The sequence below is a fragment of the Lepus europaeus genome, chromosome 3, assembly GCF_033115175.1.
Source record: "Lepus europaeus isolate LE1 chromosome 3, mLepTim1.pri, whole genome shotgun sequence".
In the NCBI taxonomy this organism is placed as follows: domain Eukaryota; kingdom Metazoa; phylum Chordata; class Mammalia; order Lagomorpha; family Leporidae; genus Lepus; species Lepus europaeus.
In genome coordinates, this window is record NC_084829.1 from 30,305,548 (window position 1) to 30,445,488 (window position 139,941).

The window sequence follows — 139,941 nt, forward strand, 5'->3', positions numbered from 1 at the left end:
TCCAATTCTTTGGCTATATTGGACAGTCCAGTAGCAGTAAGATTAATTGTTTTGGTCACTAAACATGCAAGCCTTCGCAGTCCACGGTTATTTCCAAAGGCCAGTCCAGGAACACTTACTACTGGTACAGCCATGGCAAGGGCAGTGTCCTCTCCTATCAGGATGATGTTGCCATTACAGTCTTCAGGTGAAGCACGCCGCCGACGCGCTCTGTCCGCCGCTGTAAATACAGATGTCAGCATCGGGGCCACACGGCCCAGGGAGCAATTGCAGAAGTTATCAGAGGCTAACGATGTGAAGGCATATTGGCTGCATAGAAAAACCCATCCCTTAGGAGCCCGCGTCCCATTCTAGTACTGGATCAGGTCCATTCCATTGATTGGTGATAGGATCCCTCCATTTCACCATTGTTCTTTTCACAGCTGTTTTTAAACAATTAGAATTTAACAGAGACATCAAGAGAACATAATAGATTACTTTAACTCATTGCTTTAACAGAGGATCAGATTTTGATTTCATGTCAAAGAAAATAGACTAATAGTTTTATAACCAAAAATTTCTTTTTTTCATAGCATTTTGTAACATTCTCACATCTTCTATAACTTACTCAAACCTTTCTTTTTTTATTCCAGTATAGAGTAAACTAGCCATTAAGATAAACAATTTTTACAAACCATGTCCTTCCTTTATTTAAAAATCTATTTTATTTTCCTTTTAACTTTCCTTATTAAGAACACGCTTTTATACTTCTGACCTTTTACATCAAAATGATGGTATCTGGGACTGCAGCAGTCAATGGGAGAGTAACTTTGTTCAATTTCCTGTAATCCACAGTCATTTTCCAGGTTTCATCTGATTTCTTAACAGGCCAAATTGGATTATTCCTTTTAGTGGTTATGGAAATCATCACTCCAGCATTAATATAATTTTTTACTGTTTTAGATGTTTTCTCATGTCCACCTGGAATTCTGTATTGTTTACACTGAATAACCTTAGTTAGCCCTGGCAGCGGTACAGGGGCTTGATATAGTTTTCCTACCACTACCTATCGGTTTGACTCCAAAGGGCAGCATTTTCTTTTTCCCAATTTACATTTATCCTGTACTGCTTTTTTAATTGTTTGCACATGCATCAGTATGCAGATAACAAAATCCATCCTCACCTTCCCAAAGCCTATAGTTCATTCTCCTTTTCTACTGGTACCGATTGCAAACCTCAATAACTTGTGGAGGCTGTGCACTCCGTAACTTGCCATTCCAATTCTCACTCAATCCTGAGCAGAGAGCCCATACCTTGGCCAAAGAGGCCAACTGAGGGTCTTTCCAGCCAGGAACATCACAGGTTACATATGCAACTTCAGTTTTCTTTTTAAAGAAAGGCATTGCTTTGTATACTTGCAGATCCTGACAACTTTGCCAATTTGTGACAGCAAATTATTTTTCAGCTGTCTGCTGTGCACAGACTTAGTTACTTTTAGTTTAATCTGCAAGAATATACGCTGCAAGCCTTGTAGTGCACACTAAAATTATTTAGAGGAAAGATGGTAAAGGAGCATAGATTAACAAAATATTGCAATAAACATGGCTCCATTGCTTTAATGATACTATAGCAAGACGGTCCTCTGATCCCTGTAGGGAGGGCCCGAGGCTGGCCCCACTTCAGTTTCCTGAACTCTGTTTTTTAATGAATTACCTTCTTTATCAGTATTGGAGTGACATTTTTGGCCCAATGCCTTCCCCTTTAGCACTGGGGGCAAATCCCAGGAGGAGCCTTATTTTGATTTTTGACTTTTAGACAATTTTTTGTACTGCCCACATTTATAGCACCCTTATTTCTTGGGCATAGCCCTCCTTGATTATTTTTATAATGACATACCATGTAGAGCGGCAGGTCCTGAATGTCCTGTTTTTAAGTGAATCCATTTTGCTAATCCCTCATCAAAGGAACTGTCACAGAACACCTCAGTCACAGTAGCCAATTGATCCATGTCCACGTTGTACTTATGTTTTGTAGAATTTACAGTATTGTGAGCATCACTAGGCAATCTTCACACAGCACCGGAAAAGGATCCATACTGAGAATTAAACATCATCAGTAATCATCATGGGCACGTTTAACGTTCAGCTTGACTGCGTGTTCCCCCGGGATGAAACAGCAGCAGCAGAGGCTTGTTCTGGCTCCCTCTTAAAGCCCCCAAGGACAAGGTGGCTCATTGCTGAGATTTTAGGCAAGCAGTGCGTCCGGTCCCAGATCTTGGCCAGAGAGCTGAGACATGAAGCATGCCCACCTGTTTATTAGAAACATTCCTTTATCCCCCTCCTCGGGAACTGGCCAGGCTCCCAAGGAGCAGGAGAAGGTCATCCGGCAGCAAAGTTACTTGTCTACCAGAGCCGAACCTAGATACAAGCCTCTCCATCCCAAAAATCTGTCCTTACATTTGGCCCTAGGGTTGCATTGAGAGGTAGACATAATTAACACATCATAAGAATACAATACAAATTTTTCATACAAGCATACATCCAGCAATCAAACACAATAATATTCAATGTGTTTTAAGGATAAATTGAAACATATCTGAGGGAATTAGCCTCTTTTTATCTGTAATTGTTGCATTTTTGCAGGTTTGTGTAATCTTAACTATTTGCAGCATATTTTGATTTACATTATTTTATAAAGCAAACCAAGCATAATCTGTCCAAGCATTCCTATCAATAATAGGGTAGAGTTAGTAATAATACAAAAACAGAATGGGTAGTCCGGACACTTTGTCACCACAATTCCTCATTTCACATAGTAGTATTAACTTTATAACAGATAACATTTACTTCAAATGAAATATTCAAATGCAGGGTGGGGGGTGTCCAGTGTACACTGATCTATATTTTTTACTTCCAGTGTTTCTTATCCACAACACCCTCTTCAACAAACCAAGGACTAATTTTTTCAACAGCACTGATAAATTACTCTATGGGTTTGTTTCTTTAACCCTATTCTCTACATCTGCAATAAAGTTTTTCCAGCCTTTGTCACGGCTTGCTTTGTTTCTTTAAATGCGCATTTAAATCTTTTCCGAGCAAATCCCAATGTTGCTCATCCACGACTCCTTCTTCTGCGAACCAAGGACTGACTATTCCTATAGCATTAATGAACTGTTCTATGGCTCGCCTTTTTTAACCCTATTCCCTGCGTCTGTAATGGAGTCTTTATAGCCTTTATCACGGCCTGCTTACCTTGTGCTTGTCCCATAATTGCCCCTTTCACACCTATCCGGAGGCAAGCGGTATTGGGTCCTTACCGTCTTCCTCTCATTATTGTGTTGTCGCTGCAGCCTTTCTGGCGGGGTTCCTCACTTCTGTCCCTCGTATTCAGGTCCCTGTTCGGGCGCCACCTGATGCGGGCCAGCCGCACCTGTCGAACAGAACCTGAAGGAGGGAGTGGGAATGAAAAGAGGGACAAGGGCGCAGAGAATGGAGCCAAGACAAAAGTCTGATCAAGGCTCGTTTATTCCAGCATCTCAGTGATATTTTATACATAACCAGCTGCAGCTCAAGGCAACACAGAAGTTAACAACACAGGCAAGCAAGTTATCAGGCTTTCTACAACACAATCATAACATAGTTAATTTTGGCGGAGTGTTCTTGTTTGATCATTCTCCTGAAGCATGGGAATAGGTGACTTTTTTTCCTCCCAGGAATTCCACAAGCCAAGACTGACCTTGACTTGTCTATGACTTGTTTATGGGCTGCCTACAGTTCCTGGCTTCTGGTTTCAGCCTGATCCAGCCTTGGCTGTTGTGGCCATTCAGGGAGAGAACCAGTGGATAGAAGGTCTCTCTCTCTCTCTCTCCCCTCTCCCCTCCCCTTCCTCTAAATCCCTCCCCTTTCAGTCTTTCAAATAAATTTTTAAGACTATTTATTTATTTGAAAGGCAGACTTACAGAGAGGGAGGGAGGGAGGGAGGGAGAGAGAGAGAGAGAGAGAGAGAGAGAGAGAGAGAGAGAGATCTGCTTGTTCACTCCCCAAATGGCTGCAATAGCTGGAGCTGGGCTAGGCTGAAGCCAGGAGCCAGGAGCTTCATCTAGGTCTCCACGTGGGTGCAGGGGCCCAAGCACTTGGGCCGTCTTCCACTGCTTTCGCAGGTACATTAGCAGGGAGCTGGATTGGAAGTGGAGCAGCCAGGTCTTGAACCAGCCCCTACATGGGATGCCAGAGCTACAGGTGGCAGCTTGACCTGCTATGCCACAACACCCACCCCTCAAATAAATAACATTTTTAAATAATCAAAACCTAATATAAAGCTTACTCCATACAATTTTACTTCTGTTAAACATTTATTGCTTTAAAGTAATACATTTTTGTGTCAATCTAATAAAATATATTTTAAAAATTGAAACTATCTAAATGCCCTGGAAAATTGCCTAAGTATGATATAGCCATGCAATAAAATATTGTGTAGTTGTATAAAATAACAAGCAGTTCCTTGGGTGCTGTTAAAGGAAGATATCCAGGATAAAGTGTTGTTACCCTTATAGGTTTTTTAGAAAGGGGGTGTGTAAGCGCAGTGAGTCTCCTGGAGTGCCCTCTAGTGGCATTTGTGTAGCGTGTATGGAAAAATTTAGAGAAAATCCATTGGGTTTGGAAAAAGTTCATGGAAAATGAATATTATGAAAAAAAAAAAGCATGAATTTCAAAATTGTTTGAACTAAAATAGTCTTTTAATTCCATTTCTTATGAGCTTTTCTTCCATTAGAAAGCAAAGTAAAAGAGAAAGAAGGGAGAGAGGGAGAAGGAAAGGGAGAGATATCATCCATCCACAGGCTAAAGACAGGAGCCAGCAACTCCATCTGGGTTTCCCAGGTGGGTGGCAGGAGACCAAGCGCTTGGGTCATCTCCTCTGATTTCCCAGTGAAATCGGAAAAGACCCCCTAAAATTTACACTGAAATGTGGCCCTTTAAAGTTCCCTAGAAATGCTATCCAGGGTGCCACATGTGCTACTGGAATTTGGGGAGCCTTACGATTTCACCACGGGCTTATTACTAAATCCCCAATATTAATAAGCCCAAGAGAGTTCTTGCCTAACATTTAGAGAAGAATTCTAAATACCGGCACAGATAAACGAGGCAGCATGGTACATTTTAAGCTTTCATTTAGTGAGAAAGATGCATAGGAGAGTGAGAGCTTTATTTAAGAGAGAGAGGTAAGTAGGGGTTCATACCAAGCACCAGGAACCAGCCACATGGATGAGCATCTAGGCCAGGAAGCCTAGAACACATGGCCCAAAGGCCATGTGCCCTGGAGGCACGGGGCTACAGCAAGCCCCTTCCCAGCAAGAGGCCAGGGAAAAAGAGCAGCCCGGGCCACAATGTGTCCGGCTTTTAACCCACTTCCAAAGGGGCGTGGTTAATTAACCTGATTGGCTGGTGGGCACCCAGGTGTGGCCAGGTAGGAGAATGAGGCCACTCAGGGGCATGGTAAAGGCGTGGTCTTCCAGTTCACAAATCTAACAATTTTAGCCTGTATGCCTGCCTACTTCATTCCCCCCTCAGAGATTTCATCCCCTTAATCCTAAGGGGTGTTGATGGATGTCAAATAATCTCTTCTGTAACTGCTTCCTGCCTATGAGGGGCGTAGTGCAGGCCCTGCCTATCCAGGGTCTGGAGGTCCTGCCTATCCTATCGAATTTGCTTTGTGAGCTGGAGCAGTCTCCGTCATCGCCAACGTCTGTGTCCCCTGCATGATCAGTTACTCCCAGAAGTCGAGTTCTGAAACATGTAAGTTGTTAATTAGTATAAGCAAAACTGGAACAAAACCAATTGTAAGTGGGGTGCCCCTTTAGATAAAAACAACGTATCTTACAGATTCCCAGATAGTGGGTAGTGGTAGGCCACCCTTATGTAGATTATAAACCCATTTAGCTTGAGTATAGAGAATAATAGAAGAAATCATTAGGTAGCTTTATCCTCAATAACAGTTCCCAGAAATAATTAAGAAAGGCAGGTACAGCATGTTTGCCTTAAGGAGACAAAGGCAAAAGCTTTACTTATCCTTTTTGCTTTGAAGTACTAAAGGTTTCTGATTGGCTTATAGGAACAGCCAGGCATGTCTTTCATACTCACCTGTGAAGACTTAAGAGGTAGAAGTTTAATCCTAATTTCACAGAGGTAGTCGTGCTCAATAGCACCTGGTAAGGTCCCTTTCATTTATGCTGAAACTGATCTGAAGAGGATCTTCTTATGAATGGTTTGCTCAGGAATTTCTAATGTTGGAGTTTTTGTTAAAAACTCCTTGATTCCTTGGAACACCTTTGCAGCTCCCCTGTCCAGCACAGTGTCTGTTTCAGAGGCTTTTAAGCAAACACAAGGCTTAAAATCCAAATCCTGGATTCTATAACTCTTGTAGCTACCCTTTTCAGTACAAAGTCTGCATCAGGGCCTCTTTAAAGCTGTACACAAAAGCCTGGAATCCAAATCTTGGAATCCAAAGTCCATAGAACTTTGCCATTCTCAGAAATCTCCTCCACTGCCTTTAAATATCTGACCCTATGTTAAAACCTACGAGATAGGAATTTCACAGAGAGACATGTATGCAAGATTTTATGTTTGAGGCACTTACTAAACCTTAAATAAATACCTAGAAACACAGGCAATGGAGTTTGGCACTTAGACATAACTAGAACTCACAACACATAATATCACACAATAGAGCAAAGCAAATCTTTGAGATTAAGTTTTTCTGTTAAAATTAGTACTGTAGCTCTCTTGAGAACAGAGATCCTACATGGGAAGTTAGTATAGTGACTCCTGTTATTAGTTTATCAATTAACACTTTTATGTGTGACGTCAGTGATCACCCTGAGGCTTTTGACATGAGCTGCCTAGGCCATGGAAGCCTTCTTAGTTCTGCAAACTCCATCAGTATTCAGACAGGGCCATAAGAAAAGTAGAAGTTTTCTCCTCCATCTGGAGAAAAGCCCATCCTTCAACGGCCACTCTTTTCCACTGGGCTCTCACCCAGGGAGGTTCTCCACATGGAGACCTTCTGCACAAGTGTCCTGGCTTTCCACGCCTGAAATGCTCTTCTGGGCTTTCCAGCCAGACCAGAATGCCTTTAGGACTGATCTTGAAATCACTGAGTGCTACTCAAAGCCATTACTACTCTATGAGTCTGCTGTACAGACTGCTTCCCATGTTGGAGCATTTACTCCTCTTTAACTTTATTATTATTAATAATAAACACTTAATCCTATTGACATGATCACTGTAACACTTAATCCAGCCTATATGATCACTTTAAAACTTAAGATGTTAACATTACCATCTAGCCCAAGGGGATTTGCAATCCCATAGCAAATTTTAAACCGTACCCTTAGAAGTAACTCCGTAAGAATGCATGCAGAGCTATACAGCTTTACAGTCTCTGTAGGACCTGAGAAAATAAAAACAGACACAGCTCTTCACGAGCTTAATTATTCTTAAGCATTTTACATGGATATATTGTATTAGCTATAATTCCTTAATTGGATCTAGTTGAAGGGTCTCCCAATTATTAAGTGTAGATCTTTTAAGGAGTCTCCAAAAGAACAGATGTAGAACTGCCCATAGTTAAATTACTTTGTAACCTGGGGAGACAAAAGGTAAATAGGGCTAAGCTTTGGCCTAGTTATATTTCTGATCGTTTACCTTAATCTGTAATCTGGCATTTCAGTGCTACTATGGCTGTTATGGGGTTTAGTGTATATATCACACCAAGGAGATATAAACCACTCAGTCTGAGAAATGTCATTTCAGACTGTTATAATCCTGCCTCAGAAACAAAAATAACAAAAAAGGTTAAAAAAAATTTAAAAAACCATCCTGAAGTTGAAAATTAAAACAAACAAAAAAAAAAAACACAGCTAATCATACTAATACCACCTCAGGAACAAAAATAACAAACAAAAGAAGAGAATCATCGAATCATCCTGAGATCGAAAATAACAAACAGCTAATCATGCTAACACCGTCTCAGGAACGAAAATAACAAACAAAGGAAGAAAACCATCCTGAGATAGAAAATAACAAACCAGCTAATTGTGCTAACACTGCCTCAGGAACAAAAATAACAAACAAAGGAAGAGAACCGTCCTGAGGTTGAAAATAAAAAACAGCTAATTGTGCTAATACTGCCTCAGGAACGAAAATAACAAAAACAGAAATGAATAATAACATGATTTAATGCTGCTATAGAATCATAATATAACATAAATAACATATGTATCATATACATATATATTATGCACAGGCCATATATATATAACACCTATATTATGTTATGTATATATACAGATACACACTACACATGTACTATATATATACTATATATATAATATGACATAAATCATAATAATATGATTTGAAATGCATAGCTCTATTAACCGGGCATGCAGCATGTATATATACATACACACTACACATATGCTCTCTCTATATATATACTCACAACACAATACCAATTATAATAATATATATGATCTAGAATACATAGCTATATTAACTACATTAATTATGCATGTAGCATGTATATACATAGTATACAAACAAGTCATCTGAAATATATATCTCTATATATAAACAAACACACTACACATATGCTATACATATATACTATATAAACAATACAATATAAATCATAACGTGTGTATATACATACACATTACACATGTTATATACATGCACAACATAATATAAATCATAATAATATGATCTAGAATACATAGCTATATTAAGTAGCTATATTAACTATATTAACTATGTATGTATATACACATACATACCCCACACATATGCTATATATATATATACTATATAGATATCACAATATAAATCATAATATGATCTGAAATATATATCTCTATCAACCAGGCATTGTAACATGTGTAAATATATATACACACCACACCTATGCTGTATATATATACTATATATATATATACAATATAATATAAATCATAATATGATCTGAAATATATATATTTCTATTAACCAGGCATTGTAGCATGTGTATATATATATATATACACACTACACCTATGCTGTATTTATATACTACATATATATATACAATATAATATAAACATAATATGATCTGAAATATATAGATCTCTATTAACCAGGCATTGTAGCATGTGTATATACCTATACCCACTACACCTATGCTGTATATATATAATATATATATAATACAATATGAATCATAATAATGATGTAAAATATATATATATATTAACCAAGCATTGTAGCATGTATATATACATACACAATACACTTATGCTGTGTGTATATATATATATATAATATGTACATACAATACAATATAAATCATAATAATATGATTTAAAATATATATATCTATTAACCAGGCATTGTAGCATGTGTATATACATATACACACTACACCTATGATGTATATACATACTATATATACACAATGCAGTATAAATCATGTATCCCTATTAACCAGGCATGTAGCATATATATATACATATACACCACACATATGCCATATGTATATACTATAAATATACACACACAACATAATATAAACCATAATAATATGATTCAACTGTATTAACTATGCATGCAGCATGTATATACCGATACACACTACACTTATGCTGTATACATATATACTACAATACACATACATTAACCAGGCATGTAGCATATATATATACACATACACACTGCACCTATGCTGTATATATACTATACATATAAAAATGACTTAAAATATGCAGCTCTATTGACCAGGAATGCCACATGTGTATACATATATGTATATATATATACCACACCTATGCCGTCCATATATATACTATATATACACATATATGCAGCTCCATTAACCACACATGCACATACATGTATATACATACACTACACCTATGCCACATATATAAAATATGTATCTCTATTCTTTCTTTTTTTTTTTTTTTGACAGGCAGAGTGGATAGTGAGAGAGAGACAGAGAGAAAGGTCTTCCTTTTGCCGTTGGTTCACCCTCCAATGGCCGTCGCGGTAGGCGCGCTGCGGCCGGCGCACTGCGCTGATCCGAAGCCAGGAGCCAGGTACTTCTCCTGGTCTCCCATGGGGTGCAGGGCCCAAGCACTTGGTCATCCTCCACTGCACTCCCGGGCCATAGCAGAGAGCTGGCCTGGAAGAGGGGCAACCGGGACAGAATCCGGCGCCCCGACCGCGACTAGAACCCGGTGTGCTGGCGCCACTAGGTGGAGGATTAGCCAGTTGAACCACGGCACCAGCCCAATCTCTATTCTTTTTTTCTTTTTCTTTTTTTTTTTTTTTTACAGGGAAGTCAAATTTATTTCAAAATAGAAGCTTTGTTGGGCTGCATCAAATGCAGGAGAAAAGGGATACCTAGGGGCGTGGTTAAATCACCAGTGTGCATAACAGTGAGGTATGCCTCAAATAAGCCTTTAAAACTTTAAAAACTGAACTAGAACATACCCATGCAGTAATATGTTTTCAGTGCTACTAATGAAAACTTAAAGCTTGCACTGGGAATTTACAATGTGGCAGAAAGTTCATCGCTCCTGCATTTGACCCTAATGTACAGACGTCATGACAGGGTCTGTGTTAAAAACCTAAACATTTCCACAGATTTTAAACATCACTGGGAAGCTGAATTCAGAGGAAACAAAATCAGATAAAGTACAATGCATGTGACAGCCAACATTATGTATCTGGGCTGTATGAGGTGTTTTGTTTTGTTTTGTTTTGTTTTTTATAGAAGGCTAGGGTTAAAAAGATAGACAAAAAGATCTTTTAAAAATTACCCCCCGAGTTGATGTGCTGATTTGAACATAAGTACACCAGATACTACAGCAAGGGGCTACACTGCAAAAAGGTCATCTATTTACATGAGTGATTTAAAGACATTATGGTTTTCTTTACAAACAGATGTAGGAACAGGAATTGTCCACTTTTAAAAACTCTACATTCAGCCGGCACCGCGGCTCACTAGGCTAATCCTCCGCCTTGTGGTGCCGGCACACCAGGTTCTAGTCCCAGTTGGGGCACCGATCCTGTCCCGGTTGCCCCTCTTCCAGGCCAGCTCTCTGCTGTGGCCAGGGAGTGCAGTGGAGGATGGCCCAAGTGCTTGGGCCCTGCACCCCATGGGAGACCAGGAGAAGCACCTGGCTCCTGCCATCAGATCAGCGCGGTGCGCAGGCCGCAGCGCGCCTACCGCGGTGGCCATTGGAGGGTGAACCAACGGCAAAAGGAAGACCTTTCTCTCTGTCTCTCTCTCTCTCACTGTCCACTCTGCCTGTCAAAAATAAAAATAAAAATAAAAATAAATAAAAAAAAAGAATCCACTGAATTGCGGTGTATCAAAGGCTATTTTCTGTTTCTTCCCGTTTGATGCTCCAAATGAATTTCCATCATTTCTCCATCATCTATGGCCCTGGCTCTCCTGAAAAGTCTCTGGGCACAAATCATATGGGCAGGTTTTTGACCTGCAATTAAAATACCCAGGAACGAGCCCCTCCCCATGCCGTGCCCCCCCACCCCCCCACCCCCGTCTGTGTGGTTCAGTCATCACTGTCCAACAGTGTCTTATACTGTGCTGAGAGCAGCGGGGCGGGCTCTCGCTCCCAGATCCTTTTCTGTTGGTGAGGAGCTGCCTGGTTCACAGCAGAGGGGGCACATGTGCCAATCTGTATTCTTAAAAGACACAGCTCGGCCAGCGCCGCAGCTCAATAGGCCAATCCTCCCCCTTGCGGCGCCGGCACACTGGATTCTAGTCCCGATCGGGGCACCAGATTCTGTCCCGGTTGCCCCTCTTCCAGGCCAGCTCTCTGCTGTGGCCCAGGAGTGCAGTGGAGGATGGCCCAAGTGCTTGGGCCCTGCACCCCATGGGAGACCAGCAGAAGCACCTGGCTCCTGGCTTTGGATCAGCGTGGTGCGCCGGCTGCAGCGGCCATTGAGGGGTGAACCAACAGAAAACGGAGACCTTTCTCTCTGTCTCTCTCTCTCTCTCACTGTCCACTCTGCCTGTCAAAAAAAAAAAAAAAAGACACAGCTCTCTTAACCAGGCATGCTGCACACACACACACACACATATATATACCCCATATTTGTGCTATAAATCATATAATAAAATGGCTTAAAAGACACGACTCCATTAACAGGCATATAGCACGTGGTGGGCCACAGGGGCCGCCATCTTGGGGCGGAGTCTGTTGCCCTTCTTCCTGTGAGGGCAGAAGTTCCTATAGTAGGCCGCCATCTTGGGGTGGGCAGGAAGTAGGGCATCACCCAAGTTTAAAACTCTTCCTCCCTGGCACTAATATGTTTCTAAGCAACCAAAATCAATTCTCCAGCTTGAAATTAGCATTTGAAAGCTTATATGCTATCGCCCAGGAACAAGAAGTTTCAGAACGTTTTAGCCGCTGATACTAGTTAAGACTTAGCCCTAGAAAGCAGGTAAATTGTCTTTGAAACACACTAATATCTCTTTTGCACTAGCAATATCACCAAAGAAAAAAATTCCTTAAAGCCAAAACTGCCAAAGAAACCCAACCAGCGTCTTCCCTTCTTGAAGCTACCAGCAAAACAGGGCTAGTTTGGGTCTCTGCGGAGCTACTGCTGGCCAAACCGGCCTTACGGAGCTCGGCATTGGTCATGCAATCCCATGAGCTGCGGCGGGTCGTGGCCTGCGGGCAGGACCCCAGAGAACTCGGTCTGAACCCGTGCCTGTTCTGAACGAACTGCAGAGGGCTGCATGCTCTCCCATGAGCTGCGGCGGGTCACAGCCTGCGGGTAGGCTCCACCCCAGAGAACATGGCCTGAGCCCATGCCTGCTCTGAAGGAGCTGCAGCGGGCTGCGTGTGCTCCCATGAACTGCGGCAGGTCGCCGCCTGCGGACAGGACCCCAGAGAACCCGGCCTGAGCCCATGCTTGCTCTGAACAAGCTGCAGCAGGCTGTGCATTCTTTCTTGAGCTGCCGTAGTGTGTGTGTGTGTGTGTGTGTAATACAATATAAATCATATAATAAAATGGCTTAAAAGACAGCTCTATTAACCAGGCATACAGAACGTGGTGGGCCATAGGGGCCGCCATCTTTAAAACTCCTTGACCCAGGGAGCTGGGTCAGAAGCAGAGCAGCCGAGACCCAGGCTGATGCTCTGACAAGGGAGGCTCATGTTACAGATGGCAGCTTGACTTGCTGAACTTGCTGAGCCACAACGTAGCTCCTCCACAGGCTCGCTGAAGTGCCCTCCTACAGATTTGCTTTGGATTACTAGATTTTCTTTCTTTTGGTTTTTGGGGGAGGGGTTACTAAGGAAACGGTTTTATTTGTTGCTTGGCTATTTTTCTATATTCCACATTCGTGATTCTCAGGAGGTGGGGAGAAGAGATAGCACAGTCTCCAAAGAGGGTGAGTCACAATCCCCAGCAGCCCAGGGATGCCCATGGGGACAATCCTGAAACCCCAGCCAGTCGTGATGAGCATCAGCCAACAGTACAGACGGGAGCGCAGTGTGTGCTGGGGCAGGTCAGAGACCACTGACAACCACTGTCCTGCATGAAATGGAAAGCTCAGTTTGAGTCACTAGGAAATAGAAACTGTAATATTGACAGGCATCATCCAAATTGCGAAGTCTTACAAGTTCAGAATTGTTTCAATGACTATTCAGCATGTTTGCGGACAAGGTGTACATAATACACTTTATATTATAAATGTATGTTATCACATACTCAGTAAGGAAGGCTGAGGTGCTTAATCCAGCCAATAAATTGAAAATAAAAATTTTACATCTCTCTATGTATCGGTATACAGGATTTTGAAGGCGGATTTTTTTTTTTAAGATTTACTTTTATTTACTTGAAAGGCTTACAGACAGAGAGAGGGAGAGACAAAGAGAGAAGTCTTTCATCTGCTAGTTCACTCCCAACAACTGCCAGAGCTGGGCCGGTCTGAAGCCAGGGGCCATGAGCCAGGAACTTCTTCTGGGTCTCCCACATGGGTGTAGGGGCCCAAGAACTTGGCTATCCTCTACTGCTTTGCTCTCTTAGGCCATCAGCTGGAAGCTGGATTGGAAGAGGAGCAGCTGGGACTGGAACTGGTGCCCACATATGATGCCAGCGCCACAGGCGGATGCTTAGCCTACTATGTCACGGCGCCAGCCCCTGAAGGTAGATCTTTTGAACTCAGCGACCAGTTTTCCAGGAAAGCCACATAATTGGTCAGTCTGGCTAGTTGCTACTTGTTAGGAATCCAAGGTGCTGGGGCAGGCTCTGATCAGTGAATAGATCTGTTAAAGGAAACATCCAGGGCCCCTGCACCTGGCTTCCCAGGCAGCACCATCCTCGTGATGGAGCCGGCTTGCCATCCTTGCTCCGATACAACTCTCACAGCCGCTTCCACGGGAAGCCCAACCAAGGCTGCAAAGTCACTGGCAATTACTGAGGTGTATGCTTGAAAGACCAGGGCAAAATCTCATCTCCTTGTTGCATCTCTCAGTGCTTCCAGGGTTGCCTGGGCCATCTCAGACCACTGGTGAGCGTGGATGGTTGTGCAGATCCCAGGGAAATCCCTCTGCCAGAGTCTTTGCCCTAGTGACCAAATTCCCTCAAGTTCAGAATTTGCAGAGCTTGTAGCAGGTGGTATTATTTTCCCAAGGTATCTTGCATTATTCATATCACTATGGAGTAAATACAAAGCTAGAAGCTGACCATACACTGGGGGTATAGCAGTTCCTCCAGGAGCCTTGAGCTCCTGATTCTTGCGCTGATCCAGTAACTTCTGGAAGCTGAAGGCACTTTCTGCCATCACCGCCACTGGCATGTTCCTGGTTGGTCTCGCCGCCACACCTTCCTGACAGTCAAACCCCACTCTGTCCCTGGGATTACTAGCTTTCAAGCTGTGCTGTTTTATAAAAAAAAATCATTATTTTCAAATATGAGAGACCCATATTTTGTATAGTGTGGAATCAGTCATTAAGTGGGAAACACAGGAAGCAGAACAGGTGTCTATTTTCATGTGTGATATAGACAAGTTGAGAAGATATGAATTTCACACATGACCTAGAAAAGCTGTTTGTGGGCACAGAGTCAAGGAAGGCAAGCTCACTATAGGCTTCAGTGGTTACCAGTGCCAATTCCGGGACAAGAAAGCCTGGCTTGAAACCCCAGTTCTGCCACTCCCCAGTGGTGTGACCTGAGCGAGTTACTTTACTTCTGTGAAACATGAGTGAGAACAGTGTGGCATTTGTTTTTCGGTGTCAGATCAAATGAGTTCATGCACAGAAGGCACTCGGAAGAGTGGGACATGAAAGCATTCACTAAGATGATTGTTTTCCTGTTTGTTTTGTTCAGAGATGCTGTGATTTCTCCAGAGTGGCTTTGATGGGCAAGCTCCTGACCTTCTCTGCTCTCTCACGCTTCCCCCTTCCCCGCCCCCACAATCTCCTAGCCAGCTTTTGACAGCTGGTCTGGGGCTGGACAAAGGCAAGCACTCTTCCACCCGAGCCCTCCTGGAGGAAGCATATAGTGCAAAATTCTCCTCCCTGAATGTGCATCAGGGAGGAAGAACATTCCACAACAGTTTAAGTTCTGAAGGAGAGGGGCGGGTGCTGTGGCGCAGTGGGTTAAAGCCCCAGCCTGCAGCGCCGGCATCCCATATGTCCACCGGTCCGAGTCCTGGCTGCTCTTCTTCTGATCCAGCTCTCTGCTATGGCCTGGGAAAGCAGTAGAAGATGGCCCAAGTTCTTGGGCCCCTGCATCCACATGGGAGACCCGGAAGAAGCTCCTGGCTCCTGGCTTCGGATCAGCTCAGCTCTGGCCGTTGCGGTCATTTGGGGAGTGAACCAGCAGAATGGAAGACATCTCTCTCTCTGACTCTACCTCTCTCTGTAACCCTGTGTTTCAAATACATAACAATAATAAAAAGAAAAAACACACATTAAAAAAAAAAGTTCTGAAGGAGAGAATCCCAACTCAAGATGAAGCCAGGGAGGCACGGAGGCTCCTTTTCCCATGGAATTCACCCTCTAACCTTGACTCCCACCTACAAAGCTCCAGAGAGGCCAAACCTGCTTGTGTCAAACTCTGGTAGCTTTGGAGGCAGAAAGGGTAAATAAGTCTCAGCTGATAGAATCTATCCTTCTAGCCCATCGTGAACGAAAGCAGAAGAGTGTGCCCCAGCGGTGCTCCCAGCCCTTGCAGCCCAGTATAATTTTTTGTGTAGCCTGAGAGAACCCTTTGTGATGCTGGAAATGCTTGTGCTGTCCATTGTGGTAAATGCTAGCTAGAATACCACTGAACATTTGAAACATGGCTCCTGTAATCAAGGAACTTGATTTTTAATTTAATTTAGTTTTAGTTGTAATAGCCCCGTGTGACTGTGATTACTATATTGGACAGCACAATTTTACATTGTCCATCTGGCCTTTTCTTATTTGACAAAGGCTTCCTTGCTTTAAGATTGGAAAATAAATTTTTGAAGAATTTATTTACTTTGAAAGTCAGAATTCCTATGAGAGAGGGAGAGATAGAGAGAGAAAGATCTTCCATCCTCTGGTTCATTCCCTAGATGGCCACAACAGCCATGAAAAGCCAGCACTGGGCCAGGCCAAAGCCAGGAGCCAGGAGCTTCATCTGGATCTCCCACACGAATGGCAGAGGCCCAAATACTTGGGACATTCTCCGCTGTTTTTCCCAAGCCATCAGCAGGGAGCTGGATCAGAAGTGGAGCAGCTGGGACTGGAACCCAGTGGAATGCCAGCATCATAGGCAGCAGCTTCACCAGCCACGCACAGAAGCAGCCCTGGAAAGCACATTTTTGTAACTCGGTGCCAATGCTGGTCTCACCTTGTGTTTCTCACAAGCTAAATCCCAGGGTAAGGACAAAGGTCCTATTTCCATTTAGGATTTCACTTTCCCCAGTGACACTGAGGAGATCAGAGAATGATGGGCTATGTCCTGCATGCTGGCTCTGTGTGCGTTGACTCACACAGGTGCTGCCCTTGCTGTTCCCTCCAGGCACAGGTGACCACCAGCTCCTGCTGTGCACCTTAGTGGGTCTTCTGGGGCATGAAAGAGACTGAACCAAAGCGACTCATCATGGATTTAATCACAAGGAAGAATGTTTGCATTTTCAGTAACAGAGGCAGCAAGAACAGCCTGGCAATATGGTTGTGAGATAATAGTAATGGGAAACAGTAGACATCTTATTTCTTTAAGAGCCAACAATAATTCCTCTCCCTTGGCTGGTTCCAAGAGAGTGAGATGAAATGAAGGAACCTGAAGATTTCGTGAACAAGCCTCTTCCCAAGGTCCAGCGAGTGATCAGTCTCCACTGGTCGGCCCGACACCCACCTCAAAGGCTGGGTTCCTGGAATGGGGGTGGAAGGCCCCGTACCAGGCAGTCATCGCTCCGATGCTCTGGACGGGTGGGGAAGGCAAGCCCTGATCCTCCCCTCTTCTGAAGCCCTTTTGTGTAAGTGCCTGGCAAGGGTGACGTGGGCTGTTCTGGCGGGCACAGCTGTGGCAGCAACTGTGGTGGAGGAAGGGGCTGGGCAGCACTGCCCTCCTAGACCCGCCCCCAGGAGCCTCACTGGCAGGGGACACACTCCCCACGGATCTCTGCCTGGCCTGACCCTGCGGCCACCGGGGCTCAGTGTCCCTGCTAACAATGGAGATGACAGGTTTGTCCAGCTCCTCCCTGCCCAGCTGCCTCCTCTCCCTCCACCTGCTCCTCCTCCTCCAGCTGTCTTCCAGCCATGCAGGTAAGACCTGTGGTTATTCCTGTCCTGGGGAGAACTTAGAACACAAGGACCATGTTCCCTGGGCTTGCTCCTTCCATCCCCCTCAATTTGCTATGCAAGCTGACTTTCTAAAGCTTAGATCTGCTCAGAAATTCTCCCCTAAAACTTCTATGGGGTCCTTGCAGCCTTCAGAATAGATCCAAACTCTTTCCTGTGACTTTAACTCAGAGTCCTCCTTAAGCCGCTCTTTCCAGCTTTGGCTTTCCCCCTCTCAAGCGGCCATAAAACAAGAACAGCCTCTTGGAGTCACTGTCAGAGCTAAATGAGATGAGCTATGTAAGCATGCTGCCCTATGCCTGTCCACAGTAAATCTCAATAAATGCTGAATTATCCTATGTCTGAGAGCTTGCTCTGCAGGATCAGGCACCAATACGTTTTTACAGAGGAGCCCTGCCCTCCAGGGCAGAGGAGAAATAAAGGAAGCAGAAAGCAGATTCCTAACCTCAGAGAGCAACTAACTGATAAAGAAGGCTCAGTCTTGTGCCCTCTGGAGAAATCTCCCCAGGTCTACGGGAGGAACCAGCCTTACTTCCAGCAGCTCAGATCTGAGTTGGAGAATGTGTTCTGTATGGGAAAGACTGGCAACCTGTCCAGAGGAGCAGGGGACGGGAGCTGCAGCAAGGTTGACAGAGCTGTCCCCAGGGATGGGGGTGAGGTGTTGTGTCTCAGCAGGGAACTTGGGGAACAGGATGGGAAATGGCTGGGGAGGGGGCACAGAGGCAGTTAAAGTGGATGGAGCCACAAAAGCAAAGACTCTACGGGAGAATAGGCATCGGTTTGGCCAAGTCCACACAGGGAGGCCCGTGGGAATTAAACGTCAATAGGCTGGGCCACAGACATAGGAACCCAAAGGTTGGGCTGAGCAGACAGAAATGGATACAGTTGGTAGAAAGGTGGACAGCCATGACCGAATGGTCAAGACACAGCCTCTCTTTAGCCAGAGACCCCTTCTTGGCTCCAGAATTCCACATAAGAACGACGCATCTCCTTTCTCCCCTGTCTGAAGCAGCCCTTCTAGCGATGTGCTTGTTTGTGAAGGTCCCTCTCTGACCCTCCTTCTCTCCTGTGGTGTCTTGGACAGGACAGTTCAGAGTGATAGGACCAGGGCATCCAATCCGGGCACTGGTGGGAGATGAGGTGGAGCTGCCATGTCGCATATCTCCTGGGAAGAACGCTACAGGCATGGAAGTGGGGTGGTACCGCCCCCCCTTCTCCAGGGTGGTGCATCTCTACCGAAACGGCAGGGACCAAGACGCAGAGCAGGCGCCAGAATATCGGGGCCGGACGGAGCTGCTGAAAGAGACTATTGGCGAAGGAAAGGTGACCCTCAAGATCCGAAGGGTAAGGTTCTCAGATGAGGGAGGCTTCACCTGCTTCTTCCGAGATCATTCTTACCAAGAGGAGGCAGCAATGGAGCTGAAAGTGGAAGGTGAGCACTGCCCTACAGTGTCAGGTACTATCTACCTGCAGAGTGGCCATGGCGTCCCTTTGATAGTCCAGTCATTTGATTGAGATGAGGGCCTCATCACACTCCTGGGAATCCACTCCACAGAAATATGCACAGCAGGAGCCAGGAGCTGATATGCTCATGATCTCTGCTCCTCTCTATTCCGGTGCAAAGGAATTTGGAATCGAAGTCAATGTTCATGAGTAGGGAAGAGACTGCATCAGCAATAGTATCCAAGCCATGTATATAACATAGCCATTAAAAAGCCTGGGTTCAAGCTATGTCCAACGGCTTGGAGGCAATCCACGAGGCATTATTGGGTAAGAAAAGCAAGCTACATAACATGGAAAACAAAACATGACCCTGTATTTTTGATACGCATTCATATGGATGAATTTCAAATATTTTTATAACAAAATAAACTTCTATTTTAATTTTATTTTCTGTAAACTTGAAATACCCATATATATAATATACATACATATATAATCAGAGAAATATAATGAAAAATAATCACAGGAAAGTTAATATAGTTCAGTCTGAGGGAAGAGGGAAAAGCAATAAGCATAGAAGTGTGTGATCCAGCTGAAAAATAAAACAGAAGAGGGGCACCAGTGTTGTGGCATAGCCAGTTACGCTGAGACTCATGACAACAACATCCCATATAAAGTGCTGGATCAAGTCCCAGCTGTTCTACTCCTGATCTACCTCCATGCTAATGTACTTGGGAAGGCAGTGGAGGATGGCCCAAGTACTTGGCTCTTGCTGTCCATGTGGGAGACCAGATTGGAGTTCCTAGCTCCTGGCTTTAGCTTGATGCAGCCCTAGCTGTTCTAGCCATTTGGGGGAGTGAATCAGCAGATGAAAGATCTCTCTCTTTTTCTCTCTCTTATCTCTACCTCTCTCTCTCTGTAAATCTGATTTTCAAACAAATAAATGAGGTTTTTTTTTTTAAAGAGGAGTATAGGATTATCCATTTGAGTTGTTATAAAAAGGTACATATGTATATGTGGGAACATATAGAGAAAAAGAAAACATTTTTAAACTTTTTTTTAAATTTTTTTTTTTTATTTTTTGACAGGCAGAGTGGACAGTGAGAGAGAGAGAGACAGAGAGAAAGGTCTTTCTTTGCCGTTGGTTCACCCTCCAATGGCCGCTGCGGCTGGCGAGCTGCGACGGGCGCACCGCGCTGATCCGAAGGGTGGAGCCAGGTGCTTCTCCTGGTCTCCCATGGGGTGCAGGGCCCAAGCACTTGAGCCATCCTCCACTGCACTCCCTGGCCACAGCGGAGAGCTGGCCTGGAAGAGGGGCAACCGGGACAGAATCCGGTGCCCCGACCGGAACTAGAACCTGGTGTGCCGGCGCCGCAAGGCGGAGGATTAGCCCTAGTGAGCCGTGGCGCCAGCCAGAAAAAAAATTTTAAAGATTTATTTATTTATTTACTTGAAAGTCAGAGTTACACAGAGAGAGAAGGAGAGGCAGAGAGAGAGAGAGAGAGAGAGGTCTTCCTTTTTTTTTTAAATTTTTTTTTTTTTTGACAGGCAGAGTGGATAGTGAGAGAGAGAGACAGAGAGAAAGGTCTTCCTTTGCCATTGGTTCACCCTCCAATGGCCGCTGCGCCCGGCGCATCGCGCTAATCCAAAGCCAGGAGCCAGGTTCTTTTCCTGGTCTCCCATGCGGGTGCAGCGCATCGCGCTGATCCAAAGCCAGAAGCCAGGTTCTTTTCCTGGTCTCCCATGGGGTGCAGGGCCCAAGGACTTGGGCCATCCTCCACTGCCTTCCCGGGCCATAGCAGAGAGTTGGCCTGGAAGAGGGGCAACCGGGATAGAATCCGGCACCCCAACCGGGACTAGAACCCGGTGTGCCGGCGCCGCAAGGCGGAGGATTAGCCTGTTAAGCTACGGTGCCAACCAGAGAGAGAGGGGTCTTGCATCTGCTGGTTCACTCCTCAGATGGCTGCAGCGGCTGGAGCTGCGTCGATCTGAAGCCAGGAGCCAGGAGCTTCCTCTGGGTCTTCCACGTGGGTGCAGGGGCGCCGGCACACCAGTTCTAGTCCCGGTCGGGGTGCCGGATACTATCCCGGTTGCCCCTCTTCCAGGCCAGCTCTCTGCTGTGGCCCAGGAGTGCAGTGGAGGATGGCCCAAGTCCTTGGGCCCTGTACCCATTGGGAGACCAGGATGAGCACCTGGCTCCTGGCTTCAGATCAGCGCGGTGTGCCGGCCACGGCAGCCATTGGAGGGTGAAACAACGGTAAACCTTTCTCTCTGTCTCCCTCTCTCATTGTCCACTCTGTGTGTCAAAAAAGAAAAAAAAAAAAAAGAAAGAAAGAAAGAAAGAAAGAAAGAAAAAAAGAAAAGAAAAAGAAATAAAGAAATAAAAACCAAAAGAGAGAAGTTGAGAAATGAAGGCAGCAAAAATCCAATGTAATGATTTTCTGATTATTTTATGCTACTAGAGGGGAATAGGAATAATCTGAAAGTTAATCTAAGTATCCAAGTGGACTTTCTTCCTTCTCTGACCTTGGATGTTCTTTGGTTTACAAAGATGTTACTCCTTAGGAGGCAGATTGATGAAATCTCATTACAATGAATTTCTCAGTTACTGTATTTGTGGTGTTTCATTGGATGAGGAAAATTGCTGAAAAGCATATTCCTGGCAAAACATAGTCCCAGTGAAGAACAAGGAAAGCAAATGCCTGAATATGATTACAGACTGACATGGAGGCCATCTCCAGAACTTCTTTCCCACTGTGTTTAGTTAAGGGACAATCCTGGAGTTTATTCTTTTGCTCCGTCTCAGGACAGTTCAGATGTGGACAAGATAAAGTGGATGGAGGAGACTTTGAAAGTTAATTGCCATTTCATTGGAGAACAAAATGTCCGAGTGCCTGAGCCTTCTCCCTCCCACCTGCAAAGCAAGCATCAGACAATCCATCACTCTTGTGTCTGGTGCAGGGACCAGAAGAAGGCATTGTATGTGCGATAACAAAGCCCTGTCTCTGGAGATGATGGCAGGGATATGAAAACAGCTGTCACAGAATGTTCTTCACATGTTGCATCCACTCATCAGCTGAAATAGAATATTACAAAAACCAGTGACAGTCACATATGAATTTTATTGAAAATAAGAGGCAAGGCAACCGATCAGGACCAACACTCCTTACCAGAGTGCAGCCCCCAATAGCAAGTTACACAGATTTTTATAGTATTCTGTCCGCAATTTTGAACCCCTGGTATGCAGTGAACAATAACAAACTCAGAATATGGTTGTAAGATAACAGTGCAGGGCGCATTTCTGTCAACTTAGGCAGAACACTCCAGTTGTGCCCTTTCTAAGTTCCTGGAATTTGGGCCCACACAGTTACACAAGATATGCCCTTAACCTTTAGTAAGTAAAGCTAATATGTACAGAAGCAAGAGATCTGCAATTAGCTGTTAGCCACACTCACTCCATTTTGATTTTGACTCTACACACACAGCTGTTTTCACTGGGGAATTTTTACCTGCACAGAAGTCTGACAGTGAGGACTTCTCCAGTTTGCAAATTGTATCCTTCCTGCTCAGTAACTTCCCAGAGCAATAACTGCCTCCCCGGCTGCCAGCATTGTGGTGCAAGGGATTAAGCTGCCTCCTGTGAAGCTAGCAGCTTCTACTGGGACAACCCCAGCCACTGTGCACATTTAGGGAGTCAACCAGTGGATGGAAGTTAGTGCTCTCCGCGCCCCCCACCCCCCACTTCTTCCTCTCTCTTTCTCTCTAATGCTGTCTTTCAAATAAATACATAGATCCTAAAAATAAATAAAATTAAAAAAATAAAAGGGGGCCAGCGCTGTGACTCATTTGGTTAATCCTCTGCCTGCGGCGCCAGCATCCCATATGGGCGCCAGATTCTAGTCCCGGTTGCTACCTTCCAGTCCAGCTCTCTGCTGTGGCCCGGGAGGGCAGTGGAGCATGGCCCAAGTGCTTGGGCCCCTGCAGCCACAAGGGAGACCAGGAAGAAGCACCTGGCTCCTGGCTTCGGATCTGCACAGCGCTGGCCGTTGCAGCCATTTGTGGGGTGAGCCAACGGAAGGAAGACCTTTCTCTCTGTCTCTCTCTCTCTCTGTCTAACTCTGTCAAATAAAAGAAAGAAAGAAAGAAAGAAAGAAAGAAAGAAAGAAAGGAAGAAAGAAAGAAAGAAAGAAAGAAAGAAAGAACTGCCTTCCCAAAGGACTCCTTAAGTACCATGACAGACTGCACAATAGAAAGAGGAAAAAAACAAAACCAACTTTGCCTCAGGGGAGAAAGTTTTCCTCAGAGCTGACTTTCACATTCCAATACCCTCCTCCCACCTAGCAGTCTGCATGCCTAAGAATCTCAAAAAAAGGGACTATTTTACAAGTGAACAGGGACCGCTCACCTAGCCCTGGAATCCTAGAAGGAGACAAATGGAAGACCTCAGTGTAGTAACTGTAATTGAAATACATTGTATTTTGTTACTATAAAATTGTGTTTTGGTGTAATGAACTCTTTTGCGAAGGAGTTTCTGATTTCTCTTTTTAAACTTTTTTGATTTTTTTTTTTGTGATTTTTATTACTCCTGTTTCTAATCCTTTCTTTAAACTTCGTTATGAAACGTCGGAAAGGCACAAAAGTGGAGGGAATATTAAGATGAGTCTGCAATGCCCATCACAGGCTGCAGCAGTCATCAGTCAAGGGTGACCTGTTCGACCTGTTCCCCACTCTTACTGCATTGCTGAGGCAAGGCCTAGGCAGAAGCATCATTTCATTGTCGAGGTAGCATTCAAACTAAGAACTCTTTTAGGGGTGGGCAGAGCTTAAGCCACTGCCTGGGACCCCCACCCCCACCCCCACCCAGGTCCCCTTAGAGTGCCTGGTTCAAGTCCTGGCTACTCTGCACTTCCAATCCACCTTTTCTGCTAATGTGCCTGAAAGATGGCCCTAGTAGTTGGATCCCTGCCACCCATGTAGGAGACCCAGGTGGAGTTCCTGGCTCCTGGTTTCAGTCGGGTCTCAACCTGGCTGTTGCAGATATTCGAGAAGCGAACTAGCGGCTGGAAGATATCCACTGCTCCCCTCCCCCAGTCACTCAGCCTCTCAAATAAATAAATGAATCTTTAAAAATAAAAGCACTCTTTTAAAAAATAATCACAATGCTATCTTTAAAATGCAACAAAAATTCCTTAATGTCATCAAATGTGTACACTGTGTTGAAACATGCCTGATTGTTTCATAAATATGTTTTTATAATCGATTTCAAACAGGATCTGCCCCCAGGGTTTCTCACAGTCTGAATTTTGCTAGTAATACCCCAGGTGGCTTTAACACAGTCCTCTCTGCCTGAATTTCCTGCAAACTGATAGAGGTCTGATCAGATTCAGCTTTGATTCATTTTGGCAAGCATACTTTGTAGATAATGCTATATACTTTTATTGCTGTCCATCAGGAGGCTGATAATGTTGGCTTTTTTGAATGATTCTAATGCTTCATGAACTACAAAATGTGTGCAAAAAGTAAAACAACAACTCTTATGTTCTCTCTGTCGCTGTGGGTTCTGCACCTGTGGATTCAACCAGCCACAGATGGAAAAAAGTTTGGAAAAAAAATTTAAAAAGTGATCTATACTGAACATGTATAGACTTTTTCCTTAGTTGGGTTATGCTCCAAACAATGTAATGTAATAACTATTTACACAGCATTTGTATTGGGTTAGATATTGTATTAGTGATGAGTTAAAGCATGTGGGAGGTTGTGCATTTTTCCACAACCGTTTTGCACAGGGTGCTGAGGAGACAGCTGGCGCTATTTGTTGTGCCTTTCAGATCCCTTCTACTGGATCAACCCGGGGATGCTGGTTCTCATTGCTGTACTGCCCGTGCTCCTCCTGCAGGTCACCGTGGGCCTCGTCTTCCTCTGCCTGCAGCGCAGACTGAGAGGTGCGGGCGACGGGTGGAGGCGGGGGTTACCACCCTTCCCTGGCAGGAGCTGGCCCCTTAGACTTAGTGTTGCATCCACTCATCAGCTGAAATAGAATATTACAAAAACCAGTGACAGTCACACATGAATTTTATTGAAAATAAGAGGCAAGGCAACCGATCAGGACCAACACTCCTTACCAGAGTGCAGCCCCCAATAGCAAGTTACACAGATTTTTATAGTAGTCTGTCCGCCATTTTGAACTCCTGGTATGCAGTGAACAATAACAAACTCAGAATATGGTTGCAAGATAACAGTGCAGGGCACATTTCTGTCAACTTAGGCAGAACACTCCAGTTGTGCCCTTTCTAAGTTCCTGGCATATGGGCCCACATAGTTTCACAAGATACATCCTTAGCCTTTAGTAAGTAAAGCTAATATGTACAGAAGCAAGAGATCTGCAATTAGCTGTTAGCCACACTCACTCCATTTTGATTTGACTCTATATTGGGTCAGTTAACATTTCTTTTTTGAGAGATTTCTGGATTCATGATTCCACAATAGTGAGAAGTTTTGCATCTTCCCTTACGTGGCCCTATGCATAATGCCACCTTGTCTTCCCCTATGAGATCAGTCTGACATACAACAGCCCCATTTTATAGAGGAAGCCACTGAGGCTGGTGCTGTCAGTGGCAGAGCCCAGGCCTCTGTCTTACACCTAGCAGCTTCATGCAACTGGGGACTCAAAGGCAGACATGTCTAGGCTGTTAGGAGGCTTAATTAAAAGAAGTGAAAGCTCCCGCACACACATAGTATGTTCAAAAGTTATTGCCGGCCGGTGCCGTGGCTCAACAGGCTAATCATCCACCTAGCGGCGCTGGCACACCAGGTTCTAGTCCCGGTCGGGGCGCCAGATTCTGTCCCGGTTGCCCCTCTTCCAGGCCAGCTCTCTGCTGTGGCCCGGGAGTGCAGTGGAGGATGGCCCAAGTGCTTTGGGCCTTGCACCCCATGGGAGACCAGGAGAAGCACCTGGCTCCTGCCTTCAGATCAGTGCAGTGCACCCGTCGCAGCATGCCGGCCGCAGCAGCCATTGGAGGGTGAACCAACGGCAAAGGAAGACCTTTCTCTCTGTCTCTCTCTCTCACTGTCCACTCTGCCTGTCAAAAAAAACAAAACAAAACAAAACAAAAAAGTTATGGCCTCCACGTTGCCCACTCAACACAGGGGTCTCAGATTCAGCAGTCGATGAGGCTCCTTTTTATGCCCAAGAGTTCCTGCCTTGAGCTTTCTCTCCTGTACCAAGAGTTCCCCCCAGTGCCAACGCACAAGGACCTCCACTGCCCCTGCCATCACCAAGAGGACAGAGCAGCAAGGTGGTTGGGGCATGTGAGGGGAGATGGGTATTGGTGGGGTCAAACATGGGCTCTGTTCTCCCACCCTGGGTTCATCTGAGATGCTCAGCTCCCTGCTCCTCCCCTATGGAGAAAGTCCCAGCCCTCATCGCTGGGCAGAAAGAATCTGAGTGCTGGAGTCAGGAGGCACTGAACTCTGAGCAAGGCTCCTGGGTCTTCCAAGTCTCAGTTGCCTTGCTGTGGGAGTTGCCTGAGCTGTAGGGAGAGTTAAAGGGAAAGCATCATGGAGAGACCACTCACAAAGCTGAATGTGCAGCCTCTCCCTTCCTCGCTCAAAGTGACAACCCAGCAGGGTGGCATGGCAACGTGAAGTTAGAGCCACCAAAAAAAGCAGCAGAAGAGGCAATAAAACCTGGGGATGGTTTGGGGCATTGCCATTAACTGAGGCGCTTTGCATTCTTTGATTCCAGTATTTGATCCAGGCGACAGAGGTGGGGAAGAGCCTGAACTCTTCCAAAAGCAGTGCTCTTCCTAACCTCTTGACAGAGTGTCACACTGCAGATAAATCACACAACGGCTCTGGGGCAGGCAAGTAGGTTTGGTGCAAGAACTAACACTGTTGCTTTTTTTTTTTTTTTTTTTTTTGTATTTTAGGAAAACTTCATGCAGAGATAGGTGAGTTCCAGGCACCCTCCCTCCCCAAATCCTCCCTGTCAATCTTTCAGCATAACTGAAACAGTCATTTTCTGGGAAACTAATCAGTTAAAACTCCTATAATCTGGGCTGGTGTAGTGGTGCAGCAGGTTAAGCCACTGCTTGAGTGCCTGGAATGGAGTCCCACCTCTGCCCCCAGTTCCAGCTTCCTGCTAATATGCACGTAGTGGCCAATGGCTTAAGTATTTGCATTCCTTGTCACCCATGTGGGTGACTCAGATGGAGTTTCTGGCATAGCCCCAGAAGCTTTGGGCATTTGGGGAGTGAACCAGGAGACGGAAGAAGTCTCTCTGCCTTTCTAATAATAATAAGCCGACACCATGAGATTTTAAAACAAAACTCCTATAACCCACTGACAACTGTGGAAAGGTTCATTGCTCCCCACTGCAGCCAGCCAGGGTAGAAGTGAAGTCGTACAGCCTCCCTTCCTCTGTCATGTGTCACACTAGTGAAGTAATGAAATAAGACTCACCATAGAGATGATCTCCCTTGAAGGCCATACTAAAGGCATCTCCATTTGTTCCTCTTTCAGAGAATCTCCACCGAACTTTTGGTAAGTGCAAGTGGGGCCTATCCTGGCTCTCCTGCCTCCACTTGGGTGTTGGTCCAATCCCCTAGGGGAGCAAGGACCCTGGCTCCCAGTTGGGTGCCTTTCCCTCTTCTTCTCATTGTTTCTTCAATAAGTGGCCACTTGCATTTGACTTGGAGTAGGAAGATAATAGTGAATACTTATATACCCTTTTATGTATGTGTCTGGTACCCATGCTAACAGCTTTACAAATGTTAACTCACACTCTGCACATTATATTCAGAAATGTCAAAAAGAAGATAAACAGATTCTTGGCATATAAATTGGAGAGGTGAAACACATACTTGAATAAGAGAAAAAGTATTCACTGTGCTTACCTGGCAGAATTAATTTTCACATGGAATAGATACAGAATAACTGTATATCACTAATCATAGAAAGCTTCCTGGAGAGTGAAGCCACCAAAAAGCCAATAGAAAGTTGACCACTAGAGGATATGGCCTCTGCCCTTTTGGTTCACTTGCCTAATGCCTACAGACAGGGCCTACAACAGAAGGGTGCCCAAATATTTGTTGAATGAGAGTTGCAAAAGTTTTAAGGTGGCACCAGGCAGAGCACAGGTGGCCCCCACTCTGAGCAGCCTTCCTAATACTTTTCCCGGGGCCCAGGGTCATGGGTGACCCCACTCTGCTCCTCAGGCACCTAGTACACATGATGGTTCCATCATAGGATTTATGACATTGGGTGGGCTTGCAGACACACACACACACACACACAGTCTTTGAACACCTAAAAGAAGGAACAGGATTTTTGTTTTGTAGAATTAGAATCTCAAAGGTATTAACTCTTTTTGTCCCAGGAATCTCCTCTTTGGCCATCTAGAGAAACCTACTGGGCCTCTTCTCAAAATGTTTTTAAAAATAAACATAGACTACAACATAGGATTATAAAGAAAGTTGTGTTGAAATATTGTGATTAGCATTTGGACTAATTTGTGATTCAGAAGCATTTTTTTTTAAATAACAAGGTAGCAGTAAGTCTAATAACTTGTGATTTCAAGATACTGACAAATATAATTTTGTGACTTCTGCAACTGTACCAGGAATGAAAGCATCTGTGGTTTCCATTGGTCATAACGTCTCAGGTACTGAGGATGCTGATTTGTTGCTTTTATCTTTAATGAAAAAGAATGCTAAAGCCAGTTAGAGATTAGAGAAAGCACAAAGCAGCACTTTTTTCATCCAAGTTCATGGACTCTGTCTTGGGTCCTTTGGTATTCTTGGGCCCCAGGGTAAGAAAACCCAATACAAACAAGGGTGGGTGGGGCACAGTGGGAGGGAACATGTGTTAACCCTGTTTCTTCTGATGAACGATTCAGATCCCCACTTCCTGAGGGTGCCTTGCTGGAAGATAACCCTGTTTGTAATCGTGCCGGTTCTTGGACCCCTGGTTGCCTTGATCATTTGCTACAACTGGCTCCACCGAAGACTGGCAGGTGCAGTGGGTGGGCAGCACACAGGCTCACCAGGCAGTGGGGGCCAAACTCAGCCTGAAATGGGAACCAGAGGAAAATTCAGGAGCTGGGATTTTATTCCTCCTCTGTCCCTGTTGGGGAGAACCATCCATGGGGTCCTTCAGTGGAAAGGGAAATGGGGTGAACCCTGCTGTCCACAGGGGGTTATAGGGGAAGGAGCTCCTTATCTTCCACTGATTTCCTGTTTCTCTTTGTTTTCAGGGCAATTTCTTGAAGAGCTACGTAAGTTCTCTTTCATGTAAGCTATGACAAAAAGCCAGGAAAGGGAGACAAAAGTAACAGGGGGCTATTGAGGGGCCACAGTCCCCGGGGGAGAGGGGCTGGAGAGAGGACTCCCCCTTTGAGTAGAAGCCAAGGAGACAACTATTAGAGAAGTTTACAGGTGGCTGGGAAGGAAGCTGGGGTGCTCCCACGTGCTGTGCTCCACTTCCGGGCACCCCTCTCCGGAATCCCACTCGAGTTGGCCTCCTTGTCCATTCTCTAGAGCACTTGCCCATGCCTCATCTCCAAGACAAGTCACTGAAGTGACCCCAGAGGCTCAATGTTAGAAATGCCAATATAGGCCGGCGCTGTGGCTTAACAGGCTAATCCTCCGCCTTGCGGCGCCGGCACACAGGGTTCTAGTCCCGGTAGGGGCACCAGATTCTATCCCGGTTGCTCCTCTTCCAGGCCAGCTCTCTGCTATGGCCCGGGAAGGCAGTGGAGGATGGCCCAAGTCCTTGGGCCCTGCACCCGCATAGGAGACCAGGAGAAGCACCTGGCTCCTGGCTTCAGATCAGCGAGATGCGCTGGCTGCAGCGGCCATTGGAGGGTGAACCAATAGCAAAAAGGAAGACCTTTCTCTCTGTCTCTCTCTCTCACTATCCATTCAGCCTGTCAAAAAAAAAAAAAAAAAAAAAAGAAAAAAAAAAGAAAAAAAAGAAATGCCAATATAGACTTTTCTTTTTCAAATTTATGTTTATTGTACAGTGCAAGCTTTGAAAACCTGGTGATCCAATACACATATAAGACAGGAAGACCAAAGCAGAAATTCTGCATCTCAAAGACAGATAAATCTAACAAAATTAAATAAATTTAGGAATATTACAGACCAGCAAAAAATTTTAAAATGAGATTAATACTAAAGATTAACAAGACAAGCATAACAAAGTACTATAAAATTAGGGCTGGCATTGTGGTTTATGCAGCCACCTGCAATGCCAGCATCCCATGTGGGCACGAGTTCATGTCCCGGCTGCTCCACTTCCAATCCAGTTTTCTGCTAATGGTCTAGGAAAGCAGAAATTGGCCAAGCGTTTGTACTCCTGCCATACACATGAGAGATCCAGATGAAGCTCCTGGATCCTGGTTTCTGGCTTTGGCCTGGTCCAGCCCTGGCCATTGAGGCCAACTGAGAAGTGAACTAGCAGATGGAAGGTCTCTCTCTATTTCTGACTTTCAATATTAAAACATCTTTTTTTAAAAAAAACTAGAAAATGAAATCCAAAATGTTCAACACTTGAAACATTTGAGATGCTGGCATGGTACGTACTGGCTTTACCTACTATATCACAGCACCACCGGCCCCCAAGCAATTTTTATACCATATAAACTTCCACCAATAAGAGATCTTTCTAGGTCTGGTTTATTTCACTTAGCATAATGATTTCCAGTTGCATCCATTTTGTTGCAAATGTCAGGATTTTTCCTTTTTATGACTGAGCAATATTCCATCTTGTATACATACACATTTTTATCTAGCCATCAGTTGATGGATATCTAGGCTGATTCCACATCTTTGCTATTGTAAATTGAGCTGCTACTTTTCAAATTATTTTTCTTCTAGGAAATCCCTTCTGAGTGATGTCCCATATTGGCAAGGGTGGAGGAGAGCCTGGTTGGCCCAGGGACGGATCCTTGGGATGTCTCATCCATCAAGTTGCACATTGACCGGCCTCTTTGCTATGGAAACATCCCAGCCCACACTTCCAGAAACATGAATTCCAAATAGAATGGACTTTCCTTCTTCTGTCATCTTTGCTCCTTCTGTCATCTTTCTTTCCCCAACTCCTCCTGTCCTTTCTGCCACCCACATCCTTCCACTCTTCTCTTCAGTCTTCTACCTGGCAGCACTCTCTGGCTAAGTCCAGAAAGGTGCTCTGCACACCTGTGCTTCAGAGTGACAGCCAACAGGGTCTCGGCCACAAACTGGAGACCAAGAACCTACTCACTGCGAATTATAGCGTGCCAGCTTAGTTCCTTCCAAGACCCTGACCCAGATAGGGCAGAGCTCAGAGGTGTGGAGGGTAAAAGGGAAGGAACTTAAGGATCTAAAACACAAGACAGAGATCAGTGAGCTGCGGAGTGAGGATGCAGAGAACCCCCAGCCAAAGAGCAGCGATGGGGAGGAGCCCACGAAACACTGGCCAGAGGTCCATCTGACTTGAGCACCTCACAAGGACCCAGGGGAGTGAAGCATGGCAGGTGGCAACCCGTCTGCTTTGGAATGTTGCCTTCCACTTCCACACCCTCTGTGGAGGCTTCCCTCTCCCCTCCCCTCATCCTTTCTCTCCACCTTCTTAGCTGTCAGAGTATCCACTGTTTTATTCCAAATCGCTACTTGATGGCCCACCAGACACAAAGAAACAAGCTAGGTGCTCATTAATTAATAATAATGCGAGTTTCCATGTGCACACCTTTTCTCCTTTTCTTTTTTCTATTTCCTTCATTACCACTCACCTCTCTCCCTCCTGACCCTAAGGGTCAGTCCTCAGGGAAAGCAAACACAAAGACAGACCTCAGTCAGAAAGGCCGTTTATTTGCATTGCCAGACCCTCGCTGCTTCGTTTGCTCTGTTTCACTTGCTCACCTCCTTTCTCACTTTCCCTCTCCTGAGGATCTGGATTCTAGGGGATCCACTTCCTCCATGCTTCCGGTCCTTCCCAGCCATGGGGGAGGCATCATGAAGAAAGCCAAGCCACTGACCCAGGACCGCCCAGCACTTAGGGGCGTTGCCCAGTTCCTTGCCTTTATAGTTCTTCCAGTGACCCAGGAGGCTCTCTTTGTCCCCAAAGCAGAGGTCACAGACAGGGCATCGGTAGATCTTCTGTGTCCAGTGTACCTGCTGGTGCTCCACGAGCCTGGAAACCGAGCCAAAGCACTTGCCACAGTGGAAGCAGCGGCTGGGCTGCTCTCTAAAGTGGGCCTGCTGGTGCCTGGACAGATAGGCTTTCTTGGTAAAAGTCAGGGGACAGTGGGGACAAATGAAGATTTTTAATCTCGAGGACTTCATTGGAAGAGAGTTGGATCTGGTATCCAGGCAGGGGGCGCTGGTGTAGGGTGCCTCCGTCCCAGACACAGGCCCCGGGGTTCTAATAACTGTTGTTTGATTCCTCCTAGTCATCACCTGGTTCCTGGTCATAGGACCCTGAGTTCTAAATTCAGGTTGCTGGGCCCTGGTCCCAGGTGCATGGTCTGTATCCACAAGCTCCAGGCTCCCGTCAATGGGTGCTTGGAGCCCAGCCATGGTGTCTAGAGTCCTCACCAGGTGCTCCTGGTTTTGATGTATCTTTTGGTGGCGTTTGAGTTCAGACTGGTCCCGGAATCTCTTTCCACACACGGGGCATGAATGGGGCCGGTAGCCCAGGTGGACGCGGCGGTGACGACTCAAGCCAGACGCATCACAATATGTCTTGTCACACAGCGGGCAGCAGAAGGGCCGCTCCCCAAGATGCATGCGTCTGTGGTAGCTGAGGGCCTTGGGGCTCCGAAACAACTTCCCACACTGGCTGCAGCTGTTAGTCCGCTTGGGGCTGTGAACAAACTGGTGGCTATGCAGGTAGGAGCTCTTGCTGAAACACCTACCACAGGTGAGGCAGGAAAAGGGTGGCCCAGTCTGGGATGCTTGCAGCACTGGGGTTCTGTCTGTAGACCCCGCTGGAGCCGAAGGTGGGCTCTGGCGGGTGCCTCTGCAAGCAAGGGAGACCTTGTCATCGCCAGTGCCCTCGTCTCTCAGACTCTGCCCTTGTTCCTGAAGCTCCTCCTTCTTGCCCCCTACAGTGAGTGAGGAAGAACAACACAAGGCTTCTGATGAGAACACTGGTCCAGCCCAAGCCACTTCCCTGCTCTCGGCCCTCCCCTTCCCACATTTCAGCCTCACCCTTGGACCTCATAGGCTAGAGATAAGAAAACCTTCAGTTTTTCAAATTATAAGGAAATAAAAATTCAACTGGAACCTTTGCACAAATGTCAGAGATTTAAATTTTAACTTATAAGCACATTTTTAAAAATCCATTAATTCCCATTCTCAGTATGGCTCACACTCCCAGACACCCACAGATTCCCACAGGGGATCACATAATATACAGTATCCCCTTATCTGTGGATTTGCTTTCCAAGGTTTTAGTTACCTGCAGTGGAAAAATATCACACAGAAAATTCTATGTTTTGAGACAGAAAGGCCATATTCCCATAACGCTTATTATTGTTTTCTGTTTTTTTAAGATTTATTTATTTATTTGAAAGGAAGAGTTACAGAGAGGTAGAGAGAGTAGCATATTGTTATAATTTTATTATTAATTATTGTTTACTCTCTCGTTGTGCCTAATTTATGAATTAAACTCTACCTTAGGTAGGTACATGTAGGAAAAAATATAGAACAGGTAGACAGGATTCTGTACTACCCATGGTTTCAAGCATCCACTGCAGGTCTTAGAACTTATCTCCTACAGGTAAAGAAAGGCTGTCGCAAACCGGGAGACTTGAGGGTGAAAAGAGATGTCATTAGTGATCAAGCAGGGCCAACTGGGCGGTGTGCTCAGCCTGGCTTGGTACCTCTCCCAAGAACTTACCCTACACCCCAAGAACAATCCTCTCCTCCTCTGACCCCTCATCAAGTGTATCTACCTTGCTTCTATTTTCTCTTGGGAAGAACTTTTAGATCCAAAGAGATCACGGACATAATCAACCTACAAGTAACCTCTCAATCCATAGAAACTGAGGGCGTCTCTGCATGGATATTCATCTTGAAAACAAGGGCTCAAGCCAATGACCTCAAGGTCTCTTCCAAGTTGGACCAGGCTGGACAGGCGTGAGCGAGGGGGAACGTGCACAGCCTCGACCCTCTCAGTTGTCTCTCTGCCCCTCCAGGGTTAGTCCCAAGCTCTTTCCTCTTCTCCTTCACAAGTCCTACCTGAAAGAACTTCATTGTCTGGGGGACGGACGGCTGCTCTCCAAGGTGCCTCCTTTGGCTCACACTTGGCGATCACATTTGGCTTGGTCAGAAATATTCTGGCTGGTAAGTAGAGATAAGAGAGGTGAGTTAATCTCAGGCTTGGTTCCTTCATACCTGAGGGGGCCAATAGGCTACCTCCAGTGTCCTGGTTTAAGAGCCACTATCTGGGATACTGAGATGCAGGAAAGGGACATTCAAAAGCGCCTAGCAAAGTGCCTGGCACAGAGTAAATATTGACTGGATGAACAGGAAAATTTGCATATCTGAGAACACTGCCATCACATTTACAAGTAGTATCTTCACCTTCACAAGGGCTTTGCTCTCCTCTCCCTCTATCCCTGAGCTTAATCACCCATACCTAGAAGGTATAGAACTAGGGGTCAGTGAAGCTAATTGTTAACTGATCTTCCCACCCAGGGAAACCAAATGTTCCAGGGCCTTAAGACAGGCGCAGCCTCTCACCCACTGATGCCAGGTTCTTGCAGGTTTCTGACATCACATCCTGGTAAAGCGCCCTCTGACTGGCATCTAGGTAGTCCCATTCGTCCTGGGTGAAATCTACTGCCACATCCTCAAAGGTGACCGGCCTCTGGAAGAGCAGGAGAGACTCAGGAAGTCCACACACACACAGAGGCTGAGATCTAGCCCTCAAGGAACTGTAAACCCAAGACAAACACACCATGGAAGGCAGAGAGGACACGAAGCCAGCAATTGCGAAGTACAGAAGGGAGGGTATATACTGAATAGAAACAAGAAACAAAGGAGAAAAGGCTGCCGTGCCAACAAGTTTCAGGAGGTGCTCCACAAAGAATGACAGAGGGGTCTGGGAGGCTGAGAAAGGTCCCACAGCTCTTCTCCAGGGCATCACTCAGCCTGCAGCAACCTGATCTGCAGGCAAGAGAATGAATGAGAGCTCCTGCAGTCAAGGCTGCATCCCAGCCTGGTCTCCTCACCTGCACCCACGCCTTCCACCAGCAGTCTCTCCTCAGGACCTCCTGCAGGACGTCTGACACCTCGTCCACCCGAGGCATCTGCTTCAGTTGGTCAAACGCCTCGTCCTCGGTGCCTCTTCCCAGCTTTCCCCAATCCTGGCCTGGCCCCCAGGGCACGCTAGATTCCTTCTGGAGGGTCTCTGCTTGCCCGTATCCAGGCAGAGGGGCAGGTCCTCTGAGGGCCCCTGGCCTTGATGTGGCTTCTTGCGAGAAATGGGTCTGCTCCAAGGGGCTGCCTTCCTTGTTTGTCCCACTGTCCTGATTCTCCTCTTGCCCAACTGAGAGCACCTTCCGTTCCCTCAAAGCCTGGGTCACAGAATTCAGGGCCCTAGTCACCTTCGCTTCGGCTGCCATGGTCCAGTAATGCTAGGCTGGGGTTAGGTGTGTCCGCTTTCTATTCCACCCTGCTTCTTGCCACTCGCTGGTGCCCACCTGAGGTCAGAGAAAACAAAACATACAAGCAGTATGAAGAGTAAGCAACAACAGCTTCCTTCTTTGGTTAAGGGGCCAAGGGTTATCAAACACCTGCTCCGTGCCATTGAACCTCTCCGCAGTGCTCCTTGATGTAACGATTACTGGCCTTGTCGTAAGGAACCTGGGATGCAGGGAGGCTGAGCAGCTTCCATGAGAACGAGTGTGTAACCCTGGACTCAGTACCACCGAAAACACGTGCCTGGGGTAACCAGGCCCGAATCCATCACAAAGCACCCTGAGTCTCTTCATTCTCTGTGGTTTATTGGAAATGTAAGAATAAAGAAGACATTCTCAAAGACCCCTTCCAGAACCCAAAGCAAATGTTTGAGTCTGTCCTGAATTTTAATATACAACTGTTCCCTGAATTATAATGGGGATATGTGTGGATAAACCCACTGGAAGCTGAAAATTTCCTTAAGCTGAAAATGCACTTACTACCCCTAACCTGGGAGAGTATGTGGTGCACAGTTAAGATGCTTGAGACATCTGTATCCCATATCAGCATTCCTGGGTTCGAGTTCCAACTCTGCTCCTGATTTCAGCTCTCTACTAATGTGTACCCTGGAGACTGGTGCTGTGGCATAGCGGGTAAAGCTGTCGCCTGTGGTGCTGGCATCCCATATGGGTGCTGGTTCGAGTCCCAGCTCCACTTCTGATCCAGCTCTCTGCCATGGCCTGGGAAAGCAGCAGAAGATGGCCCAAGTCCTTGGGCCCCTGCACCCACATAGGAGACCTGGAAGAAGCTCCTGGCTCCTGACTTCAGATGGCCCAGCTCTGGGTGTTGCGGCTAATTGGAGAGTGAACCAGCAGACAAAAGGCTTCTCTTTTTCTCTGTCTCTGCTTCTCTGTAATTCTGCCTTTCAAATAAATCTTCAAAATATATACATATATATAATTTTTTTTAAATGTGCACCCTGGGAGGCAGGAGGTGATGGCTTAAGTACATGGGTCCCTGTCACCCACATAGGAAACCCAGATGGAGTTCTCAGCTCTTGGCTTCAGCCTGTCTCAGCCCCAGCTGTTAGAGGCATTTGGGGAATGAACCGGCAGATAGGAGATGCCCGTCTGTCTCTGTCTTCCTGCCTTTCCCTAAACAAAAAATATCCCTAACCTATCTGACATCCTTGCTCAGCAACAGAGCACACTGTGGAGCCTTGGTTGTTTTCTCTCCTGACTGTGGGGCTGACTGGGGGCTGCCTCTGCCCAGCATTGAGAGAGAACACTGTAAAATAACCAGCCAGGGAAATGATCAAAACTCAAAATCCAAAGTACCGTTGCTAGTGAAGGCCTAATGATTTCACAGCATGGCAGTTAAAAGTCAGCGTTGTGGCATAGCAATGCCGGCATCCCATATGGGCACACCTGGCAGCTCCACTCGATCCAGCTCCCTGCTAATGGCCTGGAAAAAAGCAGCAGAAGACGGCCCAAGTGTGTGGGCCTCTGCTATGCACACGGACCTGTTAGAAGCTCCTGGCTCCTGGCCCAGTCCTGGCTGTTGTGGCCATGTAGGGAGGGAACCAACAGGTGGAAGATCTCTCTCTTTGTAACTCTTTCAACAAATAAACCTTTAAAAAAACAAAATTGGAAAGTCAGACACTGACTGTATAGACAGATATTTGCAAAGAATGAGACTGGTAACCACCCAACACCAGTCACTTACCCGGGGCTCACAAGAGCCAGGAATGAGCTCCTTGCTCCTGCACGGGCACTTCCGGCTCAGAAGCAAACACCCAAACACCTCGACCTGCAGCCTTTTCTTGCTGACAGCAACTCACCTAATCTCTTCTCCCTCCTGTGAACGACACAAAAACCTGTTGACTTTTTCTTTCACTTTTTTGTGGAAGGTAATGGAATTGCAAATGGCAGCAAGGAAAAGGCTGTTTGAGGAGCAGAGTTAACTGAACCCTCAGGAGCTGTCAGGAGGGCCGCGCACTGATGTCATTTTCCTTTGCCAACACCCTTCACAATCATTTTGTGAGGCGTGCATGTCCAGGGTTACTCTCCCATTTTCCAGCCACGCACACAGCAAACAGCCTCCATAGCAGCGTCCTCCCCAGCGAGGAAGACCCCTGCCTTCGTCCCCGGTCTTCAAGACCAGCGCGGATGGTGGGAACGGCGCTCAGGGCGGATTCTAAGCTCCACCAAGGTTCAATCTCTGGCGGCTGCCGTGCCCTGCATCGCCGCCCACGGTTTGCCGCTCACCCACCGGCGCCGGAGCTCACCCGTGCAGGCCAACGGAAGGAGGATGTGTGTGACTGCTGAGGAGTCATCTGTGGACAGACTGATCTGTATCTGGGCCGGTCCCACCCTTCCAGGCGGTAATCTCCGAAGGGAATGTGGCGCCATCTTCCCGTCCATAGTCCTCCAGCTCCACACCCCTTTAGCGGCTTCCCCCAGCAGTGTTGAAAATGACCCAGCACACCAGCGGGGTCTCATGGACCCCTCCGGCGCCGCCCCAGCCCGGGGACTCCAGCCGCGCCGCGCCCTCCGCATCCAAGGCCCCTTTCCAGCCAGGGCGCACCTGGGCCTGGCGGCTGCTGGCCAGCAAAAACGGGGGCTCTTTCGCCCCTTTGGGTGGCACTGCAGGAGCTTCCCAACGCTCAATGAATGGGGTCCTGTGCTCCGAAATGGTCCCACAGGCCGGGATCGCACCGCCGGAAGCCCCCTGCCCCGACTCCCTCGGCCCGAGACAGCAGCCCCGCTTCGGTTCCAAGGCCCCGGCGTGGACGACAAGGACAGCACGCGCGGGATCCCAGGGGTTGGAACTCCCCCGAGATTAAAAGGCGCCATCTCGCCTGCTGAGAAGAGCTAAGGAGTCCGGGACAAGCCCCAGTCCATCAATCTCTCCCGCCGCGAGCCAGATCCCACCACGCCCCACTCACCCGCCCGCGCCGACGGCAGGGACTTCAGAGCCCAAGGTCCCGGGTGGGTACAGCGGCGAGCAGGCTGCAGCCCAGTGATCGCAGCCCAGGCGCCGGCGACCCCGCCCAGACCCCGCCTGCTTCCGCTCCCTCCCAGTCCGCAAGCCACCTCCCACCTGCCCTGGGACCTAGCTAAGATGGTGTCCTCCCAAGGTCAAGAGCTCGCACCCCTGTGGGAGGCGGGCGCTCCGGATTCCAGCTTCCTGCACACGAGGAAGCCACAGGTAGTGGCCCAACTGCCACCATGTGGGAGACCCAGGAGTTCTCAACTGAACCTGGCTCAAACTCTGCTGTTGTGAGCATCTGCGCAATGAACCAGGTGGTGGGCTCTTGCAGGTGCTCTCTGTCTCTCAAGAAAGAGAGGGGGAGAGAGAGAGGAAACTGGGAGCACCCCTCTGCCCCACCAACTTGCTCCTCTTTTCAATTGATAATCACTGGTTCCACCTTGCACTAGGATTTTCCCCTTATTTCCAATCTTAATTTAGTCCTAGGATAAAATGTCTAAATTATCTTTAACTAAAACATACACATAACCACAAAAAACCATCAACTAGAACTCAAAGGTAAAAAGAGAGACCTTCAGGATCCCTAGAAGGAGACACAGCATCTTAGAAAAGGAAAGGCACCAGCCAGGGTTGTGGCACAAGGATGCCTGTGACAAGGATATCCCACATCCAAGCACCTGCTTGAGTCCAGGCTGCTCTGCTCCCTGCTAATGCGCCTGAGAAGGCTGCAGAAGATGGCCAAAGTACTTGGGCCCCTGCCACCCACATAGGAGACCTGGATGCAGTTCTGAGGTCTGGGTTTCAGCATGGCTCAGACCTGGCTGCTGAAGCCATTTAGGGAGTGAACCAGAGGATAAAAGATATTCTCTCTCTCTCTCTTTCATTGTTCTGCTTTTCAAATAAATAAATCTCTTATTTTTTAGAAAAAGACTTATTTATTTATTTGAAAGTCAGTGTTACAAAGAAGGAGAGACAGAGGCAGAAAGAGAGATCTTTCATCTGCTGATTCATTCCCCAAATGGCTGCAATAGGCAAGGCCTGGGCCAGGCTGAAGCCAGGAGCCAGGAGCTTCCTCCAAGTCTCCCATATGGGTGCATAGGCCCAAAGACTTGGGCCATCCTCTGATGCTTTCCCAGGCACATTAGCAGGGAGCTGGATCGGAAGTGGAGGAGGCAGGACTCGAATTGTCACCCATATGGGATGCCAGCTATCAGCTTTACCCACCACTTGAATAAATCTTTTTTTTTTTTGACAGAGTGGACAGTGAGAGACAGAGAGACAGATCTTCCTTTTTGCCGTTGGTTCACCCTCCAATGGCCGTCGCGGCCGGCGCACTGCGGCCGGCGCACCACACTGATCCGAAGGCAGGAGCCAGGTGCCTTTCCTGGTCTCCCGTGGGGTGCAGGGCCCAAGGACTTGGGCCATCCTCCACTGCACTCCCGGGCCACAGCAGAGAGCTGGCCTGGAAGAGGGGCAACTGGGACAGAATCCGGCGCCCCGACCAGGACTAGAACCCCGTGTGCCGGCGCTGCAGGCGGAGGATTAGCCTATTGAGCCATGGCCCCAGTCAAATCTTTTTTTTAAAAGATTCATTTATTTATTTGAAAGGCAGAGTTACAGAGAAGTCCAGGCAGAGTACAAAAGAATGAGAGAGAGGTCTTCCATCCGCTGGTGCACTCCCCAATTGTCCACAATGGCCAGAGTTGGGCCAATCTAAGCCAGGAGCTGGGAGCTTCCTCCGAATCTCCCAAATGGGTGCAGGGGCCCAAAGACTTGGCCATCTTCTGCTGCCTTAGCAGAGAGCTGGACTGGAAGTGGAGAATCTGGGACTTGAAGAGGCGCCCATATGGGATGCCAACACTGTGGGCAGCAGCTTTACTCACTATGGCACAGTGCCAGCCTCTGAAACAATCAAAAGGGAAAGGGAAGGGGAGGGGAGGGGAAGAGAAAGGGGTAAAGACAAAGGAAGAGAACACAAAATAAAACTCACATGAGGCAGACACCACATGGAGGTAGGGGAGCAGAGGGGACTACTCCAGGCAAACTCCTTCCAGTTAGCTCTCAACACTTACCCAACCCAATTCAACCCTTCTCAGTGATATTTGTACTTTTTTTCTGTTTAATCAGCTCAACTGAAATCACAACATTTAATTTTCCTTTTACTTAATCAGCACTTATATCCTATTTTGGATTATGAGCGTTCTTTTATGTTTTACTTTGGCATAGGATTTTATAATTTACAAAATGCAGGGCTGCTGATGTGGCATAGTGGGTAAAGCTGCCGCCTGCAGTGCCAGCATCCCATATGGGCTTTGGTTTGAGTCTTGGCTCTTCCACATCTGATCCAGCTGTCTGCTATGGCCTGGAACAAGATACCCAAGTCCTTGGGCCCCTGCACCCACATGGGAGACCTGGAAGAAGCTCCTGGCTTCAGATTGGTGTATCTGGCCATTGCGCCCAATCGGGGAGTGAATCAGCAGATGGAAGACCTTTCTCTCCCTCTTTCTCTGTCTCTGCCTCTTCTCTCTCTCTATAACTCTGACTTTCAAATAAATAAATAAATCTTTTTTAAAAAAGAAAAAAAATGCTTTTGCAAACATAACTTCCATTAAGTCCTCACAGCCACCCTGGGAGGAAGGAATTGCTATTCTTTCTGAAGGGGAGAGGATAGACCTAGAGATGTGGAGCTTTGCCCAAGACCATGTTCCACTGCACCAGCCCTGGAAACCAGACCCTGTGCTTTCAAATATCCACGCTTTTGCCTTGGCTACACAGAAAAATAATGGCTGGCTGCCAGGTGCAGACCTTACATCTCTTTAATGTTGTTATCTTGGGAAAAGACACCTGGCATAAGGCTCTGCCCCTTCTAGGCAGACAATCCATGTCTATGGGTTGAGGCAGCTCAGGTTGTAAGGGTAAGGCGGAGGGTGGGTGAGGGGCAAGGTATAGGGAAGTGCATCAGGCATGAGTCTAGAGCAGTCATGTAAATTACCTCCATCTTCACACTCACATGGAAACAGGCTGGAGGTTGGGGCAGCAAATGTACTTTCCACTAAACACGAAGAAACTAAGCCAGTCTTTTAATACAGACAGACTCTGGCCCACTTGCATGAGCTTGCCTTACCCTCAACCCAGCTCTTGTTGCAAATCACTTTACTTATAAAACTGGACAGCCAACCACCAGACTATAGCTTACTAATTTAATTAGATCCTCAGTTCTTTCAGAATATTCATTCTTCATTCATTCAATAAGCATTTTGCCACAGGTTTAGGGAGAAGGGTTGGGAACAGACCCAGCTCATTCATCTCTGCATCGGCCTCAGCAGCCTCAATGCCGGGGTTTGCAGTAGATGCTCAGCAGATAGTAGCTAAATGCAACTTGATGCATCAGTTTATAATCTAGACAGGAGAGCAGTACTATGCACTACCACACAATGGAAAGTCCCAAAAGAAGAAATCAGATAAGAGAAGTTGATTAAACTCTGATAACAGAAATCAGGAACATTTTGAAATGTGGGATGGAAGAAGGCTGAGACTGAGGTGGAACAAGAGATGCAGATATTGAGGTTTGAGTGTGTCAAGAGTGAGCTGGGTATTGAGGGCACTTCTGCCTATGGAGCCTAGGGTAGAAAGAATTAAGGGGCTTAGACTGATAGAACCGAAGGTTGATACAAAGAGAAAAGGGAGAAACTCTGCTACCTCTGATCTATGTGGTTCCAGACACCAACACAAACCCTGAGCTACCTGCCAGATTGGTGAATAAGACCCTGGGCTGAAGGAGCATAGCACCAGCCAGGGTACCATCTGGGCAGTTGTCCTTGAATCAGTTTCCAGTTCAACAGCCTGTAAGCACTGCCCCAATTCTTCCTCATCAAAATACAAAGCAGTAAAATAAATAAATAAATAAAAAGACAATGAAGTGAAATTCCCCCCTCCAGTTGTAGGAGCCAGTACTAAGACTCATCCTCAGTGGGCAGAAGATTCTGCTTCCTTTCAGAAAAGGACACAAATACACAGGAAATATGAAAGGAGGGAAATTCACAGTGGTTATGGGCAAATCCGACCAAATCCTTCGACTTTATCTGGTTCTTCTGGGAGGGACAAGGAAGGGGAGAGAAGGAGGTGAAGGAGGTGGAGTGTTCATGCTTGTGGAGGAAGAATGCCAACCGTTGTGCTCTCTTACAGCTCAGTCCCTCCTGCAGTCTAAGCAACTGCAAAAGGTCTCAGAGGTCCTGGCAGTGAGTCCCAGCTGCTGTAAGGAGACTTCAGCCCCCTGAGGAAGGCCTCCCCGAGACAAAGTACAATGAGAACAAACAGATGAGTAATATCACTACTCTGGCATGGTATTGTGGTACAGATGCAAATGACCCACCAGCAAACAAAACTAAACAAAGGCAATCTATATGAACACCTACAGTCAGCCCTGACATTCTGAAAACCTCTCCCGTCTTAATGTTGAAACCTAAGTAGAAGGTAACAAGTGTTATCTTGGTTGGTAACAGGTGGACCCTGGGCAAACCACCCTCAAGTGAACCTGAAGACACAAACCCCATGCTGTAGCTAGAAAGCTGTGGCTGTGGCTCCTGAATCAAAGGGACCTCAGGACCAGCATAAATGCTGTTGGCCAGGAGACCTTGTAGCCAACGCTGACCAGTAGGTGGGTTAAACACACCGAAAGCTTGCTATGTGGCAAGGAACTGAACATGAGTGGTTCAGTGGGTTAAGGTGCCACCTATAATGCCAACATCCCATATGAGCACCCGTTTGAGTCCTGGCTGCATCACATGTGATCCAGATCTTTGCTAATGCACCTTGGAAAGCTGCAGAAGATGGCCCAAGTGCTTGGACCTCTGTGACCCATGTGAGAGACCCAGATGGAGTTCCAGCTCTGCCCACTGCAGCCATTTGGATAATGAACCAGTAGATGGAAGATCTCTCTCTCTCTCTCTCTCTCTCTGCCTTTCAAATAAACAAATCTTTTTTCAAAGATTTATTTATTTACTTGAAAGCCAGACTTACACACAGAGAGAAGGAGAGGCAGAGAGAGAGAGAGGTCTTCCATCAGCTCACTGGTTCATCCCCTCTCATTGTATTTTTATTTATTGGAAAATCAGAGTTACACACACACACACACACAGAGAGAGAGAGAGAGAGAGAGAGAGAGAGAGAGAGGTCTTCCATCCACTGGTTCACTCCCCCAGATGGCCACAACAGCCGGAGCAGCACCAATCCGAAGCCAGGAGCTTCTTCCAGGTCTCCTTTGTGAGTGCAGGGGCCCAAGGACTTGGCTCATCTTCTACTGCTTTCCTAGGCCATAGCAAAGAGCTAGATTGGAACTGGAGCAGCTGGGTCTCGAACCAGTGCCCATATGGGATGCTGGCACTGCAGGTGGCGGCTTTACCCTCTAGGCCACAGTGCTGACCCCAAGACACTTTCATAAGCAATGATATCAGATATCCTAAAGAACTGAGGGTCTTGGCCGGTGCCGTGGCTCAATAGGCTAATCCTCCGCCTTGCGGCGCCGGCACACGGGGTTCTAGTCCCGGTCGGGGCACCAGATTCTGTCCCGGTTGCCCCTCTTCCAGGCCAGCTCTCTGCTGTGGCCCGGGAGTGCAGTGGAGGATGGCCCAAGTGCTTGGGCCCTGCACCCGCATGGGAGACCAGGGGAAGCACCTGGCTCCTGGCTTCGGATCAGCGCGGTGTGCTGGCTGCAGTGCGCTGGCCGCGACGGCCATTGGAGGGTGAACCAACGGCAAAAAGGAAGACCTTTCTGTCTCTCTCTCTCTCTCTCACTATCTACTCTGCCTGTTAAAAAAAAAAAAAAAAAGAACTGAGGGTCTTGGGAATTCAATCGTGTTGATGCCATCTTTTTATATTTTTTAAACATTATTTATTTTTACTTATTTGAAAGGCAGAGAGAGAAAGAGATAGCTTCCATCCACTGGTTCCCTCTCCAAATGCCCAAGACAGCCCAGGCTGGGCTAGGCTAATGCCAGGAACCAGGAACTCCATCCAAGTCTCCCATGTGCAGAGCAGGGACCTAAGTACTTGGGCCATCTTCTGTTTTCCCAGGTGCATTAGCAGGGTACAGGGCACAGAACAGCAGAATTGAGGATGAGAGAGATGCAGAAGGATTGAGATCCAAAATCTGAATATAAACACTATCCAAACTCCAGCCTGATCCCTAACATACATGTGGTGTTGGACACCCTGGGGAACATGATGAAAAGCAGACAGAACCTAGCGGGAGGCATACCCAAAAAGGCAGAATTGCTTCTTGTGAAATCTGCACCTTTGGCTGGTGTAACACATAGCTCGGAAGTAGAAATCAAAAGTCTTAATGGTTTAAGGTACCAAAGGTCAGAATTCATGGCTGTTAGCACACTTAGAAAATTTAGGAGAAATTGCAAGAATAAAACAAACACAGAGAGGAGAGTCCCAAAAACTGAGCAGAACCTGACCTAAGCCTTGGTTGACCACTAATTAACACAGATGCAGAGCAACTTCCTGAGACCCAGCCCAAACCGGCAGCAACTGGAAATGAGGAAATGGAACAGTGACATCAGCTGTTGCATACCACCAGACTCAAAGATTACATGTGGCCCAGGAAAACCTACTACTTTCTAGGAAGGTAAATTGGAAAAACAAAACAGCAATCATCAGAAAAATAAAAACAGATTTCAGATTCTTAAAAATATAACAAAGTAAACATTACCAGACATCCAAGGACATAGGGAATTTGTTATAATAATGAGAAAAAAATCAATAGAAACATACTTTCTGGGGCTAGCACAGTGGCATAGAAGGTGAAGCCTCCACCTACAGTGCTGGCATCCCATATGGGTGCCAGTTCACATCCCAGCTGCTCCACTTCCAATCCAACTCCCTGCTAATGTGCCTGGGAAAGCAGCAGAATATGGCCCAAGTACTTGGGCCTCTGCACCCACGCAGGAGACACACAAGAAGCTCCTGGTTCCTGGTTTTGGCCTGGCCTAGCCCTGGCCATCAGGGCCATTTGGGAAGTGACTCATCAGATAGAAGATCTCTCTCTCTCTCTCTTCTCTCTATCATGCTGCCTTTAAAATAAATAAATAAATATGGAAGAAAAGGAGGAAGGGAGGGAGGGAGGGAGAAAAGAAAAGAAATGTACTTCCTGCTGCAACCCACTGGCAACTCTCCACGGTGAAGAGGGGACTGGGCACAATGGATAAAGGTAAAGATAGACTATAGAAGGGGTGTGGGCAGAGGGATTCCCTCCGAGTTAGGAGGAGGAACCCGTCTCTGCCTTGCCCTGCAACTTTTATTTCTGCAGTTATATACCAGATATTCTTGCTGATGCCAGGCCAATCTACTGCTTAGCTAAAAACAGCATTCCATGGAGATGTGGATGCAGATCCTAACTACACTGTTATGTGATCACTACCTGACCCATAAAAGGGAAGGGAGTAGAACATCCTGCTGTATACTAGTTTTTGAATTTGCTATCTTGAGAACATACTTCTCCGCAGGCAAAGGGACTTTGTCCCACGGCTGGTCAGACTGTTCCTGTATCTCCCAGCCTGGTTCCACTGCATTCCTCACAGGGCTGTGGTAACATTTTCCAACTGGCCTCTGGCACTTCCCATGGGTCCAGATATTGAATTTAGTACCAGAAGATTCACTGTAGCTACAAGAAACATATTCGAAGAATGAAATGAAAACATGTTGAAGTAACTAAAGGAAAGCTTGGTGTTACAGTGAACAGATAGGACGTCTGGGCGAAGAAAAGAAAACTATTAAACTATAAAATGAAAACTATATTACATAAAATTAGTAATTCTAGAACTAAAAAGAAAAACAATGAAATAAAAATGTAGAGGATGAGCTCATCAGAAAGTCTGAAAAGGCAGAGTACAGAATCAGTGACTTTAAACATAAATCCCTAGAAACTATCCAATACACACAAAAAAGGAGCAAGATTGAAGGAAAACAAATAAAACCTCAGACACCCAGTGGGGAATAGATTTTAAAAAGGCAGATGACTAATTCAAGTCCTAAAAGGAGAAGAGAAAAAACGGCATGTTTTAAAGTTACTCAAATTTGGTTTAATCCATGAAGTTCTCTAATTCCCAAAAATATAATCACAAAGAAAACCACAACTAAGCTCAACACAAACTGATAAAACCAAAGATGTGATTTTGAAAGCAGCAAGGGATGACACTTTTCATACCGGACGTACTGTTTTTAAACCATTCACAAATTGTGTAATACTCCTCCCTTTGAGAGCCTGAAACTAATTCTCTTGAGTGTTCACTAGATTCAGTGGTCACCTGCAATGAATGAGTGAAAGTGGTGGTGTGTGGCTAAAGAGATGAGGTCTTAAGAGGCATTGTTGTTTCTCTATCTCCCTCAGATCATTTGTTTTGGAAGAAACCAGAGGTTGTGAAGATACTCACTTGTGTAGCAACCCATGCATTGAGCAATTGAGGCCTCCAGCTAAGAGCCAACAAGGGTGGTAACCAGGACAACCTGAAATAAAATCAATTCAAGCAAGCCGGCGCCATGGCTTAACAGGCTAGTTCTCCACCTTGCAGTGTTGGCACACCGGGTTCTAGTCCCGGTAGGGGCACCGGAGTCTGTCCCGGTAGCCCCTCTTCCAGGCCAGCTCTCTGCTATGGCTCGGGAAGGCAGTGGAGGATGGCCCAAGTCCTTGGGCCCTGCACCCGCATGGGAGACCAGGAGAAGCTCCTGGCTTCGGATCAGCGTGATGCACCGGCCGCAGCAGCCGTTGGAGGGTGAACCAATGGCAAAAGGGAAGACCTTTCTCTCTCACTATCCACTCTGCCTTTTTTTTTTTTTAATCAATTTGAGCAAAGAAAAGTTATCATAGCTACAAGCCTAGTTGTGATAGACTTTACATGGTCATGGGGGGGGGGGGGGGGCCGGCGCTGTAGCACAGCGGGTTAACACCCTGGCCTAAAGCACCAGCAACACATATGGGCGCCGGTTCAAGACCCAACTGCTCCAATTCCTGTCCAGCTTTCTGCTATGGCCTGGGAAAGCAGTAGAAGATGGCCCAAGTCCTTGGGCCCCTGCACCCACATGGGAGACTTGGAGGAGGCTCCTGGCTCCTGGCTTTGGATCAGTGCAGCTCCAGCCGTTGCTCCAGGCCAATGGGGGAGTGAACCAGCAGATAGAAGACCTCTCTCTGTCTGCTTCTCCTTCTCTCTGTGTAACTCCGACTTTCAAATAAATAAATATTTTTTAAAAGTAAGTATAGCTTATTGATCAACTATAGGAAATGAGGCCTCAACAATTACTATCCACAGGAGATAGAATCCCAGCTGGAAGCCCCCCAGCCTGTCCCAAGACAGAACCCACCTGCCCTGCACAAGTACCCACTGAGCCAACCCTTTTCCATGCCCCTTCCTCTCCAGTTCTCCCTCTCCACTCCTCTTAGCCACCCCCCCCCCCATAATAAAGCCCCATTCTCTTCTTATTTTCACTTCTCTGAAGCCCCTTCACCCTCCATGGTCCCAAACTAGGACAATGCTGTAGGCTATTTCCTGATTCCTCCCTTGTCCTAGGGTTGGAGTGTGGAGGCTGACTTCCAGGAAGCAGCACCAGGAGCAAGTGACAGTATTTTTCGGGTTCCATCTGCGATCTGAGGGCTAGCTGTCACAACTTGGAGACATCACTCTGTCCCATGCTCACTCAACAGACAAGAAACATGGCGTCAGCAAGCACGTGGAAACCTCAGATCCCTAATTTGACACAGCGTAGTGGCGCCCTTTGTGTGCGGAGCCCTGTCCTGCTGCTGGGAGCCCAAGGAGACCCTGGGGAGGTCCTGGCTGGGCAGGAGCCAGGAGAGCTGGGGCGTCTGTGCTCAGCCTGGGGGCCACACAAAGGCACCTCCGCTCTTCTGTCATCCTGTCTGAGGTACCCGGGAGGAGCGTGCGCTGTTCAGTCAGGCAGAACCGGTGGTCCCAGGGCTGGACTTCAACGTGGGATGAAAACACTTCTGAGCAACCAGGCAGTGCACGGGAGTCAGAGGGGAGCAGCGCTCCAGGAACCCTGGCTCTCAGATATCCATTACCTCCCCAGGGCCCCTCCTCCCTCCCCTAATTAACACCACCCTGGAAAACTGACAAGCAGATAATTTTTACTTCCATTTCCTATTCTTCTGAGGGCATTTTTAGAGATTGTCTACATTTACACAAAAGTTGCAAAGATAGTGCAGAATTATGTATCCCACACCCAGTTTCCCTTGTTGTTAGCATCTTTGCTATTACACATTTGTCACAGCTACTGAAGCCATATCTATACATGATTGCTAAGCTTCAAATTGCATTTGGATTCAATTAGTTTTCAAAAATATTTATTTGAAAAGCAGGGAGAGGGAGGGAGGGAGAAAGAGAGAGAGAGAGAAAGAGAGAGAGATCCTCTATCCACTGTTTTACTTCCCAAATACCTGCATCAGTGGGAGCTGGGTCAGGCTGAAGCCAGAGCCAGGAACTCCATCTCGGTCTCCCACATGCTCCACTCAGAAGTGGAGCAGCCAGAACTCTAACTGGCACTTTGGTATGGGATGTGGGCATCTCAAGTGGCAGCTCAACTCACTGTTCTGCAAATTCCCATCCCTCATTAGTTTTTTTTTTTTTAAAGATTTATTTATTTATTTGAAAGGCAGAGTGATGGGGGGGTAGAGACACAGAGAGAGCTCTTTCATCTGCTGATTTACTCCCTAAATGGCCATAAGAACTGGGGCTGGTCCAAGCCTAAGCCAGGAGCCTGGGTCTCCCACATGAGTGGCAGGGACCCAAGCACTTGGTCCAGCTCCTGCTGCTTGCTCAGGTGCATTATTAGGGAACTGGATCAGAACCAGCACCCTGATATGGGATGCTGGCATTGCAGGCAGCAGCTTAACTCACTGTGCCACAGTGCTGGCCCCTCATTGACTTTTATTAATGTCCTTTTTCCATTCCAAGATCCCATCCAGAGCACCATATTACATTTATCCCAGTCACATCTCCTTAGGCTTCCCCTGGCTATGGCAGTGTCTCAGACTTTAACAACCTTGACATTCCTGAGAGGTACTGGTCAGATCATTGTATAATGCCCCTTCAATTGAGTTTGGTTGACTCAGCTGTGGATTTGAGGAAGAAGAGCACAACAGATACGAAATGCCATTCATCACAACATGTCAAGGGTACATACCACCCACTGGATTTATCATTGACGATATTAACCTTTATCACCTGACTAAGACAGTGTGTCTCTGTGATGTCCCCTTTTTACTCCCCTCCCCTTTCCATACTACAGTCTTCTAAGTGAAACCACTATGTCCAGCCCACAGTTAAGTGATGCTCTGCTATCCACATGTGCATGTAGGTTTCACACAGACACAGCTTTCCAATGAGTCAAGCAGACATAGCAGAGTGATCATTGTGCTTTATGGCGAGTCTTTGTTGAGTTTTATAAGAAAATGCCAAGCATCTCCCATAGTGGCTGCACCATTCTCATTTCTGCCAGGAAGAATGAGGGTTCTTATTGTCCTGTGTTGCATCAGCACCTGGTGTGATCAGTTTCTTGGAGTGTAGCCACTCAAATATCTGTGGGATAATAAATCATGAGTGTTGAGTGTTTCATTTCCACTTTCCTAATGACAAATGGCATTGAGCATTTTTTCATGTGGGTAAATACCATCACACACATCAGTAAGTCTCCTTTGCTACAGAGCTGCATCTGGAGATGGTTGCTTGTTTTTTAAATTGATTATTTGCTATTGTTCAATTTTAAAAGTTCTTTATTTTCTCCATACAAGTGCTTTATCAGATGTGTGATCTGCAAGTATTTTCTCCCAGTCTCTGCCCTTTACTGACATAAGGATGCACATTAGTGCAGATATATTTTTAAATATTTGAGAAGAGAAATAAGAAATCCTGTGGAATGCTGGTGCCTGCTGTGGTGGGCGGGATGGCAGTTAGGCAGGCCCTGGGTGCCTCAGCTGCCAACCGTGGGTGAGCTCTCCATGGGGGTGGCCTGGTACAGTGCTCTGACTGCAGCAGTGTTAGTGTGTAGTGTTGCTGTCTTGCACTGTCCTGACTACTGGAATCCCCAGTAGTAAAGTGAAATACTCCGGGCTCTCCAGTGCCACACTGACCTTCAGCTTAAGAAAAGCCCTCCTGAGATTCCCTTACAAGGCCATTGCACTCACCACTGTACTGCTTCTGGTTGGCGTCCTTCTCCTTATCATAGGCTCCGTTCTCTGGCAGGTAAGTTAGCGGGGGGTGGGGTGGGGGGTGGGTGCGGGACAAACTGGGCGGTTTGGTGCTGCTCCTGGCATTCTGATGCTCCTGCCAGGATTCCACCACATGGCCTTCTGTGCATCCAAGGGTGATTACGCTCCTGATGCATTCCATACTTTGATGGCCAGCACCCACCTTAGTCCTGAGGAGTTACGGGGGACTGTGCCCAGCTCTGCACAGAAACTATGGCTAAGGGATTAGCAATCCACTACTTTTGGATGTTTAAAAACACAATGGCTAGATGAGTATGTTCCAAAAACATTAACAGAAATTACAATTAGCAAATTAGGACATGCTCCCTTTTTGATCTCGTGGTGCAGACAAAAGCTCCTGACAAGTTTTTCCACATGGATATGCATCTTGGAAGAATAACAGTGTTAATTGGGAAAGCAGGAGGTTATTCTACATGGAAAGTGTTGCTGCCCCAACTCTGTTGAGAGTTGAGCACTTCTTTTCTTTTTTTTAAATAAATAAATTTTTTTAGACTTTATTTATTTGAGAGGCAAAGTTACAGACAGTGAGAGGGGGACACAGAGAGAAAGGTCTTCCATTTGCTGGTTCACTCCCCAGATGGCTGCGACTGGTGAGAGCTGTGCTGATCTGAAGCCAGGATCCAGGAGCTTCTTCTGGGTCTCCCACAAGGGTGCAGGGGCCCAAGGACTTGGACCCTCTGCTACTGCTTTCCCAGGCCATAGTAGAGAGCTGGATCAGAAGAGGAGCAGCCGGGACTAGAACTGGCACCCATATGGGATGCCAGCACCACAGGCAGAGGATTAACCTACTGCACCAGAGTGCCGGCCCCGAGCATTTCTTTTAAATAGTCTTTGTTGTCAACTTGTTCTTTTAGCAAGAGAGGAATAGAACATGTGGAAAGAGAAAGAAAGAGAGAAAGGAAGGAAAAGAAATGAAAACCACCAACTGTGGTGCTTTCTGAGTAGATGACTTGAGGAACTGAAGGATGGTGGTGGGAGTGGAAAAGGGATATTACCAATTAATATTTGTATATTATTACTTTTAACATCCAAAGACATTCTAATTGTTCAACAGATATCAAAGGCCCCTTCTGTGGCAGGCACCATGCCAGGCACTTAGCAAACAGTGGAGTCTTTGTATTCGCTCCAGTATCTTTTGAGTTTTCTTGTGTACGAATGAATACTGCTCTCAAAAGTAAGTCACATACAACCATGCACATTCGTGAACCTTCAGCAGTCACTTTCAGATCCTGTGTGAAGACCCAGATTCTGAAGCTCTACTCAGGACCGGTGATCTTCACACTGGACTGTTCTGCCTCAGAATTCCCGTTTCTGGAGAAGGCAGCTATATTACAGGGACAAAAGTCTCCCACTGACAAAAGCTGAAAATGTCAAGACTTCTTAAAGGCATTGGCTTCTGACAAGAAAGTAATAAATGGCCACACCCCACAAAGAATGAGGAGAAGGCTCTTGGCCTTCATGGAGGGCAGTGTCCTAGGCAACAGGACACTCTGAGTCATTGTCCTAGAGCCCAGACACAGAGGCCCAAGCTCCTGATTTTGTACCCATCTGCTTTGCCTTCTAACATGTTAAACAAAGCTGCTTTTCTATACTATACTACGTATACTATACCATACTACATATAGTGTAGAAAATATATTTTTTGCAGAAAAATTATAAAATGATGACAATGATAAATGACAAAGTAAAGGTAATCCATACTCCTCACAGCAGACATAATATGTTGTCATATTTCCTTGTGGTTAGTATGCCAGACATCTTGCTGCTACTACCCAGTCTCTGTCTCCTTCTCTCCCTCTTGATGTCCATATCAGTTCATTCTCACTGCCCTTGAGGGGCTACTCCTCACTTTCTCCTTCCTCCTCACACCCCTCCACACCCCACTCTACTCACTTGGAGGATGAACTTATCTCTTTTTTCACTCAGGATTAAAGAAGGACTGAGATGAGAACTGTACCAGAACCCCACAAGCCAGATCTGCTTTTCTCTTCTCGGCCTTCCCTCCAGGGATAATGGATGGATGGTCTCACTGCTGAGACTACCCCTGCATCTGTGCACAACACCAGCCTCTCCCTCTCCTGCATCACCAGTTTTCACTCTCTTCTGGTTCATGCATTCTGCAGACAAATTCCATGATATCGCCCATAAAATGGGTGGCAGGGATCCAAACACTTGAGTCATTTTCTGCTGCTTTCCCAGGCATATTAGTAGAGAGGTAGATCAGAGTTGGAGCAGGTAGGACTTGAACAGGTGCCTATATAGGAGGTTGGCATTGCAGGTGGTGGCTTAACCCACTGTGCCACAACACTGGCTCCCAGTAAAAGTATCTTTAAAAAATAACCATGTGAGGGGGCGGCATTGTCACCTGCAGTGCTAGCATCACACATAGGCACCATTTCAAGTCTTGGCTGCTCCACTTCTGATCCAGCTCTCTGCTAACACACCTAGGAAAAGAAGTGAAGGATGGCCTAGTGCTTGGGCCCCTGCATCCCATGGGTAGACCTGGAAGAAGCTCTTGGTTTTGGATAGGCCCAGCTCCAGCTGTTGTGGCCATTTGGGGAGTGAAACAGCAGGTGGAACACCCCTCTCTCTTTCCCTCCCTCTCTAACTCTGCCTTTCAAATAACCAAATAAATATTAAAACAAACAAACATATGAAGTGCATAAAACAGTACTCAGCCCAGAGAAAGTGCTCAAACGTGTGACTAGAATGGTGCTGATGAATTTGAGAAGCACTGAGCAAGAAGTGGGCCTTCTGTTGAACAGAAACTCGAGGACAATGACTCTTCCTCAGTGGTGACTGGGGTACTTGCTGCATGGTGGCAGAAGCCAAACTCAATGCAGTCAGGCCTCTGCATCCATTGGTTCTATATCCACAGATTCAACCAACTCCTGGTGAAAAATATTCTTTTTCTACATTTTATTTCTTGATTTGAGAGAATTACAGAGAGAGGGAGAAACAGAGAAAGGTCTTCCATCTGCTAGTTCACTCCCTAAATGCCTGCAACGGCTGGAGCTGGGCCAATCCAAAGCCAGGAGCCAGAAGTTTCTCTTGGGTCTCCCATGTGGGTGCAGGGGCCCAAGCACTTGTGCCATCTTCCACTGCCCTCCCAGGCCATAGCAGAGAACTGGATTAGAAGTAGAACAGCTGTAACATGAACGGCACCCATATGGGATGCCGGCACTGCAGGCAGAGGCTCAATCTACCACACCACAGCACCAGCCCCAACTTTTTAATTTTTGCATATTTTCCTCTATTTGAAAGGCAAAGTGACACGGAGAGAGAGAAAGAGACAGAGACAGACACACAGAGAGATCTTCCATCTACTGATTCACTCCACTAATGCCTGCAACAGCTGGGACTGGGCCAGGCTGAAGCCAGGATCCAGGAATTCCAGCCAGGCCTCCCATGTGGGTGGAGGGGCTCAAGCACTTGGGCCATCATCTGCTGTCTCCCAGGCACATTAGCAAGAAGCTGAATGGGAATTGCAGAGTAGCTAGTACTTGAACCCAGGCACTCTGATATGGGATGTGGGTGTCCTAGATGACGGCTGAACCCACTGCACCACAATGTCCACCCCTCAAGTTGTCCCTTTAAAGCAAAGAATTTTTATTTTTTTAGCCTAACAGCTCCATTTCTTTTTTCTTTGTTTTTAAGATTTATTTATTTGAAAGGCAGAATTATAGCGAGACAGAGAGAGAGAAAGAGGTCTTCCATCCATGGTTAAATCCCCAAATGGCCACAACAGCTGGAGCCAGGAGCCAGTAGCTTCTTCCAGTTTCCACACATGTGCAGGGGCCCAAGGACTTGAACCATCTTCTGCTTTCCCAGGCCTTAGTAGAGAGCTGGATTGGAAGTGGAGCAGCCGGGACTCGAACCAGCACTCATATGGGATGCCAGCACTGCAGGCGGTGGCTTTAACCTGATGTGCCACAGTGTCGGCGCCTGAATTTTTATTTTTTAAAAATAAAATGGATATATGAAGTTAGTTAGTTTAAAAGTCAAATATTTCTACAAAGCTTGTTAGGAAGATAGATGTCCCCAGCCTTCCTTGCATCCCCGTTTGCTGATCCCAGAGGCAAGCGTCCTAATTCTTTTATTGTCTCCTCTGTGCCACTAAAGATCTTTGTGCCTGTCTGCCTTCCCTTTTAGGCCTCCTTCTTTGTCTTTCAGTTTTATGTATCATCATTTGTAGATAGCTCCCTTTCACATGCCCCTGTCCTGCCAATGTGTCTATTTTATAATCTTGGTTAGCTCAGTGTTCAGTGTTTATATTTTTGTGACCATGTAAATTCTTTTTTTCTTTTTAAAGATTTATTTATTTTTACTTGAAAGTCAGAGTTTCACAGAGAGAAGGAGAAGCAGAGAGAGAGAGAGAGAGAGAGGTCTTCCATCCGATGGTTCACTCCTTAATTGGTCGCAATGGCCAGAACCGCGCCAATCCAAAGCCAGGATCCAGGAGCCTCCTGCGGGTCTCCCACACGGATACAGGGGCCCAAGGACTTGGGTCATCTTCTACTGTTTTCCCAGGCCATAGCAGAAAGCTGGATAGGAAATGGAGCAGCCGGCCCTCAAACCGGCACCCATATGGGTTGCCAGAGCTTCAGGCCAGGGTGTTAACCCACTGAGCCACAGCGCAGGCCCCCCAATGACCATGTAAATTCTATCACAACTAGGCTAGTAGCTATGATAACTTTTCTTTGCTCAAATTGATTTTTTTTTTCATTTCCCTGAAGCTCTTATCTTCTTCCTTTATTTGCTAAGTTTCTGTTGTTCTCACTGCAAAATCCTTCCCCAAGGTTCCTCCAGGGTCTCTGCTATTGTTTGAATATGTCCACCTGCTGAAAGGTTCGTCTCCACTTTCTCTGAAGGGTGGAGAGAACTTCCACTTTGATTATGGCCTTGTCTAAATAAGGTCGGAGTTTGTGTACTCAAAAGGCTTCCATAGCCTTGGCAGCTCATGGACAAGAGCCTTGGGTGATTACTGACATCATAAATAAGAGTGTCAATTGTTAAATCAACAACAGGAGTCACTGTGCACTTCCTCCTCATGTAGGATCTCTGTCCTTAATGCATTATACTATGAGAATTAACTGTAAAAATAGTCTTCAAACAGTACTTTATACTTCGTGAGTCTGTGTGGGTGCAAACTGTTGAAATCTTTACTTAGTATAGAGTTGATCTTCTGTATATAAAGGTAACTAAAAATGACTCTTAATGAAGAATGGGATGGGAGAGGGAGTAGGAGGTGAGATAGGAGTGGGGTTGGGAGGGCGGGTATGGGGGGAAGAACCAGTATGATCCAAAAGCTGTACCTTTGGAATTTATATTTATTAAATAAAAAATTTCTAAAAAAAAAGTTAAAGGAAAAAAAATAAAAGAAAGCTTGGTCTCTAATGGGGTAGTGTTGGGAGATGGAATCCAGTTGGGGGTGTTTGGGTCACCAGGACTCTGCCTTCTCTAGAGGTCAATGCCATTGTCTAAGGAGCAGGTTCACTTCCTGCCCTTCCCCCTTCAACTGAGTGAAGACACAGCAGGAAGGCCTTTGCCAGATGCTGGTGTCTTGACCTTTGCCTTCCCTGCCTTAAAAACTGAGAAAATAATTGTGTACTTGGGTCCCTGCCATTCATATGGGAGACCCAGGTGGAATTCTGCCCCTTGGTTTTGGCCTTGCCCAGAACAAGCTTTTGCAGGCATATGTGAAATGAACCAGTGGAGGAAAGATCTGTCTGTGTGTGGGGGGTGTGTGTGGTCTTTCCCTTTCTCACATTCTCCCATATAAATAAATAGGTAAATAAATGTTTTTAAAAATGTGTGCTAAGGAAAGTCTTTTAAAACTTTAAATTACTTAAGTACCATTTATAGGAGCATAAAAGTTCAAAACAATGGTAACGGTTTTGTGGAGTAGCAAGTAAAGTCACTGCCTGTAACCTCAGCATTCTATATGAGAGCTGGTTCATTTCCTGGCTGCTCCAATTCTAATTCAGCTCTCTGCTAATGGCCTGGGGAAAGCAGCAGAAGATGGCCCAAGTGTTTGAGCCCCTGCTACCCTCATGGGAAACCTGGATGAAGCTCCTGGCTCCTGGATTTAGCCTGGCCCAGCCCTGGCCATTGCAACCATCTGGGAAGCAAACCAGCAATGGAAGACCTCTCCCTCCCTCCCTCCCTCTCTTATTCTGAAACTCTTTCTTTTATTTATATATGTATGTATTTTTAAAGATTTATTTATTTATTTATTTGGAAGGCAGAGTTACACTGAGAGACAGAGACAGAGATATAGAGAGATCTTTCATCCCCTGGTTAACCACTCAAATGGCCCTGATGGCCTGGGCTGGGCCATCCAGGGGCTTCTTCTGAGTTTCCCACATGGGTACAGGGGCCCAAGGATTTGGGCCATCATCCACTGCTTTCCCAGGCCACAGCAGAGAGCTGGATCAGAAGTGGAGCTGCTAGATCTCGAACTGGCGCTCACATGGGATGCCAGCACTTCAAGCAGTGGCCTTACCCGCTACGCCACTGCACCAGCCCCTCAGTCCAACTTTTTAGGGAAGACCTTCCAGCTCAAATGGTCTCAGCAGCCAGAAGGTTGGTGGCAATCAGCGCAGGAGTGAATAAGCTGTTTCTTTACTCAGTAGCTGTACACGTGCCTACTTCTGCTGCTATCACTGGCCCACCTGTGTTCAAGCCCACACCTACATTCTGATTCTAAATGTTTGCTTGATTTTTAAGCAAAAATCCTGAAGGTCAAAGCCAGAGTTCCAAGCAAAAACCTTAAGTAAATGAGCAGTGCACCAGAAAATGTCTGAACTGGCCTTACATTTAATGAAGCCTTCTGCCACTGCTGCTTCTATTCAACCAGTACCTGGAACAATACAGCCCTTATGCCACCTCTTAATGCAACTTCCATTTGAATGAATCTATGTCTGCTTGGTCCTTTGACCAATGATGTGGCAGAGCAAGGACTGTTACATTTCTTAACAAAGGTGAACTTCTCTTCTCCTAAAGTATCCTCACAGCAAGTCCTCCACATCCCATTCAGGATTTACCTATGTCTGAGTCAGGACTCCCGTTTCCATTTCCAGTTCCCTGCTAATGTGGACCCTTGGAGGCAGCAGGTGATGGCTCAAGTGGTTAGGTCCCTGCCACCTATGTGCAAGACCTGGATTAAGTTCCCCACTCCAGTCTTTGTACTTACCCAGCCTTGGCCACTGCAAGTACTGGAGGAGTGAACCAATGGATGAAAGCTGTGTGTGTGTGTTTATGTGTGTGTGTGTCTTCCTCTCTAAAAACAACAAAATGTAGTGGCTCCACCACAAACAAGGATCAACCTTTCTGAGTTTCTCCTTTTGGCTCTGTGCAGAGCTGTTATGCCTTCTCTGGCAAGAACATCTAAGGAAAAGGTGTCAATTCCTTTTTGATTAATAACAAGAAAAATTTTATCTTAATCACCTTGGACTTTTTCAGTTCAATTTTTTAACTCTCTCTTCAATGAATTATCTTTCAGCCTTTATTGTTTTTTCTCTCTCTTCTGCACTCTTGTAAAAAAAAAACAAATAAATCCAGAATTCACTTCTGCTTTTTTATATTCTAGCAACATATCACTTTTTCTACTCTTTACTTCATATCAGGATGCCATGCCTCATGGACCACAACAAAACCTCTGGTTAAGCCTGCATCAGTTTCAGATTTATGTCTCAACACCTGATTGGTTTGTCTTATTTTAATGGCCACAGTGAGTCCACAACACCTTCTGTTAGGACAAGTTCAGCACAAACTCCAGTTCATAGAGGTGTTCTGGCCACATCCGTAAGTGCTTCCCTGTCCACCTCTCTGCCAGCTTGGATTCACTCAAAAAAATTTAAAGGCCATTTACAGTTCCAAAGCCTACATTGATTATTCTGGGATGAAGACCTTCAGAACTGTAGAAACCCAGCTCTCGAGCGACAAGAACATTGGAAGTAGTACCATCATGAGTTCCATCTCCCTGGGATGTTGCTACTTTTGCTATTAAAGAGGCTGCTGGGGGTTGAATTTTCATTTCACAAAACAGTACACTGCCTTTTTTTTATTCAATGTCTGCAGCACCTGAAACAAACTTCTTCCTAATGCCCTTGGGCCTCACATTGGTCTTTGGAAGGTTTGGTAGCCCTGTGCTGTGCTGCTGTTGACCCCTAGGGCCTCCTGGGCTCAAGCCACTTCCAGCCACTTTTCAGGGTCTTCACGGCTGCCTTAGTTGACTCAGCAGAGGGAGAGGAGCAAACTGGCACAAGGAGTGCTCAGAGCCAGCTCAGCATGGCTCTAAATCTTTTGTTTATGATTTACAAATGTTTATGATTTACAGGAACTGCAGGATGTTTTATATGTATGTCATCGTCAATACATACTTTGGGGCTAAGTGAAGACTTTTGTGTCTTCTCATGTTCAACAAGTTAAAGGAAACAATATTACCAAAACTTCTAGTGAAATATAGACAAAGATCAGCTTAGTGGTGAGTATTTTTGAAAATTTATGATCCTGAGGTGATAAATCATGTTTTGGCAAATCTGTACATCCTAGTTGTTAAAATGCACATTCAACATTCCTGGGCATGATGAATTTTAGAGATATATCTAAGACTCACGTAGACAAACCTCTGGCTTCTACATGAAAACAATTTTTAACATACTTCAGTCTATGAGTCACAACGTATCCTTTCACGGTGGACAAGTGAAAGTGTCAGCTAAATATCTAACTAAGCATAGTTTCTCTGTGATTTATTATTTCATGTAAAAATGGTATTCCAAAGCTCCACATAACCTTGCTTCTTCAAGGTAAACCTCTGACAGTATTTTTGATGATAAAGTGCACGCTCTCAAGTGAAAATTAGACTTCTGAAGAACTTCTATCTGCCACTAACAGCTTGGTGGCTTCCCAATACTTACAACCTTTTCTGGTGGAATCTGCCACAATATTAATGAATATAAATTTTTGATAATTTGTAATTATATGTGTCAGTACTGGAAAACCTATATAACTTGGGGAAACAATATATCACTTAAAAATCATACATTAGCACAACATACATCCCATGTACAAGACCTATGGATTTTAATGTAACAGAACACCAAATATTCAACAGTGTTCCAGGTTCCACATTGCAAAATAACCTTGGAGAATAACTTTTTATTATTGTAGTACCAAATACCAATGTGTCTATCATTATCTTAAATGTTATTAAAATCTTCCTATATAAGAGAGGACCCCAAAAGGTTTGTGGAAAATGGAATTAAAAGATAAGGTTATTTTGGTGCAAAATTTTTGAAATCCATGCATTATTTTTTCACAATATTTGTTTTTCATGAATTTTAAAAGATTTATTTTTATTTGCTTGAGAGGCACAGTTACAGAGAAAAGAAGAGATACAGAGAGAGAGGGGTTCTCCATCTGCTGGTTCACTCACCAAATGGCTACAACGACTAGAGCTGAGCAGATCCAAAGCCAGGAGCCAGATGCTCCTTTTGGGCCTTCCATGGGTTCAGAGCCCAAGCACTTGGGCCATCCTCCACTGCCTTCCCAGGCATATCAGCAGGGATCTGGATTGGAAGTGGGACAGGTGGGAATTAAACCAGTGACCACATGGGTTGCTGGTGCCATGGGTGGAGCCCCAACCTACTACTACGCCACAGTGCTGGCCCCATTCTCCAGTCATTTTTAAGGAACCAGCTTCTGAAGTTAGAGAAGCAGGAATAAGTTCTACTAAAAATTCATTAGCTTCCCACTTAAATTTTCCTGTTAGTTTTTCTTTTCATTATTTTTGAAGTGGTTTTCATAGGAATTACCATGCACATCCTTAGCCTTTAATAGCCTTACTTCCAGGTAATAATGTACCAGTTCACCTAAATATAGAAGTTTTTTCAACATTTATTTATTTATTTGAAAGGCAGAGTTACAGAGAGGCAGAAGCAGAGAGAAGAGAGAGAGAGAGAGAGAGAGAGAGAGGCCTTCCATCCTTCCATCCACTGGTTCACTCCCCAGATGGCCGCAATGGCCAGAGCTACACCGATCCGAAGCCAGGAGCCAGGAGCTTCTTCCAGGCTTCCCATGTGGGTGCAGGAACCCAAGAACTTAGGCCATCTTCCACTGCTTTCCCAGGCCATAGCTGGAGAGCTGGATTGGAAGTGGAACAGCCAGGACTCGGACTGGTGCCCATATGGGATGCCGGCACTGTGGCGTAGCTGGTAAAGCCACCCCCTTTGCCATTTCTTACAGGCCAGAGTCTATTGGTGACAAAGTCTCTGAATTTTCTTTTATCTGAATATCTCTTTATTTTGCCTTCAATCTTAAAGGACATTTCTACTAGAAATAGAGTTTTGGGTTCACCTTTTTCTTTCAGAACTTTAAGCATATTGTGGAATTTTCTTCTGGTTCTGTAATGAAGTCATAGGAGAGGAAAGGAGAAACAGAAGGAAAAATAGCATTGCAGACCTAAAACCTATCATAACAACTACAATAAATCTAATGGTTCATACTCCAATTAAAGATAATATAAATTAAGAAACAAGGCCAGCGCCACAGCTTACTTGGCTAATCCTCCGCCTGTGGTGCCGGCACCCCGGGTTCTAGTCCCGGTTAAGGTGCCGGATTCTGTCCCCGTTGCTCCTCTTCCAGTCCAGCTCTCTGCTATGGCCCGGGAGTGCAGTGGAATATGGCCCAGGTCCTTGGGCCCTGCACCCGCATGGGAGATCAGGAGGAAGCACCTGGCTCCTGGCTTTGGATCGGCGCAGCCCCGGCTGTAGCGGCCATTTGGGGGGTGAACCAACGGAAGGAAAATCTCTCTCTCTCTCTCTCTAACTCTACCTGTCAAAAAAATAAATAAAATAAAAATGTCTAATTCTCCTATGAGGCTTATTTTGAAGACAGACATCCCCAACCTTCCATGCACCCCATATTTTGAACCTGAGGCAATTTGTTCCTTTTACCTGATTCTCTTATTGTTACTTCTTTTTTTAAATTTTTTTTTTTTTTAATTTTTGACAGGCAGAGTGGACAGTGAGAGAGAGAGACAGAGAGAAAGGTCTTCCTTTGCCATTGGTTCACCCTCCAATGGCCGCTGCGGCCGGCACCCTGCGACTGGCGCACCGCGCTGATCTGAAGCCAGGAGCCAGGTGCTTCTCCTGGTCTCCCATGGGGTGCAGGGCCCAAGGACTTGGGCCATCCTCCACTGCACTCCCGGGCCATAGCAGAGAGCTGGCCTTGAAGAGGGCCAACCGGGACAGAATCTGGTGCCCCTACCGGGACTAGAACCTGGTGTGCCGGCGCCGCTAGGCGGAGGTTTAGCATGTTGAGCCATGGCGCCGGCCATTATTGTTACTTCTGTACAATTAAATCACACCTTATTGAGCTGCTTGTTTTTCAGATTTATGTGTTATCTATAATGAATTATCTCTTTCTTTTTTTCTTTTCTTTTTTTTTCTTTTTTGACAGGCAGAGTGGACAGTGAGAGAGAGAGACAGAGAGAAAGGTCTTCCTTTACTGTTGGTTCACCCTCCAATGGCCGCCACGGCCGGCGCGCTGCGGCCGGTGTACCGCACTGATGCGATGGCAGGAGCCAGGTGCTTCTCCTGGTCTCCCATGGGGTGCAGGGCCCAAGCACTTGGGCCTCCTCCACTGCACTCCTGGGCCACAGCAGAGAGGTGGCCTGGAAGAGAGGCAACCGGGACTGGATCGGTGCCCCGACCGGGACTAGAACCCGGTGTGCCGGCGCCACAAGGTAGAGGATTAGCCTGTTGAGCCACGGCGCCAGCCGAATTATTATACTTTGTCCTCTCATAATAATTATTTCACAATTTTGGTTAGCTCAATGTTTACATTATCATGGCCATTCATAAATGCTATTAGGACTAGGCATTTGGTAGACTATGCTTATTTTTCCTTTATGAAATTGATTTATAAATTATTCCTGTATTGACAAATACCAAGTTCCTTGATTTACTAAGTAATGTAGATTGAATATCTGTATGTTGCCCCTGCCCCAACACCACCATTCATATGTTGAAACCCAACCCCTGTGTGATGGTTTTTGGAGGTGGGGACTATGGGAGTGAATAGGCCATGAGGGTGGAGCCTTTACAAAAAAAAAAAAAAAAAAAACCAAAGAGCTCTCTCTCCCCTTCTACTATGTTGAGAACTCAGCAAAAAGTCTGTCAAGACAGCCTTCTGTGAATTAGGAAGTGGGCAGTCACCAGACTGAATTTAGTGGTCCCTTGATCTTGGACTTCCTACCCCCTAGAACTATTAGAAATAATTTTCTGTTGTTTATAAGCCACCTAATCTGTGGTCTTTTGTTACAGTTACCCAAGAAGACTGAGATACTCAGTTTCTGTTGTCCTCATTACAAATTTGTTCCCAAACTCTCCTCCAGGGTCTAACTTTCCATGAATATACTGAACAACAGCTGGGATTCTACCAACTTCATCTCCTCTGCCCTAAGTTCCTCCACACATGGGGCACATCTGGGGCAGTGCTGTCCCCTGGATCTTCACCTCTTGGACAGTTCCTTGACACTCTCATGCTGGCTTCTCTGTTGCCTAGATCTCATATGTTTCCTCTTTGGTTTCCTCCTTCAGTTTTCCCACTTTTCCCAGTAGCATTTTTAAAAAATATTTATTTATTTATTTGAAAGGCAGAGTTACAGGAGAAGGAGAGAGAGAGCGAGAGCGAGAGAGAGAGAGAGCTAGAGAGAGATCTTCTATCTGCTATTTCACTGCCCAAATGGTCACAACAGCCAGAGCTGGGCCAGGCAGAAGCCAGGAGCCCAGATGGGCACAGGAGCCCAAGCACTTGGGCCATATTTCACTGCTTTCCCAGGCACATTATCAGGGGCAAGATCAGAAGTGGAGCAGCCAGGATCCGAACCAATGCCCATATGGGATGCCAGCATTTGCTGGCAGTGGTCCAACCTGCTATCCCACAATGCTTGCCCCATCCATAGTATTTTGAGGAAATGAACATGGAAAGTAAAATATTGACAGCCTAAACATCTGAAAATGTCTTTAAGCTACCTAACAGCTATTCAAATTTTGTTTTGGTATAGAATTATGTGTTAAAATATTTTTTTTTCTTGCAATCTGGAAAGCATTGCTTCAATGTCTTCTGGCTTTCAGAACTGGTTTGGTAAAAGAAACAAGTTCTTAGAGTTTTCCAAGTCTAAGTTTCATAATTTCATAACGATGGTTGGGACCACTCATTGTATTATCTGTAGTTTCCCATTACTTTTCCATCTGTACTACGTAGTGGGAATATGACTTTTTCTTGCAATTCATCTATTGCCTGCTTGAGCGGAGCACCTGCATTTCTTCACCTGGCCACTTTCCACCTCCAGGCCAGGGTCCCAAGGCATCCCTCCTGAGCACGAGGCCAGGCAGCGTGGTGAAGAGCGTGGATGCTTCTGAGGCAATCCTGGTACCACAGAAGTTGGCAGAGGGCAGAGAAGTGTGAGACACAACCATCCGCAAGGGAGGCAGGTTCTGTGCGAGGATCTTGGAAAACCTGTGGTCCATCATGAAGTTCCAGTATAAAGAGGATCATCCTCTTGAGTACTGGAAAAAGAAAGGAGAAAAGATCCAGAAGAAATATCTGGACAGGGCCCCTGTAATTGTGGAGAAGGCACCTAAAGCCAGAGTACCAGATCTGGAGAAGAGGAAGTACCAAATGCCTTCTGGCCTCACTATTGGCCAATTCTACATCTTACTCTGGAGGAGGATCCAATTGAGACTTGAGGACGTCTTATTCTTCTTTGTCAACAACACTATCCCTTCCACTAGTGCCACTTGAGGCCAGCTGTATGAGGACAACCATGAGGAAAACTATTTTGTATGTGACCTAAGACAATGAGAGTGTTTATGGGAAATGAGTGTTGGAAGCCCAGCAGATGGGAGCACCTGGACTTGGGGCTATATTCCCTGTGGTGTCTGCCTCTATAGAGTTTCATGGAATGTGTCAGAGTCAGTAAAAAGGAAGTTAGGAAGATCCATAACAAGAATCCACCAACCACCAAACCGTGCCCAGGGAACTGATTGAGAAAGTGAGGATTGAGAGGACAGGAGAAGCCCAAGCCCAACAAATACCACATGTAGCAAAGTATGGACAACTAAGGAATTTTGGCCAAACCCTTGAAATTGGACAGCTGTTACTACTGACAAAATATACCAGGTGGAGTTGAGTTATAGACAGTGAGAGGGAGAGAGAGAGAGAGAAAGGTTTTTCCATCTGTTGGTTGACTCCCCAAATGGCCGCAATGGCCAAAGCTGGGCCAATCCAAAGCCAGGAGCCAGGAGCTTCTTCTGGGTCTCTCATGCAGGTGCAGGGACCCAAGGACTTGAGCCATCTTCTACTGATTTCCCAGGCCATAGCAGAGAGCTGGATCAGAAGAGGAGCAGCCAGGACACAAACTGGTGCCCATATGGGATGCTGGTGCCACAGTCGGAGGTTTATCCTACTATGCCACAGTGTTGGCCCTGGAAGCTAATTTAAAAAAAAAAAAACTAGTGCCTTTTTAATTCTATCTATTATTATTACCAGATATTTGTTCCAACATGGGAAGCAGTCTACACAGCAGACTCACTTTAAGTAGCACTTTAAGCAGCACTATGACCTCAGAATCAGCCCTTAAGGCTTCCTGGTCTGGCTGAAAAGCCCATGAGAGCAGTTCAGGCATGAAAAGCCAAGACATTGTGACAAAAAAATGTTCTACATGAAGGATCTCTGTGAGTGAGACCCCAGCAGAAAGACGTGGCCATTAGAGAATGATGTTCTTTTCTCTGAAGGGAGGAGAGAACGTCCACTTTGTTTATGGCCATGTCTAAATACTGATGGAGTTTGTGGATTTAAAAGGCTTCCATAGCCATGGCAGCTCATGTCAAGAATCTCAGGTGGTCACCGACATCCTATATAAGAGTGTTAATTGTTAAATTAAAAACAGGAGTCACTATGCACCAACTTCCATGCAGGACCTCCATCCTCAATGAGTTGTATTATGAGAGTTAACTGTAAAAGCTGTTCTCAGTTTATGTGTGTGTGCATGTGTGTGTGTGTGAAAATTGTTGAAACCTTTACTTGTTATAGAGTTGGTCTTCTGTGTACAAAGTTATTTGAAAATGAATCTTAATGGTGAATGGGACTGGGAAGGGGAAGAGGTGGAGGGGTAGAAGTATGGGTGGGAGGGCGGGTATAGTAGGAAGAATCACTATATTCCTAAGGTTGTACTTATGAAATTTATATTCCTTAATAAAAGGTTTCTTTGGGGAAAAAATCTAGTACCTTATTCATTTCTATGATTGTATTTTTAATTTCCAAGAGCTGTTTCTTATTCTCTAACTATATATCAGTGTATATGATTATGTTCTTGTTTAATAAATGCCATGTCCTTTTTAAAAGAAAATATTTTAGATGTTACTGATATAATAGCAAGGCCCTGATAGGTCTACTGATTGTTTCCTTTCATCTAGGAACAGGCCTGAGATTTATAGCTAGGCCTCAGTGTTGTTAGAAACTGGTCTGGTGCTCATAGATAGGCCATGTTATTTTCCTGTTTGACATAAACCATCCTACAAAACATCAACATCAGACAAAGATACTATTAGATCCTGATAGGTAAGATTTAAAAAAAAAAAAAGACCAATGCATGTTTAACCATAGACAAAAATGAGACAATGTTCAACTTTCAAAGTACAAATGTCCTCCTGTCCTAATATGAGTGATAGTTACTAGGTTATCAATTACAGCATTATACACACTCTAGCCCTTCCTCCCCATAGACAAGATTTATTGAGAAAGCTAATAGTAAAACTGCCCACTAAAGAAATCCATCCTCCCTTAGTCCTTCCCCCAAAATATCCAATCAAGTACAAACTCAATAGTATGTTCTTTCTAACACCTTCATATTATTATTATTTTTTTTTTGACAGGTAGAGTGGACAGTGAGAGAGAGAGACAGAGAGAAAGGTCTTCCTTTTACTGTTGGTTCACCCTCCAATGGCCACCACGGCCGGTGCGCTGCAGCCGGCACACCGCGCTGATCTGAAGCCAGGAGCCAGGTGCTTCTCCTGGTCTCCCATGGGGTGCAGGGCCCAAGGACTTGGGCCATCCTCCACTGCACTCCTGGGCCACAGCAGAGAGCTGGCCTGGAAGAGGGGCAACCGGGACAGAATCCGGCGTCCCGAAGGGGACTAGAACCCCGGTGTGCCAGCACCGCAGGTGGAGGATTAGCCTATTGAGCCACAGCACCAGCCGGGATATTTTAATGAAGATAGAGTCCATGAGGAGAAAGAGATTCAAGGGTGAAGTAGAAGCAAAATCATTTGAATTTGAATGGTAAGTGGAGTCCCAGTAAAACAGACAAGGATTAGCACAAGTGGCAGGCATTTTTGAATACTTATGACCTTGATGTATTAAGTCATACTTTAATTAATGTCTGTACAATCTAGTTGTTTATGAAGGAGTACAGGAATTGTCACTCCAAAATATGATGTCCTACTATGCTGATTATATTAAAGAAACTCAGAGAACAGCAAATGCTACAAAGAGGCTATTTTCCAATATCCTTAAATCTGCTTAAAGTCTAGATTACCAAAAAAAGTCAGCAATTATTCTAGTCCCTTCTTTGAGCTTCATTAACCAAACCCACACCACAGAAAGACTAAAATCTGTCAACACACCTGGTCAGACTTCTGTCACACACCATTTTCTTCTACCTCAGCCTCCCTTTTAGTCTGTTTTTCATTACTATGATGAAATATCTGGGGAAGGCTTACTTGATTAAGAAGGGGGTTTATTTAGTTTGCTGTATCAGAGGCTCAAAGTCCAAGTCAAAGTGCACTGGATCTGGCAAGGGACCCATGGTTGATGTCAGGAGCACATGCAGGAAGAAGAGGTCACATGACCAAACAGTGCACCAGAGAGACTGGTATATGACAGCACATCCCCAGTTAACCTAAGACTTCCCACTAGGATCTACCTCGTAAAGGTTCTACCTTCCAACATTGTACACGAGGACCAAGTCCCCAACAGAAAGGCTTTTTAGGGACAAACAACATTCGAACCACAGTAGTATTCTGTCCCCATTTCCCCAACATTCATGTTCTCATATTGCAAAATGTATTCATTTCATTCCCAGTAGTCCCATAATTTTACTTGTTCTAGCATTACTAAAAAATCCAGGCTCAAAATCTCATCTTGGATTCAAGGCAAACTCTTTCAGCTGTGAGTCCTTATTAAAAAAAAATCAAAAAATAAGTTGTATACTTCCAAAATGCAATGGCAAAATAGGGATAGGAAGAACAGTTCTATTCCAAAAGGTAGAAGCAGGGAAGTAGAAGGGGGTAATTAGTCCACAGCAAAACCAAGCCCCAACAGGATAGACATTAAGCCATTTTTTTAAGACTTATTTATTTAAAAGGCAGAGTTACAGACAGAGAAAAAGAGATAGAGAAATCTCCCATTTGCTGGTTCACTTCCCCAAATGGTTGCAAATAGCCAGGGTTGGACTAGGCTGAAGTTAGGAGCCAGGAGCTTAATCTGGATCTCCCATGTGAGTGGCAGGAGCCCAAGCATTTGAACCATCTTCCATTGCTTTCCCAGGCACATTAGCAGGAATCTGGATTGGAAGCAGAGCATCTGGGACTCCAACAGGTACCCCTATGAAAATCTGGCATTGCAGATGGTAGCTTAAACCATCATGCTACAACACTGGCCCCCTAGACATTAAGTCTTAGAACTCCAAGCTTAGCATCTTGAATGAAAGCCAGTGTTATCTGACTCCAAAAATAAAGAACATTTTTACTCCCTCCCCTTGTTTTATTTTTCTCCAAAATTTATTTATTTATTTATTTGAAAGGCAGAGTGACAGAGAAAAAAGGAAGAGACAGAGATGGATCTTACATCCACTGTTTCACACCCCAAATGCTCACAAACTCTAGGGCTGGGCTAGGCCAGAGTCAGGAGCCTATGAACTCCATCCTGATCTCCCACATGGGTAACAAGGACCCACGCACTTGAACCACCTTCTGATGCTTCCTTAGGATGAGTGAACAGAAGCTGAACGGGAAACAGAAGAGCTGGATCTCAAACTGGCACTTCAAAATGGGATACCAGAATGCCATGTGGGAGCTTAATCTGCTGGGCCACAACATGTGCCCCATTTTAAAAATATTTTTTATTCATTTTCATGTATTCTAAAGGCAGAAAACCCAAAGAGAGAGAAAGAGAGCATCCTAGCCTACAAACTGTTTCTCAAACTCTGGTCCATAAATAGCTGATAACAGAACATTTTTAAGATTTATTTTTGTATTTATTTATTTGAAAGGCAGGGCAACAGAGAGGAAGAGAGAGAGAGAGGGAGACACACACAGAGAGAGATCTTCCATCTACTGGTTCACTCCTCAGATGTCTGTAACCCCTAGGGCTAGGCTAAGCCATGGCTGGGAGCCAGGAACTACATCTTGGTTTCCCACATGGGTGGCAAAGGTCCAAGAACTTGAGTCATTTTCAGCTGCCTTCCCAGGTGAATTAGCAGAAAGCTACATCAGAAGCAGAGTAGCCAGAACTAGAATCAGCACAAGGAGTGGCTTAACCTGTTGCATTACAATGCTGGTCCCTCAAACTGTCTTAAGTAAACAAAAGACAGTTGGTCAATGTTTGCCTTGTGTGACTGTTACCAGCCAGGGACAAGGTAATAGTGAGGTTCACATGCTAACTCTATTCCCAATTTGTATCTCCTTCTGGGATTATAACAAATAGCCAGCCCATAGAGTAGTATTACACTTAGATGAGCAATGTTCTAGATGGACTTGTACTCCAGCATCTACTCCCGAGGTAGACAAACAGCAGGAACTAATCAGTTGTTAATGAGGACTCCATTTCTAGTAATATGTTGGGCTAGATTTTAAGGCTTTTTCCTCTACTGAAAACAACTAAAAAGTACAAGGTAAAACATTTAAAAAGTATCTAAAAATACAAAAGAACAAACAAGAGAATACTCAATTTGGTCAAAATAAAAATATGAGCATGAATCTAGAGAGAAAAGCTGCTTTAATCTGAGTGAATTTGTCAAATGTAGAAGTCTCACTTTAAGTTTTCTTGGGCTCATAATTTGTAATGGGTAGGATATGATGCCCAGACATTGTTTATGTAGACCACTAAAGAAACTTTTCCAGTACAGGAAAGATTGGTCTAAAAAGACAACAGACAACAGTATGGTATGATCCACAGGGCTGGGAATAAAGTGCACGAGCTAGACTGGGAAGCTTTATAATTCACTGGGCATTGGGTAGAGAAAGGTGTATCTGAAGTGAAGAGATATTAACCCTGGACTAAACGCTTCCTGACTTTTGTCTAATATTAAAAGCAGGACCTAAAAGAATCAAATAGCTTCTAAATAATTTACTGTGTCACATAAATAAAAGCTACATCATATTTTTGAAATGAAAAATGTCTAGTACCTAACAAGTCATAATGTCTGCCATCAAATAAAAAATAGCCAGGCATACAAAGAAAATATGACCCATATGCAGATAAAAGCAATCAATCTGAGAACTGATCCAGATATTAGAATTAACAATGAAATGAAAACAGTTATTGTAATTGTATTCCACATGTTCAAAAAGTTATGTAAGGTATGAAAAATATATTCAAGGGCACTTGAAAAATTTCATGGAGGGGCTGGCGCTGTGGCACAGCAGGTTAAAGCACTGGCCGAAAGCGCTGGCATCTCATATGGGTGTGGGTTCTAGTCTTGGCTGCTCCTCTTCCAATCCAGCTCTCTGCTATGGCCTGGAAAGCAGTAGAAGATGGCCCAAGGACTTGGGCCCCTGCACCCACATGGGAGACCTGGGAGAAGCTCCTGGCTCCTGGCTTCAGATTGGCGCAGCTCCGACCATTGCGGCTATCTGGGGAGTGAACCAGTGGATGGAAGACCTCTCTCTCTGTCTCTACCTCTTTCTGTAACTCTATCAAATAAATAAAATAAGTCTTTAAAAAAATTTTTCATGGAAATGATGCATTCCTAGTTGTACACAATTCATCTATATCTGTGAGTATGAAGTTTACCATCAATAAAAACTCAGAGTTGATTTTTAAAAATTATAAAAAGTTCGAAAATCCCTCATATAAGACCAAACAAACTTCTAGAGTTGAAAATGTCTGGATGTGAGATGGGATTAATGCTATATTCAATACTGAAGAAGAAAAAATTAGTGACCTTTATATAGTAACATAAAGGTTCTAAAATTATATAAAATATGTAATTATCACAATGTATTAATGGGTTTTTAACATATTTAGATATACTATGTATAAAGAAATAGCAGCATACTTGGCTCACTTGGCTAATCATCTGCCTGCAGCGCCAGCATCCCATATGGGCACCAGGTTCTAGTCCCGGTTGCTCCTCTTCCACTCCAGCTCTCTGCTGTGGCCCAGGAGGGCAGTGGAGGATGGCCCAAGTCCTTGGGCCCTGCACCCACATGGTAGACAGGGAGGAAGCACCCGGCTCCTGACTTCAGATCAGCGCAGCGCCGGCCATGGCAGCCATTAGGGGAGTGAACCAATGGAAGGAAGACCTTTCTCTCTGTCTCTCTCACTGTCTATAACTCTCTCTCTGTCTCTATCTCTCTCACTGTCTAACTCTGCATGTCAAAAATAAATTAATTAATTAATCAAAAAATAAAAAGAAATAGTATACAAAAAATGAGCAGTAAATGGAGTTTGTTTCACTGAAATTCAGTTAGTATAAATTTGAAGTACATTCTGCTAAGTTAAGATATATATGGTAGGGGCCGGTGCGGTGGCGCACTAGGTTAATCCTCCATCTGTGGCACCGGCATCCCATACGGGCACCAGCTTCTAGCCCTGGATGCTCCTCTTCCAGTCCAGCTCTCTGCTGTGGCCTGGGAAGGCAGTGGAGGATGGCCCAAGTGCTTGGGCATCTGCACCCACAAGGGAGACCAGGAAAGAAGCTCCTGGCTCCTGGCTTTGGATTGGCGTAGCTCCAGCCATGGCAGCCATTTGGGGAGTGAACCAATGGAAGGAAGACCTTTCTCTCTCTCTCTCTCTCTCTTTCACTGCTTGTAACTCTACTTGTCGAATAAATAAATACAAATCTTAAAAAAAAAAAAGATATATATGGTAAGCCTTAGAACAATAATTAAGAAAATAATTGCACAATACAGTGAAAAATCATTAAAGAAATTAAAAGATCACAGCAGAAAATTAACACAAAAGAAATCAATAAATGAGGAATAGTGGAACATGAACACAAGAGAAACAAAAGGTAAAATGTCAGACACAAATCTAACTGTGTTAACATTAATGTTGAATGTAGGGCCGGCGCCATGGCTTAACAGGCTAATCCTCCGCCTTGCGGCGCCGGCACACCAGGTTCTAGTCCCGGTTGGGGCGCCGGATTCTATCCCAGTTGCCCCTCTTCCAGGCCAGCTCTCTGCTATGGCCCGGGAAGGCAGTGGAGAATGGCCCAAGTCCTTGGGCCCTGCACCCGCATGGGAGACCAGGAGAAGTACCTGGCTCCTGGCTTCGGATCAGCGAGATACGCTGGCCACAGCGGCCATTGGAGGGTAAACCAACAGCAAAAAGGAAGACCTTTCTCTCTGTCTCTCTCTCTCACTATCCACTCTGCCTGTCAAAAAAAAAAAAAAAAAAGAATATTGAATGTAAATGGATTAAACAAGCCAATCAAAAGGCAGAGGTTATCAGACTGACTGGAAAAAAAAAAAACAAAAAATTTCTTAATGGGGAGAATCAGAATCTAATTGAAAAATCAGTTAAAGTTTATTCAGCTAGTCAAACTGAGGATTTAAACCCAGAAACAACAAGTCAGTTGCCTTAGCTGGCTGTTCTGCAAACCTGGGTTTGGTTATGAAGTAACACCTTGACAGTAGGGACTCCATTTTGGAGCACCCAAGACTCCATCTTGAGAAAGCACCCCCTACTGTGAAACTCTGGTCTAAAACTATGATCTGAAGAACTCAGACAATAGTAATCCACTACATCACACTTGGCAGAACATAGAAAACCCATAGCATGATCACTCAAACTTAAAAAAAGATAGGTAGCACCTGGGTTAATAAGATTATAATTTGTTTATGTCCCACATATGATTTAGGCCAATACTTGGATTAATGTCAATATTATAATTGGACTTATTAAGATTGTAACTGGTATCATCAAAATTATAATTGATATTGGTTTCGCATAGGCCTTAGGTTAGCTTGACTCCAGTAACCATGTATTCCCCTTCCAGTTTTTGTGCTTTTGCCTTTATAAACCCTGTTGCTGGGGCCAGTGTTATGGCACAGAGGGTTAACACCCTGGTCTGGCACACAGGCATCCCATATGGGTGTCAGTTCAAGACCTAGCTGCTCCACTTCCAATCCAGTTCTCTGCTATGGCCTGGGAAAACAGTAGAAGATGGCCCCGATCCTTGGGCCCCTGCACCCACGTGGGAGACCTAGAGGAAGCTCCTGGCTTCAGACCAGTGCAGCTCCAGCCATTGTAGCCAACTGGGGAGTGGACCATCAGATGGAAGATCTCTCTCTCTCTCTCTCTCTCTCTCTCTCCTTCTCTGCCTCTCCTCTCTCTGTGTAGCTCTGACTTTCAAATAAATAAATACATCTTTAAAAAAAAAAAACCTGCTGATTTGGGCTTTAGGGTTGAGAATTCTTTGGGGCATGAGCCCACTCTCAGCTGCCGGCTATAAAAGGCTCCAAAATTTATCAGTAAGTGGCACTCCTCTGTCAGCACTCACTCAGGCACAAATTACAAGTTTTATGCTTCTCTTACAGGGTTAGTACATACATTTGTTAGGTTTAAAACAATACATATTTATGTATGGTTATCAATCACATTGAAAATAAAAGAATACCTCATTGAAAATTGAAGAGTACCTGGTAATAGCTAACAGGCTTGATTATTGATTAAGGAGCCATCTTACACTCCCATACTCAGTTCTATATGGAATGTCACCTATGTGTAAGGAGAGGTAAACAGTGGGATCATTGATCACTCTTTTTTTTTTTTTTTTTGACAGGCAGAGTGGATAGTGAGAGAGACAAAGAGAAAGGTCTTCCTTTTTGCCGCTGGTTCACCCTCCAATGGCTGCTGCGGCCGGTGCATCTCGCTGATCCAAAGCCAGGAGCCAGGCGCCTCTCCTGGTTTCCCATGCGGGTACAGGGCCCAAGCACTTGGGCCATCCTCCACTGCCTTCCCGGGCCATTGTAGAGAGCTGGCCTGGAAGAGGGGCAACTGGGATAGAATCCGGCGCCCCGACTGGGACTAGAACCCGGTGTGCCGGCACCGCAAGGCGGAGGATTAGCCTGTTAAGCCATGGCACCGGCCTGATCACTCTTCCTACTATTGTCCTAACACATAAAGCTTTCTCCTTCTTAAGGTATGGCAGATGTTTCCTTGCCCACATGTGACTGATGTTTTCTTGGTAAAAGTTGAGGTTGATTAAAAGGTTCTGTTACCTGGGAGCCAGCTGTAGGGCATCACAGCATGGTCAGCATTTTGACTGGCATAAGCACCAGCAATCACCACGTAAGTCCACAAACTATATTCTGTCTACAGTACACATAGTAAAGATTCAAAATTACAAATAGACTAAAGGAATGTTAAAGATCTAACAAGCAAACAATAACCATAAAAAATGTGAAATGGTTACAACAATATCAGGTAAAAAAAGTTTAAAAAAAAAACTTTTAAAAAAAAGATTTATTTATTTATTCTAAAAGCAGAGTTAGAGAGACAGAGGTGGAGAAGAAAAAGAGAGAGGTCTTCTACCCACTGGTTCACTCCGCAGATGGCCGCAATGGCCAGATCTGCACCATTCTGAAGCCAGGAACCAGGAGCTTCTTCTGGGTCTCTCACACGGGTGCAGGGGCCCAGGAACTTGGGCCATCCTCTACTGCTTTCCCAGGCCATAGCAGAGCTGGATTGGAAGTGGAGCAGCTTGGACTCAAACCACTGTCCATATGGGATTTTGGGACTGCAGGCGGCAGCTGTACCCACTATGCCACAGCTCCTAAAAATGCCACTATGCCAGCTCCTAAAAATACTTTTTTAAAAAAGGTTAATAGAAATAAACCAGAACTTTCATAATGGAAAATGATAATCAGTAATATATATGAATTACAAACATGCATGCACCAAATAGCAAAGCTTAGTTAAGCACATGAAGGCAAAATGAAGTGAGAAGCAGAGAATGGTGTTCTGGACTGAATTACCCCTCTCCCTCAAATCCATTTGTTGAAGCCCTATTCCCCAATGTGACTACTTGGAGACAAGGCTTGTAGGGAGGTAATTAAGGTTAAGTAAAGTCATAAGAATGGGAACCTAATCCACTAAGACTGGTGTCCTTATAAGAAGAGGAAGACACCAGAGCTCCATTTCTTCTTCTCCATGCATGCAGAGGAACTCAACAGGAAGCAACCTTATAAGACTTTCAACTTGGAGCTCCAATCACCAAAACTGAAGAAAATAAATTTCTGTTGTGCAGGCCAACTAGTATTTTGCATGATAGCCTAAGCAGACTGGGAGTGAGAAAGTTCAAAACTCCATTTTCAATTGTGAAGCAAAATATCAACAAGGCAACAGAAGACCTGAACACACTATCAACCAACTTAGACCTGGCAGACATCTAAACACTATATCCAACAGCAAAATACATGAGTACTTCAAAAAGTACACAGGAAAATTGAATTAAAAAATCAGTTTATTTGGGTGCAAAAAATTGTCAATATATTATATAACAGAAATAAGATGGAACAATTCCTAGAAGAATACAAATTACCAAAGCTGATTCAATAATAAATAGACAATCAGAATATACCTAAAATAAGTGAAGGGACTAAACTGGTAATCAAAAACTACCCATGGCCAGCACCATGGCTCAATAGGCTAATCCTTCACCTTGCGGCGCCGGCACACTGGGTTCTAGTCCCGGTCGGGGCGCTGGATTCTGTCCCGGTTGCCCCTCTTCCAGTCCAGTTCTCTGCTATGGCCCGGGAAGGCAGTGGAGGATGGCCCAAGTCCTTGGGCCCTGCACCCCATGGGAGACCAGGAGAAGCACCTGGCTCCTGGCTTAGGATCAGCGCGATGTGCCGGCCGCAGTGCGCCGGCCAGGGCAGCCATTGGAGGGTGAACCAATGGCAAAGGAAGACCTTTCTCTCTGTCTCTCTCTCTCTCACTGTCCACTCTGCCTGTTAAAAAAAAAAAAAAAAAAAAAAAAAAAAAAACCTACCCATGAGTTAAAGTCTACACCCAAATGACTTCACTAATGAGTTCTACAAAATATTTAAAGGATAATTAATACTGAGATGGCACTGTGGCTCAGTAGGTTAATCTTCCTGCAGTGCCTGAATCTCATAAGGGCGTCAGTTCTAGTCCCAGCTGCTCCTCTTCTGATCCATCTCTCTGCTATGGCCTGGGAGAGCAGTAGAAGATGGCCCAGACACTTGGGCCCCTTGCACCTTCATGGGAGACCCAGAAGAAGCTCCTAGCTCCTGGCTTCAGACTGGCCATTTGGGGAGTGAACCAGCAGATGGAAGACCTTTCTCTCTGTGTCTCCTTCTCACTGTCTGCAACTCTCTCTCTCAAATAAATAAATAAATCTTTTTTAAAAAGAAAAATTAATACCAACTCTTCACAAACTCTTTCAAAAGGGAGGGAACACAACCCAACTCATGCTATGACACCAGATATCAAAACCAAACATACATTAGAAGAAAACTACAAAATATCACTTGAGACTATAGATACAAAAATCCTTAATAAAAGTGAACTTAACTTACCCACATGGACAGGCCGTTTGTTTTTTCCAATGCCCAGACTAATCAATGGTGAAACAATGATCTAACAACTGACTCTGGGAGACACATTGCCACGTACAAAAGGATGAAGTTGAAACCTCTAGGGTGTTGAATTGTGTACTCTAAAATATACGCCTAAGACCTGATCCCTGCTACCTGCAAAAGTGACCTTATGTGGAAGTACAATAGTGTCTTTGCCTGTATAATTAAGGTTCTCAAGATGACATCATCCTGGATTTCGGGTAGGCCCTAAAAGAAAGGAGAGGAAGATCTGAGACAGACACATAGAAGAGACACAGAAAAGGTGACGTGAAGATGAAGGCAGAGAGTGCAGTGATGTACAAGTTAAACAATGCTGCCAGTTGCCACCAACCACCGGAAGCTAGGAAAGAACCATGGAATGAATTCTCCCTCAGACTCTGAAGGAAACAACACTGGCTACAACACCTTGATTTCAAACTTCTGGCCTCCAGAATTGTGAGTGAAAATGCCATCAAATTGATAGTAATTTGTTAAAGCAGTTCTAAGAAACTAGTTCAGACCCTTGTATCAAATCATATAAAAATTTATCTCCACAGGGAAGAAACTCCTAATTGTAAGTGCTAAAACTGTAAGATCCTTAGCAAGAAAACACAGGGGTAAATTTTCATGAACTTGGATTTGGCAATGGAATTTTAGATGTGACACAAAAAGCAGCAAAAGAAAATGGAGATAAATTGAGCTTCATCAAAATTAAAAATTTGTGCTCCTGAAGATACTATCAAGAAAGTGAATACAATCCATGGAAAGGGAGAAAACATTTATGAATCAAATATCTGATATGAGACTTGCTTCTAGAATATATAAAGAACTCTTATAACCAAAATTTTAAAACACAACTTAAAAATAGGTGAAGGGGAATGGGTGTTGTGGTACAGTTGGTTAAGCCACCACTTGTAACACTTATAACCTACATCAGAGTGTCCACCACCCCACTTCTGATCAACCACCCTGCTAATGGACATGGGACAGCAGCAGCAGATGACTCAAGTTGGTCTCCTGCCACTCATGTGGGAGACCAGGTTGGAGTTCCCAGGGAAATTTATATTTCTTGACTAAGTTGCAAATGAATTTTTAAACAAATTCTCTCATATTGACAGAAAAATCTGAGGTAAGAATCTAACCGACAATTTTCTCTGCTTTTCTGAAATGTACTGGTAACATACACAGATATTATCTTTCTTATATTATATGGTTATATGATGCCAATCATTGTAGCCAAAGGGACCTAGGAGCAGTTCTCCAAAGTGAGGAAAGTTTTACTAATCAGAGAAAGAGACAGGGCCAAGAAAGAACATAAAAAGTGAACCCTTTAACCACCTTTAACCACAGATTTTGATTCATATCCATATTAGATGCAGAATTGCCCATTATCATCTTACTTATATGCTAGATTTGGAGGAGGGTGGGCAAGCAAACTCACCTATGTGTCCAGGACTGAAAATATTCATGATAAACAACTATTAATAGGCATTTATTAGATGAATTTTCAGTTCCATTCAACTCAAAAGGTTTGTAAATACCCTATTATTTTGTATTTCTAAGTCTTCTGACTCTTGCATTTTCATGATCCACTTTTATGGAAGGTAAAGAATCTAAAATCAGGACACAATAATGGAAGACCAGAGGATAGATAGTGCAAATGAGTGTACATAAAGAATGGGCTACAAACAGTTCCAAGGAATGGGGCACAGGCTTATATAACAGAGAAGCTAATGCCCCTGAGAAAGCAGCAGAAGATGGCCCAAGTCCTTGGGCCCCTGAACCCATGTGTGGGATGCGAAGGACGCTCCTGGCTCCTGGCACCAGCCATTGTGGCCATCTGAAGAGTGAACCAGCAGCTGGAAGACCTCTGTCTGTCTCTCTCTCCCTCTCTCTCTGTAATTCTGCCTTTCAAATAAATACAATGAATCTTTTTAAAAAAATTCATCACAACTTAAGTATAACAATTCTGGGTTTGTTTTTTTTTTAAAGATTTGTTTATTTTACTTGAAAGTCACAGTTACACAGAGAGAGGAGAAGCAGAGAAAGAGAGAGAGGCCTTCCATCTGCTGGTTCATTCCCCAGATGACGATCTGAAGCCAGGAGCTCCCTCTGGGTCTCCTATGTGGGTGCAGGGGCCCAAGTACTTGGGCCATCTTCTACTGCTTTCCAGGCCATAGCAGAGAGCTGGATTGGAAGTGGAGAAGCCAGGTCTCAAACCAGCACTCATATGGGATGGTGGCAGCTTTACCCGCTACGCCACAGCACCAGCCCCAAGTATAACAATCTTTAAGGCATTCAGTTTCTATTTCTCTATTCTGTACTAACCAACTATGAATCCTTACTTTCCCAACTTTCTGGTATCTAGGAATATAATGAACTGACAAGGAAACAATAAATCACATTCTATTTGGTGATTAAAATTATTACTAAATTCAAAAATTTGCTTTCTGAATTATCAATGAGTATAGTATTGGAGGCATGTGTTTGAAAGAAGCTGAGCTGGGTCAACCCTGAATGGATCCAAATGTAGGAAGGTCTTGTTTTAAGTGCATGATACAAACTGACAAAATATGGGGCCAGCATTGTGGCACAGCAGATTAAACCACTGATTGTGACACTTGCATCCCATATCAGAGCACTGGTTCGAGTCCTGGCTGCTCCACTTCTAATCTAGCTCCCTGCTCTTACACCTGGGTAGGCAGTGGAAGATGCTCTAAATACTTAGACCCTACCACCTGTGTGGGAAACTCAGATGGAGTCCAGACTCCTGGCTCCCACCTGCCCCAGCCCCAGCCATTGAGAACGCTTTAGGAGTGAATCAGCAGATGGAAGATTTGTTTCTCCTTCCCTGTCACTCTGCCTCTCAAATAAATAAAATAAATCTTAAAAAAAAAAAGTGACAAGATGCAGAGCTGGAGAAAACATAAGACTGTTACACTACCTTCTCTGACCTGTTTTCCTTTCTGCTTGCCCTCCTGGGTGATGTTACTATCCTTCCTTTGTGCAGCACCCCACACATACCTCTATCATAACCTTTACTATATTATGTTAAATGCTTAAAGAGTCATTTGTGCCATTAGTTTTAAACTACTCATTGCAGGAACTTCTCTGTATTCATTCCCAGTAACTAATATAATGCCTGGTTTATAGGAAGTCCTCAAAATTAAGTTTCTCATATAATTAAATGGTACAGTGAAAGTTAGATTTTTAGGGCCTGGTTAACAGTTTTCTGATGAAGGTATCAAAGTGAAATTAAAGACCACATACTGAACCTTAGCAATTATATCAACTGGAGAGTTAGGAGCAGGAGGAATGAGAAAGGCATTGCCAAAGCTAGGGCTACTCAAGTTGGGAAACTAACATTTATTTAATAATTAATGCACACTAATGCTTCACAAAAATCATAATCTTCCCCTAAGTATTATGCAATGAAATGTCATTATTTCCATTTCATAAATGAGGAAACTCAATATGGAAAGGGGTAAGCAACTTGAACAAACACAAGGCAACTAAAAATAGTTAAGCAAATTTCAAGTTCAGAACTATCTTACACTTCCGTATCTGATACAAATGGGAATTTTCACCGAACCTCTAGTAAAATAACTATTAAAAAGAAAAAGATTCTTTCAAGAGACAGGATTCCATCACTAATGTTTTATTTTTCCTATTTGACTTCTCAAGAAGGGTGGCACAGCCAAGAATTTTCTTTCAGCTGGTCTTACAATTGTACTTGCTATCTCTCTATTCTGAGACTTTTCCATAAGAATATTCACTTTAATCTGACTTCTGCTGTCTGGCTGGAAAAGTGGATATGCAACAACTCTTTCAAACTCTTTAATCTCTTTCTTTACTCTCTCACACTTCTCACGTTTAGGTAGCTGGTTCTGACATTTCCTCAAGATTCTTTCCTTGAGTTTTTGCTCTATGAGTTCTCTCCCTCTAATCATGCGTTCCTGGTGATTTTTTATTTGCATCTGTTCCCTTTCTTTTACCTTTCTTCTTCTTTGTGCACTCTGCATGCTGTGTTCTTCTGGCACAATTTTCGGTAATGTGATTTTATCAGGGGGTCGCGGTTGTTGCCTAACTGTTTTCTTTTTAAGTCCTCTGGCCTGGTTTGTTCGATGTATGTGCCTTTCCATGTGTTTCAACTCTCTCTCAGGTACCAAATAGTAACATTTTTGCCCCTCTATGCTTTGAGTTATGGTCTCCTCCATTTCCTTCTTCATTTCAATGTCTGTCTCTTCTTCTTTCATCATGGTCATTATCCTTTTATTATAATAAGACTCTGCTTTAGCAAGCCAGTAGTCAAGAGAAAGAGCTTGCTCCCTGCAGAGTATTTCATATTCTTCTCGATGCTTCTGAATTATCAATTGTCTCGCTGCTGTTGTATGCACACCACCTAGGTTCTTTCAAAATGAGGTTCAAAATTTTATAATATATTCATTGTTTTCAACACATTTAAACAGTAGCCTATCTTTTCTATTGACATCAATAAAAGACATCTACTAGCACAATAATTGGATTTTACTCCCAGCACTCCCAGGCAAACCTATGAGTCTACCACAACAAATTAGCAACCAGTTTTAAAAATAAAGTGTTGGGAGTTTTCAAAATGATTTTTTTTTTTTTGCAGTTGTGGATATAGCTGGCAAACATTTGCCAGTGTAGACATCAACCTGAGAGTGTCACTTGGGCAGAAGGATTTCAGACTTAAGATTCCTTCTGAGTAGTCACCTAAACTGTATGATGTGAAAGTCATGTATTTACCGAGATCTTTTTCTCCAGTGGAGACTGTTGACCTACAGCAACCCTAGGGTCCTTAGACACTTTCGCCCAGGCCAATCTGGAAGATAAAAAACAAGGGGTAGATAAGAATGTGGGAGCTGTCACAATACATGTGTTTACATGTTGTCTGAGTCAAAGAACCCAATTGTTTTGGCCAAGAGCAAGGCTATTTCCCTTACAAAGAGAAAATCTGCTGACGGACAAGACTATAACAAGGTCCTTCCCACTGCATTCCTATGGCAGAGAATAAAGAGTGTTCTTTTAATAAGAAGAGAATAAAAAAGGAAAGGGAAATCCTAATTGTCTGCTTTTATTAGTTTATGCTGTACACATGTGTTGAAGTATGCCATAAAAATTTACAAGTATTACATGTACACCCAAAAGTGTTTAAAAATCTTTTTTAGAAAGAATTTTTCCTTCCATATGAACAAAAACATACTTCTCTTGTGGACTCAGTGTGAACCATTCTGAATCTTGTAATGGGGTTTGGTAGAGGGAAGAGACAGGCTGCTCCTTGGTGAGGCGTTGCCAAAGCCCATTTTTGTCAAGTGGGTCAGTTCTCCAACCTCCTCTGTCTTCTGAGACAATTCTAACCCCTGGGTTTGTTAGTTCATTCTTTTCACACAGTTTCATGTTCCGGGCTCTCTCTGCCTCTATCAGCATATCTCTGCACTTCAACTCCTTATTCTGAAATTCTGTTCTGTGCCATTGCCTACCCATCTGCTTGCCTGCCTCACACTGCCCATCATCCTTCACACTAAATCCATTATGAGCACATTCCCTGTTGAACCCCTGAGGATGGAAATGTGTGGTTACTCTGAGTTTGTCTGTAGAGCAAGCAGATGACAACATAAATGAAAACTACCAACTTTTATGTATCACCTCTAGTCTAATTTGAGTTTACTATGAGGTTGTATTTAAGGCACTGAGATATCTGCCATTTTATCACTGTGCCTTTTATACCATTATGAGTAAAAGCATAGGCTTCAGAGTCTGACAGGGCTACTTCTAATTCCACCTCTTCCTAGGTGTACGACTCAGGGTAAATAACTTTTCTTTAAGTCCGTTTCCTCACATATAAAGTGGAGATAAGACAAAAACCTGCCTCTAGGGTTATGAAGAAGAAATATGAATTAGGTGAAGAGACTGGCATAATACTTGATATATGTTCTCAGTATATGCTAGTCATCTACCCTTCACAAACCCCTGACTCTCTATAATCTTTTCAGTCTGCTCTGTCGTAAAGATTTGTCTTCCTCTAAACACCTAACAATTTTATGTCTATAATTCATTTGAAAATTATTTACATTGTGATATGTATATTCACATGTCACTCAACTTTTTATTATATTTTATTCACGTGAGAGGCAGAGAGTGAGCACCCATTCACTAGTTCACACCACAAATGCAACAGCAAGGTCTAGACCAGGTCCAAGCCCAGAGTCAGGAACTCTATCAGTGTGGGTCTCTCATGTGGGTGGCAGGGGCTCAGTTACTTGAGCCATCATGGGTTGCTTCCCAGGATGCACATTAGTAGGACGTTGGACCCATGAGTGGAACCAGGACTTGAACCAGGCACTCCAGAATGTGGTATGAAATTTAGGTATCTAAAGGATTTGAGTAAAATTTGTATCTACAACAATCTCTTATTACCAAGAGGATTTGATGTAAAATATTTGGCCTCACTGATATCTTATGCATTCTTATTTGCCTATGTATATCTATTTTGAGATCTGAAAAATATATGACCATCTTTTCTTTCTTTCTACATAGCATCTAACACAGTACTTAACACTGGAGTCTGTGATCTTAAGTTCTCAAAATCAATGACTTGTTGATTGCTGATTATCATTATCATGTATCTGAGCATCCTGTTCTTTGTCACAACATTTTATCTGTCATTACTAGTGCTCTTTGAAGTTTATATACATGTTTGTTTTATAAGTCTGCCCTGGACTTTCACATTATGTACCTACTAGTGTACTTTCATTGCATCTCAATTATTCATTGGTGCTTTCAGAGCTCAGGGAACACAAGATTTTAGCTTTGCAACTCCTGCCTCTGTTAAAAGCCTGACATAAGTGCAAAATACTTATTGACTGTTATGTGAGCTTTGGTTGGTTTGAATGTCAAGTTAATAAGGGAAAGCTGAGAAGGATGTAGGGATAATTTCAGTACCTGTTTTCAAAGGAGACAGAGAAGTGAGAATAAAGTGTCTACCATCATAACCTAAGCAACAGACTTCCATCTGTTAAGGCAGATAAAATGACACCCGATTTCACGGTTAAGTGATATTAGGGGCTTGTGATTCCCCAACATTTCCTAACTCTTTACTAGGAGTAAAGAGGAAAGGCAGGGAAAGGCAGACAGGTGCCGCTCCCAAGTATTCACATCTGTCCTTTAGAAAACAGAGATGGCTCCAGAGCTTGTACACGCAGGAGCCCCACAACAGCTACGACTGGATGGTGGTGGGAGGGCTAGCACCAGGAAAGTCATGTAGAAGCTGCTTCTTCAGGTCAAGTCTAGGCTACTGCTGAGTGAAAATGGTGAGGTCTTCGAAACATCCTTATCCTGTTTTACAAAATAGAAGAAGCTCAATTAACCACCGACTGGATGACCACGATTGGAGTGAGGGACCAAGTGGAAGACTGTCTGAAAGCCAAACTCGACCTAGGTCTTAGCAACTCCTGCCTACAAGCGTCCCCTGCCTAACGCCAGGTCCCTGTGGTGTCTGACGCCCTCCGAGGTCCTCGGCCCCCTCCCGTCTTTCCCCGTCCGCCTCCGCCCAGCCCCCGTCCGGCCAGCGGAGCCCAGCGAGTCTCAGCACGCTTAGCTACGTTTTCACCCTCTGCTCCGCGAAAAAAGGGCCGCTGGGAACGGCGGGACCTGTACTTTTCTAATCCAACGAACTCTTGCTTTCTGGGGGCCCCCGTGAGTGGGATGCAAGTGAGTCAGATGCGAGACAAGGAAGAGGAATACCCACTACTGTGCCCCGGTGGGAAAAGCAGCCGGAGGCGCAGTGCCAGCTACTCGCCTTCCGGTCCGCCACCCCGAGACCAAACGGCAAGTGACGCAGCAAAACGCGCTCCCAGCGCGTCCGCCCGCCCTAAACGCGCCGCTGCGGCGCGCGATGAATAGTGACGTCACAGCCAGTGGTGCGCCCGGACGCGTCGGCGCTCTAGCCCTCGGCGCGCTCGCTGCCCCGCCGCTTGCGCACGGCTGACGCTCTAGCCCGCGCTACCCGGCCCCTCTCGCCTGCCCTGGCGGGGTTCCGAGTCGCCGGCTGGTGGCTCGGTGGCCGAGGCCGGAGACGTACGTGGGAGGAGGGGTCGGGTTATCTGTGCCTAGGTCCTGGGGCAGACTGGGGAGGTCCCCTGCGTGGGGAGGGTGCGCTCTCTGGTGTCCTAACGAACTGGTCATTCCCTTTCCAGCCTTCCACCGCGTGTCCGTCATGGACGGCGCCAGCACCTGCCCCAGCTTTCAGTCGGACTTGGATTTCTGTCCGGATTGCGGCTCGGTCCTGCCCCTGCCCGGAGCTCAGGATACGGTCGTCTGTACTCGCTGTGGCTTCTCCATCCACGTGCGGGGTGAGGGGCGGGGGCCGGTCCGCGGTTCGGAGACCGGGGAGGGAGAGCCTTAGAGCGGGCGCCGGGACGGCTGGTCTGCGGAAGAACCGTGAGGGAGGCAGGAAGGCCGGGCGGCGTGGCCGTCCGCCCTCCGCTGGCCTCCACAGCCGTCTCTTGCTGCCCTGTGCAGACTTCGAAGGGAAGGTCGTGCAGACTTCCTTTGTGTTCCACAAGCTGGGGGCAGCCGCGCCTGCGTCGGCGGAGGAAGGGCCCGAGTTCCAGGGGCCCGTGGTGAGTTACTGAGAGAGGGCCGACTGCAGAGAGGAGCGTGGGGAGGAAGCGGAGGGGCGAGTGCAGGGTCCGCAGAGTGCTGCACCGACTTCCAGGAATGTGGAGAGCCCGACTCGTGTGGGCAGTGAGGGGTGCGCCCCCGCCTCCTAACGCACCCCTTCCCGGCCAGGTTGACAGGCGCTGCTCTCGCTGTGGCCACGAGGGAATGGCGTACCACACCCGGCAGATGCGCTCGGCCGACGAGGGGCAGACCGTCTTCTACACCTGCACCAGCTGCAAGTGGGTCTCCGCTCCCCTCCCTCTGTCTGCGCACTTGACACGTTCAATGGTTTATTCTTGTACCACACACTTGCTTCCATGATCCCATCCCTAATAGGAAGTCTGATCACTCTTTTTATCATACTTGTCTTTTGTATATCCAGGGAACTCAACCGTTTACTATTTTGTTTTTTCATTAAAAAACAAGAGAAGGCTGGAGTTGTTCACTGCAGCCAAGATAGCTTGACTGTGGTAAGAATTACACGGGATTTAGCCGGCGCCGCGGCTCACTAGGCTAATCCTCTGCCTTGCGGCGCCGGCACACCGGGTTCTAGTCCCGGTCGGGGCACCGATCCTGTCCCGGTTGCCCCTCTTCCAGGCCAGCTCTCTGCTGTGGCTAGGGAGTGCAGTGGAGGATGGCCCAGGTGCTTGGGTCCTGCACCCCATGGGAGACCAGGAGAAGCACCTGGCTCCTGCCATCGGAACAGCGCGGTGCGCCGGCCGCAGGGCGCCTACCACGGCAGCCATTGGAGGGTGAACCAACGGCAAAAGGAAGACCTTTCTCTCTCTCTCTCACTGTCCACTCTGCCTGTCAAAAAAAAAAAAAAAAAAATTACACGGGATTTAAAGAACAGCAGCTTTCTGAATGGTTTGCAGAACTTTAGTGCTCTGGTTCCACTAGAATATATCAGAGTGTTGTGGGCCAGCGCTGTGGCGGAGCAGGTTAAGCTGCCGCCTGGGACACCAGCCTGGGTTCATGTCCTGACTGCTGAATTTCCAGTCCTGCTCCCAGCTAATGTGCCTGGGAAAGCAGTAGAAGATGGCCCAAGTTCTAGGGCCCCTGCACCCACGTGGGAGACCTGGAAGAAGCTCCTGGCTTCTTCCTGGTGCAGCCCCACTATTGCTGCCATTTGGGGAGTGAACCAGTGGATGATCTCTCTCTCTCTGTCTCTTCCCTCATTTCTTTTTCCCCCAAAGCAATCTTTTATTTAATAAGTAGAAATTTCATAAGTATAACTTCAGGAATATAGTGATTCTTCCCACCATTCCCACCCTCCCACCCCCACTCCCAGCCCACCTCCTCCTCCCTCTCCCATTCCCAGTCCCCTGCTCCCGTCTCTCCCTCTCTGTAAATCTGCCTTTCAATCAAATCTTTTTTTAAAAAAATAAAGGATATATCAAAATGTAGCTCTCTTTTGTTTATCCTGTTTGGAATTTTATTGGACTTTCTGAAATGAGAATTGAGGTATTTCTCATTTGAAAAATTACCAGCTATTATCTCATTTAATACTTTCTCCCATGTTTTTAATTCTCACATACTGGAGTTCTAATTGTTTATTTTTATTTATTTATTTATTTTTGACAGGCAGAGTGGACAGTGAGAGAGAGACAGAGAGAAAGGTCTTCCTTTTGCTGTTGGTTCACCCTCCAATGGCCGCCGCGGTAGGCGCGCTGCGGCCAGCGCACCGCGCCGATCCGATGGCAGGAGCCAGGTGCTTCTCCTGGTCTCCCATGGGGTGCAGGGCCCAAGGACTTGGGCCATCCTCCACTGTACTCCCTGGCCACAGCAGAGAGCTGGCCTGGAAGAGGGACAACCGGGACAGGATCAGTGCCCCGACCGGGACTAGAACCCGGTGTGCCGGCGCCACAAGGTGGAGGATTAGCCTAGTGAGCCGCGGCGCTGGCCTCCAATTGTTTATTATACTTTCTCCTCATCCTCCATTTTCTTCACCCTGTCTAAAAATTTATTTACTCAAAAGGCAGAGTTATAGAGAGGCAGAGCCAGAGAGAGAAGTCTTTCATCATTGGTTCACTCCCCAAATGGCTGCCACAGCCAGAGCTGGGCCAATCCGAAGCCAGGAGCCAGGAGCCTCTTCCTTGTCTCCCATGTAGGTGCAGGGGCCCAAGGACTTAGGCCTTCTGCTTTTTTTTTTTTTTTTTCCTTTGCCATAGCAGAAAGCTGGATCAGAAGTGGAGCATCTGGGACTCGAAGCGGTGCCCATATGGGATGCCAACTCTGCTTTACTTGCTACGCCACAGTGGTGGTGGCCCATCAATCATTTTTTACTTCTTAGTTCCTTAATTGTATTTTAAATCTCTCTTTTTATTTTTTAAATGTGTATGAGATATATCAAACATGTTTACACCATAGTAGTAGGGGCTTCAGTTTTAACTTACCTGTCTGGATTTCTGGTTTTATATAATTTTAAATCAGTGTGAAGATGGCCTTTTACCAATGGGTTAAAAATATTTATAGTCAGATGGCCTTTTACCAATGGGTTAAAATATTTATAGTCAGATATATCTTTCCTATATGAGCAGTTTTTAATATTTATAAGGTCCAGTTAAACATTCTTTTTTTCTCTCATGGCTAGTGCCTTTTGTGTCCTAAGAAATCTTTGCATACTTTGTCTTAATTCATCCGATTTATTTTTAATCCCAGCATTTTCAGTTGTTGGAGGATCTATTTAGGGGAGCCAGGTCTCCACAGTATCATAAATAAAAGGCCCTTCTTTGAATGTTGGAATATTTCATCTTACATTGCTGGGAACTCCTCTGATCCAGTGTAACAAGTCTTTTTTTTCTTCATAGGTTCCAGGAGAAGGAAGATTCATAATCTTTTTTCTGGGCAACTCTGCAAATCTTCCTTGAGAAGCAAAACATATTGGTTCTTAGATGCCTTGTCCATTGGCTATTAGTGGCAAAGTTTGGCTCGATCGTCATGTGGGGACTACCATTGTCCCCAGAGCACTTCTACCTCTAGTTGAGCTTACTTACTAAAGTTGTATTTTTTCTAAGAACTCTACATGTTATTTATAATTTGTTTTATCCCAAAGGAATTTAAATAAGTTTACTGAGCTATATTTGTATGAAAATGGCCACAATAAAAGAAAAGACCAAAAGACTGGAGCCAGAAATGAGACTAATATAAAAGCAATTGTGGGGCCGGCAGTGTGACGTAGCAAGTTAAGCTGCCGTTTGCAGTGCCAGCATCCCGTATGGGAGCTGGTTTGAGTCCCAGCTGTTCCACTTCTGATCCAGCTCCCTGCAAATGCTCCTGAGAAAGCAGTGGAAGGTGGCCCAACTGCTTGGGCCCCTACTCTTCACATAGAACTTACTGGCTCCTGGCTTTGGATCAGCTCAGCTGCTGCCATTTGGGAGTGAACCAGCAGATGGAAGATCTGTGTCTCCCTCTTTAACTCTGCCTTTCAAGCAAATAAATAATCTTAAAAAAAAAAAAGCAGTTTGTATTCCCTGTCTATCTGGTTCCTGAGTTTAGGGAAACAAAAGCTGGGATTTGGATATTGAGAGATTCAACAGCAACTTTAACCAGATTATTTGGCATATAAATTTGGGCAACTGGGATACTAAGGGACACCAGTATGTAGTTACTATAGGAGACTTTTAATTTCTCTTGAGATAAATATTTATTCATTGGCATAGATTTCTTATACGGAAAGGTAGAAAAAAGTAAAACAAAGAATCTCACTCCACAGTGATAACCAAATTATGCATCAGTACTTTTATATGTATGGAAATACAAATGTCTTCATAAAGTCCATGGGAATGGAATTGAAAGACTGTTTTGGTGCAAGAAAAATTCAAAATCCATGCAAAGAACAAACTTCCAAAAAGTTCATGGAAAATGTGTATTACAAAAAACTATGTTTGAATTTCAAAAAGTTTTTGCACCAAAATAAATTCCATTTTCCAGGACTTTTTGAAGTGTCTTTGTGTTTGTATGTATATGGTTTAATTTTTTTTTTAATTTATTTATTCCTTTATTTGAGGGTCAGACTTAGCTGAAGCCACAAGCCAGGAAGTCATTCTGGATCCTCCAAATGGGTATCAGAGACCCCACTACTTGAAACATCACCTGCTGCCAGGAGTGCACACTGGCAAGAAACTAGACTGGGGCCTGGAGCAGGACTCAAACCTGAGCACTTGGATATGGGGGATGTGGACGTCTTAACCTCTAGGCCAGGTGCCTGTCCCTGGTTTTTCAAATGAGCTATGCAGTACATGTTAAATCTTGTTTTTTTCAATTTGAACCAAAAATTTGCAAGAAGTACAAATACATAGCTCGGGCACAATATAAAACATTCAAGATCTGACTGTGGGAAATCAGTATTCTATCTGCTGGTTTCCTCCCCACATGCCTTGCAGCCAGCACGGGCTGTGCCAAGGCCAAAGAGGAGCCAGGAACTCAATTCAGGTCTCCACACTGCTGCCTTCCAGCAGCTGCATTAGCAAGAAGCTGGAGGCAAGCACTGAACCCAGGCACTCCGATGAGAGACGTGGGTATCTTAACCGGTGGTTCAACCACTAAGCCAAAAACCCTCTCGCTCCTTTGTTTACATGGTGATCCAGAGACAGTTATCTTGTAATTGTGTGCCCCACATGCATTCAGAGACCTTAATGTACATTGTGCGCCCCCCCCCCCCCATCCCCCTTTCCACAGCAACTTAACACAGGCAGGGAGTCTTTCCCCACTGTACGTGGAAACTGGCTGCCAATCTGACTTTCCTAACCCACTACTGAAATCTCAAACAGATTGTTCTTGTTTCAGTCCTACTTTAAGCCTCTCTGGCCCACAACACTGGATGAAGTAAGAGGTTTTTTTGTTTTTTTTTTTTTTTTCGAAGAATTATTTTAATTTGCTTGATTACAAAACAAGGTAGAGAGAGAGAGTTTCACTGGTTCACTCCCGAATGACCACAACTGCCAGAGCTGTGCTGATCTGAAGCCAGGAGCTGCTTCTGGGTCTCCCACGTGGGTGCAGGGGCCCAAGGACTTGGGCCATCTTCCACTGCTTTCCCAGGCCATAGCAGAGAGCTGGAACGAAAGCGGAGCAGCCGGGACTAGAATCGGCGCTCATATGGGATGTCGATGCTGCCAGCTGAGGTTTTACCCCCTGCACCACAGCGCCGGCCCCCACGGTTTCTCAGCAAAGCACACAAGGCCTTCTAAGGAACCACTACTAACCTGTCAGTTTTCACCATGCCCTACCTACCTCCCGTCCCGGCAGTACAAAACTGCATTTGCTTCCGCACACATTTAAGACTTTGTAAATTGCTCTCTGACGCAAAAAGAAAAGTTTGTTCTGCTGGTTCTTGCTTTACCATTTGTTTTGCTGAGAAACTTGCGCTTAATTTTTATAAAATGACCTATACCGTAACTTAAACTTTGCTTTAAACCTAGTCATCATCCCAGAGAATGACAGTATATAAATCCAGTTTCACTGGTGAGTTGCGGAGCTCGCCTGTCTCCCCTCTAGGCGGGGGCTAAAAAGCAGGATCTGGGCGTCTTGCGCACCGCAGCCTCAAAGCCTGGCACACTCCCCAGCCGAAGGTGCACGAAGTGTCCTGCTCAAATAGCACAGGGAGCGAACCCAGGCGGCTTGCTCCTTACCCAGTTCCTCCCACGGCGCCCAGGGCCCGTTTCTCTTTAGGGAAGAAAGCCGACAGAGGGTCGAGCCTATCGCCCTGTTTCCCCGCCTTGCCGCCCACCCAGGGTCACGGCTACAGGACGGCGTAAGTTGGTGCAGCGCCCACCTCCCCGACGCGCTACTACGTCCGCAGAATCACACCGGATCCTACCCTCCCTCTTCACCGCCGGTGGGAGCGCGTCTGCCACCCAGGGCCAGCCCCTCCTCCCTTACCCGCAGTGACGCCCCTTCCACTAAATTTGGTCTCCGGAGGGCGGCGCCTGCGCGCTTCCGTATTACGGCGGAACTAATCAGTCGACGCCTGCGCTTTGACGCATCTGGTGCAGGGAAGGGAAAGGGAGGGGGACTGCAGATGCGTCACACCCGGAAGCAGAGAGCCGGAAGTGGGGTTGGACAGGTTATCCCCAGGGGTGGGGAAGCGGAGGCCCAGGAGGAGGGGGAAAAAAGGCGGAGGATCCGGGCTACTACTCTGAATCGGACACCGGTTCTCTTAGATCTGAGACACAGAAAAAGGGAGAGGCGTCTCCTTCCCCTTCCCTCCTCCCTCTCAGCCGTAGCCATGGCCGAGGCAGGGGCCGGGCTGAGTGAGACCGTCACTGAGACAACGGTTACCGTGACAACCGAGCCCGTGAGAAAGGAGGGGGCGGCGCTGCCTAGGGGTCTGGGAGACCCGGGGAGGGAGGAGGGCACGGGGCCTCGGAGAGCTGCGGAGGGAGTGGGCCTGTGGACCTGGGGGTGCGGGGATGAACGTCGGGTTAGGAGGACCACAGGGTACTGGAGATACTGGGAGTGGCGGAGGTGCTTACGGCTGGTCCAGGGACAAGCAGCAGGAAGTTAGACGGTGCTGTTGGGGCGGTACTGGGTAGAAGTAGTGAAAGAATGGAATGGAGGACTAGGGCAAGGAAGGTGCTGAGAGGAAAGGCTGTGTACTCGGTGTGGTTGGAGAGAGCGCTAGGGGACTCGGACCAGAAGCACACTTACCAGTAAATGCTGAGTGGATGAGTGTGAAGGGAAGTGAAGGGGGCGAAGAAACAAGAAAAAGAGACGGGATTGTGTTTTGAGAAATCAGAAAGAGGAGATGGAAAAACAAATTGCGTTTTGGTACAAACAGGCGAAGTGGCTTTCCAAGAGAGAATGTTGCGTTGAACTTAATAACGTCTGGGTTAAGGGAGTTTAGGAACTGGTAGTTCAGCAGTAGTCACTACCAGAGATGCCAGGATGCTAGGAAATAGGTGGATGAAAGGTAGTGCAGCCTGAGCTTAAGGACGGGAGAGATAAGAATGTAGGTCCTTCTATAATGAGAAAAATAAGGGTCCAGAAAAAGAGAGGGAGAGCAGAGATTAGGCACTGAGACGATAATTTTCATGTATTAATACCACCAGGGATGTTTTGGGGAGGAAGACAAGCAGCAAGGATTCTACTTTTCTTTGAAGATTTGCTGGGACCTTCCCTAGATTAGGAACTGTGTGTCTGTGTGCAAATAATCCTCAGGAATAGGAAATAGCACTTACTCCTCAAGGGACTTCGTGAGGTCACAGGCCTGTTCTGTCCAGACCCATGCTATTTGGTCTTCTTCCAGCACTCAGCTCCTCTGCTTCTGTGTCTGTGGTACTGATTGAGCTAGGGAAGAGAGGAGGGGAGTGGGAAGGGGAAGGGTCAGGAGGAGCTAGATAGGTATGCCCATCCCTCTTAACCTTCTAGGAGAACCGGAGCCTAACCATCAAACTTCGGAAACGGAAGCCAGAGAAGAAGGTGGAATGGACAAGTGACACTGTGGACAACGAACATATGGGACGCCGCTCATCAAAATGTAAGTAGTTGTGGGCCCACAGTAGCCATGGGATCTTTTTATTTTTTTAAATATGTATTTATTTAAAAGAGAGAGAGATTCTTCCATCTGCTGGTTCACACCCCAAACAGCCACAACTGCCAGGGCTGGGCCGGGCCATCCAGGAACCTGGAACTCCATCCAGGTCTCCCACATGGGTAGCAGAGGTCCAAGTTACTTGGACCATCTTCCGCTCCTTTCTCAGGCACATTAGCAGAGAGCTGGATCAGAAGTAGAGCAACCAGGACTAGAACTGGTGCTCATATGGGTTGCTGGTGTCGCAGGTGGAGGCTTAATCCACTGCATCACAAGGCCAGCCCCAAGCCATGGAATTCTCGCATTTCCTGGCCTTGCAGAAGCCCTCAGATGGTCATAGTCCTTTCACTTTCTTGGTGGTTCTCTGGCATCAGGAAAAGGAAGTTAAAGAGAAAGATGTAGGAGGGGCTAGAACTGGGATGTGCCAAGGCCTAAAGGCAAGAGGTACCAGAGATTAGAGAAGTGGGATTTTGGACAGTGGGTTCAGGTGCTTGAGTACCAGGGAGCAGGCCTGGAGAGGCTGGATCCTGGAAGGTAGGGGAAGACAGTGAAGTTGCTACTTCCACTGAAATCCAGTGGGAACAGAATGCACTATACATTTTACTCTTTCTCCTTTTTAACTGGACTCCTCCTTCCTCATTCAGGCTGCTGTATTTATGAGAAACCTCGGGCCTTTGGTGAGAGCTCCACGGAGAGTGATGAGGAGGAAGATGAGGGCTGTGGTCATACACACTGTGTGCGGGGCCATCGCAGAGGACGGCGTCATGCAGCCCTGGGACCTACTCCCAGCACCCCTCCCCAGCCTCCTGACCCCTCCCAACCCCCTCCAGGGCCAATGCAGCACTAAATTCCTCTCTCCCCCACCATTCCTCTGTCTGTCTGGCCCTGAATGTGTCCACGTGGCTACTTGGGGACTAAACCCATGGTTTCATCCCTTCTCCGGCCCACTCCTTCCCTCTTCTCTACCAGATAGAGAGAAAAGGAAGAGGAAGTGGACAGGGATCCTGGAATTCTGACTTGCTGCTATTCCAGAACCCAGGTTTCTGGGTTTCCCTCAGCCCTCCTTTCTCCTCTCGATGCCCACCCTCCTCTCTCTCCAGGGATCCAGGCATTTTGGTCCCAGTCTCCTCCCTTTGTTCTCACTGCCAAACTGCCTGTCCTGGGATCCAGTAATCTTGGCCCCCTGCATTCTCAACTTGAGTCCCAAATACTTAAATTGAGTTTCCAGCTGTCTTAGCTTTCACTGCCAGGGTCCCAGTCAGATTCCAGGCAATCTCACCTTAGCTATGCTTGTTAATTCTGGCTTAGAGCTCCTCTACTAAAGTATTTATGTAACCCAATTCTGTCCTTGCCTGTGGGATATGAGGTCTTGTGAGAGACCTCAGGCCTTCCAGCCCCTCCCCTCCTGCCTACACTTCATGCACTCAAGAGGAGTTAGGAGAGAGGTCTTTGTTCTTCTCACCTCTAGTGGAAAATAGCCTTGTCTTCTGTGCCCACAATTGCCATGTGATGTAGGATTTTTGACAAAGCTGGCTTGAGACAGGTCAGTTAGGGCCAACTATCTCCTCAGCCTGTGGTCTTTGAGCTTCAGAGAGAGGTACAACATAGTCGCAGGGTCCCCAGTCTATGCAAGATGAGTGTGTGTCCCCTGTACTGCACTCTTGCCCCTTCCTTCCAAGGCTTTGATGTCTGCCAGCCCCAATGTCCCGCTCTCTCCACCTTCCCTGCCCCTTACTCTGGGATCTGGTCATCATTTTCCAGGCCTCTTGCCATGCACAGTTATCAGAGATCAATCAAATCCATACCACCACTGAGATCTCATTTATTGCCACAGATGTGCAAAATAAATAACCCAACATTGCAAAATGTGTTAAATACGGGCCCATTTATATGTATGGGGAGAGATGTGAGACTGTACAAGGGTGAGTCTGGGAATGTTTGGGCCATTCCCAGGTTGAGGAGCGGAGAGGTAGCACCATTGGTTCCTTTCGGTGAGTATGTGCAGGAAGAAGTTTTAGAGGCTTATTGGGAAAAGGCTGTGAGCACAGCAAGAAGTCATTTAAGGAAGGTAGACTAGAACTGGCTTGCTCAGTTCCCCACCCTAAAGGGTATTTAAGCATCAGAGAGGCCCTAGGGCCCAGCCCTGAGTCAAGCCTCTTGTCTCTTGAAGAGAAACCTCAGAGTGGACAGCACAGGGGGAAACACAAGCCTTAGAACTCTGGAGAAGGCACTGAACCCTTCTTCGGAGCTGGACAAGGCAAGAGTGGGAGTTAAATGTGTGACTAGCAAGGCCTCTGTAGTAATCACAGGCCGTTTATCATTCCTGGGAGCATAAGGGCTTCTTCCCCCAGTGCAGGTCTGGAACAGTGTAGAAGGGGAGGGCTCAACAGTGAGGAGAGATTCCCAAGAGGGAGGGAGCAGGAATGAATTCAGTTTAGGCATGGATGTGGAAAACCTGAGGCCAGTTGAGGTCTTACCTGGGTGTGGGGGGAGATAATGTGTACTGGCAGGGGTGCTTATCTGTACTCAAATGGGCCTATGGACAGGATCCCTGGAATCATTTCCACCTCCAAGATGGCTGGGTCAAACTACCAAGAGGGTTGGACGCGATGCTCAGCCTTCCGCTGGCACAATGCGGAGCGGGGCTCGGGGATCGTGGGTGCAGAACAGCGGGAAGACGCGCTCCCCTAGGGGACCGGGTGCCTGGAAGGCGAAGAGTAGGTCCAGCGAGAGGCCGTCGTAGAAAGCCACGCGGCCTCGCTCCCAGTCCAGGTCCACCCGAATGCGCCGTGGTGGGGGTCCGGCACCGCCCAGCAGGGTAGGCTCCGGTGCAGTGAGAGCCCACAGGCGGCCGCCGCGGCCTTCCACGGCCCACACGGCCCCCGCAGGGCTCAGCTTTACGCGGCCCTTGCGTTGCACCGATTCCCCGGCCGCGCCCACGGCATAGCGGCTCTCCCCATCGTCTTCGTCCTCCCCTGAAGAGTCTCTGCAGGAGGCTGCGTCTGCGGTCTCCACCTCCCAGCAGTGGCGGCCCGCCCCGAAGCCCTGCGCGCCCAGCACCGCCGGGAGCTGATCGAAGCGCGCGGGGCCATCACAGGGTGCAGGAGTCCCTGGGGGCGCCAGCCGGACGCTGCGGCGGTCGGCGGAGATGAGCAGGAGGCGGTGTGCGGTGCCAGGGTCCAGGGTCAGGTCAGCTGGGGAAGAGAAAGCAGAAAGAGAACAGTATGAGAGGGGTTTCTGAACCGGGAGAAGGGTAAGACTACTAGTGCAGGACTCCTAAGAGACCCTGCAACAGCTCAGAAGTCAGCTGCGAGACCAAAAAGGGACAAATATGAAGAGCAGGCTTGGCAAGACCCGGACCTGCGCACGATGCCCTGCTTTTGTACAGCTGGACCGGGAGAAGAATTATGCTGGCCCAGGGCACAGATGAAAGGACCATTTGGCTTGTGGGAGAAGAGTGAGTCTGATGAGAGTCTAGGGGAGGAGTGAGGACTGATACCTCAATCTGCAGCATCTAGGGTAGGGCAGGAGCTGGGTCAGCTGCAAGGGGCAGGTGAATCAGAGACTGATACTTGATACTGGAACCCCAAGCAACAGCAGGGAGGGACCAAAGCAGGAATCCAAGGCATCCTGAGAAACCAGCCCACCCACTCACAGGAACAGGTATGGGTGGACAGGTCTATTTCTATAGGGGTTGTCCAGCAGAGAGAAGTTGGTGACAGTCAAAGGGGCCAGAAAGGACCATTGGCCTTGTATGTACAGAGTGCTTTGAAGGAAGACTTCTAGATTGGGGGTTCTAGAATCAATCTGGATTAGATAGGATGATGGGTGACCAAGAGGGTAGAATATCTTCTCTAGGCAGTTTAGAGAGGCACTGAGGGCAACCTTGGGAGTGAGCAGGGAAAGCGGGGCAGGGAGGGTGGTGGGTTCCAGGGACCCTTCTGGAGAGGAGTGGTGGGGGTTGGTGAAGGCAGAGATTCCTGGGAGGCAGCTAACCTCCAGGTCTGAGCGTAGGATAAAGAAAGAGGTCTGAACATGGCTGGAATGTGAGGATTCCAGACTGGGCATTGTTATGGGTTAAATTGTGTCACTTCACACACACGCACACACATGCACACACATACACACACAGATGTGTTGAAGTCTTCAATACCTCAGACTTGGTCTTATTTGGAAAAAGGGTCTTTACAGAAGTACTAAAAAGTTAAAAAAAAAAAAAGTAAAAAAAGTTAAAATGAGGTCATCAGGGTGGGCCCTAAGCTAGTATGACCACCATCTTATCAAAAGAGGAAATGCTGACCCACGTAGTAATGCACATAGAGGGAAAACAGTTTGAAGGCCAGGTATAAGCAAAAAGCTGGGGGAGGCGTGAAACAGATTTTCCGTGGCTGACACCCAGATTTCAGACTCCTACCTCCAGAACCTCCAGATAATACATGTGTTGTTGAAGCTACCCTGGCTTGTGCCGCTCTGTTACAGCAGTCCTAGGAAGCTAACACAGATGGAACACGAGGGGAACTAACAAGGAGCAAGCCTAACAGACTTTCACTCACCAGCCAGCCTATGCAGCATGTTTTTGGCCACTGGGTAATCTTCAGGGAGCTCTTCTTCTGAGCTTGATGACTTGGGTGTTCGGACATCAAATCTGGACAGATGAGAGAGAAGGGTCAGTACATAAACAGGCAGTGCTCTGCTCTCTGATACCAATGCCCCCACCCCTGCCCTACTCACATCCTGGGGTAGGAAGAGGTGAGACCACACACCAGAAAACCCGCTTGAAAGGACAGAGAAGTGTGCCCAGTGGGAAGGTGATGACTATAGTGGCTGGTCATGGGGTGAAAAAAGTGGAACTCACCGTCTCCATGTCTTCCTCACCTCCTGGGGTGGGCAAAAAACAAGCAAACAAACACGGATGTGAGCTCAGGCTTCCTGGTATGGGGCCACCTCCCCCGTCCTCTTTGATGGTGTCCTCCCTGCCCCCACACAGCAGCTTACCTCTTCTCTTGCGCCCCTCCCCTGCCCCTTTCATAACTTCCTCATTCCCCTCACTCCACCTCCACTATCCACTTCTTCCACTCTCCTTTCTCCAAAGATTATCAGTTCCTTTCCCCTAGCGCCATCCACATCTGTTTCTTGTTCCCAGAGTCCTTGCCTTCCTCCCTGCTTGCCCAGCCCCATCTTGCCTCCTTCAATGGCCCCTTCCTTATCCACCTTCTGAGTGCATCCAATCATCTGTCCCCCTACCTCCATCACACAGACCAAACACACGCTCAAAGCCCAAGCACTAAGAGCTGGCATATAAAAGCCTTACAATAAAGCTGCTTCCCCTGTTGTCATAAAAGCCCAGTGGCGTTTATTGGGTCCTTTGTTTTGTGTCTCTACCCTTGCCAAGGGCGGCAGCTGGACTTGGATGCGTGCCAAGGGGCTCAACAGATCCGAGTGGAGCCACGGGGACCAGGAGAGGGCGCTGGAGGCTTCCCCTCCACGGACCGGGACCGTGGACCCCTCTGCTCGGCTGTCCCGAAGTCGGCTGGAGCTGGCCAGCATGGTGGGGAGGGGGAGGGCGGAGGAAGGGCAGTTTGCCTAATTATGCCAACTACATCCAGACTAATTAGGTCTATGAAGACTTCAAAGGACGGAAGCCAGACCCAAGCCCGGCTAGGCTGCTGGTGGAGAACTCGGTCGGGCGTCCCTAACGCCTGGGAGTCTGACAAGGGAACAGGGTTGGTTGGTGGTCAGGGAGACGGGGCCCAGGAGGGGCAGGAGAGGTGGGCGGGTGATAAGGCTGGGATGTGGCGAGGAGCCAGGGGACTCAATGGCTGGAGGCCTGGACCTCGCTGCCACCTGTCGCCGCCCCTGCCCCGGGACCTGGGAGGAGCCGAGAACAAACAACAACAGCAACTCAGCTGGGCTGGGGCCCGAGTCCCGGCCCCAGGGCCACGACGCTGTGGGGGTGTCCGGATCTGCTCCCCTCTTCCTCCCTCCTTCCTCAACCTCCACTCCAGCCTTGTCCCCGCCCTCCCCAAGCCGTCTGCTCCCCGCGCTCTGCGCTGGTTCGGACCTCCCCGCCGCCCCCCACCCACCCCTGCCCACCTCCGCCCTCGGCCGCCGCCAGCCCTCGGTCCCCCTGGGTGCCCGATGGCCGCCCCGCCCCTACTCGCGCCGTTCCCTCGCTCTCCACGGGGGCACCCAGGGGTCTCCGGGTGCCAACCGCCGCCCCAACCCGCCTGTGCCTCCTGAACCGTCTCTCAACAGCTCCTCTCACAAGACTCGGGCTCCCGTCCAGCCTCCTCCCTTCTGGACCAGGTGTCAGCTGCTTCCCCCGGTAGCGCCTCTCCTCTGGAGGACCCAGAGCCAGCCCCGGCCGCTCCATCACGACAGCCCTTGCTTGACCGTCCACCGCGGGAAACGCCACGAATCCCCCTTTCCACCAGTCGCTCGCGACCCGCACGGCGCACCCCCGCCTCACCTCTCCCTGCGGGTCCAGGCAACCCATGGTGGGGATGCGGCCCCCTCGGCGTCTCCCCACGCGGGCCCCGGGCTCGGCCAGCTTCTCCCGCAGCCCGCGGCTGATCCGCACCTCCACCGCCAGCCGCACGTTGGACCTCAGGCTGCGGCGGGGGCAGGGCAGGCCGCAGCAGGGGCAGGCAGTGGGGGGCGCCTCGGTGCCAGCTGCCGGCGGGCTGCCCCAGCGACGGGCCAGGCACGCGCGGCAGAAGCTGTGCTCGCACGCCAGCAGCACCGGGTCCTCGAAGGGGCCCCCGCACAGCGGACACGTCGCCAGCTGCTCCAGACGCTCCACCAGCCCCGGGCCCAGCTCAGGCGCCTCCATGGGGAGCCCGGGTCTGGGCGCCAACCCCTGCGCGACCTCCGCAACCGCCTTGGAGCACGCACAGCCCCTGCCGCTTGCTGACTCGGGCTGCCTCTTTCCGTCTCCCGCATTAACTTTCCGCCGCTTCTCGGCCCCTCTCCGGGGATTGCCTCTCTTTTCAAACAGAGTCTCGGTCCTGGCGAATCTCCCCACCACGTCAGGCTTTATAGGGAGGAGGCGGATCCCGCGGCAGGTAAACATCAGGCCTTGCGTAACACCTCATCTGGTTCTCCCGCTTCGCCGGCTGGGCTTGGGGCAGGGAGCCCAGAATGCAGCACCTAGTCGGGGCGGTCACTAGGGGGCGGGGGCTCTGGGCGGGGTGGGGGGCGTAATGCAGCTGTGAGTGGGGAGGGTAGATCCCTGTCAACCCCCCCAAGAGCCGAATTTCACCTGCCCCTCGACCTGTGTGTGCCAGTGGGCAGGGCGCCCAGGCTCCTTCCCGGCGTGTGCGCCCGCATCGCCAGGGCGTGACTCATCCCAGGTGGCTGGCACGCCTACACCTGGGGGCTGGGGGCCGGAAGCTCAGATGTTGGTGTGTGTGGCTTTGGCAAGCCTCTGAGTGTTGGTGTGCGGCTATCATGCTGGCGCCTCTCTCTGTTCCATCTTCTTGCCTTACCTATTAAGGGCTTAAGGACACTCCAAAGTCTTGGCAAAGGCGGCGGGGAGCAGGAGCTCACACTCCTGCCCCGAGGAGCTGACACAGGGCTCTCTCTGCGCTGCCTCTGACTGCCTCCCAGGGCCTCTTCTTACTTGGCTGTCTTTCTGGCTCTTTCTATCTCTCTCTGTGTTTTTCTTCTTTCCTTCCTTCCTTCCTTCCTTCCTTCCTTCCTTTTTAAGATTTATTTATTTATTTGAAAGAATAACACAGAGAGAAGGAGAGGCAGAGAGGTAGAGAAGTTTTCCATCTGCTGGTTCACTTGGAGCTGCGCCCATCTGAAGCCAGGAGAAAGGAGCTTCCTCTGGGTTTCCCACATGGGTGCAGGGGCCCAAAGACATGGGCCATCTTCTACTGCTTTCCCAGGCCATAATAGAGAGCTGGATTGGAAGTGGAGCAGCTGGGACTCGAATGGGATGCCAGCACTGCAGGCAGCGGCCTTACCGGCTACGCCACAGTGCTGGCCCCATCTGTGCTTTTATTTCCATGTCTCTCTTGCTCTCCTTCCTTGGAATCTGCCCAAGGATCATCTATGTCAAATCTCTTAGCTCACTGAGGCCCAGAGAAAATGGACTGCTAGGGTCACACAGCAAGGGAACAGCCAAAATTGGGGCCACCACACTCAGACCTTCTGACCTGTGCCTCAGCTCCAACCCAACTCTGCCTTTTTTTTTTGTTTGGTCTAGAAGTCCCTTCTGCTTTCTGATTTTTTTTTTTTTCAATATTCCCTGATCTCCCCCCCCCCCCATGTCCTTCTCTACATCTCTGAAATAATCCCTCCTTGGGGCCACTACTGTGGCCTAGTGGGCTAAGCCTCCCTCTGTGGCACCAGCATCCCATAGGGGAACCTGTTCGAGTCCCAGCAACTCCACTTCCAATCCTGCTCTCTGCTATGGCCTGGGAAAGCAGTAGAAGATGGCCCAAGTGCTTGGGCCCCTGCACCCACATGGGAGACCTGGAAGAACCTCCTGGCTCCTGGTTTCTGATTGGCCCAGCTCCAGCTGTTGTGGCCATCTAGGGAGTAAACCAGTGGATGAAAGACCTTTTTCTCTATCCCTCTCTCTCTGTAACTCTGCATGTCAAAGAAATAAACAAAATGTCAACAACATCAACAAAAAAAGATTCTTCCTTCACCCTCCTCTTCCCTCCTTTCCTCTTCTCCTTCCTGCTCTTCCTAGCTCCTCTGCCTCTTTGATGCCAGGCCTTTTCCATCTGGATATCCTTGAGACATCATGAGTGAGGAAATATTGAAGTTCGCACACATCATTGTACGACATGCGTGTGTGTTCATTGACATCCCAGTGCCCAAATGTGCCCAAGCTCTTAGACAGATGTACTCATACTGTAATGCAATTATGATGGCTAGATCTGAGTCATCCATACACATTGGAATCATTAGGAGGGTACACCTTGTTATTTAGAGGCAGATGGACATGCTTACAGAAAATATGTGAAGAGCCACTCTGTCATTAGTTTTATTGTCAATAAGAACAACAATGCAACAGTACCGAGTTGTTATGGGGCAGCAGTACTTTATTAGGCACCCCTTCCAGGCACCCTTCTTCCTCCTCCTCCATACTTATTAGGGAGATACTCTAATACAAACCCTGATAAACAAACCCACACAAACAACCCAGGTACATTCATTTTAGGACACACCTCCCAGCTCAGTGCTCCTAAAATGAAAGCAAATAAAATACCCAAGCAACAGACAATTGATACAATCAAAAGCTGTTTTTGTGAAGGATGCACTTTTATACTATAATGGGCAAAATAATGGATACCACATTCAAGTTCCTGAAATCTGTGAATACATTAACTTATTTGGCAAAGGATAATTAAGTTTGCAGGTAAAATTAAACTTGCTAATCAGTTGACCTTCAAGTATGGAGATGATTCCAGCTTATCTAGGTGGGTCCAATGAAATCACAGGGATCCTTCACTTCGAAGGAGCCGAGCAGAAGAGAAGTAGAGAGACGGCAGCAGGAGGAGTGCTCAGCCTGATGCTGCTGGCTTTGAGGATTGAGATGGGTTCTGTGAGCCAACGAAGAGAGTGGCTTCTAGAACCTGCAAAAGGCACAGGAATGGAGTCTCCACTAAAGCATCCAGAAAGAGCTGAGCCCTGCTCACACTTTGATTTTACCCCAGTAAGATCCTTCTCAGACTTCTAAGTTGCAGTATTATAAGATAATACATGTGTTACGTGCAAGCTACTAAATATATGGTAATTTGTTCCAGCAGCAACAGGAAACTAAATGCACATGTGTGTCCTTTCTTCCTCAGTCTCAGGCCCTGTGGGTCTGTCTGGTTTTTACACCTCTTAATTTGTCTGGATTTTGCTGTCTCTCTCAGCTCTTTGTCTCATTTCCTTTGGATTGGTTCATTTCCTTGATTCCATCACCACTTCCACGGCCACTCAGACAACGAGTTCTTTAAGTATCTCTGCCCAGAGTACTGCGGAAATGCCTCTAGGTCTCTTCAGAAACTTTGTACTCATGGTCACAAATGCAAGTGCGTTGACACAAACGCAACTGCATTGACACAGCCTTCAGGGACTTTGCAGTAATTCATGGCTTTGACTACACTTTAGAACCCTCTGGGGAACTTAATCGCCTGATGCCCAGATGACACCTCAGACCAATTAAACAGAATCTCTGCGGATGGGTCCCAGGTATCAGTGGTGTTAAAAGCTCTCCAAGGTGGCTACAATATTTAACCAAGGGAGGAATCACTGTCTTGCATAATGGCATGTGCAGGTGAACCTGCCCCTTCCAGTCCCTTCCTTATGTTCTAGTTGCAGTGTCTTTTTTTTTTTTTAAAAGATTTATTTATTTTATTTGAAAGAGTTACAGAGAGGCAGGGAGAGAGAGAGAGAGAGAGAGAGAGAGAGAGAGAGAGAGAGAGAGAAAGAAGCCTTCCATCTGCTGGTTCACTCCCCAGGTGGCCACAATGGCCAGAGCTGTGCCAATCTGAAGGCAGGAGCCAGGAGATTCTTCCAGGTCTCCCATGTGAGTGCAAGGGTCCAAGAACTTGGGCCATCTTCTACTGCCTCCTCAGGCCACAGCAAAGAGCTAAATCAGAAGTGGAGCTGCTAGGACTCGAACTGGCGTCCATATGGGATGCCAGCACTGCAGGCAGAGGCTTTACCCACTATGCCACAGCCCTGGCCCCAGCTGCGGTGTCTTGATTTCTGTACAAGCATGCCAAGGTTGGTTTTGCTGCACAGACTTTGCACTCACTGTTCCTTCTGTTTGGGCCCCTCTTTCCCCAGAGTTTCACATGGCTCTCCCCATCTTCTTATTCAGGTCTCATTCCAAAGGTAACATATTCAGATGTCTTTTTTTAAAGATGTATTTTGTCTATTTGAAAGACAGAGTTACAGAGAGAGGTAGAGACAGAGAGAAAGGTCTTCTATCTGCTGGTTCACTCCCCAGATGGCCGCAATGGCCGGAGCTGCGCGGATCCAAAGCCAGGAGCCAGGAGCTTTTTCTGGGTCTCCCATGTGGGTGCAGGGGCCCAAGGACTTGTGCCATCTTCCACTGCTTTCCCAGGCCGTAGCAGAGAGCTGGATTGGAAGAGGAGAAGCCAGGCCGGCGCCGTGGCTCAACAGGCTAATTCTCCACCTTGCGGCGCCGGCACACGGGGTTCTAGTCCCGGTCGGGGCACCGGTTCTGTCCCGGTTGCCCTTCTTCCAGGCCAGCTCTCTGCTGTGGCCCAGGAGTGCAGTGGAGGATGGCCCAAGTGCTTGGGCCCTGCACCCACATGGGAGACCAGGAGAAGCACCTGGCTCCTGCCTTCAGATCAGTGTGGTGCACCAGCCGCAGCGCGCTGGCCGCGGTGGCCATTGGAGGGTGAACCAACGGCAAAAGGAGACCTTTCTCTCTGTCTCTCTCACTGTCCACTCTGCCTGTCAAAAAAAAGATAAAAAAAAAAAAAAAAAGGAAGAGGAGCAGCCAGGACTAGAACTGGCGCCCATATGGGATGCTGGCGCTTCAGGCCAGGGCTTTAACCTGCTGCCCCACAGCGTCAGCCCTCAGATATCTTCTTTTATATGTTGTAGCTCAAGTAGTTTTCCTCAAAGGTATTCAGTATCTCTTTACTCAGACTTTGTAGTATTGATCACTGTCCACAGTAATCTCTTCATCTGTTTTTGATTTGTTTCTATTCTACAGAAAATAAGTAATATCAGAATAGGAACCTAGCTCCCATGTTCACTGCTGCTTTCCCTACACCTGGAATGGTACCTGTCTCAATAAATCTATAGCCATTGGTTGAATTACTCATCAGTGATGAGGCAAAGTGAAAGGATCTTTTGACTGACTCTACATATACCTTCCAAATGTCGGACAAAGACATTCTTATCCTTTTCAATCAATAGCCATTCCTCACTGGCAGGTACCAGGCATGGTGCTGGGGAATGCTCATGTAGTTTGATACATGGTGCTCAGTCTGGCTTAAGAAGATCTTGGCTAGTTGTCATTTGCCTCCTGTAATCAGAAGATGAGGATTCCTGTTAATAATGCTGCAGTTCAGTCTTTACACCCTGTTCCAAGACACCAGCAAGGGAAAAGGCATTTGGAGACAGACCCTGCCAGGAAAAAGCTCACATCTCAAGACCTTCTCCTCCCTCTGAAGAATCCCTAACAACTCAACACTTGATCCCATAATCCCCCCTTCAGTTCATCTTATCTCCAGAGAGCCAGAAGGGTGGAGATGATTGTGTGTGTGTGTGTGTGTGCGCGTGCTTTGCATTGCTTGCTCCAGTTGTCCATGACTGCATCTTGACTCTGTTAGTAGCCCCATCTTCTCCTTCCACCCATTCCACCTCCTTTGTGGATGCTTGATAGTGGTGGTGTAGAATGCTACTGCTTTATACCCAGCTATACTCACTAACACACTTTAGAGGTGGGACAGGCTTTGGTCCACTCCTTCCTTTCTTTCCTTTTATTCTTTTCCTCCCTTTCCTTCTGTTTACTCTCCAGTGCAATGTCTCCATCCTTTTAGTCTACAAGTCATTAAGAGCATTCCAGGGGGGAGAGATAGGTATGAGAGGTGTTTGGGAGACTGATGACATGAGATCATGGTCTTTGCCCTTAGAGAACGTGAAAGACAGATAAGTGTATCCATCACCAAACAGAATCTATCATTACTGAATTAGAATGTGTAATAAGTCAGATAAGATATATCCATCATTAACCCAAATCTGTCATTATAAAATTATAAAGGTGTGCAGAGGGAAGTCTGTGTTGAAGATTCTGTTGACAGATTGGAGGGCAGGTGTGAATGGTTTCAGAAAGGCTTCCTGGCAGAAGTGACCGTAACTGAGAGAGGGCTGGGTTGAGTGGGAGAGAAGTGAAAAACCTCTGAATAAGAATGTGAAACTGGGGCCAGTGTTGTGGCTCAGCAGGTTAAGCTGACGCCTGTGACACTAGCATCCTGTATGAGTGCCAGTTCCAGTCCTGGCTGCTCCACACTTCCGACCCAGCTCCCTGCTAACGCACCTGTGAAAACTGTGGAAGATGGCCCAAGTGCTTGGACCCCTGCACCCATGTATCCATGAGGATAGAGTTCCAGAAGCCAACCTCAGCCATTGCAGACACTTGGGGAGTAAGCCAACAGATGCAGATCTCTCTCTTCTCTCTCCTCTTTCTGTAACTCTGCCTTTCATATTTATTAATTAATTAATTAAAAATATTTTCTTTAAAAAAAAAGAATGTGAAACATCTTTGGAGAAAAAAACTGCAAGTAGGAAAAAAATCCCAAGAGATAAGAAGCACAAATGGAGGAACCCACAATTCTTTCTTGCCTCCCAGTCACTGTTCCCTCTGCAAAGATTGTCTTCAATCTCAGTTGCTCCTACAGTGACTCATTTTTCAAAAGAGGCTGCAGCTGACAAAGTGCTTTAACGTAACTGAAATTTTCCCTCGGAGCTCTTCAGTTTTCCTTTGTGATTACCCCAAGGACTGTGGGTAAAACAGCCCTTAAGGTCCCCAATTTCAGGAGCAGTGAACTTGAGTTGGAGATAGAAGACTCAGCCAGATTAATCCAATGAATCCTGATGCTCAAAGAGAGTAAATGTGTTACAGGAATGTCACCCCCAGTGTTCATTCTTTTTATTATTATTTTTTATTTGACAGGTAGAGTTTACGGACAGAGAGAGAGAGAGAGAGAGAGAGAGAGAGAGAGAGAGAAAGGTCTTCCTTCCGTTGGCTCACCCCCAAAATGGCTGCAACAGGAGGAGTCGCGCCGATCTGAAGCCAGGAGCCAGGAGTTTCTTCCTGGTCTCCCATGTGGATGCAGGGGCCCAAGCACTTGGGCCATCCTCTGCTGCCCTCCCAGGCCACAGCAGAGAGCCAGACTGGAAGAGGAGCCACCAGGACTAGAACCCAGCGCCCATATGGGATGCCAGCACAACAGGTAGAGGATTAACCTAGTGCACCGCGGCGCCAGCCCCCCAGTGTGCATTCTGTCAGTACTGTAACAACTCTGAGGCCACGTCAGCCATTTTTCAGTGAGGACACTGCAGTTTTGGAAGGGCAAGGGATTTCTCTAGGCTCAAACAGCTGGTTAGAGGCAATGCCAAGAAAAAAATTCAAATCTCCTGCCTTCAAATTCTGTGCTCTTTCCCTTACACATCAATTCTCTTTTTTCCTGAGACTTTCACTTTTCTATTTTTGTTTCAATGGAAGTCTCCTTCTTCTCCTTTATTTATTTATTTTTAAAAGATTTATTTATTTATTTGAAAGGCAGAGTTAGAGAGAAAGAGAGAGAAAGGATCCTCCATCTGCCAGTGTACTCTCCAAATGGCTGCAACTGCTGGAGCTGGGCAACAGCTTCCTCCCGGTCTCCCATGCGGGTACAGGGGCCCAAGCACTTGGGCCATCTTCTACTGCTTTCCCAGGCCATAGTAGAGAGCTGTATCAGAAGTGGAGCAGCTGGGACTTGACCTAGTGCCATATAGGATGCTGGCACTGCAAGCAGCGGCTTTACCCACTAAGCCACAGTGCTGGCCCCTTCTGTCTCCTTTTAAATGCTTCCTTCGGGCTAGCAGTTTCTCTGAGATATCATTCTTCCTTCAGGGTCATCTGGATGTTCATTTGTTCTCTTTCCTTCTAACAACTGATCAATGTCACTGATATTTCTTTATCCATCCTTTAAAGTCTCCCTTACACACTCATTATTGTTCCTCTCTTCTCAATGTTCCCCACTTACTCCCCAGTCCCTTAGCATTCTCCCTCTAAGAGCTGTGTATCCATTCATACATTAGTTTGCTTATTCAATAGCTATTTACCAAGTATCCACTCTATGCCAAGCAGCACTTTTCCAGGCGTTAGGGATACAGTGGAGAACAAGTCAGATGTGGCCCCTTGTCCTCTGACACTGTAGATTCTACTGGGAGAGATCAACAATAAGCAAGTGAACAAATAAACTAGCAACATAATTATAGATTGTGATAGTGCTTTGAAGAATATGAAGAACATAAGAGGAATTAACTGGAGAGGCGTGCCCTGTGTTTAATAGGATGTTAGAAAAGGCTTCTCTGAGGAGGTAAACTCTCGGCTGGTCCTTGACTGATGAGGAATCTTGCAGTGAGAAGAGCTGGGGTACAGCCCTCTAGGCAATGGCAACAGCGTCCCCTGAAGTGCGAATGATCTTGGTGAAATATAAAGTGTGCTGGGAATGGCTCACCATGGGACTGGAATGCAGGACCTTAGGGACCAGGATAAGGAGGTAGGTTTTGTTCTAACACCATGAAACGCCACTGAAGAGCTATAAATGGGGGATTAACATGGTCCAGTTTGGGGCCAGCACTGTGGTACAGCAGGTTAAAGCCTAAGTCTGCAGCACTAGCATCCCATATGGACGTCAGTTTGTGTCCTAGCTGCTCCACTTCTGATCCAGCTCCCTGCTAATGCACCTGTGAAAGCAGTAGAAGATGGCCCAAGTCCTTGGGCCCTTGTACCCATATGGGAGACCCAGAAGAAGCTCCTGCTCCTGGCTTCAAATCAGCTCAGTTCTAGCCTTTGCAGCCATTTGGGGAGTGAACCAGGATGGAAGACCTCTCTCTTTGTAACTCTGTCTTTCAAATAAATAAAAATAAATCTTAAAAAAAAAAAACCATGGTCCAATGTATGGACTTTGGAATTCATTTTTTCCTAGTAGTCTTTTCTTTCCATTTCCCTTGCTAAGGCTCATGCCTCTTCACATTTCCCTGTCTGCTTCCCCGCCAGGGAGAATGGGTTTTTTCTTTCTTTCTTTCAGAAAGGTAGATTTCTTTTTTATTTTTATTTTATTTATTTGACAAATAGAACTACAGACAGTGAGACGAAGAGACAAAGAGAAAGGTCTTCCTTCCATTGGTTCACCCCCCAAATGGCAGCTACGGCTGGCGCTGCACCGATCCGAAGCCAGGAGCCAGGTGTTCCTCCTGGTCTCCCATGCAGGTGCAGGGCCCAAGACCTTGGGCCATCCTCCACTGCCCTCCCAGGCCACAGCAGAGAGCTGGACTGGAAGAGGAGCAACCAGGACTAGAATCCGGCACCCATATGGGATGCCGGCACCTCAGGCAGAGGATTAACCAAGTGAGCCGTGGCGCTGGCCCGAGAATGGATCTTTCAAATTAGCTATGACCCTGTACTGGGATCTCTAATAAGTGTTTCAGTGTAGCAAATCTGATCCCAGCATCAACCTCTATTAGAGAATTCAGAATCATAGATCTGTAGAATATCAGTGTCAGGGGTGACTTGAATAGCATGGAGTCTGACCTTTACATTATAGATAAGAAAATTGATGTCCAGAAAGGTGATCTCGCTGGTCCAAGGTAGATGGTGTGTAAGTGAGGGAATCTTTCTGATCCCTATCCCTCAGGAATGCAGGAGCAGGTTCCTTCCTGTTTCTTGGGCACCTATTTAAATGAAAAGATATTAACTGAGCATTCACAACATGTCTGGAGTTGAGGCCCAGCTTCACAAGGAATAGAAGCAGCAAATGAGAGGTCCATGCACAGGAATCCTGGGATAAGAAGGTGGGCTCAGGTAGCTGAAAGTCTGTGGCCAAGACAGATCTTGAACAAATGCATACAATCCATGATACAAAGGAGAGTACAATGTGAGAACAGTATCAGGTGACTCTCAGGACAGGAAGCTGGAACAACCATAGCTGTTGCAATCAGCAAGGAATTTAATTTGGGGAACTAGATGATAAGAAAGTCACTGAAGTGGCTGGAAGATTAGAAGTCAGATCCTAACTGAACTTCTAGCTTCAATGAGGTCAGCCACCATGGGTCAGAAATGCTGTAGCTACTGTAGCACAGTGACCCTTGTCCCAACTGTCCTACCCCATGAACTTCTTACTCAAAAAAGCTTTGTTAGAGCTTTTCCACATTCTGTGCTTCAGGAAAATGGCCTGCACCTCACTCCCACTTTTCCAGTCTTATTAGATTCATCTAATTAGAAGAATTCTGAGAAACTGAATTCTGTGCTTTACATTCTCTTTGAATAAAAGGGAAATAAAGTCAGTCCACATATCTTGGGTTACCAGATAAAATACAGGCTGCCCAGTTAAATCTGAATTTGATATGAATAACAATTTATTAGTGCAAATATCTCTCAAACAGTACCTAGGCCAAACTTACACTAGATAATTATTATTTGAATTTTTACCTGCTAACTCTCACAACCTTACACATACCCAGCACAGAGATGGACTGCAGGAGTCCTTCATTTAGCTTGGAGTTGAGGAAAGCCTCTCTGAGGAGCTGACATTTAAAGGGAGACCTGAGAGATGAAGGGAGTTCATCAGGCACAGAGACGAGAGAAGGGCATCCCAGCAGAGGTCAACTTTGGGAAGACCCCAAGACAAGAACAATTTGGACTAACTTAAGCAAAGCCAGTACATGGTGAACTGAAAGTAAAAACAATCCAAGGGGGCTGGCACTGTGGTGTAGTGGGTAAAGCCGCCACCTACAGTGCCAGCATCCCATATGGGCGCCAGTTCAAGTCCCGGCTGCTCCACTTCCAACCCAGCTCTCTGCTATGGCCTGGGAAAGCAGTGAAGGATGGCCCAAGTACTTGGGCCCCTGTACCAATGTGGGAGACCTGGAAGAAGCTCCTGACTCCTGGCTTTGGATCAGCTCAGCTCTGGCCGTTTGTGGCCATTTCAGGAATGAACCAGCAGATGGAAGACCTCTCTCTCTGCCTCTGCCTCTCCTTCTCTGTATCTCTGCCTTCCAAATAAATGAATAAATCTGTAAAAAAAAATAAAGTAAAAAGATAAAAGCAATCCAATGAGAAGACTTAGACAGGGACTGGATCAGTGGAGTCTTCAGTAGTGGAGTAAGAAGAAAGTGGAGTGGAGGAGCCCCAGGGCCGTGCTAATGGCATCCCCCAGGGTTGTGCAAGGGGGTCATCCTGCAAAGGGGAAACAATTCCAGTAATTCAGGTGACAGATGATGATCATTTGAGTGAATGGGGTCCAGTGGAGCTGGAAATGAGCAGGCTAACTTGAAGCATATTTTGTAGCTAGAGCTGACAAAATGTTAGCGTGTTCCTGAGAGACGAGGCAGAGGAAAATCAGGGATGACTTTCTAATTTCTGGTCATTATCACCACAGTCCCTGAAGCGGGAAAAGCTGTTAGTGGGCTTTTGGTGTTGGGAAGGGATCACCCAGCAGGAGGTAAGGACAAAGTGATGTCTTGCTCCATTCAAACAACAGTGCATAACCACTGCCTCTCCTCTCTGCAGAACAGTCCCTAACGTACATTAATTCTTTCTCTCTCTTCTCTTGTCTCCCCCACCACCACACCTCCATGGCTTCACCTCTACCATATTTTTCTTTCTTGTTATCTCTCCTTTCTTTTTGCTTTGTAGTTATCCTACTTCCTCTACAGACTCAGAGGCTCAGCCAGTGCAATGGGTGGAGTCCAGGGAGCTAAAAGGAAAGGGTTCCTGTAATTCTGTGACCCCTAGCTTTCCAGTGGGCCTGGTAAACAATTTAACTTCTTTTTCTTGGACACCAGGAAGGGACAAGGCTGGGAGGAGGCAGTGGTACTTGGACTGAAATAGCTGAGGAGGTACTGGAAAGAGGTACAGGCATCAAGGGAAATCCACTGCTTCAGAGGAGCCCAAACTCCTCATTTTAAAGCTGATGATGTGCTTTAGAGTTGGTGCCAGGGCTGTGTAGCTGGAGCAGAGGGCAGTGGGAGGGGAGTGGGAAGTCAGAGAGGCACTGGGGCTCACTGTACAGACTTGCTTTAGCACCGAGCAAGGCGAGCTGATGGTGAGAGGTGGTGGGAAGGGGCTGTTTCCACGACTTGAGGTGGTGGGGAGCCAGCAGGGTGTGCTGCTGGGTTGGATGCAGGGTCTGCCATCACAGGGCAGGGGGCGGGGGTGGGGGTGGTTAGGATGCTCTATGGGGTTTTGCCTAGCACTGTTAGGATGGAGCTGCTGGTGACTGAGGCCAGGAGGACTGAGTGGCTGGTTTGGGTGGGAAGATCAGGAGTTAAATGTGGGACATGTGAAGCTGAGCTGCCTGTTGGACACACAACAGCATGTGAACCGTGCAGCCCCTCTGTGATCACGTGACAGTATGAGCAGTGGCAGAACTAAAAAGAATGAGTAGTTTGGGGCAGGTGTCTGGTATAACAGTCGAGATGCCACTTGGCATCAGCTTGCCTGGGTTGGAGTTCTGGCCTCACTCCAGATTCCAGCTCCCAACGAATGCAGAGCCTGGGAGGCAGGCGGTGATGGCTCCAGTGGCTGAGTCCCTGCCACCCACATGGGAGACCTGGCCTGAGTTCCCGGCTTCAGTCAGGCTCAGCCTCAGCCACGGGGAGCTCTCTGCCTCTGTCTCTGCCTCTTTCAATTAAGTAAATAAAATTTAATATAAAGCATAGTATAACAACTTACATGGGTCAAGCTTTAAACATTTCTGCTGACCTGTTAACTCCTCGGTGAGAGTGTGTAGCGTTCCTGCTACAGGGAGGAAACAAGGCCACGGCACAAGTGGCTTGCAGCCAAAGGTCAGAGTCCGGGCGGGGATAGGAGCAAGCAAGGGACTCCACTCTTCTTCCTCCAACACAGTGTTAGAACCCGGACTCCCAGCTTCCAGGAGCACAGACACAAAGAGAGGGTCAGGGGCATGGGCTGTGAGTCAGAGAAACCAACTCAGGAACATGAAAGGAAGCCCGAGGCGCCTGGCGAGGAAGCCGGCGGAGAGTGACCTAGAAACGACCGGCGAGCCAGAGTGAGCCCCAGGTGCCTTCGGCTCTCGCCCGAGTGGCAGACTCTCCCTCCTCCCTTCCTTCCTTCCTCTTCCCTGGTGACCGGTCGCCGAAACACGGCCGGCACGCTGCTGGCACCCCGCCGGCAGCCTCTCCCTCGGTCACCCTGCAGAGCGGCCCATCCCGCCCCGCCCCGCCGGGCCCCTGGCCCCAGGCGCCTCCCTCTCTCGCGCTCCCTTACATCTGCAGTCTCGAGCACCTTTGCCAGTGTCCGTGAAAGCAGCGCGAGGTGGAGGACCCCACGCCCCGGCCCAGCTTCCTGGCCCGCAGGGTGGTGGCATCAGGGACAGGAAGAGCAGGAAGAGACACTTACGAAAGCTCTTGGGGTCGCTCTGCGGAAGCTGCGAAGACAGATGGATGCCCGGAAGGAGGCCGGCGAGGGCTACAGAGAAGCAGATGCCACGGAGGAGTTAGGGGGGAAGGGGGCCGCCGAGGGATATGAAGGCAACGGGGAGGGGGGTGAAACAGCAGCCCCAGCAGCGGGGGAAAGCCGACGGTTCTGCAGGGGTGGCTGTCCTGGGGGAGGGTTTTATCAGAACTACAGAAAATTGAAAATGAGGTCGAAGACGGAGAGTAATAATACTAGTTCTTGCATTCTTATAACATCTTCATAGAGCTTTTTTTTTTAAATAAATATTTATTTATTTACCTGAAAGAGTTACAGAGGGGCAGAGAGAGAAAGAGAGAGTTTTCTATCCGCTGGTTTACTCCCCAAATGGCCGCAATGGCAGGAGCTGGGCCACACAGAAACCAGGAGCCAGGAGCTTCTTCCGGGTCTTCCACGTGGGGGCAGGGGCCCAGAGACTTGGGCCATCTTCCACTGCTTTCCCAGGCCATAGCAGAGAGCTGGATCGGAAGTGGAGCAGCCAGGCAGTGGCTTTACCCACTACACCACAGCACCAGCCCCACCTCCATAGATCTTAACTCACTTCACGCTTGTGTAGGAGACACCTTTACTCTGAATTTACCGATCAGCTGAGGTTTAAGCAGGTTAAGGGACTTGCTTCAAGTCACACAGCTAGAAAGAATCTGAATTTATCTTTTATACCACAGCTGCTGCCGCTTCTGTACATAACATGCTAAATGGATAAGAGGGATTGACTTTTAGGAAGTTGAGGATGTTCACCCAGCACTCACGGAACACATGGTAGGTGGCAGGAGACATGCTCAGCCTGGAAACACGCAAGGTGGTCGGCCTCCCAAGACTGGGTGTCCAGCTGAGCACTGGAGCAAGCAGACTGCACAGACGGGGGCTCCCCTGGGGAGGGCAGCTACACGCCTTCACACAGCTGACAGGGGAGAAGGGAGGCATCGCCCCAGAGTCTGGGCTGGAGGGTGGGGGAGAGAGAGAGAGCCTTTCAGGTTACAGCAGGTAAGCCCTGTGTGTGGGAGGGCTGCACCACTGGGTGTGTCCAAAGAGAACAAAGGAGGGATGGGAAGCAACGTGGAGGAAGAAGCTGAAGACTCCGTGGGGAGAACAAAGACAGCACATGCAGCAGAGCTGATGTTAGGGGAGAGGGGACCTCAACAGGATCACAGGGGTGCATCTTCGTTATGCTGGGGGGATGGCAACTTCAGTGGCACATTCAGCAAGCACTCCTAGATGCAAGGTGCTTTCACACAGGAGGGGACTTCAATAAGTCTGTGGAAAATGGAATTAAGAGTGCGCTCGGGGCTGGTGCTTTGGCGTAGTGGGTAAAGCCACTACCTGCAGTGCCAGCATCCCATATGGGGGCACTGGTTCGAGTCCCAGCTGCTCCGCTTCTGATCCAGCTCTCTGCTATGGCCTGGGAAAGCAGTAGAAGATGGCCCAAGTCCTTGGGCCCCTGCACCAGTGTGGGAGACCAGAGAACCTCCTGGCTCCTGGCTTCGGATCAATGCAGCTCCGACTACTGTGGCCAATTAGGAAGTGAACCAGCAGATGAAAGACCTCTCTCTCTGCCTCTCCTTCTCTCTGTGTAACTCTGCCTTTCAAATAAATAAATCTTTTTTAAAAAATGCTCATTTTGCATACCTTTTTCACACATTGTGCAGTTTAATTCATGTTTTCTTCGTTCTTCATGTTCATAAGAATGGAGAAAGCCCATGTGGGTTGACACAAGCTCTCTAAGACTCCTGGTTCAAAGAAGTTCAGAACATTATGTACTATGAATTATGACCCATATTGAAGAAACACACACGGGGGAAGTGTTTGGAGCAGGAACAAGGAGTACAGAGCCAGGGCTGCCTGGGAATGGGGTGCATGTGGAGGCTGGCAGGCAGCCCATGGCGGCCCTGAGGACAGGGCGCCGTGAGCACTGGGCACCGTGCCTGGGGCTCGAGCTCTGAAGGACGCAGAGCTCATGGTGCCAAGGGCTTCCCATCAATCCAGGTGTCCTAGGCAAGCCTCCCAGGCTTTCAGGCAGAGAGGAAATGCACCTGATTAAACGTGTTCTGGAGGTCACTCTGGCTGCAGGCGGAGCATGACTTACAGGAGGGAGGGAGACCAGTTAGGTGTGAGAGGCCAGGAGAGCTGCTCCAAACTGGACCGTGGGAATGGCGAGGGGGAGGAGGAAAGTGTGTCAAACTGGTCTGAGGCCATGAGTGGGCAGCCGATCCTGACGTGGCTGAGGAAGACAGCTGAAGCCCTGATACAGCCCTCACAAGTTCTTTCCATCCACACAGCACTGATGTTGCTGCCTCCTGCCCTCATCATCCCTTTTTGCCAAAGGCAGACTCTCTCCTATTCTCAAAGGTTCCTCATACCCCCAACACAGATGCACAATGCCTGCCTTTCTTTAGTCCCTCCCTTCTCATCCTTTAGATTCAGATCTACTTTTTAGCAGATCTGCTTGCCTGCTGTAAGACCTGGAACAAATTACTTAATTCTCTGGGCTTCAGGTTTTGCACCTGTAAGCTGTGGGTAATGGTAATTACCTTTTGGCAGTGTTCTGAGCATTCATGTTTTTAATACCTAGCAAGTCATTACTGTATGTGTTCATTTGTAAACCACGTAAGTAAGACAGATAGAATGAAAGTCTCCTTTAGCTGCAGTCGTCCTGTGATGTGGTCATTCAGGGGCTAAATCAGACAGAAGCACTGCCCCAAAGGTGGAAAGGTCATGGCCCCACGTCCTTAGAGAGCGTCTCCAGAGAACTCAGATACCAGGCACCTACCAGGCTGTTGATTTATCCTGAAATGAGTCACTGGATCCCTGAAACTAATGGCAAGAGTGAGATCACCACCCCTAAAAGGCAAGGAGCAGCGACAAGAAGGCCCTTGGGGTCCAGGAAGCTGAACCCGTCTGGTCAGAGGCCACTGTCACAAAACCAACAAAGAATTCATATCTAATGGGTTTTCCTCAGGGCTCAAATGAGTAGGTATGGGAGTCACCAGGAGGCTGTGATACCAGGCAGAATGACAAACAAAAACAGCCCCACCGACAAAACAAGCTGCAGGTGTCTGCCTTGGGAGACTGAGAGATGTGGGGGCCAGAGGCCAGAGAGGGGTCCCAGCCAGGGCCACCCAAGGAAGCCAGCACCTGTCTGTTAGTGACTCAGCCTCACCAGGGTCTGGGGTCACCTGTACCATTTTATGGGGGTTGAGTGTGTCAGCCTTGTGGCCAAGGATTATCTCTCAGAGTTGAGGCTCAGACACCTTGGAGATAAATTCAAGACTTGCTCTGTTTGGCCTGGATTCTACACGTAAAATTCACATGCTCCACTTTGTCAGCTTTTTCCCAACTCTCTGTCTAAACTCCAAAAGAGAAAAAAAGGGCACCCCTGACCTTGAGAAGCTGTCCTGACACTCAGAGCTGACTTCTGCTCTTCTCCTTTTAGGTATAAGCTGTCTTACAGAGCACCAATCTCAGACAAGTCTACTCTGAGACTGATGGAACGAGACAAAGAAGGCCACTTCATAACTTTGTCTGAACACAAGTGAAGTCACTGTACTACCCACAAAATACTAAACAGGCTTTCTTTGCTTTTTATCAATTACAATTTTATCCTTGCTCTAGTCACCACTTCCTATGGATAAGATTAACTAAGTATTCAATCATAGAATACCCACCCTGATTTCCACAGCATTAATCTAGAGCAGCCTCCTCTTACAGACTCACTCTTAAACCTTCCTCACAATCATCCAACCAAAGCCCAGCTCCTACAATAGCTTGTTTTCTAACACACTCTTATTTTTCAGTGTTATTTATTTGTATGTATCTGAAAGAGCAAAAGAGAGAGAGAGAGAGATAATCTTCCACCTGCTGGTTTATTCCCCAAATGTCTGCAACAGTCAGGCCCAGGCCAGACTAAAGCCAGGAGACAGGAATTCCATTTAGGCCTCACACATGGGTGGCAGAGGCCCATTGCACTGCAAGGCCCAGCTCTAATAGTCTGTCATTGAAATGTTCTGTGGTTCCTCATGGGGTGTGTTCTACCTCCCTGCAACTTGTCCAGCCACAGGTGTGTTCTGGAGGCTACTGATCACCTGCAGTATTCTCTTCTTCCTTCTTACCCTCTGGGACCCATATGGAGGATCCAGCCCCACCCTGTGTGGGAGAAGATGATACGAAGGCAAGAGGTGCTGTTAGAAGGTCAAATCCAGTGATGCATTCACCCAGCTGGTATTTATGGAGCACCCACATATGCTACAGACTGTTCCAAAGTGTTAGGGACAATAGGCAACTGAAGCATTACCCCTCGTTTTCAGGAAGTTCTCAGTTGTGGAAGAGTTTGGGAAAGAGACATAAACAGAGCATTGTGATTTGTGGAGTTAAGTGCAATGATTGAGGTCTGCCCTTGGGGCTGCTATACAATCATGGAGCAGGTAAATCTAAAACAGTCTGGGAGTCAGGGCCATCAAGAAAGGCTTTCTGGGGAGGGGATACTTGAGGTCAAGGCAGAGGACAAGCTGGTAAGAATGAACAAGGGCAGGCCAGGGAGATGGTAAGCCTTGTGGTGAGTGGGGAACTTGATACAATTTGGCCTTCCTAGAGTGAAAAATCGGAAGAAAGTGGGAGGAGGGGTTAGGCTAGAGGCACTTACATATCACAACATGGAGCTTGGGCTGTATCCTCTGGGGAAGATATGTCATTGAAACTCCTGATATGATCAGATATTTTTTAACAAATCACCTGAATGTATGTAACTATTTTTTTTAGAAGCAAAACAGAGAATTTTTAAAAAGATTTTATTTTATTTATTTATTTATTTAAAGGCAGAGTTACAGAGGCAGAGAGAGACAGAGAGAGAAAGGTCTTCCATTTGCTGGTTCACTCCACAATTGGCCGGAGCTGTGCCAATTCAAAGCCAGGAGCCAGGAGCTTCCTTTGGCCTCCCACACGGGTGCAGGGGCCCAAGAACTTGGGCCATCTTCCACTGCTTTCCCAGGCCACAGCAGAGAGCTGGATTGGAAGTAGAGCAGCCAGGACTCCAACCGGCACCCATATGGGATGCTGGTACTGCAGGCAGTGGCTTTACCTGATATGCCACAGCACAGGCCCAAGAATTTTTTTTTTAAAATGCTTGTTTTACAGGCAGAGTTACAGTGTGTGTATTGGGGGGTGAGAGAGATAGAGAGAGATAGAGAGAGATCTTCCATCTATTAGTTCACTCCCCAAATGGCTGCAATGACCTGGGCTAAGCATGGCTGAAGCCAGGAGCCTAGAACTCCATCTAGGTCTCTCATGTGGGTGGCAGGGGCCCAAGCACTGCTTTAACCTAGCATGTTGGCAGGGAGCTAGATTAGAAGTTGAGCAGCTGGGACTTGAACCAAGTGCTCATATGAGATGTCAACATCGCAGGTGGCAGCCCAACCCTCTACACCACAACGCCAGCCCCTGTTACCTACTTTAAAGTGCATAAAGTGGCAGGATGAATTGGTGGATGATGGGATGGATAAATGGAAACATTTGATAAAGCGAGGATAGTAAAATGCTAATGACAGACTCTAGGTGGTGAGTATGTGGGTGGCCATTGTAAACTTTCAGCTCTTCAGTCTGTTGGGCAATTTTCACAATGAAGTTGTGGAAAAGAATTGTTGTGGCCTGGATCATGGAGAAGGCCATGGAGGAGGGGTCGGGAGGCAGCTGTCATGGTAGTCCAGATGAGGGCTGATGGCTGATCTAGGCAGTGGCAGCAGGGATGGAGGAAAGTGGAATGAGGCCTGAGGCAGGGGCAGCATCAGCGGAGTTGGGGCCAGGAGGACTGTGAGGTGAAGAAGAAGGAGGAGTTGAGGCTGACTGATGGCCAGGTATTAGGCTGACAGGTGGTGAGGGGGTGGCAGCAAGCAGGGAGAGTCCAGGGCAGCAGGACCAGATCTGGGAAGGGGACAAGATGACTTGGTGAGCTCAAGGCATCAGCTCACGCTTTGGGAGTTGGCAGAGCCCCAGCTCCTCTGGGGGCCACTCTGGTAGGGGAGGGGGACTAGCACCTTGGGTCTCCTCTTTTTTTAAAGATTTATTTATTTATTTATTTATTTGAAGGTCAGAGTTATACACACACACACACACACACACAGAGAGAGAGAGAGAGAGAGAGAGAGAGAGAGAGAGAAGTCTTCCATCTGCTGGTTTACTCCCCAATTTGCTGCAACATCTGGAGCTGCACTGATCCGAAGCCAGGTGCCAGGAGCTTCTTCCTGGTCAGGCGCCCAAGGACTTGGGCTATCCTCCACTACTTTCCCAGGCTATAGCAGAGAGCTGGATCATAAGAGGAGCAGCCGGGACTTGAACCAGCACTGCTGGCAGTGGCCTTACCAGCTACACCACAGCACCGGCCCCGGGTCTCTTCTTAACACTTCAGTTTTCGCTGGATGTCTCCAGGTGTGCAATGGCTCTTGTTTACTCTCCCTCACTAGGGAGCAGCTCTTCTGCCTTCCTGCTGCCTTCTCAACCCTGCTATGTACTTTCCTCCTCTATCTGCTTCCTTTCTCTGGTCCCCAGCCCAGATGCCCAAACTCTACCTGGACAGTAAGTTCATCCTCTGTCCCTCTGCCTCAGCTCAGCTCCCCTCAAGTCTCTCCTTGACTCTCTCTTCCAAAGCCATGCTTTCTCGCTTTTAGACCTTCAATTTCCAGTTGCTAAGAAATAACATTTGTAGACTGACTTGTGTCTGCCCAAAAGGTACAGTACGTTGAAGTGCCAACCCCAAATACCTATCAATGTGACTTTACTTGGAAATAAGGACTTGTCAGCTGTAATCAAGTTAAAATGAGGTCACATTGGATTAGACTGTGTCTAGATCCACTATGACTTCTTATATCAATCCAATATGTTCCTTATGAGAAGGTCATGGGGCTGGAGCTGTGGTGTAGAAGGTTAAGCCTCTGCCTGCAGTGCTGGCATCCCATATAGGTGCCGGTTCAAGTCCTGGCTGTTCCACTTCCAATTCAGCTCCCTGCTAATGGCCTGAGAAAGCACTGGAAAATGGCCTCAGTGCTTGGGCCCCTGTACACACAAAGGAGATCTGGAAGAATCTCCTGATTCCTGGCTTCAGCCTGGCCCAACCCCAGCTGTTGCAGCCATTTAGGGGAGTGAACCAGCAAATGGAGGTTCTCTCTCTCTCTCTCCCCTCTCCCCTCTCCCCTCTCCCCTCTCCTCTCTCTATATTCTGCCTTTCAAATAAAGAAAGAGAAGAGGGCCACAGAGGAGAATGCCTTGTGAAAACGCAGGTGGAGACTGCAGTGTCGCCGCTACAAGCTGAGGAGTGCTGAGGCCTGCCAGCAAACACCAGCAGCTAGAAGACAGAAGGAACTTCCTCAGATCTGCCAGAGGGAACACGGCTCTGCTGACACAGTGACTTCAGATTCTTGGCTTTCAGAGCTGCAAGAGAACTTGATTCTGTTGTTTGACGCCACCCAGCCTATGGTGGTTCTCCGCAGCTCCAGGAAACCAACACAGGTGTTAAGGTTGGAGGGGGGCCATGGGAAGGTTCTTATTCAGCGTAGCCATTCGACCAGATGCTTGTGTTTTAAGGACTTTACTATTTCAAGATGATTTTTGCATATACTTTTGGTCAAAAGACTTGAACTGGAGCAACTGCATCATCTTCAGAATGTGGATGCAAGGATACCTAATTCTAGAAATTATGAGGAGTAAACAGAATAGTGCCTCTGAAATCATTAATAAATTGCTGAGCTTTTCTTAACTTTTGAAAAGATTTATTTGCTTATTTGAAAGACAGAGTTACAGAGAGGCAGAGGCAGAGACAGAGAGAGGTCTTCCAGGTGCTTGTTTACTCCCCAGATGGCCGCAACGGCCAGATCTGTGCTGATCTGAAGCCAGGAGCCAGGAGCTTCTTCCAGGTCTCCCATGTTGGTGCAGGGGCCCAAGGACTTGGACCATCTTCTATTGCTTTCCCAGGCCATAGCAGAGAGCTGGATCAGAAGTGGAGCAGCGGGGCCTTGAACCAGTGCCCATATAGGAGGCCGGCACTGCAGGAGGTGGCTTTACCTGCTATGCCACAGTGCTGGCCCTGAGCTTTTCTTAATTTTTAAAGATTTATTTACTTATTTGAAAGGTAGAGTTATAGAGAGAGAAGGAGAAGGAGAGGCAGGGAGAGAGGGAGGGAAGGAGAGAGAGAGAGAGAGAGAGAGAGAGAGAGAGAGAGAGAGAGAGAGATCTTCCATTTACTGGTTCACTCCCCAGTTGGCCGCCAACAGCCTGGGCTGGGCTAGGTGGAAATCAGAAACCTGGAAGTCCATCCAGGTCTCTCACATAAAGTAACAGAGGCCCAAGCACTTGGGTCATCTTCTGTCATTTTCCCAGGAGAATTAGCAAGGAGCTGGATCGGAAGTGGAACAGCTGGGACCCCAACTAGTGTTCATATGGGATGCCAGCACTGCTTAACCCACTGCACCACAATGCCAGCCCCACTTTTCATTATTATTATTATTATTACTATTATTGTTATTATTATTTGAAAGTCAGAGTTGGAGAGAGAGAGAGAGAAAGAGGGAGAGGGAGAGAAAAAACCTTCCTTCTGCTGGTTCATCCACAAATGGCCCCAACAAGTGAAGCCAGGAGCTTCCTCTGGGTCTCCCATGTGGAGTGCAGAGGCTCAAGAACTTGGGCCATGTTCTGCTGCCTTCCTAGGTGCATTAGCAGGGAGGTGGGTTGCAAGCAGAGCAGCCAACCAGTGCCCATATAGGATGCCAGCTTAACCATTGCACCACAACACCAACCCCACTGGCAAGCTCTTAAATGATTTGCTATTAGTACTGTTAGACTGTGTGGAGGAGAGAAAACATCCTGGACTAGGAAATGGAAGCCTACGTCTTGGTAAGGGCTCAGCATCCACTTGGTTTCCCAGCTGAAACACTGAATAAAGGCAAGTCCTCAGATCAATCAGCTTCTGAAAAATGAGGCCTGCCTTTCCCCAGGGTCCAAGAAGCGGTGGTTACAGTTCAAGGTTAAGGTCCAGGGGGCCAGCGCTGTGGTGTAGTGGGTAAAGCCACCGCCTGCAGTGCCAGCATCCCATATGAGTGCTGGTTTGAGTCCCAGCTGCTCCACTTCCCATCCAGCTCTCTGCTGTGGGAAAGCAGTGTAAGATGGCCCAAGTCCTTGGGCCCCTGCACCCGCATGGGAGACCTGGAGGAAGCTCTTGGCTCCTGGCTTTGGGTCCATGCAGCTCTAGCCATCGCGGCCAATTGGGGAGTGAACCAGCAGATGGAAGAACTCCCTCTCCCTCTCTCTCTCTCTGCCTCTCCTTCTCTCTGTGCATGACTCTGACTTTCAAATAAATGAATAATAAACTTTAAAAACAAACAAGCAAGCAAGCAGGTTAAGGTCCAGGCCAGCAGGCCACTTCAGATTTAACCCTTGCCACAAAGTACCCATTCATTCACTACAACGCGGGGCCTCCTGAGCAAGGAAGGCAAGAGAGTGAAGAGGCGTTAGAGGCTGCTCTGTCCTCCAGGAGTTAGGGTCCACAGTGATCGCTGCGGGGACAGAGCCGCCGGGATGACTTCGGAGATGTGCGCACCTCGCACTGCAGGAGCTGGGAACCCTGCCTGCGGAGGACTTCCCGGAAGAGGTCGAGGTGGAGCCGGCCCACAGGAACTGCATGCGACTTTGAGGGCGGCGAGCAGGGCGCTCGGGCCGCCCGGCGTGGTTCTGATGGCACTGCGTGCGGGTGCCGGCCTGCGGACCCCGGCCCAGGGTCGGCCCCGCGGCAGGTGAGGCGAGGCCGGGCGGCTTATGTAACCGGCCGCGCCTCGCGGGCGACCGGGGGAACTGGCTGGGGGAGCCGGGCCAGGGCTGACGGCGCGCTGCTGGAATCCGCGCTGGGCGTTGGCTCGCTCCCGCCCGGCCCGCGCCGAGGACGCCGGCAGGGGAAGGGGCCCGCCGGGTCCGGGCCGTCCTCTGCCTCTCGCGCCCTTTATTGCTTTGTTGGTGGTGTTGGTATCACGCACGAAACAGGGGCAGTGCTCTGAGTCCCGCGTGGGGCCGTCTCGTGGTCGCAGTGGGAGAGATGAAGATGCGGCAGCGGACAGGACTCCGCGGCCGCGGGATCGGTTACCCGGGAGGATGGGTTTGTCTGACACGGAATCCCCACGTCCACTCCCGCTCTAGGTGGGTGACAGTCAGCATCTCTGCCGCACTTCCGGAGGGATGCCTGCCTTCTGAGTCACACTCATTCCCAAACAGTGACGGTCGGAGACTGCGCTTAAACAATGTCTTTTTTTAAAGTGTCGATTTCGATTAAAGGAATTCTCAGGTGTACCAGTAGGAGCATGGCGAGTTCCCGGCGCCCTTCCGCTCTTCAACAATGGGCAGTTCTCCACCGCTCTGTCCGCGGATGACCTCCCACTCACCTTTCTGCCACTTCCAGCTTTCAAGCCGTTGCTGAAAAATTCAGCATGCAAATAACTCCTTTTACAGCTATCACCCCTGTGGAATGCAGCTCTTTTACATAAATTAATGTTCACATTTCTGTCCCAGACTCTTAAAATTTAAATGACAATTAACTTATTAACTTTTCCAGACCAAGACCCAAGCAAGACCGGCATTACATCGGGTAGGTATGTCCTCTAGTCTTTTTAAGCTTACATGTTTCCCCCCAGAAATTTCTTTGATAAGGAAAACTGGTCCTTTGTCTTTTGAGTCCCAAACTGGGATTTTTCTGACTGCGTCTTCATGGTGTTGGTAGAGTGATTCTGGCAGACCTAGATCTGGTGGTTTTCAGATTAGTCATGTTTAAGGTCTTTGTGGACAAAGCTAAGAAATAAGTTTTATCATTTTTCAGAGAAAGTACGTCATGAGTTTATATTGATTTCCAATTCATACTTAGCATTACCTTGTGTTTATTTCCATTCTTTTATGTCATCTTCTTAAAAGAAACCCTTATGTTATAGGCTGAAATCCTGATTCTCAGTAGCTTGAGCATAATTATTACTTTATACTAGCATATGTGTGTGTACACATACATATTAGGTTCAGAGTAGTAATACTAATATTACCAACATAACTGACAAGTTTAAGGTTTATTTGTGATTCTTTTTCTAAGATTTATTTTATTTATTTGAAAGGCAGAAGTTCCAGAGAGAGAGAGACAGAGAGATCTTCCATCCACAGGTTCATTCCCCAAGTGGCTGAAATGCAAAGCCAGGAGCCAGGAGCTTCTTCCAGGTCTCCTACATGGGTGCAGGGGCCCAAACACTTGGGCCATCTTCCACTGCTTTCCCAGGTGCATTAGCAGGGAGCTGGATCAGAAGTGGAACAGCCAAGGCTCTAACCAGCATCGATATAGAATGCTATCATTGCAGGTGGCAGCTTAGCTCATTACACCACAATGTTGGTCCCCATTTGTGATTCTTTTTATCCTTAGTATATATCCTACTAAAGACCTACAATCAAATTACTACATTTAAAATGTATTTATTTATTTACATTTTATTTGAAAAGCAGGGAGAGGGAGAGGGAGGGAGAGAAGGAGGGAGAGAGAGATCTTCCATCCACTGGTTCACTTCCCAAATGCCTGCAACAGCTGAGGGAAAACCAGGAGCCCAGAACACAAGCCAGGTCTGTCATGTGAGTGGCAGGGACCCAAGTACTTGAGCCATTATCAGCTGTTACGTCCCAGGGTGCACCATTAGAAGAGAGCTGGACTCAGCAGTGGAATCAGGACTCAAACCCAGGCACTCTGACACAGCATGCAGGCACCCGAGCTGTTGACACAACTGCTGCACCAGGCACTCACCACAAATGACGGTCCGCTCTGCTGTGTAAGCCACCAACACCATACACAGCTAGGTCAGTTCGTCTCATTTTAAACTTAATTTGCTTTATAATGATGGAAAATATTTACATGGTATCAAAGTCAAATGCACAGAACGAGTCAAATGCTCAGAAGAGACTAACTTCCATCCCTCCCATCTGGCTTTCCCTCCCACTGTAGGCAACACTTTATTTGGTTTTGGTTTGTTCCCCCACCTAAAAAATAACCATAAGCAGACAAATGCATGCATTTATATTCCCCCTTAGGTAGCATGTAGTATGCTATGTGTACTGACTCCACCTTGCTTCTCTCACATAATAGATCTTAGAGGTCATTCTACAGTAATATATAGGTAGTCCTCACTTGCCAACTGGATGGAAGACACAAGGACCGGTCTAGCTGAGTAGCTCAGAGAGAAGTCCAGTATCCTAGTTTTCAGATATCAGGAAAGGATGATGTCCAGCTGGGCCAAAGCCAAGTTCAGGCCCACAGGAGCTTCAGGAGCTTGGTGGGAGAGGAGGAAAGGGCTGTTTGTCCGTGGTCAGTTGTCCAGTCTCCTGCACCTGTGTCAACCAGAATGCAACTGGAGGGTTTCTCATCACAGTTTTTCCAACCACCCCATGTTGATGGATTTGAATCATTTCCAGTCTTGTCCTATTACAAACAATGCTGTAAAAAAAAAAAAAAAAAGCTGCATGCATGGTTTATCTCCAGGCACACTGGGGATAGGTGTAGCAGAACATGTCCCAGACTTGGCTGGAGGAATTGTTCTAGAGCCCCCAACACTGGGTCTGCTCACCCAATAGGCAGCAAGCCAGTTGCTAACACCAGGTTGGTGGAAGGCAGTAGTTGATTTTACCAGGTGCAGACCAAAGAACTGGGCAGCTGTTGCTCAGTTCCCAGAGAATTGAGGCGCTCCTGTGCCAGCCTGGAGTTGGTTCCCGGTGATTCCTTGGATTGGTCGGCAGCAGGAGGCCAGCATGCTCTGGAAATGCGATAGCAAGGAGGGCTCCAGCCGGTCTGGGGTCTACAGGCTTCAGTGAAGATCCTGGAAAACTCAGCGGCTAGCATCAGGACTCATCTACAGAGGCGAGCACTGGATCCTCTTGAGTCTTGCAATCCTGAGCTCTATAGGACGCTCCCTTCGCTTAGGACTTGGAATCAGCTCGGTGAAGACAGAGGACTGCAGGCTGAGGTAGCGTGCACTGGGGACGAGAGACTAGGTTTCGGAGCCCAGGGCCGGAAGCACATCTAAAGTCGGATCAGAGACATCAGGCCTGGAATTTCTGAACGCCTGGCTTCAACCCTGCTGCACACCCCGAGTGAGGCGGAAAAGCCGGAGGCGAAGGAAGGCAAAGCAACGACTCTAGGGATTCAGGATGACCTGGGTGCCGGGAAACAGAAGTCTGAAGAAGGGGAAGATCTTCCCCGGGAAGGAGGCGTGGAACGTGTAGAGGTGGGTGTTGGTGGCGGCGTCGTAGAAGGCGACCGTCCCGAGCTCGACGTCCACGCGGACACGCACTTTCCTGGGACGCAGCGGGAGATCCTTCCGGGTGTCTTGCCCGGTGAGCGCCTGGCACTCGGAGTCGGTGATGCGCAGCGCCCAGAAGCCGCTCTCGGGGTCCACCATCAGGAAGCCCCGCCGAGCCACTTGCTCCCAGGCCACGCCCACGACGCAGGCCCCGCCCCGGGGCCCCCTTAGCTCCGCCTCCCAGGCGTGGCGGCCGCAGGAGAAGCCGGGCGAGCCGAGCACGCACCGGAACGGGTAGAAGCTCTCCGGCCCCGCGGCGTACTCCAAACTGTCCGCAGGAGCGAGGTCCAGTGTCACCGTTTTGAGATCCTGGGAGAGGACGAGGTCGGGATGGGCCGAGGCAGCGTCGAAGGTCACGGGGGCTGTGGGAGCTGGAAGAGAAAGAGGCTCAGTCCCGGGTCAAGTCGTCCAGTCCTCTGCCTCCGCGCTCCCCCGGGATGCAGTTGGAGGCAAACTTTGTGTTGCCAACCACCTCTCAAATCCCCAGGGAAGTCCTAGGCTTCGCTCTCACCTCCTTGGAGAGGTGTAGAGGTGTAGTTCTGTGGGTGCCGTGGTGGTAATGGCGGGATCGCTGCAACACCCAGAAATAAAATCGCCTCCTTGTGGTTTCCCGTGGTCCCTGGTTCGGGGCTAGTATGCTAGACACCGAGGGTCAGATCGCCTGAGCACAGGTAACTTCACCCCTTATACACAGGTCAGGTGGGGACTGGCCCCTGGAAGCAGGAGCGTTCAGACACAGCTCCCCCAACACACGCATAGACACTTTTACTAGAATATGCATGTTGAGTCACGGTTTACACGGTCGGAAGGGTCCCCAGCCATGCTCCACAAAGGCCTGAGCAGTGGTGGTCCCAATCTCTGCTAAGGAGTTAGCGGCGGGGGCTCATTCCCTCACCCTAGCTGTTTTCCTAATCTCACACCCTTTCCTGTAATGTTGATTGACCCGATGTGCGTGGCTGGGAGCGAAGGAGGGTGTGGGAATGCGGGCAAGAGTGACAGCTGTCGGGTCGGCGGGGACGGGTCGGAGGTGAGCCAGGCAGGACCTCCAGCCAGGCTGCGGTTTTTGAAAAAGCTGGGGCAGAGGCGAGGGGAGCCGCGGCCCCCGAGCGGACAGCTGTAGGGACTACGAGTGTCCACTAGAGGACACCACAGGCAAGGCGACCAGCAGACGGCCCGCGTGGGACGGTTCGCGGTTGGCTCAACAACGCGGCGGCCGCCGCCACCACCCCGCTCTCCGTGCTCCTTCGCTGCTCTCCCTCCACCCGACTCCGCTCAACCTGGGACCCCTTCGCCTTCCGCCACTCACTCAGCGCCTCCCGGAGCTCTGCAGTGCGCGCGGCGCCGCGGGAGCTCTCCGCATTCGCGGCGCTGGCGCGGTTTCCAGGAACCATGGCGAAGGAGGCTCTGCTGCGGGGCAGCCGCAGTTCTATACCGGAGACTGTGCCAATGAAGGAGGCCCGAAAGCGGGATTGGAGTAGTGTTGGGGGCTGGGGACTTGCTGGGCTTCCGTTGCCTTGGAGGGTGAAGCAAAGGAGAAAAGCCAGACAGATCCCCGGCAGCAAGGTGAAACTTGGGGAGCTCACTCCCGGGTGGTGCAATGTGGGCAGCGGCGGAGGGAGCCTGCCCCCACCCCCGCACCCCATATCCGCCCAGGCCATCTCCTGCACCTGAAGTCTTCGAGGCCCGCAGATGCCACTGCCTCCCCTTCCTCACCAACCACCTCCCTCCGACTGTCCGAGCCCAGATTTCTGTGCCTTCCCTAGTCGCGTCCACGTTCAGTCAGCCGTGGCGAGGGTGGACGACACGCGCCAGGCAGCTCCTCGGCAGACTGGGTGCCGCCCCCGCCAGCCACCGCAGGGAGTTTCTGTTGCCTACCTGGGGAGGATGGCTCAGGCGTGGAGGTGTTGTCTGGGTTAGGATTGTGTTTCTCAAACAGGCACCCTAGAAGTTGGCGAGAGAAAGCTGACTCGATACTCAGAGGCTGCACCACCACCACCGCCCCCACCATCAGTAAGGGCAGCCACCAGTGGGCTTCCCCAAGCAGAAGTGTGGAAACCTTCGGGTTGGTCTCAGGGTCAGCTGTGGCGGGGTTCGCTGCTGGCCTGTGCCACTGGGGCCTGGCGGTGGTAAACCCTGAGCTGGCACAGGCCATGGAGCTCTCAGTCATGGTCTCCATGCCAGCAGAGAGGGGGACGGGGGAGCAGTGCAATCCCGAGACGCTGCTGGCTGGCTTTCAGTGGTTGTGTTAAGTCCCTGGCATTGGAGAAGAGGGCTCTAATCTGGTCTCCTTCCCTTCCTGGCCACCTGACCCAGGAAGCCCCTCTCTGTTCCCTGGAGCTGCGGGGTGCTCATTGTACACTCAGGCAGGGACGCCCACCTTGGGGCACAGGTGTGGGGTTCTTGGCACACGGTGGGGCTGCACAGACGGGCCTTCAGTGTTGTGGGCAGGCAGCAGAGCCATCTCTGTCCCAGTGTAGCTCCGTCCCCCAGTTGTCCTGCTGCCCCCTTGGGACTTTGTCCAGGAGCATGATGCAGGCCAAGCTGAGGCAGCTAGTACTGCAGAGACGGAACTGCCTCCACCTCCTCTTTGTCCATTGGATATCCTCCCTGGCTCTGAGCAGGCAAGAAATCAGTCTCTAATTTCTGATTACTTTCGAATATTTTGGAGTTGTAGGACTTGTTACTGTTCTGTGAATGACCCGGGTTTAAAAGAAAACATTCACATAGTTCTCATCTCCCGGGTGGGCAGCGGAAGGGGTCCCCGTGTAACCACAGAAGGAATTCTTTGCCCTGTGAATGTCTCGCTTTCCCCCATGGCAAGAAGTCAGTCTCCTCTGCTACTCACAGCTCTTGGTGTGGATTTCATTCATGCCTTTGAGGAATTTGCCTTTGTCTTTCTTCCTGTCGGCCTGGAGGGTGTCTGAGGGTAGAGAACAGGAGGAATGAGGGACCAGAGACCGGAGCAAGGAACCCAGGCCGCACGGCAAGGCCCTGGCATTTTTTTTTTAGTGTATGTGAAGCCGCTCTGCTTGCCCAGGGTCCTGTGCACATCTAATGTGACCTGTGGACTCAAGCTGCTCTTTGGGGAGGACTTTGAAAAGATGGAATTAAAAGGTAAATTTGCAGTGCTTTAGATGCTGCTTGGGACACTTGATGCCCATGGCTCTGCTTCCAATTCCAGCCTCCTGCTCATGGGCACCCTGGGAGGCAATGGTGATGGCTACTGCTTGGGTCCCTGACACCCACACGAGTGACCTGGATGAAGCTCCTGCTCCTGGATTAGGCCTGGCCCAGCCCTGGCCATTGCAGCCATCTGGGGAGTGAACCAGCAGATGGAAGATCTCTTCCTCACTCTCTGTCTCTCCCTCTCTCTGTAACTCTAACTTTCAAATACATAAATTTTTAAGAATTTTTTTTCCAGTGGTTACATTAAAAAACCAAGAAGAGAGGTTGACACTCTGGTGCAGCAAGTTAACTGGCCCTTTGCAATGCTGGCATCCTGTATGGGCACCAGTTCGTGTCCTGGCTGTTCCACTTCCAATCCAGCTCCTTGCTAATGAGCCTGAGAAGGTAGCAGTAGATAACCCAAGTGTCTGGGCCCCTGCCATCCATGTGGGAGACCCAAACAGAGTTCCTGGCTTGTGGCTTCAGCCTGGCCCAGCCAGGAACAGTCATATGGGGAGTGAACCAGCACATGGGATCTCTCTCTCTCTCTCTCCTCTCTCTCTCTCTCTCCCCGTCATCCTCTCTGATGCTCTGCCTTCCAAATAAACCTTTTTTTTAAAAAAAAAAAAAAGGAAGAAACTGGTCATATGAATTTTAATTATATATTTACTTAACTCTGTTTTCTAAAGATTGTCATTTTAGCATGTAGAGTGAACAATTATTGCTGTACTACATACTGTTTTCATGCGCAGCCTTGCGGGGTGGGTATTGCTCACTGGCAGGGCCTTTGCATTGGGAGGAGTCACATTTCCAGTGACCCAGGCACACGTGGAGCCACTGAACTGGGCAGCAGGGATCGAGCCCCTTCCTTACGACCTGACAGTATGGAAAAAGCGCCTTGAGGCCTCACACTTTAGCTTCAGGAGGCGGCCTGCCATGGGACTACCATACAGGAAGAGGGTGCAATATGAGGGGCTGCCACACCCCTAAGGCCTGGATGGGAATCCCATCCTCCTGCCCCTAAGAGGAGAAGGGAGACAGAGACCCTGGAGTTGGAAGCTTACAGCCCCTTCCCTCCCTGTGCAGATACAGGGGGCCTTGTGGCTGTGCACCCCTTCCAAAAATAGGGCCGGGGACAAGGGACTCCTCTGTGCAATCAGGGCACACTGGCCCCTTCCTGGCGTGGATTTGGGGTTGGGTGCTGGACTTCAGAGCTTCAGGGCCTTCCTCCAGGCCACTGCACACCCCTCACGCAGGGCCCTGCAGCTCCAGAATAGAGAAAAGACCAGGGGTTGCAGGGAGAAGGTGGGAAGCTCCCCTGAGAGCCACAGCTCAGCTGTGGGCAGCACCGCAGGGAGACTCCGTGGTACTCTTGTCAAGGGGTCTGCAAACCCAGAGCCAGAGACAAGGAAGCCTTGTCTGGGAGTACTGGACCCACAAACCCTGCAGGCAGTGTGGTTCCCACCACCTCACCTCCATCCCTGGGTGCTGGGCTACCAGACCCTGCCACTCCCCCTGCAAGAGACCATGACCCTCAGAACAGGGATCTAAGTAGCCTGGGCCAATGGGACAAGTAGACACCCCACAATCCCTCCGTTCCATAGGTCTTGATGAGGCCAGTGGGGACTAGGGGATGTGTGTGTGTGTGTTGTGTTGTGTGAGAGAGAAGCAAGAACAGACCATGCCTATCTCTTCCTCTCTCAAATGTTGCCTGTGATGAAAAGGAAGGGGACTCCTTGGCTGAAGCTTTAAACAGGAACCAAGGTGTTTAGAAGTGAGATGACTATAAACTTGCTGGGTCAGTTGACATTGTACCCAGTGGGTTGGGAGCGCTAACACACAGAAAGCAAAGCTCAGACAAATGTAAGAGCAAAACCAAGACACGGTTCCCTATCAGGTCTGCCAGGTAGAGACTCCTGGCTGAATTTGGAGGGGGGCAGGTTCTGAATTTGCCCTCGTCTCCTTTTCCATTCGGTGCATGGGAGGTACTGGCAGGGGGAGGCTCTTGTGCTGTTTCTAGGAAGAAGACTCCATTCAGCCATCTTTACTCTCAGCTTAGGCAAGCACTGCCTTTGAGGAGAAGGGCATCCTTACAGACATCAACCCTTCTTCCTAGATGCAAACCCAGAGGAGTTTTTCCTAAATACGTGACTGAGTATCCAAACCCCAAGTCATATACTTCTCTTCTGGCTGATTTCTGTTTTCCTGCAAGGATAAGAGGATTTCACCCAAGCAGCGTTAACTGTGAACCCATTTTCTCTACCGCAGTCAGAGACAGCCGTGTGCACCAGAGAAATAAAAGCCACTTGTCAGAGATCATGTACTCGCTGCCTGGGGCCCTGGGCAGGCAGGATTCTGCCTCCTCTCTGGTCCATGGTCCCTATACTTGGCCTGGGGGCCACATGGGGCCCAAGGCCAGGTCCCCTTTTGTGGCAAGCACAAGAGTCGGGGTCGGGTATAGACAAGGACCCTGACGACCAACACATGTGAGAAATGCCTGAAGGAAGTGTAGCAATGCTGGGAGGCCCTGGTGTTGGAACAGTGCCATGATGGTCACTGGCAGGGAGAGAATCCCCTAGGTAGGAGGACAGAGGCCTCTCTCAGTCCATGCCTTACCTTTGAATCTCCTCAGGTTCTCAGTGATGAAGTCATGTCTTGACTTTGCTTCACTGAACTTTTTCTCCAGGTCCAGAGGAATCGGGGGTAGGTTGAGAAACTGAAACTCTTCACTCCTAGGAGGACATGGCGGAGCTGTGTGCTGAAACCAGGGGAGGGGAGATGGGGAAGGGACGACCCTGACCCAGCCATGTGGGGAGGGACTCTTGGGGGTGGTGGTGGATGACAGGGCCAGCACTAGAGATATGGGGCTGGAGCAAGAAGGTGCACAAGGAGACGTGGGAATGCAAATGAGAGATGGAGAGAGAGAGAAGGAGAAAAGGAGAGGAGGCAGGGAGATGGGAGGCGAGACCCCAGGGGCATCCCACTGAGCAAAGGGCCAGCAGGAACCACCAGGAGGCTGTGCCAAAGCACCAGGAAGCTGGAGAGAAGAGCTCCTCTCTTTAACAGCCAATTCATACGCTCATGTGCTCAGCTCCCAACTTCCCCCTCTGCAGCCTAAATACCTGACTGCAAAGTTAGGTGTGTGGGTGTTTGTGAGCGAGGAATGTTGAGTATCTCTACATATGCTGAGTGCACATAGGGATGCATCTGGAGGCAAAATGTACATACCTGTGCAAGATACTTTTGATGCCCTAGAAGAGAAAGAGAAACAGCATGGCATCAGCACTTGGCTGGTTCACGGGAGCCAGGGAGGGTGCTGGGTGTGGACAGAGCAGGTGGAGTGAGAGCATCTCTAAGACTCACTCTCTCTCTTCTTTTCTCTTCCCACCCACAAGGAGGGCTCTTCCAAGAAGCACCAATGTGGCACGAGGTGGAGAAGTGGCTGGCTGTCCAGAGAATGAAACTTTGCAAATGAATTTTGTCTCAGATCCTGAACTAACGAGGGGAGCCCTGTTCCCTGGGGCAGGAGAAAGGTTGGAGTGGCTTTGCATGAACTTTTCTTGAAAGAAAGAAAAGGACACTTGAGCCAGCACCATAGGAGATGGGTTCAAGAGGGATCATCTCGACTTTTTTTGTGCATCAGCTGGACCTGTGCTGACTGGCTACCGAATGCTTGAAACTAGTGCACTAGGAATCAGACTTTTAATTAAACTGACTTTTCACTGATTCAAATTTAAAGGCCAAAGCAGCATAAAACATTGTTCCCACTAAAAATAACTCTCTCGACTTAGTAGGACCACATTTTCCTTCAACAGCTGACAATTAAGCATCTGAGCTGAGAGGTGCTGACGTGCAAACTCTACACCAGAGTTCAAACACTCAGTGCAAAAGACTCCCCTCCAAAATGTGAACTATCTCTTTATTACTTTAAACATATTGATGATTTTGATTGATATATTAAGTTAAATATTTTATTGGAATTAATTTCACCTGTTTCTTTTTAATGGGGCTACTAGGAAAACTTTAAATTACACAGAGTGTGCTGTGTGTTGTGGCCCAGCAGGTTAAGCAACCACCTGGGGTGCCTACATCTCAAGTCAGACTGCCAGTTCAAGCCCCCGCTACTGTGCTTCAAATCCAGCTTTCTGCCACTAGACCTGGAAGACAGCAGGTGATGGCCCAAGTACTTGAACCCTTGCCACCCACGTGGACCACCAGGACGGAGTTCCTGGCTCGTGGCTTTGTCCTGGCCCAGCCCTGGCTATGGTGGGCATTTGAGAAGGGAACTGACAGATACAAGACCTCTCTCTCCTCTCTCTCTCTCCCACCCTCTCTGTCACTTTGCCTTTCAAATAAGTAAATCTTTTTTTTTAAAGCTCCATGGAAAATAAAATTAAAATATAGTTTTATTTTATGGCAAAAAAAATTTGAAGTCAGTTAATAGATTTTTTTTATTTTTTTAATTAATTAATTTATTTTTTTGACAGGCAGAGTGGACAGTGAGAGAGAGAGACAGAGAGAAAGGTCTTCCTTTTGCCGTTGGTTCACCCTCCAATGGCCGCCGCGGCTGGCGTGCTGCGGCCGGCGCACCACGCTGATCCGATGGCAGGAGCCAGGTGCTTCTCCTGGTCTCCCATGGGGTGCAGGGCCCAAGCACTTGGGCCACCCTCCACTGCACTCCTTGGCCACAGCAGAGAGCTGGCCTGGAAGAGGGGCAACCGGGACAGGATCCGGCGCCCTGACCGGGACTAGAACCCGGTGTGCCGGCACCGCAAGGCAGAGGATTAGCCTATTGAGACATGGCGCCGGCCGATAGTGTTTTCATTATATGCTTTTTTTTTTTTTTTTGACAGGCAGAGTGGACAGTGAGAGAGAGAGAGAGAGAAAGGTCTTCTTTTTCCATTGGTTCACCCTCCAATGGCCGCTGCAGCCAGCGCACCGCGCTGATCTGAAGCCAGGAGCCAGATGCCTATCCTGGTCCCCCATGCGGGTTCAGGGCCCAAGCACTTGGGCCATCCTCCACTGCCCTCCCGGGCCACAGCAGAGAGCTGGACTGGAAGAGGAGCAACCAGGACTAGAACCCGGCGCCCATATGGGATGCTTAACCAAGTGAGCCACAGCACTGGCCTCCATTAAGTGCATTTTTAATGAACTTTTTGAGCACCTCTCATATTTCAATTTTTTGCACCCAAATAAATGTATCTTTTAATTCAGTTTTCCACAAATTTTTTTAAAATATAATTTTTATCTATTTGAAAAGGAGAGAAAGACCATTGCTGGTTTATTCCCATAATGCTCACAACAGCCAGGGCTGAGCCAGGTAGAAGTCAGGTCTCCCACATGGATGGGAAGGACCCTAGTATTTGCACCATCACCTGCCTCCTCCCAGGGTCCCTGGATACACATTAGCAGGAATCTGGGTGGGAAGTGGAAATAGAACTTCAACCAGGCACTGCCATAAGGGATGTGGGTGCCCCAAGTGGCATTTTTTTTTTTTTTGACAGGCAGAGTTAGACAGTGAGAGAGACAGAGAGAAAGGTCTTCCTTTTCCGTTGGTTCACCCCACAAATGGCCGCTACGGCCAGTGTACTGCAGCCAGCGCGCTACACTGATCCGAAGCCAGGAGCCAGGTCCTTCCTCTTGGTCTCCCTTGCGGGCGCAGGGCCCAAGCACTTGGGCCATCCTCCACTGCCTTCCCGGGGCACAGCAGAGAACTGGACTGGAAGAGGAGCAACCGGGACAGAATCCGGCGCCCCACCTGGGACTAGAACCCGAGGTGCTGGCGCCGTTGGCAGAGGATTAGCCTAGTGAGCCATGGCACCGGCCCAAGTGGCGTCATAACCAATGCATCAAATACTCGCCCTTTAGCATTTTGAAGTTTTCTTGCAGGTGGCTTGCAATGTGTTTCTAAATTACATGCATGGCTCACATTATATTTCTAAATTATACCATGTAGTAGCTCACGTTATATTTCTAAATTACATGTGTGGCTTGTGCTGTGATTCTAAAGCATATGTATTAGTTTCACCTGTTTCTACTGGGCAGTGCTAGGCTAGAGCAGTCTCAGGCATTCTGCCAGGCACTGGACGTTCTGGCCAGAGACTAGGACCTGGCTCTGCCTGGCTGCGATTCTGTCCCCGGGGGACTCACCTTCAGCAGCTGTTGGGGTGGCATTCGTTGCTTGGTCTCCAGGTAGTCCGTGAGATTTCTGAGAGAGTTGAGCTGTGCCTGGGTGGCAGTGCTGTAGAACTTACTCTCCTTGGCTTCCTCCAGCCCCAGCCACGTGATCCGGGACAGGAGGAAGTTCTTCTCCTCCTTTAGGGCCTGCCCCAAATGCTCGAATTCGGCCAGGATCCTTTGCTTCTCTAAATCCACCTGGGCCTGGGGGTGAGGGACAGGGAGAGAGAGAGAAGAGGTGGCCTCAACCGTCTTTCCAGCCCACCTTAGTACATTATTTTATTTGTTTAGACTGAGTACCAACATAGAACAGTGTGCTGTGGCAGACATGAGAAGACGTGAGGAGAACAAACTTTTTTTTCTTAAAAAATTAGTTTATTTGAAAGGCAGAGTGACAGAGAAAGAGGGAGAAGGAGAGGGAGAGGGAGAGGGAGAGGGAGAGGGAGAGGGAGAGGGAGAGGGAGAGGGAGAGGGAGAGGGAGAGGGAGAGATCTTCCACCTGCTGGTTTACTCTCAAATGCCCACAATAGCCTGGGCTGAGCCAGGCTGGAGCCAGGAGCCAAGAACTCCATCCAAGTCTCCTACGTGGGTGACAGGGGTCCAAGTACTTGAGTCACCTTCAACTGATTTCCCAGGTACATTATCAGGGAGCTGGATCAGAAGTAGAGCAGCTGGCACTGGAATCAGTGCTCATACGAAATGCTGGCATCGAAGGTAGTGGCTTAACCCTCTGTGCCACAATGCTGGTCCCAAGAACAAACTTTTAAAAGCACTTCCAGGGCCAGTGTTGTGGCACAGCAGGTTAACCGTTGCTTACAGTGAAGGCAACCCATATCAAAGTTTGTGTTCTGGCTGCTCCACTTCCTATCCAGCTCCCTGCTAATGCACCTAGGAATACAAGTGCTTGGGAAGACCCAAGCACTTGGGTCCCTGCCACCCATGTGGGAGACCTGGATGGAGCTCAGGGTTACCGGCTTCTGCCTGGCCCAACTCATCACTATTGTGGCCATTTGGGAAGTGAACCAGCAAATGGAAGGTCTCTTCCTCTCCCTCTGTAACTCTGCCTTTCAAATAAATAAATAAAACATCTTTAATTTTTAAATAAATTATGCTTTCCTCTGCACTCAGTGTCATATTCAGTTATCATTTATGTCTTCATTTTTGCTTTCAAGAACCTGTGTAAAACTCATATTTCCAGAAGATTTTTCAGTTTCAATCTGCCTTCATATAGATTTTCCTCTGACACACCAAAAACAAAGCAAAAAACCAGAGAAAGGGTGGTGTTACGACTTCTTCATTTCCCATCTGGGGAACCAACCTCTAGTTGGCCGTGGCCTGTGAGGAGGAGCTGGGCCTCCTAGTGGTGAATGGCCAGTGAGGTGCAGGTCGGCAGGTGCAGGAGACAGAGGCAGACAGCCTGCTCTCCTAACAGAAGGCGCTGCCACCCGTGCAGGTCAAGTGCTTAGTGTGGGAAGGGCGAGAACACGTCCCCAGCAGGCCACAGCCTGTCCCTCCCGGCACAGCTGTCTCCTTGCTGCCAGGGCTGTCACTGAGGGGTCTGCTTGATAAAAGGTTCTAGAGGCTTGGCAGGGGAGCTGTTTCTGATTCTGAGGCCCACAGGGTGGAGCTGTTCCTTACCATGAAGAAGTCGATCTTCTCTTCACTTTGTGCCTTCGTGAGTGCTATTTCCTTCTCCTTCTGCCTCAAGAGCCTGACCTGAGCCTGGATCTGCCCCTGTGGGGAGAGCGACCTTCAGCCCAAGGTGCTGCATGCATGCTCTTGGTCTCATAAAACCCTCCCTTCTCTCCAGAGAGCAGACGAGAATCTCTGGGGAGTTCTGGGGTAATTATTAATCCACCCTCCCTTCTCAAGCTGGGGGGTGGGGTGGAGGGAGGAATGATGGGAACTGAGAAATTGGAACCCAAGGGACCTAAAAGAGCAGAGCAGGGGCCGGCTCTCTGGCTTGGTTGGCTGGATCTCCACCTGCGGCACCAGCATCCCATATGGGCACCGGTTGGTGTTCCAGCTGCTCCTCTTCCAATTCAGCTCTCTGCCTTGGCCTGGGAAGGCAGTGGAGGATGGCCCAGGTGCTTGGGCCCTGCACCCACATGGGAGACTTGGAGAAAGCTCCTGGCTCCTAGCTTCAGATTGGCTCAACTCTGACCATTGCAGCCATCTGAGAAGTGAACCAGCGGATGGAAGACCTCTTTCTGTCTCTCCTTCTCTATCTGTAACTCTGTCTCTCAAATAAATAAATGAGATTTTTTTTTAAAAGAGCAGAGTTGTTATGACTTATTATGAGTAATATTTGGGGTGCGCAAGGTTCTCAAAGCACCCCCACAAACCTTCCCTCACACGTCCTACCAACAGTTTGAAGAGCTACGCTTAATTTGAAAGCTGAGACCCAAAGGGATTCCTTGAAAGTCACATAGTGAACTCAGGAGTCTGGACCTGAGCCCACCTCTTCTGAGTCAAAATTCTGTACCTTTTCCATTCTCCATTATTCCTTGATCTGCACAGACACCGATTCCCCAGACTCAGGACTTTGGGCTCAGTGAGCATTAAGCGTAATGTGCAGAGCCATGGAATGCAAAAACACAGGCAGGAGGCAGCAGTTTCCAGATCTCCACTGAACTCCTGTTCAGCAAGGGGGCTCCACATGCCTACCTGATAACTCTGGGCAGCTTCTTCTATCAAGCTGGTGTTATGGGATTTGTGGTCCTTGGATCCACAGCACACCACACAGAGGAATTTTCCATCCAGCTCGCAGAAGTAATGCAGCTTCTCCCCGTGCTTCGGACATCTCATCTCCTCCTCCTCCTCCTCCACCTCCGGCCGCATCTCAGACGGATCCATAGCTTGGATTCTGTCCACCAGGTTCACCAGCAGCCAGTTGCGTGTGAATGCATTCTTCCTCACAGAACTGTTGCAGAGGGGGCATTTGAAGAAATCGGCTGAGGCTTCCGACACCTGAGTGATGCATTGGAGGCAGAAATTGTGCCCACAGTCGGTGGTGACAGGGTCCTGCAGAATCTCCAGGCAGATGGGGCAGATCACTTCCTGCTGCAGGTCCGTGGGAGACTGTTGCCTGGCCATCACAGAGCAACTAGGCTGACCCAAGTTTGCAGGAAGCCTGGAGGTCTGCTGTGGACACTGGCTGTAGGAAGGGACAAGGAAACAGCAGGTGGACGTCAAAGATTCTGTCAATTAGCTAGAGGAGCAGGGAGGGAGGAAAAAATGATACAGAGGAGTAAGAATTTGGAGCATTCTAAAGAGAAGGAAAAGGAGGGACAATCCTGCCTGGCTACCTCTTGAGAATAAATGGACATTGTGAAAGTACATTTGCTGCCTATAAAATGGAGTAAGCAGTCTTGAACTTTGGACTGATCATTTATTTATAAGGCAGTTGACTGAGATCAAAGAACCAGGGCACCAAAGTCCACTGACAAAGGACTTCCCAGCAGCATCAGGTAGGGAGTGGAGGGGCTGGATGGCATCCCTGGAAAGGTTACAGCCAGTTGAGTAATGCCTTGGACATCTCCTGTCTGCAGAACCAGAGCTGGAGAGGGCACATGCCAGGAAGGAAGAGGGAAACTCTACCTCCTGCAGGTCTTCAACGCTGTGGCTGTGCTGGCCCACTTTTCACTTTGTGTGTGCTATGACTGGTGTGGCTATGCTTCTTCCTTCTTCCTGGTGATTTTCTGGCTCCTGACCTTCTCGCCCCATGAATTTTGTCCTGGTTGGAAAACTGTCATTGTCACCAACACTCC

General features: G+C 47.6%; 7 protein-coding genes and 2 pseudogenes across 14 annotated transcripts; 3 read left to right on the top strand and 6 right to left on the bottom strand.

Moving 5' to 3' along the window:
- Positions 1-14,169: 14,169 nt before the first annotated feature.
- LOC133756462 (COP9 signalosome complex subunit 8-like) lies at positions 14,170-14,847 on the bottom strand (annotated as a pseudogene).
- A 2,853-nt stretch (positions 14,848-17,700) lies between these two features.
- MOG (myelin oligodendrocyte glycoprotein) lies at positions 17,701-31,441 on the top strand. 3 transcript variants are annotated; one of them, XM_062185501.1, is made up of 8 exons: positions 17,701-17,788; positions 18,909-19,256; positions 25,096-25,209; positions 27,196-27,216; positions 27,788-27,808; positions 29,163-29,279; positions 29,520-29,540; positions 31,413-31,441. In XM_062185501.1, the coding sequence occupies exons 1-8, from the start codon at positions 17,701-17,703 to the stop codon at positions 31,439-31,441; spliced, it is 759 nt and encodes a 252-aa protein (XP_062041485.1). The 3 variants fall into 3 exon arrangements, with proteins under 3 accessions (XP_062041485.1, XP_062041493.1, XP_062041494.1); XM_062185509.1 differs by lacking the exon at positions 29,163-29,279; XM_062185510.1 differs by lacking the exons at positions 29,163-29,279; positions 29,520-29,540.
- On the bottom strand, positions 30,291-67,967 carry ZFP57 (ZFP57 zinc finger protein). 6 transcript variants are annotated; one of them, XM_062185480.1, is made up of 7 exons: positions 67,897-67,949; positions 37,657-37,788; positions 37,454-37,561; positions 35,859-35,954; positions 34,993-35,119; positions 34,489-34,590; positions 30,291-33,350 (listed from the first exon to the last, which is right to left on the bottom strand). In XM_062185480.1, exons 4-7 carry the CDS (start codon positions 35,874-35,876, stop codon positions 32,155-32,157), a joined length of 1,443 nt encoding a protein of 480 aa, XP_062041464.1. In that variant the 5' UTR covers positions 35,877-35,954; positions 37,454-37,561; positions 37,657-37,788; positions 67,897-67,949; the 3' UTR covers positions 30,291-32,154. The 6 variants fall into 6 exon arrangements, 3 of the variants coding, with proteins under 3 accessions (XP_062041464.1, XP_062041462.1, XP_062041463.1); XM_062185478.1 differs by having other exon boundaries at positions 35,484-35,954; XM_062185479.1 differs by lacking the exon at positions 67,897-67,949 and adding an exon at positions 38,879-38,906 and having other exon boundaries at positions 35,484-35,954.
- LOC133756463 (T-complex protein 1 subunit zeta-like) lies at positions 52,459-64,740 on the bottom strand (annotated as a pseudogene).
- Positions 67,968-80,729: 12,762 nt separating the features above from the next.
- On the bottom strand, positions 80,730-82,500 carry LOC133756464 (putative uncharacterized protein ZNRD1-AS1). The gene is made up of 3 exons (XM_062187146.1): positions 82,307-82,500; positions 81,850-81,925; positions 80,730-81,488 (listed from the first exon to the last, which is right to left on the bottom strand). Exons 1-3 carry the CDS (start codon positions 82,498-82,500, stop codon positions 80,730-80,732), a joined length of 1,029 nt encoding a protein of 342 aa, XP_062043130.1.
- Positions 82,501-85,072: 2,572 nt separating this feature from the next.
- Positions 85,073-89,602, top strand: POLR1H (RNA polymerase I subunit H). Its single transcript, XM_062185514.1, has 5 exons — positions 85,073-85,179; positions 85,299-85,454; positions 85,624-85,724; positions 85,894-86,003; positions 88,575-89,602. Exons 2-5 carry the CDS (start codon positions 85,319-85,321, stop codon positions 88,597-88,599), a joined length of 372 nt encoding a protein of 123 aa, XP_062041498.1. The 5' UTR covers positions 85,073-85,179; positions 85,299-85,318; the 3' UTR covers positions 88,600-89,602.
- Positions 89,603-91,834: 2,232 nt separating this feature from the next.
- PPP1R11 (protein phosphatase 1 regulatory inhibitor subunit 11) lies at positions 91,835-95,394 on the top strand. Its single transcript, XM_062185536.1, has 3 exons — positions 91,835-92,059; positions 93,133-93,241; positions 93,940-95,394. The coding sequence occupies exons 1-3, from the start codon at positions 91,991-91,993 to the stop codon at positions 94,140-94,142; spliced, it is 381 nt and encodes a 126-aa protein (XP_062041520.1). The 5' UTR covers positions 91,835-91,990; the 3' UTR covers positions 94,143-95,394.
- RNF39 (ring finger protein 39) lies at positions 95,385-100,284 on the bottom strand. The gene is made up of 4 exons (XM_062185524.1): positions 99,765-100,284; positions 98,151-98,173; positions 97,849-97,940; positions 95,385-96,489 (listed from the first exon to the last, which is right to left on the bottom strand). Exons 1-4 carry the CDS (start codon positions 100,125-100,127, stop codon positions 95,909-95,911), a joined length of 1,059 nt encoding a protein of 352 aa, XP_062041508.1. The 5' UTR covers positions 100,128-100,284; the 3' UTR covers positions 95,385-95,908.
- A 25,862-nt stretch (positions 100,285-126,146) lies between these two features.
- On the bottom strand, positions 126,147-139,267 carry TRIM31 (tripartite motif containing 31). The gene is made up of 9 exons (XM_062187147.1): positions 138,839-139,267; positions 137,810-137,905; positions 136,145-136,375; positions 133,223-133,245; positions 132,611-132,726; positions 129,675-129,749; positions 128,705-128,770; positions 128,136-128,267; positions 126,147-127,191 (listed from the first exon to the last, which is right to left on the bottom strand). The coding sequence occupies exons 1-9, from the start codon at positions 139,265-139,267 to the stop codon at positions 126,665-126,667; spliced, it is 1,695 nt and encodes a 564-aa protein (XP_062043131.1). The 3' UTR covers positions 126,147-126,664.
- Between the last annotated feature and the right edge of the window lie 674 nt (positions 139,268-139,941).

Excerpts from the sequence above, each read along its gene's own strand:
- RNF39 (XM_062185524.1), bottom strand. The coding sequence starts at position 100,127 with ATGGAGGCGCCTGAGCTGGGCCCGGGGCTGGTGGAGCGTCTGGAGCAG. Across the intron at positions 98,174-99,764 it reads GCCTGGACCCGCAGGGAGAG|GAGGTGAGGAAGACATGGAG; the intron begins GTGAGGCGGGGG and ends TGCCCACCCCAG. Across the intron at positions 97,941-98,150 it reads GTGAGGAAGACATGGAGACG|ATTTGATGTCCGAACACCCA; the intron begins GTGAGTTCCACT and ends TCATCTGTCCAG.
- TRIM31 (XM_062187147.1), bottom strand. The coding sequence starts at position 139,267 with ATGGCCAGGCAACAGTCTCCCACGGACCTGCAGCAGGAAGTGATCTGC. Across the intron at positions 129,750-132,610 it reads GAACCTGAGGAGATTCAAAG|ACACCCTCCAGGCCGACAGG; the intron begins GTAAGGCATGGA and ends CTCTACCCTCAG. Across the intron at positions 127,192-128,135 it reads AGAGCTCCGGGAGGCGCTGA|CCCCCGTGACCTTCGACGCT; the intron begins GTGAGTGGCGGA and ends CAGCTCCCACAG.
- ZFP57 (XM_062185478.1), bottom strand. The coding sequence starts at position 35,876 with ATGGCAGCCGAAGCGAAGGTGACTAGGGCCCTGAATTCTGTGACCCAG. Across the intron at positions 35,120-35,483 it reads GGTGGAAGGCGTGGGTGCAG|AGGCCGGTCACCTTTGAGGA; the intron begins GTGAGGAGACCA and ends CTGCTCTTCCAG. Across the intron at positions 34,591-34,992 it reads CAAGAACCTGGCATCAGTGG|CCAGAATATTTCTGACCAAG; the intron begins GTGAGAGGCTGC and ends TCTACTTACCAG.
- POLR1H (XM_062185514.1), top strand. The coding sequence starts at position 85,319 with ATGGACGGCGCCAGCACCTGCCCCAGCTTTCAGTCGGACTTGGATTTC. Across the intron at positions 85,725-85,893 it reads CCGAGTTCCAGGGGCCCGTG|GTTGACAGGCGCTGCTCTCG; the intron begins GTGAGTTACTGA and ends CTTCCCGGCCAG. Across the intron at positions 86,004-88,574 it reads TACACCTGCACCAGCTGCAA|GTTCCAGGAGAAGGAAGATT; the intron begins GTGGGTCTCCGC and ends TTTTCTTCATAG.
- MOG (XM_062185501.1), top strand. The coding sequence starts at position 17,701 with ATGACAGGTTTGTCCAGCTCCTCCCTGCCCAGCTGCCTCCTCTCCCTC. Across the intron at positions 17,789-18,908 it reads GCTGTCTTCCAGCCATGCAG|GACAGTTCAGAGTGATAGGA; the intron begins GTAAGACCTGTG and ends TGTCTTGGACAG. Across the intron at positions 27,217-27,787 it reads AAAACTTCATGCAGAGATAG|AGAATCTCCACCGAACTTTT; the intron begins GTGAGTTCCAGG and ends TTCCTCTTTCAG.
- PPP1R11 (XM_062185536.1), top strand. The coding sequence starts at position 91,991 with ATGGCCGAGGCAGGGGCCGGGCTGAGTGAGACCGTCACTGAGACAACG. Across the intron at positions 92,060-93,132 it reads TTACCGTGACAACCGAGCCC|GAGAACCGGAGCCTAACCAT; the intron begins GTGAGAAAGGAG and ends TTAACCTTCTAG. Across the intron at positions 93,242-93,939 it reads GGGACGCCGCTCATCAAAAT|GCTGCTGTATTTATGAGAAA; the intron begins GTAAGTAGTTGT and ends TTCCTCATTCAG.
- LOC133756464 (XM_062187146.1), bottom strand. The coding sequence starts at position 82,500 with ATGAAACTGTGTGAAAAGAATGAACTAACAAACCCAGGGGTTAGAATT. Across the intron at positions 81,926-82,306 it reads ACACTGAGTCCACAAGAGAA|ATTGGCCTGGGCGAAAGTGT; the intron begins GTATGTTTTTGT and ends TTTATCTTCCAG. Across the intron at positions 81,489-81,849 it reads CACTGGAGAAAAAGATCTCG|AACCTAGGTGGTGTGCATAC; the intron begins GTAAATACATGA and ends TCATTTTGAAAG.